This window comes from Canis lupus, chromosome 11, assembly GCF_003254725.2.
Source record: "Canis lupus dingo isolate Sandy chromosome 11, ASM325472v2, whole genome shotgun sequence".
Classification (NCBI taxonomy): domain Eukaryota; kingdom Metazoa; phylum Chordata; class Mammalia; order Carnivora; family Canidae; genus Canis; species Canis lupus.
In genome coordinates, this window is record NC_064253.1 from 55,979,399 (window position 1) to 56,123,577 (window position 144,179).

The following is a 144,179-nucleotide window of genomic DNA, read 5'->3' on the forward strand; positions in this document are numbered from 1 at the left end:
TGCTACGTCATCTTCTAGATGTGTCCTCCATTCATTCCTCCATGTATCTCTCACCCTCCTCCTGGTTTCTTCTGTGGGCTTTAGATTCAGTTGACATACCTGGGCTCACTCTGACAGCCTGAACTCACAGAGATTTCCTTTGGCTCTGCTGTTACATTTCTGTGTCTGGTGTTCAGCCTTAAGGATTTTGTTTGCTTGTTTCATCTCAATCTTTTCACTTCCCTCAGCATCTCTTGAAAAGCATCATCTTGATTTCTCCCATTGGTCACCAACCCCCTTCAATAATACAATGGAAAGGGGTATGGGGTGGGAAGGATGGCTTTAGAAAACTGGAATGTGGGGCAGCCCGGGTGGCTCGGCGGTTTGGCGCCTGCCTTCGGCCCAAAGAAAGAGACCCAGGATCGAGTCCCGCACCGGGCTCCCTGCATGGGCCTGCTTCTCCCTCTGCCTATGTCTTTCTCTCTCCCTGTGTCTTTCATGAGTAACTAAATAAAATCTTTAAAAAAAAAAGAAAAGAAAACTGGAATGCAAAATGGCACTGCCAACAAGCTGTGTGACCTAAGGAAAATCACATAGCACCTCTGAGCCTCCATTTGCTGCTTTGTAAAAGAGAGGTTCTCACCCCAACTAACAGGTGTTGGAGCAAGATGATTATGAAATGATAAAAGGGAAAGATCTCCACAAACCACAAAGAATGGTTCAGAAGTAAATTGATGTTATTCTCCCAGCAACATTCTTGCTTTCATCTGAGCAGCTATTAGCAGCTATACTATTCTTCCAACCATAGATCTAATGTTCTTGTCTCTTTTCTTGATGACCCTCTCCAGGAAGGTGTGGTCCAGTGATCCTGGTATCAGTGTCCCAGAAGGTACAGTTGGGTCTTTATCCTCTGCAGCAGAAGCTCTTAGCTTGCTGGGGCTCTGCTCCATAGAGAATTTTTTTTCAAGATTTTATTTATTTATTCATGAGAGACACACAGAGAGAGGCAGAGACGTAGGCAGAGACAGAGGGAGAAGAAGGCTCCCCGCAGGGAGCCTGATGCAGGACTCAATCCCAGGAACCTGGGATCAGACCCTAAGCCAAAGGCAGACGCTCAACTGTTGAGCCACGCAAGCGTCCCTCTACAGATAATTTCTTAAAATGCCCTCATGGCAAGTCTTATTCCCCTTCAGTCCCTGGAGGAAAGCACCAGTGAGTGGTTAATCCAAGCCATCCTCACCACCTTGCCATTTCACACATGTCTGGAGGTGACAAGATGGTGCTAGAAGGACATAGCCTTGAGGGATGGTGGGCCTGGGTTTGAGTCCTGCCACCAACCTTTACTAGCTGTGCCATCCTGGGCAAGCCTCCTAACTTCTGTGAGCCTCAGGTTTCTCCTCTATGAAATAGAGACAATAATGCCTCACAGAGGCACTCCATACATAAGATCATTATGATGGTTATTATATTAAAGGAATGGAGGGAGTTCATTTAAAGAATATTTGGTTTTGGGATCCCTGGGTGGCGCAGCGGTTTAGTGCCTGCCTTTGGCCCAAGGCCCGATCCTGGAGACCTGGGATCGAGTCTCACGTCGGGCTCCCAGCATGGAGCCTGCTTCTCCCTCTGCCTGTGTCTCTGCCTCTCTCTCTATCTCTGTGTGTGTGTCTATCATGAATAAATAAATAAAATCTTTTTTAAAAACTAAAGAATATTTGGTTTTATTGCTGCCTTTTCTGGGATTAATATTTCCTAGTAACTTGTTAACCAAGTCTCAAGTCTTTCACACTGTGCAATTTACAGGTCCAAGGAGGGAAACCCTGCATAGTCCCCCTAGATGACTTACTTTTCTCCTAGAACATCTTCCAAGATAAATCTTATTTCTCATACCATGCTCCATATCTCCAGAAAATGGAAATAAGATAAATATAACTCTTGGATTCCTTTCAAACTGAACTGCTCACTGTTCCCCAAATAAGCCCCTCATGTTCTTGCCCAAATCCTACCTGTCTTCCAGGTCTCATGCTCTCTGCTTCCCCTGAAGTGCAGAATTCTTGGCTAACACGTCTTGTCTCCTTCTCCGCCCTGATAGCTGCTGGAGGGCAGAGACCCTGCTTACCATCTCACTGGGGGAATTCAGAGGGGGGCTTAAGAGGAAAAAGTAGTAGGGAAGGTGGGACCAGCGACTGACTCAGGAAGTAGAAAGGTAAATTATTACTGAAGCCAGGAAAGTTTGAATCGGAAGGTTACCCTGTGTTCAGAGAGGATTTTCATGAAGGGAAAACACAATCTAGTTTAAGAAATCGAATGAGAAAAGAGTCTCTACCCTGGAAAGGTGCAAAATCATTTCCATTGACAATGCTCTACAAGACCACAATTAAAATTCATAAATGATGAGAAGCTAAATGTGAACATAGGATTAACACTAGCGTTCCATCAGTGCAGAAATGACCATTAGTTAAGCCAACTGGAGAGTCTCCGACTGAGGGGTTCAAACCGTGCTGGGGGGCTCTCCTTCTTTGGGCAATTTCAGAATGTATTATAGTTGTCTTCCTCTGTGACTCCACGGGGACAAGGCTGAGTCTGACAGCTGTCTGTCTTCTTGGCACCCAGTGGAGGGTCAGCCAGTCCTCCATAGCTGAGTGCTGGGCCGGGCCTCCTGCCCCCATACTGCCACACCAGAACAAGCCCTCTGTACTCAGGGGGAGGCTTTGAGAGACTGAGTTTTTATTCTGAGCCCAGCGTCTTTCTGAGGCAACCCAAGCAGCACAGTAGCTGAGGGGTCTCCATGAGTATCTACCACCAGAGACCTGCCCACCTCCTTGCACTGCCTTCCCTTCCTTGTCTCACCTGGGCAGGAATGCCTCCTCAGCCCTAGCCATATCTGTGGGCTCCACCTGGCTTCCAGCTCTGGATCCTTTCCTGGCCTGAGGTACAGGAGGAGTATAGGGCCACAGAATAAGCCAATATGGCAACTGAACAGACTCAGACCTGGTCTCCAGGAGATAAAATCTCCAGTGTTTTCCTATCCAGGTGATACTGTGACAGCAATGGATTTGGAGTGCCACCTCCTTAATCAATCACTGGGTTTCATTTCTCCTTGTTCCAGTTATAGACATGACTTTTGCATAGCAAAACCATAGAAAAGTTACAGTTTTTATTCTGTACTTTTTTTGGTTTTGTTTTGGTTCACATTATAAATATTTGTTTCCATCCTGTTGTCTGGTTTCTAGTGGTCTAGTGGCTGTATAATATTCAATCAGGTTGATAGACCACAATTTATTTAACCAGCTCTCTATTTTTTAACATTTAGTTACTTCCAAACTGATGCTAAACAACTCTGCAACGAATGCCTTTTTTCGGGATTCAGAATTATTTTTCAAGCAAGGATTTTCAGAATTGGAATCATTAAATCAAAGAATAAGAGCATTGCAGAGGTTCTTAATGCTTAGTGTCTTATTAAAGTTAGGTTACATCGCTATGAGCAATACTTAAGTGTTCTGGTTTCAACATAACATCACCTGTGTTAGGTATCACAATTATCTAACATTTTAGCTAATTTAGAATATATAATGTATAATCTTGTTTAAAAAATTATCCTTCTTTAATCACTGGTGAGATTGGAAGGTTTCCCTTATGTTTTTCACTAATCATGTTGCCTCTTGAATATTCGGACAGCACCAGAATTTCTGCCCTGGTGGTCCAGCTTCCCTATGTTTGTGTTCTTGCATTTCTAACTTGTTTTCCCTGGCTTTGGCTTTATAACCCATTTGCTAATCTCCCTGACACCACTTGATCCTACCTGTGTGTACCAATGTCTACAAACTTGGGTAGGGATTTATAATCATGGATTAAGAGAAAGTCATCTGCAGTTAGAAGTCTGGGTTCTAGTACAAACTCTGATTTTTTTTTTAAACTATGTGACAATAACTGATACACTTTTCCTCTCAAGGCCCCTCTTTTCTCACCTATAAAAAGAATAACACCACTTATCCGCTTACCCCACAAGTTATATGAGCACTCAACCCTGTAAAAGCAGGGCTACCTAACTTCTTCTGAAAAAAGCGATATGGTAAATATTTTAGACTTACAAGTCATGTGGTCTCTGTTACAACTACGCAATCCTGCTATGATAGCATGAAAGTAGCACAGACAATGACAGTAAAGGAATGAGCATGACTGTGGTCCAGTAAAACTTTCTTTCTAGATACTCAATTTAATTTTATATTTGTATATAAACATGTTATATTTACATATGTTATATATGCAAAATATATGTATAATAACATATTATAGTATAACACATAATAGATAACTATATATAAATAACATAAATAATATACTTACATTTATACATACATATATAATAAAATTTCATATAATTTATATATATACTATAACATATAATGATATATGACACAAAATATATTATTTTATGTATTATAGATTTATATATGAGTATTTACATATTATATAATATATAATTGTATATTATAATATATAATGTTATATTTTTAACAACCCCTTGCCAAGGGTCATAGTTTGCCAAGACCTTTTCTAAAGCCTTATCTAGCAAAAGATCTCATGGTCAACAAATAAGTACAAGGAACAGGCAACAGTATTGTCACTGATTTTTAGTTGTGAAAACAAGACACCAAGAAGGTGAAGTGACCTGCCTAAGGCTGTTTAGCCTTTTTTTTTTTAAAGGAAGCAGAACAGATGCTGAAGAACATTCCTCAGGATGAGGCAGCAGATTCAAGGTAAGGAAATGTAAAGAGCAATGGGGTTTGAGTCAGCAAGAGATAAGGAATGGAGTGCCCAGGTCCTAAAGTGCTGACAGTCTTTTAAGTTTTATCCCGAGGATAATAATATCCTGAGGAGCCACTGACAATTCTTGAGGAGCGATGGGATCACTTTGGCCTTAGTGTAGTTTAGGAACAGCAAGCTCAGAGGTGCTTGAGTAGCCAGAGGAGGGAAAGGAGAGGTTGACCTGGGAAGAGAAAATGAGGTCACCCCCACCTCAGGAGTCTTCCAGCCCCAACAGTGCAACTGGGATTCTGACCACATCTATCGTCTCCAAACCCCCAAGCAGTGTCTGCGGCTAGCCACCTTCGCAATGATCCCAGCCCTGGGCCAATTCTTTCCTGCCAGAACTTATTCCCAGACTTCTCCTTCCTCAGCGGGCTCGACACTGCCCCTACCCAAGGCCAGGGGCTACCATGGTCATAATCACTTTAACAGAGAAAGAGCAAGCCCAGCTCCTCTGGCCCTTACAAAGGGGCCCTTGATTCTAACCACCACAAGGCCATGTATTTGCAGGGTCAAGTGCCAGTTTTCCACATTCAAGATGTTTAGTGCTATACAGACAGAGCTCAATCTGCCTGCCACATTCTGCAAATAGTCCTTTGGGCATCTCTGATTATAAATCTTCTCTGTCATGATGTGTAACCATAGTCCTATCTTTCTTTTTAGTCTGCTTTTGAGGAGTTCTATACTCTGGGAGGACAAGACCAGCTAATAGCAACAAAGAAGCAAGAACCTTACTACAATAGGAGCCCAAGTAGTCTAGTAGGAAGAGCACACAATTTGGAAAGTGATGACCAAAGTTCAAGCCATAGATCACTTGACCCCTTGAAGTTTAGTTTCTCAGCTGAAAATGAGGATAATTAGCTTTAAATGAGAAAATATACGTAAAGGCGCATTATAAACTGTTGGGCGCTGTACAAACACTTGTTGACAACGCTATTACCAGGCTTGTACTATTCTCAACAAACACGGTAACTCAAATCATTTCTCTGTTAGCCCCATTCAAAATGTGATGTTCGTCATCTTCTACAGAAACTCTAAGGCAATGTTTTCGGATTTTTTTCCCCCAAGCCTTACTTTCTTTCCTGCATGAATGGGAAACTGAATTCATTATGAATTCTCCTGGCACCAGCACAAATCCAAAGTGCATGTGGTTTGAAGTGACAAATGATAGGATGTTATTGCAGGGGCTCATGGGGGCTGGCAGCGGCATCAGCGGCCTCTGCATGGCACCACAGCTGCCACCTACACTGAGCACATCACAAAGCACCCCATCCCCACCCTGGCATAGGCTCTCAGCCAGGCCCGACTCTCAAATCCCATGGTTGTCAGATACACACTTCTCCCTGCCTTTCTGAAAACTCAGTCACCTCGACAAGAATCCTTTCCTTGGGTTCTGATCAGTGCCTATTTAAAGCTTAAAAAGTCCCTGCATCACCTGGTCCCATCTATTCCTTTTACAATGGGGAAACTGAGGCTGATATAGTAGTAAAGGTGACTTATCCCAAGTTACGTAAGCCCTGGTCTTAGCATTAGGAGACTTTGGTGTGAATTCCTGTCCTGCAACCAACTGGATTTGTGACTTTGGTCAAATCATCATTGTTGAAAGATGATTAATGGTATCATCGATGAAAGCTAGTATTTCAATAGTACTTTGGGATTGATCAGCTGTTTTCACTCTCAAAGCCTTACAGTATACTGTAAGACAGGACAGACGTCGTGCTCTTCTGCATTTTATTGAAGAAGAAATAGAAGCTCAGAGAAACTAAGCGATTTGCAAGGTTACACAACTAGTAACTGGCACCTTCTGGTTCCAAATATCATATTTTCTCCACCAATATATATTGCCGAAATTCCTCAGTAATGAAATGGAATTAAAACTTGTCTTGCAAGATGTATAGAATATATGTGAAAGTGTGCTTGAACTCAAAACTGTTTGACTTATTGGTTCCCAACATTTTGAAAACGAGGACCTATATTAGTTACCCATTGCTGGGGAATAAACCACCCTACAAATTTAGTAGCTTATAACAACAAACATTTATGTTCTCAAACAGTTTCAGGTCAGGAATACGGGAGCGACTTAGCTCTGAGCCAGAGTCCCTAACCAAGTTACAGTCAAGCTGTCAGCCAGGGCTGCAGCCATCTCAAGACTGGGGCCAGAATCCTCTCGCAGGCTCTTGCCTGTGGTTGGTGATGGCAGTTCCTCACTGGCTGTTGGCGTGAGGCCTCTACTCCTCCCCATGGAGGTCTTTCCATCGGCTGTCTGAGTGTCTTCATTATGTGACAGCTGGCATCCTTCAGACTGAGAGATCCAAGAGGGAGACAGAGAAAGTACACCCAAGATGGAAGCCAAAGTGTTTTTATAACCTAATTTTAAGGGAGATACATTGCCACTTCTGCAATCTTCTATTCATTAGAAATGTGTCACTAAGTCCGGCTCATGCTCAAGGGAGAGGATTACACAAAGACGTGAACACCGTGTGATGAGGATTGCGAAAGCCATTTTGGAGGGTGGCTGACATAGGACTTCTTTATCATCCCAAAATCTTTGCTTACTTCTCCCACAAAATCAAGATCATAATTTTTGTATCATGTGTTTTATTGAAAAAAATATTAGATTGAACTATATGAAATAGCCCTATATTTGATGATTTGGACTCACAAAAATGGCAATTTCATATGGTTCAATCAAATTTAAAACCTCTGGAAGTTCTTAGATATCTGCTAGCATTTTGTGTTTAAGTTGTATCTTGTTAATCACATTAGCGTATGTGTTCACTGGAAAGCATGTTACTATGTATTGTTGGAGGTACATTATTTATTTGGTTTCCAACAATGGTTGGTGGAAAATGGATTCCCGCCTACCCACCCCCCCTTCCTAGAGTTAACTTGTCTTGCAAGATGTATAGAATACATGGGGATCTAGAACTTCATAGATGCAATCATTGCACAAGCCAGGAATGAGATTCTTTCAACTCCACTAGATGCCAAATGACCTTTCTATAGCAGCATGCTATCTTCCACTAAGTGTCGTTATCAGATATAGAAACAACCTTTTCAAAAAAAAAAAAACACAACCTTTTCTGTTCAAATTAACAATTCCAATAAATCAGTTCTGATTTACTAATCACTACCCCATATCAATCAGGGTGGGTTTTTCTGGTCATACTTACCAGTATTGAAGCAATGAAACTGAAGGAATCACTTTTTAACTTCATTTATCATTTTATCCTTCCAATTTCTGATGGACTGTATTTCAGGTCATTGGCCTATTATAAATCCTTGCTGATTTACATGGTTAATGCTTTACTATTAATACTACTCTATAGAAAGTAGTTGATATCAATGATCTGGTCCAGGGAATGGCTTTCCTACATAGTTACTGAGAAACTGCTCTGGGCAGAAGCTGCTCCAGCTCCTCCAGATACAGTGGTGAACAAGAGAGGCAAGATCTCTATTCTCATGGACCTCACATTCCAATGGTTCTCAAACCTGGCTTCTTAGAAATATGGATCCTTGGAACCCCCTGGACTTACTGAATCAGAAAATGTGGCATGGAGGGCAGGAATTCCTAATCCCTAATGCCTCATAGATGACTCTGATGTATCTGAGTCCATGGTCCAGCATTTGGGAGCCACTGGTACATATTTCAATTCTCAATTGCTTACCTCCCATTTACTCTATGACTCACAACAATGATTTCCACTTCATCATTTCACAGAAACTGGTCTTGCTAACATCACCAATGAACTCCTGATAGTCAAGTCCATGGCTTATTTCAGACTTCATCATACTTTCTCCCTTTGTGGCATATTACTGTTGGCCTCATGGTGCTTCTTGAAATCCCCCTCCCTTGGCTTTTCAACATTCTTTTTTGGCTCTCCTCCTACCTTAACTCAGGTTACTCCCTCTCAGTGTCCCACTGATCCTCTTCCTTTCTCCCTGGATAAATGGTGGAGGTGGTGTGTGTGTGTATAATGGAGATAGCAACAGTACCTACCCCACATGATTATTATGAAAAGTAAATGAACTAATATAAATAAAATACTGAACAGTATCTGGTACATAGTAAGGATACTTTCACATCAACATCCTTCCAAACACTCCATAATCCTACTAGTTTAAGCAAATACAAAAATTTGCATTTGAATTAGATTCAGTTGTTAAGCCCAATCTTAGCCCAGAGGGTAGGTAACTGCACCCCTAAAACTGTATGCATAATTTTGTATAAACCTGCTTATGTTTGCTTTTCTGAGGATAGAAGCCATTACTCTCATGAGATTCTCAAAGGAGCCCTTGTATCTAAAAACATCCAGAATGCTTTAATATCATCTGCTTGCTGGTCAACACTTCAACAACCATTGCCATTCTCACTGGTTCCTAAAGCACACTTCTTTCCCATTAGGATATGCACCTGTGACTCAAAGACGCTTCTTTTTAATGTTAGTAGAGTCTTCATTCATTAGTGCACTCATTTATTTACTTGTGTAATAGGAAATTATTGGTACTGACTCTACATCTGACGTCGCTAAGTCCAGGGTACAGAGACACACAGACCCTGAAGTCATTCACAAGGCAACTACCTAAGCTGTGATGAAGGCTTAAAGGGACCATAAAATTTGAAAAAGGAACTTGCAGCTTGGCAGCAATAGCTTTAAAATTTGCTACGTTGAACAATAAGAAAAATATTTCTAAGGAAGAGAGATCACTCAGTAGGGAACAGATACATAAGTTAGAGAATGCTTTCTGTTTAACTGGACAGAAGCTAAAGAAAAACAGTCTCCCAAAAAAAAAAAAAAGAAAAAGAAAAACAGTCTCCCAAAGTCTTCCACCTATCCTCCTTGCCTATTTATTTTAGTTGTTTTAAATCCAGATCTTCTCTTTACATTCTAGATTTTGTTTTTCAGCTCAGTGTGAATTGTGGATTCTTGGACTCCCTCATCCACAGACACAGCATACAAATTGGGTCTGATCTTGAAGATCTCCAAGCGTAGGGGGTCTCACTACCTTGAGAGGCCCATTCTATATATGAGTGGGCTTAATAATCAGTAATTTCTTTCTTGTCTTGAGCTGAAATATACTTTAATTTTACCCTCAAAGTCCTAATTCCATCCTCTGGGATTGTATATGCCTTCCACGTCAATGTTTTTCATTAATGGGTCATAAAATCAATTTTGGAATTACATTCAGCGTTATGTTCAATGAAGTTAGGGTAGGATAGGAGAATGGAATGGAATAGAATAGAATAGAATAGAATAGAATAGAATAGAATAGAATGATAGAATAGTTCATGGCATGTGAGAGAGACAAGTTTTATTTTTCAAAGTTTTGTTTCAGAGTTTTTGGATTTATGTAAATCCAAAGTTTTTGGATCAAATTTTTTGGATTTATGTAAAATGTGTACTAGGTTGTGATACAGAATGTATTTTTTACTATAGGTTGCCACTGAAAAGTTTGAAATACACCAATTCCTTCAGATAATTTAAGATGGTTGTGTCATGGAGCCCTATGCCTTTTGTTCTCCACATTCAATATCCCAGTCCCCTTGAATGCTCCTCATGTGTCTTTTTTTCAACTCCCTTCCCTACTCGGGTCTCTCTCCTCTGACTATGTTCTGTCTCAAGTCTTCCTACTGAAACGGAATGCACAGGACCTCCCGGCCGTGACAGGACTGGGAGGCAGAGGGACAGTACACTGCTAGGGGCAAGGAGGCAGGCAGGCATTCTCCCTGCTTCAGTGTTTGCTGAGTTCTCTGGTGCCCTCAGCAGTGGAGTACCAAGGTCATTGACTATCACCAGAAAGCTTCCAGGAAGGTATATATGGCAAACATGGATTCAAAAATACATAATGTCCAGCTACTCTACTAGAGCTCAGGCTAGTGCTGAGAGAGAAGTAATACTAGGATCCTGCACCTTATAGGCCCACTCATGCCCATTATCTCACTGAATATATGAGCTAAAGGTTACTTCATTTTACAGTGAGAAACCTGAGGCTCAGAGAAGCAGGCAGAAAGTTCTTGATGTATTTTAAGGACTTGTCATAAAGCTTGTAATAAATGTTTGTCAGACAACCTACAATGTGACATAGGAGACAGTGGTGGTAGCTCTCACTTTAATGGCATTTCATTGTTTTCAAGACACTCTTCTATTCCTTACCCAGATTATCCAGTGATACATGCAGGGAAGATGATAGTTTTCCCATCTTTCAGATGAGAACATGGGCCCAAGGAGATTAAATTACTTATCCAAGGCCACATAGCTGGAGAGTAGCATAGCTAACTCTAACTTAGACCCCAACACCCAACACTACATCCAAAGTTATCTGCAGGGGCCCCACTGCCTGATGCTGACACCGTTACCCAGATCCATAGAAGCAAACTGCTCTTTATCTTTCCTGGCCCATAAATTTGCAAAGAGATCGATGCTAGGGTGCTAATGCTCTACCCGGCTATCCTGTTATGACCACAATGGCAGCAGCCTTTGCTACTCTTAGCATAAGATGGATTCTTCCCGCAAATGGCCAACAAGTTTGGGCCAAGTTATAAACATTATTTACATCAACTTTAGACAGCAGCTGAGTCTGTGGTCAGGGTGCCAGGGAATATATGAGAAAATCCCTGTAGCATGTGGAAGGAAATAAAGACCACCTTGACTGATGGTTGGCTTGATCTATCTGAAGAGGATTAAGTCTGAATGCGACAGAAACGGCTGGGGAACCAAAGCGAAGACAACTCGATGAGGTATGGCCTTCAAAGTTTAAACTTCTAATCTCCAAGGACCAGAGTGACTTTGTAAGGAATTCAAGAAGAACGCAATTCACTCAACATATAATAGGATCCTGAAATCCTAAGAATGTTTTCTTGAAGCCAGAAAAAGGAAAAAAGCGTCCTGGTGCCCACCGTGGGGTGACAGGTGTCAGGCAGACTGTGCCGTGCTACTTTGATAACTCAGTGCTGCAAGGGTATTACAGGCCTGGTGACATTTGCAGGTGTTGACACCTACCCAAACTCATCCTCTAACCGGAGAGCTTAATAGATAGAGGCGAGCAACTAAACATATCCATGCATTCACCCCAAACAGCAGACTGGCAAAGTCAAGCCGAGAAATAAATGGAGTTTCATCTCTGGAGTTTAACCTTAAATCCCAGCACTGGATTCTTGAGGTGATTCTCTTACATCCCTCCTCCCGCCCCCACTCACTGTTTCTCTTCCTTTGGGGGTTCATCTTTTGATAATAAGCTCTACTTGCATTTGCAAAATATGAAAAAGTGAACTTCCAGATGGACTTCTCAAAGTGCAATCCAAACATGAAGGAAACAAGAAATCCAAAAGTCAAAGGCGAGTGGGAGGTTTTCTTCTCCCCCAAATCTCTGGGGAGTCCAATTCATTCAACATGCTCGCATTCTGGTTTCATTTCCATTTTCTATAATAGGAGATGAAGATGTAATATGTCAATGTTGATGTATCAGAGAGATGATGAATTCCAGGCTAAAACACAGCGACATCTGCTTGGAAACGAGATGGAAGAAATTAAGATGCTTACCATGATTATTTTCCTCCCGAGCAAATTTATAGTATCTCTGGTCTCAAGGGCAGAAATTCCAGACAGATTAGCTTTTCATCTCCTAGGTAACTCTCTGAACTGCATAGCTATAGAAATTCATTGCTTTAACACTGGGTGTCCTTATTAGGGAAATATCTTAAATTCTGTGCCAACAAAGAAACTCATTGACTACTAAGCAATAGTCATGAAAATATTTATGACCTGGATTACAAACAGGTGCTCCAAATAGAACAAAAGCTGGGGTTATTCACCACTTGGACTAACTGGGGGGAAAAATTATTTACACCTAGTACAGTACATTTTATGCTTTCAGTAAATATTTTTTCTGGGTTACGTGCCCTCATTTCTAGGAATGGTAAATTTACTCAAGTACCAGAGGGAACTGGCAAATGTGAATAGAGCCATACGAATAATAGGTGCTAGAGCTATAGAACTGCCTATATTATAGTCATTCATAAATCATTCAAAAACAGGTATCCAGTTCCTCCTACGTGCACTACGTGCCTGGTTTTGGCAGTGGAGATGCAAAAATAAATACAACATGACCCCTGCCTACTTCAAAATTTGCTTTATTTATTCTTTAGAAATGTCTTTGGAACCTGTGCAGATATAAGCACGTCCATTTCACAGATGTGGAAGCTGAGGCTAGATGAGGTCACACTCCAGGAAGTGACAAAGTACAGAATGGCACCCCAATTTTCTTTTTTTCAAGCCCAGTGTCCTGCCTACACCCTCATATACAGGCATGATTGAGATGAGACCCAAAGAGGGATTTGGGTGACCCAAGGGCAACCACTTATGTTGTCTGAGGACATCAAAGCTGGCTTTTGACCCATTACTCACATCCCAATGCATTTCATTTGTATTTTCCATCCAGATGTTTCGCACCATGTAGACCCAGCTGTGGTCTCAATCAGGACCAAGCGATACTTTGCATGAATGCCTGGGATACTCACTGAAAAACTCTTCTCTTCTAAATGTGTTTTGAAATGATCCAATGTAGGGAAGGGGTAGGGGCTTTTTTGAAGCAGCTTCTCTCAGAACTTTAGCACTGGAGTTGTAAAATGTTCCCAAAAATATTGCTTGGCGTGAAAACCTCTTTCAATGCAAATGAGCCATTGATAAAAAGGAATTTGTTAAGAGAGACAGGAGTTCGGGTGAAGCTCATTAGCCATTTGGTTGCCAAGGAAGCAAAACTGCCAGAAAAGCCCCAGTTGGATGGGGGAGGAATGCTTAGGGGGTTGGGAGGTGTACACCAAGCACGTGGGGTCATTTGCAGTCAATAAGATACAAGGAGGACATTTTTAATACCGATCTTAGGTACTATTGCTTTGATTTTTTAGATACTAGCAGAATTAATATGTGACTAAAATAGCCATGAGAAAATGGGGAAGCGCACCATAAAATGAAAATGATTTTCGTTCAGAAAACCTGGATTTGCGGATTCCCTCACCTGCTCATTATGCGACCTTGGGCAAGTCCCTGAACTGCTCTGAACTTCCCTTCGCCGTCTCCAAAAGGAAGAGAATCATTCCTACTTCACAGGATAAATATGGCAGATTTGACAGTGCTTATTAAATTGTAAAACAGTGTATGAATCCAAGTTTCCCTTTTCTATTTACACAAAAATTCAGATCCAAATACAGGGATGAACGTCTCTCTGTGCTCAAATATTATTCATCACTAATTCAGCCTAACTTTTAGCGGCCCCAGCCTCTGTCATTCAGAGCGCCTTCTGTGGGCACCCTCCACCCTCACCCCTGAGGCTTGGGGTCCGTGACCTCAGACCTGAGAGCGTTGCTGCGTCCCTGACTTGGGAAAGCAGGCCTTCTACGGGTCTTCCAAGCACTCTTACATGCAAAAGGCCACACAGCAACTGATCCAGATGCCTGACCGCTATCTCAAGCTTGACCCTTGACCTCCTCGGCCAGTTCCGCACCACTTCCTCTCATTTCAGTAAATAGCAACTCCGTTCACCCCATAGCTCAGATCAAAAGAGTTAGGGTCAACTTAGGCTCTTCTATTCCATCTGTTCTCTATCAATATCCAATCCAGCCCCCAGTACTGTCAATTTGCCTTTAAAGGGTATCATGCACACCACCACACCTTACCTCCTCCACCACTGTCACCCCACTCCTACCCCAAACATTTCATGTCTGGAATACTGTCAAAGAGTCTTCATTCTTCCTGCTTTTGCTACCCTTACCCTTTTATCATCTGTTCTTGCTATAGCAACCAGCGTGGCCCTTTAAAGATATGTTAGGCCAATCACAAAGACCTCCGGTAGTGTTCTGTCTCATTCAAAATCAAGGTCAACATCTCTACCATGACCCACACCGTGCCATCTGAGCTTCAACTTCATTCCCTTCCAGCTCCCCACTTGACTCCAGTCACTCTAGTGCTCCAACCCACTACTTACACTCTGGCCTGGAGAAATTTGTGCTTGTCATTCCCCTTGCTTGGATCATTTTCACCCCAGATATTTACAAGCTACATTTTTTCACTTTATCCAAGATTCTGCACAAATATTGCTTCTTTACAGAGGCCTTTCCGGGTCTCCTCCACTGCTTATTTTTCTTCTTAGCACTGATTTATATCATATTTTATATTATATTATATGATATGATATTCTCGTTTATTTTCTATCTCCTCGCTGAAACATAAGCCCAGTAATACAATACAAGGGCACACACTGGTCTTTTTCATTTATCACCATATCTGCAGCATTAGATTACACTGGTACATTGTAGATGCTTTAAGAGGCTGTGTGACGCATCCTTGGGCCCATCAGGTGCCTATAGTGTTCAAAGTTCCCAGCCGCCTTGGACATGGCCAGGATTGAGGTGCCTGGGCCTGCAGCACAGATGGAGCCTGAAAAGAACCTCTCTGGGATGACAAAGGGGCCCTGAACTCAGAGGTACATTCCCCAAGCCCTGCTCTCTTGGATTTGATTTCACCAAGGAGTTCCTTAATTGAGTATGATTTCCTTAATTGGCATAAGCCCAAGAAGGCGGGCCTTGCCCTAAGTAATGACCAGACCAAGGAGAAACTTCGACTTCTGTCTCTCATTTTGTTGGTGTATTTTTAATCTATAATGTATTGAAAGCCTCCTCCATCTATCATTTATTGAGGGCTACTCCATGCTAGGCCTTGTGTTAAACAATGTGCATGCGTTGTGTCATTCATATTATTTAAGAAATGAGATCTTAGGGACGCCTGGGTGGCTTAGTGGTTGAGCATCCACCTTTGGCTCAGGGAGTGATTCTGGAGTTCTGGGATCGAGTCCCACATCGGGCTCCCTGCATGGAGCCTGCTTCTCCTTCTGCCTGTGTCTGCCTCTCTGTGTGTCTCTCATGAATAAATAAATAAAATCTTAAAAAAAAAAAAAAAGAAATGAGATCTTATCCCTATTTCACAGGTGATTAAACTGAAGCTCACAGGGGTTCAGTAACTTGTCCAGCATTACATGGACGGAAAACAAACACTGAGACATGAACCGAAAGGGTTCAGAACACACCACCAAAACAGATTATTTTGGCATATTGGTTATTTGGAGCTGAAGGCACTTGGGAAATAGTAGATGTGGGAGGGGCTCTCTGACTTCCTCTGACTTCCTCCTTCCACCCAGAAACAGGTTATAAAATTTCCCATGGGAAAGGTGACCTCCTTGCCCCAGGAAGACAACATTCTGACCACCAGGGCAGCTGACACCAAAATGGATCATACAAACCAACCTACTAAAATGATCTGCATTCTTCCCACAGTCCCCCTACATATCACCTAGTCACTATCCCATAGCTTACTACCCTAGAAGCATAAACCCCTTTTCCTCTGTCTTGTCATTTTTCTACACATTGATCATTCTTCCTTAAAAAAGGTCTGAAGCATTTCTTAGGGTCTTCATTTTTCTTAGGACCTATTGGTGGCTCCTGTGTACATGTAAAAATATTAAATAAAATGCCTATGCTTTTCTCCTAGTGATCTGGCTCACGTCAGTCTGATTCTCAGGTCCAGCCACAGAACCTAAGGAGGTAATGGAAAAGTGTTTCCTCTTCTATAGAGCCATCCTCTAAACAACAATACCTCCCCACCACATTGTCACTGAATAGAATGTCCCTGTGGAGTCCCCCAGAGATAGGTGACCTGAACTTCTGAGTTACTTCCTGCAGTGTGAAGGGGTATCTCTAGAGCTGATCAGCAGAGACATTGAACCTGGATCACAAGGACCATTCCAGGGAGCTCTAGTGGCTGCTGCCTCCGGCCCCCAGGAGGCTAGGAAAGGGGCAGCCTCTTCTCAGGCCCTGAATGGGTCTCCCAAAGGAAGACTCTGGCCCACTAGGCCAGCCTGAGTTGGGATCATGGGACTCACCCACAGAAAAGGTGAACTTTAACTTGTTTAATGATTGTGAAACTCTTTGGGTTTCAGTTCCTAGGGACTGCCTCTTTCTTCTAATTCTCTTGAACTCTCTGGTCACCAGAAAGATGTCTTTCAAGGGCCCTGTCCTGGGACTGAAGACACCATCCTGACCCTTGAGGCCTACCAGGTCCTCTGAGGTTGGCAGAGGAGATGGGCCCATGTTTGTCTACACGTCTAAGGAAGACACCTTCAGGCAGGCATCACTAAGCTTTGATAAAGGCATTTGTCTCCTGTCTTGTGAGAGGCTGGGTGCTGTCCCTTGTGTAGCTGGCAAATCCCAGCGCATCCTGAAGTGAACTGTCATTACCAAAGATGAAATAAGTGAAAATCCTCAGCAAGACATTCAGATCTCATACAAGTGTCAGTTCTTATGATCCCCCAGACTCTCTCACTGTGCTCTGCACAGGAACTACCAATAACCAAAGTTATTCTCTCCAGAGCATGCTGAGAGAGAAAGCTATTTTGTTGAAGATTGTGTCTTTGACATTCACGCTCCAACAAGGATCGTCTCTTCTGGGCCTAATTTGACTTCTTTATGTGCCAAGAGGAAACTTTCCTTCTGAAGGGCAGGCATACAGATATCTGAAGAGGCCTTTAGAAGGCACTTTATAATTTCCTTGAATTTCCTAGAATGTTTGGAGAATAATGCGTATTGATTAACTGTCTCTTTCAAAATGCTTAAAGTTCTCCTATCCTTTCCTTTTTTTTTTTTTTAAAGGGAATTAACGGTGAAGAAAAAGAAAAAAGAGAGAATATACCTATTTACTCACTCACGTTTTCTAACTGCAAAGAGTGTGGCCTAAAATCCTATGAAATGGAATGGAGTCTACACAGGTGCAGTGGAAACCCAGCAGCTTATTCCTGATGAATGTGGAATCTAGGCTGTGGGAATAAGAGAGATGGCAAAGACTCCTGGAGACCATGTCTGGATCTGGTTCTGACACTAGGCTGGCCAGCATGACGGCACAGAGACACGGACAGTGTAGGGTTATCAGAGCCACATGACCTTCTGCTATCCTGTACAAATCTCAGTTTTCCCATCTGCAAAATAGGAACACAAATATCTACTTCACCTAACTTGCAGAGTTGTTCTGATGATCACACATGAAAAATAGGTGAGAGAGGTTTATATCTCATGTAACATCTTACTGTGAATGTCCAATTTTTATAAGTTGTACGAGAGGCGGGTGACTTGCCTTAAGCCCTAGAGAAGGGCTCTTTTATGGCTCCCTTCCTCCTCTCCAAGCTCCTCTCGGGCCTCCAAGCTCTCAGGCAGGGGAAGGGACATACCCCAAATCACACACAGAGACAGAGGCAGAGCCAGGACTGATGTCCTTTCCACCCAACTGTCTTGTGCTGCATCCCTTCTACGTCTTCTTGAGTCAATTTCCACATGCCTAAATGGCTCCTTCAACCCCTATGGAAACCATTCCCCACCTTTACCACACACAATACTGAGACAAGAAGGTCCCAGGTCAAGTGTCTGTTAAATATGACCTTAGTTGCATGTACCGTCGTTAGAGGCCCAAAAATATTTTTGCACAGGCCAACCTGACCCATAATAATTCTCTAATTTTCACTCATTATTTTAATGAGAGACCTTATCAACATCTCCTCTTATTCTCCCCCTGAAAAAATAAATACATTTTTCCCCTATAGAAGTTTAGGTTCGCTATTACATGATCATTGCATGCCCGGGGAGAGAAGAGCTCAAAGCTAAAGTGTGTGGAGCTGAGGTAGGGGCAGGGAAACGGGGGTTGTGAAGCAAGAAGAGCAAATGCTGCGACTGCACTTTCTCTAGCAGTATAGGCTAAGCTTTTAGCCTGTGGGATCTGAATTCCTTCTTAAGACAATCTTAGTAAGGTGGTAGATTCTGTTAAATAATGTCTCCCCAAAACTCTTGTCCACCTGTAATCTCAGAATGTGGCCTTATTTGGAAATTGGATCTCTGTAGATGTGATTAGTTAAGATGAGATGCTACTGGATTGAGGAGGGCCCTGATCCAATGACTGGTGTCCTTGTAAGAAGAGAAAGCCAAGACGAAGACATGCAGAGAGGACACCTATCACCAAGCAAGCAGAGACCAGAGTGATGCATCTATGAGCCAAGGAACACAAGAGTTGCCAGCACACACCAGAAACTAGGAAAAGGCAAGAAAAGACTCCTCTTTAAGCCTTGGGAGAGAATCTGGGTCTGCTGACATCTTGATCTTGGATTTCTAGCCTCTAGAAGTGTGAGACAATAAATTGCTGTTGTTTTAAGCCATCTAGTTTGTGGTACTTTGTTACAGCAGCTCCAGAAAACAAATATACAGGAGATATTAAAATTCCCACAGCCTATATAGAATTAGAAAGTATTTCAAATCCAGCGTCTTTGATCTTGATAAGAACCCCCAGGATGGGTAGGGAATCCTGTGATTAGCCTCCATTTCATGGGTGGGGCCACTGGGGCAAGAGAGATCAAGCAAAATGCCAATGCCACATGAAAGCAAGCTTTGGAGTTGAGATTCAAATCTATATCCATCTTAAGTCAGGTCCAGAGGGATGCTCCCAAAGATACACAACATCCTTCCCATTGCTCCCACCCTTTACCCCCTCGTATGGACAAAGGGGAAAAGTCAGATCTCTTTCTCACCATAATCACTTCCACCAGGCCTGTTTCTGGGTGTCAAGTCAACCCTTCTCAGAGCAGACTTTGGACTCTGGCTTGTGGGTCCAGCAGAGAATCCAAAAACTCATGGATCCTTGAGTCTTGATTTAATAAGACAAAACTGAGCTACATTTGAAATGGTAGTAGACGGTAAGCTTGTTGTTTGGCCTTGAAGGTGAAAACATTTCAACTAATGTGGCTTTTCCTAGTCATTAATTCTCCTGAGGAGAAATTTACTAAGAGTCTTCTCCCTTAAAGGGTTATGAAAATTAGACACTATTAAAATGGAGATGTTAAAATGAAATCAAGCAATTGTTTTAGATGGTAAGATTTTAGTTAATTGACTGAGAGCATTGAATGTAAAGCTCAAGAGTTCTAACTACTCCAGAAGCTATAGGAAACATCATCAGAGGGCTGTGAGTGAGGAGTGATGTGCTCTCTAGAAGCTAACTTGGGAGCCATGAGAAGGGTGGATTAAGACAAGAGACTGGGAGACTATTTGAGGAAGTTGTGGTAAGAGTACAAAAGAGAGAACCGAGGGTGGGGCTGGAGCAGGAGGGTTGGAGTGAGGGGCAGGTCAAAGACGCATGACTGATGTACAATGGCATTTATTCCTGACTGGTGGTGGGAAATTGAAAAAAAGATAAAGCCTGGATTGCCAATGAAGAAAGGAGGGCATGGCAAAGGAAGGCAGGAAGAGGAGTTGGGTCTGGGCACCACTGAAGCTGATGTGCCCATGGGAACCCTGGCCAGTTACCTGAATTTTGGTCTGCTCATATCTGAACTTTATTTTAGTAACAGAAATATAAACTTCTATCTGGCTTAAGTCATTGTTATTTGGGGTTTATCTGTCCCTTGCAATCAAACATGAGCCTAACAAATACCAATACTGGGGCTTTGTTTTCCCCCATGACCACAGTCTCCTTTGAAGAGGTAACTGCTTTACCCCCAAAATATTGCCTAGTTTTGAAAGACGATTCTTCTCCCTCCCAAAGTCTTCATGCTCAATCTGTCTCCAAAGATTATAGTTTCACCTTTATTTTTTTAAAAAGATTTTACTTATTTATTCATAAGAGACACACAGAGAGAGAGAGGCAAAGACACAGGCAGAGGGAGAAGCAGGCTCCATGCAAGGAGCCTGACGTGGGATTCGATCCTGGGTCTCCAGGATCACACCCTGGGCTGAAGGCAGCGCTAAACCGCTGCGCCACCCGGGCTGCCCCAGTTTCTCCTTTAAAGATAAATTTTAGGCTCACCTTTCCAGTGTAGTGTCCTGGAGGATGCTCCTGTCTAGGTGATTGCCCACCTGGATGAACATCTCTCCTTTCCACCCCACCAGTGCAGACACTGCTGACGGCCAGCCACAAACTGCCCTTCAACCTCTTCTTCCCCAACAATTCTGAACCTTTCAAGATCCTCTCAAATCTGGCTTCATCTGATATGACAGCCTTTCCCACCTTTTTCCAACATGAACTTTAGTTCAAATCAAACCAGTCTTCTTTTCCAAAACATTGTGTCCATTCCCAGATCCACAGTTCACTTATTCTTTCTACATGGAATTTTTTCTCACTTGGCTACAGTGTATTTGGCAATCTCATCTTTCAAAGCCTTGAGCAAATTAGTAAGTCACCAGACAGGAGCATGTGTGACCTGAACCAGGACACAAATCCAGCAAGGCTGTAAGCATAGTTGTAAGCAAACTCCCAGCCAGAAACCATAAGCAACTTGAAAGCAGAGATGCTATCCAATATCTCCTCAACACCCATCGTCTCCCCATAATTCTGAGAAAAGTGATCAATACTGAATCTGGAGAGATTCTCTCAATGAAGAAAGAAAAATGATGCGAAATTAAAGTGAAATCATTTAAAGATTCACAGACAAATAACTAAAACTATGTGATAAAATTTACTCATACACACAAATATAATTGGATTTGAAATTTATAATCTACAATGTCATACTCATTAGGATGGTTACTGTCAAAAACCAGAAAACAACAAGTGTTGGTGAGGATGGGGGGAAGTTGGAACCCCTGTGCACTGGTGGGAATATAAAATGGTGCAGCTGCTGTGGAAAACAGCATGGCAGTTCCCCAAAAAATTAAAAATAGAATTATAACAGGATCCAGCAGTTTCATTTCTGGGTATGTACTCCACATAATGGAAAGCAGGGTTTTGGGCAGATATTCATACACCTATGTTCATAGTAGTATTAGTCACGGTAGCCAAAAGTGGGAAGCGTCCACCAATGAATGAATGGATAAACAAAACATGAAATATACACACAATGGTGCCTTAATAAGTCTCAAAAAGGAAATAAATTCTTACAGATACTATGACATGGATGAACCCTGAAGACATTATGCTAAGTTAAAAAGACAAATCCTATATGATTCCACTTATATCAGGTACATAGAATAAGCAAATTCATAGAGCCAGAAAACAGAATGGTAGAAGGTGGTTGCTGAGGACTGTGGAGAGGGGGAAAACAAGGAGTTATTGTTTAATGGTTTCAGAGCTTCTACTGGGAAGATGAAGAGAGCTCTAGGGATTGGCTGCACAACAGTGTGAATGTGCTTAACGCTACCGAACAACATACTTCAGAAATAGTTAAGATGGTGAATTTTATGTTATATGGATTTTGCCATGATTAGAAATAATTTTTTAAAATTAGAATCTACATGATTTGGTGTTTGATTCTGGCAACATATTTAAATAACTTAGGCAATTCTTAAATCAAAACATTGATTCCTCCCTCTCCCTAGAAATAGTTATCTAATTAGTTTGAAGTAGAATATTAAATGATTCTAATGTACAACCAGGGGAATTACTGGTAGAGGAATTCAGGAAAAATGCCAGTGACCTCACATATACTTTTTAGATATAGACTCTTAGAAGAAATGTGTGAGAGGAAGAAGAAAGAGCTCAGACATCAGTTTTAGATACCTGAGGGTTCCCTCTGACTGCTTCCAAATTTTGAGATGTTGGACAACTTATGGCAAAGTCTTCAGTGCCCAACCTGATGCCTGGTACACAGCAAGCTATCCATATATATTAGAAATAAATAACACATCTCCCTGGCAGCATAATGACTCTATTGCCATATTGTTCTGAGAATTAGCTACCAGACACAATAGAGGTAAAGTTGCAAATATTGCTTGGCACACAGTAGGCATGCAATAAGCGATAGATATTGTCACTAGTGTTCCAGAAGGATCTTCAGAGGGCATCTCTAGTCTTCTCATTTAGCAGATGAGTACACTCAGGACCAGTTAAGAGGAAGGATTCTTTACTCAGTGCTCATATTATTATATAATGGCCTTCTACTTTCTTAACTTCTGTTTGTGAAGTGCTTTCATGTAAATGTCTATAATAAGACTTCCAAAAATCAGTGCTGCTCTTCAAATCATCATTTACAACAGGAATTGGGATGTGTTCAGACAAGCCTGCAGGTGCCTTGCTTAGCAATGTTATATAGCAGAATGTAGCTCTTTATGACACTCTGTGGAACATCAAACCCAAGACAATGACCTTGAGACTCTGAGGCCAGAGAGAGGAGCACAGACCATGGTGGGGCCTGAGGGTACCATCCTGCAGTTGCCATTTTCCCAGATTCCCAGGTGGCTCTTCTGCACACTAAAGTGGAGAAGCACTGGCATTCTAGAAACCACCTGGAAGTTCATTCATTCAGCATTCAACATTTTCCTGAGCAGTACTCCTTGTGGGCCCTGTCCATGGCACCATCAAGTCCAAGAAGATATCGTTCTATCCCCCAGGAGTTCAAAATCTTCTAAAGGATAGACAAACAGCAGATGATACAGTACGGTGTGATCATTTATTCATTCATTTCACTTAATCATTCAACAAATAACTATCAAGAGCCCACCATGTTCCAGGCATAGATTCACATACAGAAAGGCCACATTGCATAGTGGTTATACCATGGACAGGGCACCTGTGCTGCCAGGGTTTGCATCCTTGCTACTCTGCTCACTACCAGAGTTACACTGGGGAAGTGACCTAACCTCCATATGCCTCAGTTTCTTCATCTATAAAATGGGGAAAATAATGGCACCTCCCTCACAGGGTGATTATGACAATTCTATGAGTTACTATACCTAAAGCCTAGATAAAGCACCTGGTAAGTCCTGAATATATTTCCACAGGAATGAATGTAAGCTTCATGAAAGCCAGGATTTTTGTTTATTTTATCCCTAATACCTACAACAGTATTGGCCACATAGCGGACAATCACTATTTGTTGAATGGATAAATGAATTTCTGTGGGAGATTGCCAGCAACATGGCAGACTGGACTGGAATTAGCTGTTTCCTCTTCACTTTCAACACATATGTGTTGGGTACTATATAAATAGACATTTTAAAAACACATATCTGGCCTCAAAGATAAATTCCCAGGTACTAAAAAATCAAAGAAAGAAATCACAGATAGAAATTTAAACAGAAGCTGGCAAATTAGAAGTTTCAAAAATGGCCAACTCTTTTAATGATGGTGTTGGTGATGGGAATGGGGATGATGGGGATGATGTAGATGATGGCTGAATGAAGATCAAGAAGAATTATAGGGCACTTGTAATTGAAATACAGGGCACTCTTCCTAGAACAACTCTTTGGGAAGTCATCCCCTCCCCTACTTTTGCCTGTGATACCCACATATTTACCCCACAGATTGCAATCTCCATGAAGGTGGAGCTATCTAGCTCATCTCTTTATTTCAGCTGTTTCGGTTCATCATGTGATCACTGCACCTCATAAACTGAACTAGGTGTAGAAATTTCCCTGGGGCACTTTCTTCTGGTTCTGGAGCAGCCACACACAGACATAGACTCACATGCCAGTGAGTAGGAGAAAACCAACACGTCAACAATGTCAAACTCCCACCAAGTGTTTCACTTCACTGCTCACCATAGCCACTAAGGTTGCCCACCCTACTTATCACTTCTAAGGAAAGAATTCAAACTTTCATGAGTCTGCAAGAAAGAGATTAGTGTTGAGACTCTTTACAACCTGCTACACCCTGCTCTAGCTCTAACTGCTTGGGTACCAATCTATAAGGGATGAGAAGACATTATTGGAATAAATAGGAATATGGTGTTGCTAACTCAGATTTCCACACAGCATCTTTAGACAACTACCAAAATATAAATTGGACCTGCTGAAACTGACATAGCACATTGGAATAGAAATTTTAAAAATATTCTTAGCTGGCATGAAGCAATGCAAGGTGAGTATTTTAGTTCTTTGCATATGCAAAGTGTACAGTGCAAATCCTGGATATACCACCAACTCTGAGACTAGCCAGCTCATATTCTAAAACCAAATAGTACATAGTGTAGGGCTGCTCATTGGGAATAGAGATTCATTTTATTATTTAAATTTTAAACCTTTTAATATACATATCCCCCAAAGCTATCTGATTCTGAAAAATCAAAATTCCTCAATAATTCTAAGTAAAGTGTTAATATATTACATAAATGTAATCTTTTATTTTTAACATAAAGGAAGAGGCACACCATTTTTCTTACTAGAAAATCAGTTTTCTCTTGAATCTACTAAAATATTGAGCAGATATTTAGAGATTCTTCTTTTCACAGGTGCCATGTATCTCTAGCCCTGGAAAACACCCAGCTATTACCTGCCTCTGGTCCCCCAAACACACATATCCATGCTCTGGTCCAGTCTCTGAAAGCCAACTTTGTTTCCAGGGGAAAGGTTACTACTGGGAGGCCCCAGTTGCCCTTCTCATCGGCAGAGGCAGCACAGCACACTGACTGAGGCCCCAGGGTCCGGCTACTCCAGTTGGCCTCCTCCTTGTACAATGACCGTGTGACTGCTCAACCACCATCTGACTGTGGGTAAGTCACTCAAGTTCTCAGAGCCCATCGCTTTGCCTGTACCGCAGTCATAATGCCTTCTTCATCCTGCAGGTGGGAGCTAAAATGAGCGAGCACGTGGGAAGCATGTAGAACAGTGCTTGGCACATAGTAAGTGCCCGGTAAGCATGAGCTATTACTGTTGTTGTCACCGTGCCCTCTCTAACCCTAGATGACTCTTTAATTCGCCTCTACTCTGGCTCAAGTTTGTGTAACCTCACTCCCAAATTTCTACTATGCTTTGGTGCTGGGGCTTTAGAAATGCAGTAGTAGGGGCACCTGGGTGGCTCAGACGGTTGAGTGTCTGCCTTCGGTTTGGGTTACAATCCCAGGGTTTTGGGATTGAGCCCCACATTGGGCTCCCCACTCAATGAGGGGCCTGCTTCTCCCTTTCCATCTCCCTCTGCCTCTGCTCACCCTGCTTGTGCCCTCTCTGTGTCAAATAAATAAATAAAATCTTAAAAAAAAAAAAAAGAAAGAAATGTAGTAGTAGACATTGGGGAAGCTTTCATGAGGGCAATGGCATTAAAGGTGGACATTAAAAATCTCTTCCTCTCTATTTGAGCGCTTATCAGAAAATTAGAAAAGGAGGAAATTGAGGAATTACAAAATCTCCTTAGAATTCTTAAATTTATTATTTTTTTTAAAATAGGTTCCACACCCAACATGGAGCTTAAACTCATGACCCCGAGATTAAGAGTCACATGCCCGACTAACTGAGCCAGCGCAGTGTCCCTCCTTAAAGTTCTTTATAAGCCAGTCAGAGCCCTTTCAACTATATGTTGAACATATATATGTTCTATATGTTCTCAGACAGGTACCCTTAGCTCTTTCTCTCTTTCCCCCTGTATGTCATATCTTCCCAACCCTGTTATTATGTCTTTTATCCTTCAGAGCTTTTTCTTTAACTTAATTTTTTTTCTAAATTTTCTGAGCCCAAAGGAATGCCATGTGCCAGCTGCAGTAACACCAGGGCTTAGCAGAGCAGAGTAACACATCCAAATTTTCCTTGAGCTTTCTCTATTCCTAAGAATAAGATTAACTTTGAAGAAGACACACAAGACTTTAGTAAGGCAAAAATAACATGAAATGGCTTATTGGAGCCAAATTGCTTTTCACTTGTGCCATTTCTGTCCGTGTCACACACACCTTTTAATTAATACTAAAAGAAGAGTAATGGAATCATTGTTGGGAGAACAGACTGAAATTGATAGGGCTGCTGTAGGTTATGAATGTCGTTCCCTGCATAAGGGCAACCGGCTGAGGGGTTAGTGGGGCCTGAAATCCAGCCTCTGACTCAGAAAGCTGTGCTTCCTAGGACAGCGTGGGATTTACTCAGAAGAGACATCTTTCTCTATTTCACACAAAGACACCATATGGGCTATTGATGGTTACATACAGGGGGCTTAAATAACTAAGCGAATATATTGAGGATAATGGGACCCAGATTTCTTGTCGCCAAAGTAGTTTCAAACGTGGAAAGGGTGTTAGGCTGAAATGGGAGGTGTCAGTGTGAACTCATGGTTTTTTAATATAGGCAGATATAATTTACATGGGTATGTGGAGTGTGTACGTGGGTAATATTTCCTAGCTCTTTCTACACAGAGGGCCTAGGATCCATGATACACCTATAGCAATGATCATACCTTGTAACACGGACCTTGGTTTATAAAATACCTTTCTCCTTTAAAAGGAACCAGAACCCATTAGAAAGATGGAGGATTCCAGGGTTGGGACAATGAAAGTATAACACGAGCCAGAAACATCTTGTGGTTCTAAAAAGTACAAAAGTAGCAAATTTTCAGAACATGTCAAAATTACATAAGGTCAGCTTGAAAGGACTCCCTCCTTCCACCTGTCTCTGGTCTCCCAAACACCCCCATACTCTCATACTTTCCCAAATCAGGGAAAGTCTGAGCATCAAAATAAGTAATGACAGTCATAGATTATAAGTCATTAAATAAAATTATAGTTCTATAAACCCATACTGACACAAATAAGTGAATTTTAAAAATGGGATAGAAAGAAAAGCAACCTTAAAATAGAATAGCAACCAATAAATATAGAATAAATACTAACATTTGGTAGCCATCACAAGAATAATTGATTCGGGCAAAGTCATCAATGAATGCTAAAATTAGTGGGTGAAAGTTTGATCGGGAACAGGATATTTACATCCCAATGTATCATCCCCAAAATTACTGATTAGCAAATACAAAATATTTATTTATTGCTAAGTACAAAATAGTTAATTGATCTTAGAGTGGATAGCCTAGCAAGATACCATTTTTACCGAATGACAAAACTTAACAGTAATGGGACAAATGAACATTATGTACCACCTGATCTGATTCACTAGAAAGGGTTTACCTGATAAGCATACATAAACTGAATCCAATCTTTAGGAAACCCAAGTTTCAAACCAAGTGGAGAGATGTTCTACAAAGTTACGGGATTAAACTCTTCAAGAATATCCATATTGTGGAAGGTAAGGAAAAAGCAAAGAACTCATCCAGACTAAAGTGGCACAATGACTAAATGCAACACATGACCCTGGATTGTATCCCGGATCTGTAAAAGGCACTATTAGGACAATTAAAACATTTCTAATGGGGTATATAGATATTGATGTTTGTTTTGCAGGTATGTAGGGGAGTTTTGTTTGTTAGGAAATACACACTGAAATATTAAAGAGTATTGAGGCATCTTATCTACAACTCACTTTCAAATGGCTCAATAAAAAGTATATATCAATAGAAAGAGAGGTAAATGTGAGAGAGGTAAATTCACAGGGTTGTGAATATTTGTGTTTTGTTTTGTTTTGTTTCTAAAAAGTGAAGACAAAGGGAAAAGATTTTTAGGCCAAAAAGACCCTAAGAGAATTAATCCCAAATAAGCCTGCCCTGAAAGATAAGGAAAGGAAGGTCCTCTGACAGAAGGAAAATAGTTCCTCCAAAACACTGAAATACAAAAAAGAGTGAAGAACAATGGAAAAGTAAAAAATGTGGGTAAATGTACATGAATAGTAAGTATAACAATGATGCTATATTGTGTGGTCTAAAAGATGTATAGAATAACACAAAATACGGGGAGTGGGGTTAAGTAGAATTTACATTTTAAGGCCCTAGCACTGTTAATGAAGTGATAAAAGTACTAATTTATATTAGATTGTAATAAGCCCAGTTTGCATGTTCTAATCGTGAGGCTAGCCATTAAAGACATAGAAAAAAGAAATATGTAATTATAAATGGAGAGGGGAAATGGAATAGTAACAATAAAAGAACTTTATTAACCCAAAAGAAGAGAAGAAAGAAGTAATAAAGCAAACATAAAACAGGTGGAACAAGTAGAAAAAAGTTAAATTATAGGTATATTAAAATACATATGAATATATCACTTACATAAATATAAATATGAGATACTCCCGTTAAAAGGCAAAGATTGTCAAGCCGAATACAAACAAAATAAAAGACCTAGTCAGAAGTGCTTATGAGTCTTAAATATAGGGACAGGAAAAGATTGAAAGTAAAAGGATAGAAAAGATATATGTACAAACACTAACCAAAAGAAAGTTGATATAGCCCCATAAATGTCAAAATAAATTTTAAGATAAAAACCATCACTAGAAAGAGAGAATCTTTTGATAGTGATAAAAGGTTCAATTCACTAGGAAAATAACACAATCTCTAAATTTGTGTTCATCATAGATAAAGCGAAATAGTGAAAAGCACATCGTTAAACGTTAACATCTCATAATAGCAAGTGGAATAAGGAGGGAAAAAATCAGCAATAACAAAGAAGACTTAAATAATGCAATTAATGAATTTAACCTAATTGACATTTATAGAACACTGCAGGTAAAGATGCAAGGCATGTTCTTTTTTTTCTTCTTTTTTTAAAGATTTTATTTATTCATGAGAGACACACACAGAGAGAGGCAAAGACACAGGCAGAGGGAGAAGCAGGCTCCATGCAGGGAGCCCGACGTGCGACTCGATCCAGGGTCTCCAGGATCACACCCTGGGCTGAAGGCAGCGCTAAACCCCTAAGCCACCGGGGCTGCCCAAGGCATGCTCTTTTTAAGTGCACAAGGAATAGTTCCTAAAATTGACATATGCTAGACCATAAAATGAGCCTTAACAAATTTCAAAGAATTGAAATCATTTGAGGTATGTTTTTTGACCACAGTGGAATTAAGTTAGGTATCAGTCACAAAAAGATGACTCAAATATTCCCATGTTTAGAATAAACAGAATCATTCACAATACCCTCTAAAAGAGATCTGGCTCGGCACAGCAGCTCTGGCCACCTTCCCTGACGCTGCCATGCCCGTTGGCTGTCCTACAGGCAGGTGTGGTCCTGCCTCATTGCGTGGCCCTTTGAATGGTGGGCCTCCTCACGCTGTAGCTCTTGGGGCTGGTCCTGCCTTTACATCCCAGAAGCATCCTACGGACCCTCTCCTTCTCTCTACCCCACATAGTAATCTGGCCACCAGTCTGTCTCCTGCTTCAGCCTTCAGAAAACCTATATTTCAGCCACCTGAGAATAGTCACCCATGCTCATGCCCTCATGCACCATGTTCTCTGACATACGCTCCTCCTGCTGCCTTACATGTTTCATCTTCTCTCCCGCACAAAACCCCCCTTCACCTGTCTCCTCTGCCTGTGGAACTCCTACTCATCTGTCAAGGTCCTGCTCAAATTTCATCTTCTTTCTTCCTGAGCCCCAGTCAGAATTAAATATGGTCTTGATGGTTATATATCTACTCTAATGCCAATCATATTTGACTCTGGCAGAGGTATATGTCTATCTCTCCCTACAGAACAAGAGCTCCAGGAAGACGCAGACCTTGTCCTGTTCAGATTTATATACCTAAAGACTAGCTCCGTCAATGAGAAGCAGGAACTGTGCCATCACTGAATGAATGAAGCCAGCAGGCATCAATAAATTGTCTTTTAATAAATGAATAAATGTTTTAGAGGTAGTTCCTCCTTACACACCTGAACACCAATACCTGCCATCTCTGCCATCATCAATGTAAGGGTGTGTGCTGATTCACTGATGCATTTACTGAATCCCTAATATCGTGGCAAGCTAGAGGCTGGGCATACAGAGGTAAAAAACAAAAAACAAAAAACAAAAAAAAACAAAAAAAAACAAACACGGACCCTGTCTTCACGGAGCTCAGATTCTCCTAGAGTTAACTGTAAACCCATTTAAAGGTACATTGATATGCATATACGCTTAGGATTAATGCATTTCAAAGAAACATATTACTCTCTTAAAACAATATGAAGTTTACATGCTTTTGATAAATGTTATTTAGACCAGTGCGGCTGGTAACACTGGAGAAATTTGGAAATGGTTCCATCACCAACGATTTCATTCTCTGGCTGACTTTGGTTGACACCAAGATCATCAGGCAAAGCTCTGAAATAATACTTATTGAAAGCTGAAAATGTGAATGAGTCTCCACCTGCAAGAAATGATGAATCCTTTTCCAAAAACAGAGATAATTGTTAGCAATTTCAGAAGGTGAACTAGTAAAAGATTCATTCTCATATCGTTCTCATCTGTCTGATAGAGATGGAAGGTTTACATGGGCTTGACTAGTCCCCATGGCAACAGCCTTTCTCCCGGGTTACCATAGGAATTGTGAAGGCCTTTATAAACCTCCATTAGCACAGCCTAGGCCGGCAGCCGTCAGAAACGTCTGCTGAGGAAGACACTGCAAAGTGTCAGCAAGGGCGTTTGGGAATTAATTTTACCCTAGAGTAGCTGTGCAGGTCTGTTTAGCTCCCACCTCTACCGCTATGAACACCAGATAACACTAGAATCAGCCCGATGCCTTGAATGCTTCATATGAAGGGGTTTTCGAAATCTAGCCACAAACATATGACCAGATTTGAAAAGATTATGAGAGATCAGGAAGGATTCTATTCTGACCAAGCCCGACACAGGAGAAAGGTAAATTCATGTGTTTTTCCCCTCCAGGACAGGGCATTAGGGCCATATTAATAATTAATATTAATAATATAATGGATGGTGGGGATGGTTACTCAACAATGTGAATGTTCTTAATACCACTGAACTGTACACTTAAAAATTGTTAAGCTGTTAAAATTTTATGTGTATTTTAGCACATTAAAAAATTTTTAAACCCTAATAGTCGTAATTATGATACTACCATTACTGAGCATCTACTATATCCCAGGCGCTAATGCCCGGTGCTTCAGATGTTCTATGTCATATCATCTCACAAGCCTGGGAGCAGCTATCCCTACTTTAAGGATGATTATTATTCCCACACTGAAGATGAGAAATTGGAGATTTAGAGAAACAAAATAAGTTGCTCCAGGGTACACAGCTAGGAGGTGGTGGGTGAGTGCGGTCAAGACCAGGTCTCTGTGACTTTGAGATCCCGGCCCTTAATCATATAACTTCAACATCCACGTCACACACCGTGGAAGCTCGTGGATATGATTAAGACAGCTTCTTTTGAATTGATACGTTTAAGCTTTTGTTGAATTTTGTTTCAATTTTGTTGTTTTTTCGAAGATGTAAAGGGTGATCTCTTCAGGTGTGACTATAAGAGGGCTTTCATTCTTATTCTAACCTTTGAATTATTTTACAACAACCACGTACTTTCAGAAAATATGAAGATATTTCCATTCCTTTAAAGTTGCATTGTATGAAGTTGAATGACTCCTGGTACTTGCAAATTATCAATCTGTACTTAAAAAAAAAAAAAACCTAAAATGTATAGGATAGTTGCATATAGGGAGAAATTGTTTAATAAATAAACTGGAGAGTGGCAGGTCATTTTTAAGCAATGGAAAGCCCCTCTCATCAGAGCAAAGAAAATTACCATGTTTCATACCAAAAAAAAAAAAAAAAAGTAGAATGCATTTGGTAATTATCTCTTTGGGCTTTGGTCAAGCTACATGGAAGAAGTATGAAAAGAAAACCTCTGGGGAGAAGTAATTCTAAAACCATTGGGAATTTCTTCAGTAGCAAGAAGCAAAGCAGAAATAGCATTTGGTTCTTTAACAATAAGCCTTTGGGACATGCCACCAGAGGGGAGGCATGGTGTCCTACAAGGTTTCTTCCACATGCCAGTCAAAGCTGTGAAGAACACTATCAAGAAGATTCTTCTACCAAGAGCCAAAAACCTGAGTCCCAGCCCCTGAATCTCTCAATGCCCAAGTAGGTAAACAGGAGAAGGAATTACTTTTTTTTCTTTCTTTTCAAAGACGTAAGTGGAAAAGAGGATACTAATTAGCAGGCAATGAAAACATACCAGATTGCATCTACTTTTCTTTATGATTTTGCTTTTGAAGTACAGTTTCTTAAATATCTGGTAATGTTTCTCTTTTGCTGCTTTGATAACTTGTTTTAAACAGTAAAATTGCTTAGTGGGTATAGAATTACAGTTTTGAAAGATGAAAAGATCTGGAGAGCTGTTGCAAAACAATGTAAGTGAACTTAATGCTGCTGAACTATATACACTTTTAAAAAAATGGTTAAGTGGCACATTTTATGTGTCTTTAGCCAAAAAAAAAAAATGTTTAAGGGGCAAAATTGATGACATCTGTCTTAGTCGGCTCAGGCTGCTATAACAAAATACCACAGACTGTGTGGCTTAAGCAACAGATAGTTATTTCTCACACTTCTGGAGGCTGGAAGTCCAAGATCAAGTGGCCAGCAAGATTAGCTTCCTGATAAGATCCCTCTTCCGGGCTTGCAGATGACCACCTACTTGCTGTGTCCTCACAAGGCAAAGAGAGTGAACTCTGGTCTCTTCCTCTTCTCATAAAGATATTAATCCCATCATGGGGCCCACCCTCTTGAACTCATCTAAATCTAATTACTCCAGTAATAGGCATCCAGGAAGAGACACCCTTTCCTCATTAACAGATAAAATCCAGAACTCTCTTGTTTTGCTCTCATGTTGAGCTCACTTCTAGTCCTGCTTCTGCATTCACTCACCCTTTGACCTCTTGCTCTGCCTTTGTCCATCTCAATGATGGACATGGCTTCTGAATCCAACCTCACCATGAGGGCCCATTCCAGCCTATCTCAAAAGTGGGCTACATTGGACATAAAGCCAAAGGCATTATCAAGACACTGGACAAAAAAATTATAAAACAATAAGCTGATTTTTATCAGGAATAAATTTAAAGCTGTGCTCTTTATGATTAAATCGATTAAATGATTAAATCAATCGTTTCAATCTAGGATTCAAGACATAGCTTGATAGCAGTTCATATGATACAGACTTTGGGCTTTTATTGACCATTACTGACAAATCCAATATTAGTCAACAGTCTAATAAGATCACTAAGATTACCAGCATGATGTTTAGCTGCATCAGAAAGTTGGCAAACTCATTTACTGAAGGGACAGGGAGTATTTTAGAAGGGAAAGGAGTATTTTAGAATTTTAGTATTTTCAAATAGGCCATACAGTCTCTGTGGCAATTACTCAACTCTGTCCCTATCAATCAAAAGCAGCCAGAGACAATGTGTAGAAGAATGGGTGTGGCTATGTTCCAAGAAAACTTTAGTTATACAAACTGGGTCAGTTTCCTGATCCCTTGACTACAAAATGGAGAGCCAAAATCAAGTTGATATTCTCACTGCACCCTGCAGGAATTAAGCCACCAGCTAATTTTTGTTTATTTCTGGACTCTAAAAGTGTAGTTGGTCAGAGACAAGAGAATGGAGATTTTCCTATTGATCAGTATTGATTTATTAATCCATCAACTCGGAGCATCATTTTTCAGTTCAGAGCATCATTTTTCAATTCAGCTAAGAATCCACCTAGAAGTACTCCTATTCCATTTGAACTTCTCCGTCTGGTCCCCAAGGAGAACATGGCTATCCTTGGCAGAGCCTTGCTGAAATCACACCACTCAAATCTACACAGAATTGAAAATTTTGAGAGAGGCTAGAGTGTGGCATATTGGTCCTTAGTGAACCCATGTAGCTCCTGAGGATCATCAATCCTTTAAAATGCTTACCAGGTGATCACATAATAGACTGTCCTAGCTTCTGAGCTACAAGATGGCAAATCTATGGGCAGAAATCGAACACTGGTGGCCTGTTGGCCCTATACATCTACAAATCTGTTTAATTCAGCCTGTACAATACTTTTTAAAATGTTCAAATTGTTGTCCCCATTTGAACATTTAAAAATTTAACTTAAAAATGTTGAAGTTCCAGCAATTAGGGGCATGGCTACAACCAGCTGGAGCTCAGTAACAGCTGGCCCTTTAAGAAAGAGCCTGCCTTTTCCAGCTCACTAAGGTCTCCATCCGCCCTACTTGACTCTTTAGTCATTTTCTGGTCTCCGTAAAACGTTTAAGTTTACAATCTCTTCTACATAACCCACTTTTTCCCCTTTTAGAAAATCATGACTATTCTTAGCTGATTCCAGTCTTCTGACACATCCCCCATTTTTCACAGCTCCTCTGAGATAACCAGAAGTGGCCCAGTAATCTCATTTGCAAGGTCTCGCAGTTCCCTAGAATACAATGTTCCTGGGCAGGAGGCTGGAAGCTTTGTGCTCACTCAGTGTCTTCACCAGTTTGGACTTCGGTGATCTTTTTTATGTCCCTGATTGTTCTACTCTTTCCATTCATAAGGTCATTCTCCTGGGCAGAGCAAAAGAAGGCCAAGAGTTTTGGAATGGCTTTGAAAGCATTTACCCAAGACATTTGCTTTTGCCTTGTTCACTCTTCGACTTGCTCCAAATAGCATTCTGTGTCCTTTATGATGTCCTGGGCATTGTTAACAAGTCAGAATTTATCCTGAGCTTTTGCTTTTCTGACGTCATTTGTACAAATCTTCACCATCCTTTTTTTTTTTTTTTTTTTTTTTTTCCACCATCCTTTATATTCATTCTTTGGTTTCCGGTAATGTCCTTGGAAGAGCCGAGCTCACATGGAGCTCCCTGAGAAGCCAAAGGATTCCTTCTATTTAGAGACCACCTCAGTTTCTTTGTCATCAGGATTGTAGGCAATTTCATGGACAGAATGTCCACATGGGAACCTTCCCAGCCCTGCTGAGACATTTACCACTTTAGTATTTCAAACTCGCTGAATCTTATCTCTGGGTTTCTTTTTCTCCTCCTGGCTAACAGAAGCTTGCTCTCTCTCTCTCTCTCTCTCTCTCTCAGTCTTCCTCTCCTTTCTATCATAATTAAGTACAGGAGACGATCTCATCACCTTATCTACCTGCTGGGAGAAAAAAAATTCAGTGTCAAGTAAGGATTTATTAGAAGCTGGTCAGAATCTGAAATTTGCTTACGTCTGACACATTCTGGTTTCCAGCTTTATCCTTTGAATTTGGGAGATGTGGAGAAGCCTCCTGGGGAAAAAAAACTCAAACAGATGCATGTGGCATGGGAAAGTAAATGATAAGGTAGAGGTGTTCAACAGAAAGTAAATTGCAAGAGGATGTGCAGAACCCCTTGGACATAAACTACATCCAAACACGAGGGATTTTGCATGACTAGTTAGATTCAGTGCCAAAGCCTGAGAGTCTATGGAGAGAGAGGTTGCAAATACCACGATGGGGAGCTTTTGCTTGAACCCCCTCTGACTCCTCCATCCAGACAGACACGTGTGCCCTGGAAAGAAGGGAACAATGAGTGAACTAAAGACCTTTCTACCCAAATTGGTTGTGAGCTCCCCTAAGAGACTGAGACCTGGAGAAAGGAAAGGGCCAGCCAGAGGAGCAATGGGTATTAAGTGATGGTGTAGGAGCAAGCTGGGGACAATCAAGATACAACATGAAGACATCTTGTTTCCTTACCAGATCTGCAATCTGAGTCAGGGATTCATTTTTTCCATCCAGCTGGATGATCTTCAGGATGCACTCATGTCAAAAACAACTTCTTTTCTTTTATATTTTTGCCTTTCTCAAGGTTTGACTCATGGCTCATTGAATCTCCACTCAAGGATTTGCTTGTGACATGTAGCAACTACTATATTTGCTGCTTTCTTTTTTTTAAATTTAAATTCAGTTTGCCAACATATAGTACATCATTAGTTTCAGATATAGTTTTCAGTAATTCATCAGTTGCGTATAATACCCAGTGCTCATCCCATCAAGCACCTTCCTCAGTGCCCATCACCCAGTTACCCTATCCCACCCCCCCAATTCCCCTTCAGCAACCCTCAGTTTGTTTCCCAGAGTTAAGAGTCCCTCATGGTTTCTCTTCCTGACTTTTCCCCATTCAGTTTCCCTTCCTTCCCTATGGTCCCTTTCACTATTTTTTATATTCCATATATGAGTGAGATCATATGATAATTGTCTTTCTCCTATTGACTTATTTCACTCAGCATAATACCCTCCAGTTCCATACATATCAGTGTAAATGATAGATATTCTTCCTTTCTGATGGCTAAGTAATATTTCATTGTGTATATAGACCACATCTTCTTTATTTATTCACCTGTTGAAGGACATCTTCGCTCCTTCCATAGTTTGGCTATTCTGGACATTACTGCTATGAACATTGGGGTGCAGGTGTCCCTTTGCTTCACTATATTTGTATCTTTGGGGTAAATACTCAGTAGTGCAGTTGTTGGGTCATAGGGTAACTCTACATGCTTCTTTCTAAGAAGGTAAATACCTCCATTACCATTTTTAGGTATAAGGACCCTCCATCAAGTCTTGAGACTCCTAAAGCTGTATCTCCCTTCTTACATTAAAATATCAAAGTTATTCTATTACATAGTACTAGTAAGCCTTTCCAACCCTTTGTCTGGTTTTCACCTTTCATTACCTGAGATTCTCCTTGCCCCCACCCCTAGTCTTATGCTTCTGGGTAACTAGTAACCAGCCCTACAATTTTTTTCTGAGTAGTCACTGAGGACACCATGATCTTGCCAGTCCTCATGTGATAATAGTTACTACTAATGATGATGATAAGTGCCACTTATTGGGTAGCTACTGTGAGCTATTCACATCTATTATCTCTTATCTTTTCAAGGGATATTTTTATTTCCACTTTATAGATGAAAAAAAATGGAGACTCAGGTACCGAAATAACTTGCTCAAAGTTCCAAAGCTATTAAGTGGATGGGCTGATCTAACAGGGTCCTGACATCCTCGAAAGAGACAATTGAAGAGAACTTAATGAAGGGAACATGGTAAGGTATGCAGACTCATAGAAAACCTGCAAGGGGTGATAAAGTAACCCATTAATAGAAATAGCAGAAAACTTTTCCTATCCTTGGGCATGAAGGGGCAGGAAAAGCTAGCGGTTGCTGGAACCTGGAGAGAAGCTGTAAGAAAGGGCCAACTGTCAGGAGCAGTCATGGCCAAACTGCAACCCAACAAAAGACAACTGGGCAAATAAATATCCTGACCTCACTTCTTACCTCTGATTACCTGCCAGTACCTCCCATTGACTAAACCCAATAGGGGGCAGGAAAGCAAATCTCAGCCCAGTCCCCAGCACACAGGACAAGGTGAAGAATGGTAGAAAGTGTGTCTGGAGGAAAATGGAGAACATCCCTCAGAACTGAGATCTGAACCCTGGGTTGCCTAACTCCAAAGCCCTTGTTTTTCTCAAAATTCCAGTGTCTTAAATTCCAGACACTTAACTTAGTGTCTTAAGTAAGGGCCCGTAATTTCAGTTTCTAAAACCTTGCTATCCAAACCCAGATTCCATTCTCAGACATGCATCTTAGGTAGTCATTAACTTCCCAGATAACCTTATTTCTTCCAAGTCATCTACCAAATAACAACCTGACAAAGCAAAGAAGAAAGCCATGCCCGTACCCATAAAGTTCCTCTGTGTCCTGTTTAGCATATTAGAATCCCTGGAGATATTGATAACATTTGCCCACACAAATGATTCATTAAGAGTGGGATATCTTAGCAGACTCACCACAGCCCAGACACCTGCTCCAAGAAGTCAGTCCTTTCCTGATTGGAGGACTGGCCAACCCACGGTCCCTTGAAATCCTTCACCCCTTGATTTTCTCTGACCTTTATTCTCTCACCCCATCTACTTCTTTCTTAAGAAGGAATACCAAGAGGCATTCATCAACCTCATTCCTATTCTCCTCAATCAGGCGAATCTATTAAGACTTCCAGTGACTGCTGGTTACTGATTTACTGTATAATCAATATGCCTTCATCCATAGACAGTATCTTCCATGACTTCCCCAAAGATGAGGAAATAGCAATTGTATTGGTCAGTTCCCAAGACAAGAATTGGGCCACTGTTTCAAGCAGGCAGTATCACTGCTTTTAAAAGTCATGTAAAATGTTTAAAAAGTCATGTAAGATAAAACACATTTATGTATGCAGCAAATCTACAAAAAATTAGAATAGGTAAATTTAGCAAAGTCACAGGTTACAAGGTAATTATATAAAATCAATTATATTTTTATAGACTATCAGTGAAAAATTGGAAAATGAAATCAAACAACTACAGTGACATGAAACATAAAGCATTTAGGAATATACTTCACACATATACACAAGACTATACACTGAAAACTACAAAATATCGCTGTGATAAATTGAGAATAACTAAACAAATTGAAAGATATATATATATATATATATATATATATATATATATATGTTCATGAATTGCAAGTCTCAATATTGTGATGTTATCTGTTTTCTCTAAATTTATTTATAAATTCCTATCAAAACCCCAGCAGTCTTTTTGGTGGAAATTAACACACTGATTCTAAAATGTATATGGAATTGCAAATGATTGAAAATATCCAAAACCAGTTTTGAAAAAGAAGTAGAGACTTGGAGGACTTACCCTACTGGACTTCAAGACTTACAAAGCTATAGTAATCAAGGCAGTGTGGTACTGGTGTCAGGATAGACAATTGGATTAATAGAACAGATTAGAGAGATCACACATATATCACCTTCAACAAAGGTGACAAAGTAATTTAATGGTGAAAGGGCAGTCTTCAATCAGGAATCACTAGATCTCTATATGGGAAAACATATCCTTACCTCACATCATACACAAAAACTAACCTAAAATAGATCATAAAACAAAATGGAAAACTGTAACTATAAAACTCCTTGAGGAGAATATAAGAGAAAATCTTTGAGGCCTTGAAGACAGCAAACATTTTTTTACTCAGGACACAAAAGGCATTAAACATAAAAATAAAAAATTAAAAAAAAAAAACCTGATAAATTTAACAGCAATAGTCCTGAGACTACTGCCTGGGGAGTTTAAGCCAGCTTGGCACCTAGATGAGTCTCTTTTTCTTTGTGTATTTTTGCCCTTGTGTTAACAAGCATGTTAAATTGACCCTTGGCTAAAGCTCTTGAGTTTTACGTAACTCCAGGCCAGCCTGCCAAAGTTCTCTGTGCTGGATTGGGTCTCAGTCCCAGGGAACAATAAAATGTGATTTTTGCCTTTCTTTGCCTTTGTTCTGTGTTAATGTATATCTTTGTAAATATGTCAAGAAAAGAAGAGGCTGAGCTGAGACAGAATTTATGTTCTCCTGGATCCCACACCAAAATAATATTGAACACTGTCAATAAGCCAAGATCATCACAGGCTTCATGTACCACTGCCATGCTTTGTCTCATTCTATGGTTTAAAAACCAGTGTCCCCCTAAGTGTTACATTGGAATCCTTAAATTTAATTAATAGGTGGCCACATTTCCTGGCCCTGACTTGGAGAAGAAAAACGCTTCCCAAGGGGATGTTTCTGTTATAATCTACACTGTCACCTTGGGAATGCAATATACTAGATTGCTGTGGATATCGTTCCCATTACTGAACCTAAGGTCCCACTAAAGGGCCCAGCCCTGGCTTAACTGGGGACATGGACAATGACAAAGATGTGTCTCTGCTTTGGAGGTCTTGGAGATGTTAACTGCTTGAAACTCCCAGAAGGTCCCTGAATCTCTGCCCATCAGAACAATGAGAGGGCCATAGAAACCTAAAGATAAAAGAGGTTGAGGCTGAAGACATCCTTTGAAAGAAGACACACATCTGTGTTTTCATGGCTATGAATCCATTGACTCTGACTTTATCCCTCCCTAGACCTGGATCTGTGGACTTGATTCTTTGTCCTTTTGTGTGAACCCAACAATTTCTGAATTTCTGATCTTGCTAAAACCTGCCCTCAGCACCTTACAGTTCTAGCAATGTCTCCAGCATCAGAGATGTTCCTGTGGATGTGGCCCCAGATGATCCAGTTTACTCCACATTGGTTGCTATTCTGTTCTTAATAAAAGCACAGAACTGAGGAAAGCTTGTAAGGTTTTACCATAGCTCTATCTCCAACTCTTCTGTTCAGTTCTTTTCTGGCCCTTGGAGATGCAAGATGGTCCCTGACTTCCAGAAAATTACCCTCTAGTTAGGGAGCAACTGAAGCAAGTCCTACAACTCTTTGAACTGAGACATGTGCTATTTTCAGGGCTGGTATGATCAAATAGGAAAGTGTAAAGTATATATATGCAATAAATTCACATGATTTCTGCACATATGGAATGTTACATAAAATGTGTCTTCCATTAGAGGCTGTATTAATGAGATCCTTAGTCTGAAAACAATCAAAGTACAAATAATTATTTAATTAGCAGAAGCCTTACTTGAGTTCTAGACTTAAATCAAAACCATAATTAATTACACAGCATACTGTCTTGATCTCCTTTATATACATAATTGAAGATGGTATTTTGGCTAGTTTTTCATGTATTTGCTGTTTTCACATAAGCAAAATGGCGCCATCAGCCAGACCTCTGGGCCACTCTTCCGGCCCAAGAGGACACTCTTTACACTTCATAAGCCTCAGAGATGGTACTGAAATGGGCCTTCGACCTGTCCTCAGAGACTTCTCAGAGTCTACATCAGTCATTCTGCAGAGAAAGGGTTTGTAAGTACCCTATCTTCAACATAAAATTTAAGTCTTATAGCTGAAAAGTCGCAGATTTAACTCCTACTTTGCTTTCCACCCTCTTCCTCCTCCTCAAATCCACCCCTACACAGCCTCACCTGTCTCATCTGTGTACATGTCAATCTCCCCACTAGATCCCAACCTCATTTGGAAATAAAAGCTATATGTCTCTTTCATCTTGAAGAGGCCTCCAACACTGCCTAGTTCAATAATATGCACACTATAAATCCAAATACATATTTTACAATAAATTGATTAATACACTAAAGCCTCTTTCAAAAAAATATATCTTTGGGAGCAGGCTATGACTAGCAAGGACAGTGGGACCCTCACTCCCTTGTATGGAGTTTGGATAGATGAGAAGTTGAAATGGCCAATGGAGAAATGAGGTTATGAAAGACACTGTTGCCAAAAATTGGGAGGTTGTTAATGTGGGGCCCAATCTTTTTCAGAGGCATCACTGGGAGCTTGGGGATTACAGACCATTAAGCCTCACCTCGGTATCAGGACAACAGATGGAGAGTTTAAAGAAGGACAGAATAGTACAACACAGATAAGGTGGATGTGATACTGGGTCTCAGCATGGCTTTCCCCGGGGAGGCTGATCTCTACAGCCAGGCTGAGTTCTCTGATAAGGAGAATGAAGAAACAGACTGTTCAACATGGTTGTACTCCAATCAGATTTGCTCATGTTTTCAGCCAGTATGGGTGGGGAGTAGAACACAGACACTCTAGGAAGAAGAGCCAGAGGGGTTGGCACAGGATCTTGCCTGGATTCAAACATCTTCCTGGCAGCAAATGAATGTGGCTAAGCTGGGTGGCACTGCAGTGGGCTGGGAAGCCCTAAGGAGTCACTTCATGGAAGAGATGCATTCCAGCCAGGTTTGCTGCAGAGAATGTTTTTGTCAGTGAATCCTACCTTCCTACCGATTGCATTCTTCTAAAAAAAAGAAAAAAAAATCAGACATAAATTCTTTTGAAATAAGAACCAATAGTCAAGTGAAGTTTTCCAAAATTTGATCACAGACAGGATGTTCAGAGAGTTACTATACCCAAATGACTGTTGGCTCTTCTTTGAAGAAATAATGAGCACTAGCATCCTCCCAGCCACAAAGGTAGGAACACACGGAAACTGTCTTTAACAACCTCTTGCCAGTTCTATCCCAATAACCTCCCTCTTCTTTCACCCCATTACCACTGCCCTAGGTCAGACTTTATCAGGTTTCACTGGACCAAATGATAGCTTCCCAGCAGGTTCTTCTGCCTCTTGATAATTCCCTTCAAGCTCCCTCCACACAGCATTCCAGATCAACTTCAAAAAGCACATCTGTCATTGTGTCACACTGCCACTCAAAAACCTTCAGAGGCTCCCTCTTGTCTAAACAAAATCTAAACTTTGTAACCTGGAATTCAAGAGCTGCATATTCTGATCCAGATGTGTCTTTCCAATCATTTTTTTTTAATTTCCCTGCATTTTCACTTCAAATAAATTTAACTTTAATTAAAATAATATCCACTATTTAGTGATTATAGGCCAGGTTTTCTCTCTCTCTCTCTCTCTCTCTACCACTTTATGAGGTATGTCTTATGATTGATCTCCATGTGATATATGAAGAAATGGGTCCAAACAGATGAAATAACATGCCAAAAGTCATCTAATCAGTAGGCGGCAGAACCAGGTCTCCATCACCACAATCCAGGTGTGGGCCTCTGCCCATCCCCCATAAAACTTCTCCTATTTGGGGAATGCTTGCACTGTCCCTATTTCCTATGACGAAGAAATGTGCATGTTCCTCTTGCCCGATGCTTTTAATTCCTTAGACTGCTTTGTTGTACAACCTGGAACTAAGTTTTCTAGCTCCAATTTTCAATAAAGATCTGACTTGTTAAAGCAGGCCACTCTCATTTATTGCTTGTTCATTTATTTCTAATTCCATTTATCTAAACTGGGAGTCGTCTTTTTCAGAGTGGAACTGTTTTTCCTCCCCTCTTGCCAAGCAATAGAGAAAGAACTGAATAAGTGGCACGTGTTCACTTAAGGAAAATGTTTGGTTTGTGAAATCTCATCTGAATCATCCCTTCTCCATGGCCTGATTTTCACACAGAACTAAAAAGTGTATAAAATGTCCCAGTTGGAAGAGCTAGGTAGAAGGGGCAGTCTGCAGGCACAGAGGAAAGAAGATGTACTGCCATAAATCCCTTAGGATTGTCTGTAGATTGGTGAGCTTCTAACGATGAAACTGATTAGTGGGCAGCCCTGGTGGCCCAGTGGTTTAGCACCACCTTCAGCCCAGGGTGTGATCCTGGAGACCCGGGATCAAGTCCCACGTCAGGCTCCCTGCATGGAGCCTGCTTCTCCCTCTGCCTGTGTCTCTGCCTCTCTCTCTCTGTGTCTCTCATGAATAAATAAATAAAATCTTAAAAAAAAAAAAAACTGGATTAGTGCTCTTGTCACAGCTATTAAGTAATATCAGCTGATTATTTTCACAAGCTCAGTTCTAGAGCCCCTGGGCACATTGACTAGGTTTTTAAAACAAAGAAATAATCCCTTACTATACTTTGCAGACTACCACACTGATATAAAAATGTTTATCCAGATTTTTGAATGAATATGAAGGCTTACGTATAGGATCCATAATGTTATGATAGATTTTTTTCTCTATGTGTTTCTGCATATCCTATATGATAAAACATTTTCATAGTACTCTGCAGTTTATAAGGAATAGTTATGTCATTTCATTTGATCCTCAGATTTTCCTTGAAAGGTAAATGGAATAATTTTAGATAAGGAAGCATGACTCAGATGAGGAAAGTGATTATCTATATCATAAGGAAGATGGATGGAAATGAATGGCTCTTAATTCCACATCCAAAGCTTTTTCCAAACACCTTCTAGATACTTGGCACTGGACTGGGCAAGAGGATGGAACATTGAATGGGACCTCAAGAAACTTACAATGTACCGGAAGGATATACATGGAAAATGGTATAAAGCAACTTTATGGAAGTATGCACAAGGTGTTGTGGAAGCTCTGAGGAAAAGCTCATACATTAGCCAAGGGGCTTAGGAAGGACTGGTAAGCTGAGTCTTAAAGAATGAGTAGGGTTGAGCCAGGCAAAGAGAGGTAGGAAATGATGAGGAATTCCAGGCAAAGGAAGAACCCAAGCAAAGGCACCAAGACCTGCCAGGTTGGGGTGGTGTCAGGTATGGACTCTGTGCAGTTAATTGTTGCTGAAACAGAAAGGATTAGACAGGGAGGGCTGATCAATGAGGCTGAAGAGGTCTGCAGATGTTAGGTCAAGGAAGCCCTTGTATGAGAAGAGCCTGGACATTCTCCTGGACATACTGCCTATTTAAATGCTTTAAGCATGGGCTTGTCTGATCAGATTTCTATTTCATCAGATTGTGCTGACTATGGCATGAGGATTGACCAGAAGTGAACAGAAATGGAAGCAGAAAGCCATGCATGAAGGCCGTTGCACCAATCCAGGACAAAGAGAAAGGGGAAGCTTTAATTGGGCAGGATATGCCCATTGATATGATGTGGCTGGCAAAGGAGAAAGAGACATTAAGGTAACTTCCAAGTTTTAACCTGGTACCTAGGGAAGGATGAGTAAATTGTAGAATTTTGGAGGAGACACTGGTTCGGGGGCACACTATGTATGCAGGATGGGTCACCTAGAAATATCTGGAAGATAGTTAAATTCCTGACTCAGAAGAGGTATGAATGAAAAAATGTACTTTGGAGTTAGTGACCTACAGGTATTAAAAATAGAAGTCATAAGGGGAAAAGAGCTCATTTAGGGAGAGTGTGAGACAGTAGACAACTACAGAAACTTCCAATATGTAAGAGGAAGAGGAGCCATGAAGAACCAAGGATAGGGATCCCTGGGTGGCGCAGCGGTTTGGCGCCTGCCTTTGGCCCAGGGCGCGATCCTGGAGACCCGGGATCGAATCCCATGTCGGGCTCCCGGTGCATGGAGCCTGCTTCTCCCTCTGCCTGTGTCTCTGCCTCTCTCTCTCTCTCTCTCTCTGTGACTATCATTAATAAAAAAAAAAAATCTTAAAAAAAAAAAAAAAAAAAGAACCAAGGATAGAATTTTCAGCTACCAGGAAAATCAGAAGGCTGCATATCCCAGATGCAAGGAAATCCAGTCTCCAGAAGGAAAAGGATGATTAACAATATTAAATACTGGAAAGTAGCTCAGTAGGATAAGGACTGGAAAAACACCTATTGGATTTAGCAATTAGGAAGTTACTGTTAATTTTAGTGAACAGGTGTTTCAGTGGAATGACAGACAAGAAGCCAGACTGAAGCGGGGTGGAGAGTGGAAGGGGGGTGGGAAATTAGAGGTAGTGAGTGTAGGCAACTCTTTTGAGAGAGTTGGATAAGATCCTACTGAGATAGAGGTAAACATGGAGTACAGGCAATTACTATCCGTTTGTTTGGATTGGAAAAAAAAATGACCATTTTTATATCCTAAGGGAAAGGATTTCATAGAAGGAAAAAGGTCTTGTAGAGAGTTGATGACTGATAGAACAAGGTGCAGGGAGAGAAATGACATCAAGGATACATATCCTCTGAGGCAGAGGGGAAAGGAGGCAATGAATAGGAAGCTGCTGTAAGTTGAGAGAGATGGATTGATACTGGAAGAATCAATTTTCTCAGTGCTGTAGGTGATACGACATTCCACTAGGAATGTAGGGCATAGGGTGCAGGGTTGTATGTGGAATTCAAGGAGAGTGGTAAGTATTCAGAGAGTTACTGAGAAGGAAAGGGTAATCAATCATAGTCTAAAAAGGAGGGGAAAAAAGTAGAAGTAGAAGTAGAAGTTGGGAGAAGGCCAATAGATGGAGAGAAAAATAAGGCTCCAAGAGCCTAGAGGAAGCAAAGTCATGAGGCTGCTAGAAAGGACTTGAAGAATTCAAAAAGGAAACTCTTCTAGGAGATGATCCTTGAGTATGTGACTGAAATTGAGGCAAGGTAATGGTCTCCAGAAAGAAGGAGTTCCAGAAGTATAAGACTAGGATGTGGGATGGTCCAATTCTTATCACTGAAATGTCTTAGGATGAGGATAGCAGGAGTTGAGATGGAAAGATGAGTCATGAATCAGGTGCCAAAGTCTTCAATAAATGAACTACCGTGCTTGGAAGGCTAGAAGATGACAGTGATATAGAAAAGATAATGGATTATATAGCCAAATAGAATAAAATTCAAAATACACTGCAATTTTTAAAACTTGGGTGACAGTGTAATGTTGGTAAACATAAGTGGAGATCCAAGAAAATGTCAACTCTTTTCCTGGCTCCATGGTATGTGGAAAGTGGAAGAATGAGTAGCTTCCACTGGGCAAGTCCCCATGAAGCAATCCGGATCTCAATAAGCAAGGGGAGTGGGTGGGGAGTGGGTCAGCGTGAAGCAGGGACCCAAGTGCACAGTGGAGAGGGGTGGAGAAGGCAGTAGGGAGAAGCAGCTTGCCTTAGTCAAGGAATGAGTGGGACACTAACTGGGGAGAGGAGAGTCAGGTGTGGCCTTTCTTCTGTGATAGAAAACTGTAAAGCTAAGAGGCCTGGCTAGAAGACACCCCCGCCCACCCCCAATCAGATGCCAGGGGGTGGAATCTCAGACCGTGTGTGGCTGGTCTCAGGGAGACCAGGAAGGTCGCTGGAATTTTGCAAACAGATCTCCAGAGCCTTCCCCTTGTCTCCCAATACTCGAAAAGAAAAAAAGAAAGAAAGAAAAAAGTATTCTTAGCTCATCCCACATTAATTTTTATCCAAAATAAATCCTGCAATTAAAAAACATCAACTCTCAATCCTTTTAAATATGCTAAATTAAAATGTGCAAAACAACTATTATCTTCTTCCTTTAAAGAGAAACAGAGAAACCCTTACTTCTGCTTTTTCATATTTTGTAAGAGAAAAAAAATGGAGCAAATGATGTGATTGAAGCCAAGGTTGTCTATAAAGTGTGAAAGCACTTCCTTTCCTTTCCCAGGAGCCAGGACTAACACTAGAAGGGAGAGGAAATTAGCATGAAAGTTTTACTTAAATTACGAGATGGGTGAAGACCTTGCCCAAAGATGGTATCTCCCTGTCTCCTGTGACAGACAATGAATGGCTTTCAAGACCAAGGTTGTTCTCTTTGTTATGTAAATAGCTTCCAAGAAGCCCATAGAATGTTACCTGGGACTGAGGGTGGTGGTAGAGAAAGCCTGCTGACCCAGGAGTACTGACAGTCTGCTGGATCCCTCCTCACTCAGTTACCTGTGCATCCTGTGACTCAGTTTGATCCTCTGTTTCTCTATTTTGAAAAAAAAAAAAAATACCAGAACCTGTGCCACCGAGTTACTATGAGGATTAAGTGAAAGGATGATGGGAAAACTGCTTTCTAAGGCATAAAGCACCAGATGCCTGTTTACTGATGCTAGGGCCACCTGCAGTTGCTGCTTCTGCAGCCACTGTCTTAACCCTTGGCCGAAGGAGTGACAGGAGGGCAGAAGAATGGCACCAGGGAGTAGATTGCAGAGGGCAGAGGCTTCAGGCAGGCAGGGTCTCAGACCACACCCAGTAGGAAACCCTTCCTTTACCTGGTTATACCTGTCCCCGTTCATCCATTCGAAAAATTTTCAGAATAGGCATATGAAAGCACACCACTATTACAGTTTTCTTTACAGGCCAATCAAGAAACAAAAGAACTTCTTTTCTTACGTTAAAAGCTTATATATATACACACTCCACAGGTCATCAAACCAATTTCTGCAGAAATGTAAACACATGTGCATATGCACTCACACATGTAGGTATAAACATATACACACATGCACACATACATGGAGATGTGTGCACATGTATACACATATTGACGTATATTCATATATCCAATTCCTGCCGTTGCATCTCCATCTGGATGCCCACCAGTTCCTTAAACCCAAAGCCCAAAGTGGATAAAGAAACTTAGTGGTTGCCAACAATGTCCTGCTTCTGCAGCTCTGTGGGCTCTTCAGGCCTGGGACGAGGCGCAGGCAGCTGGCAGATGGGGGGCGCTGGGCCCCTGGAGCTGCTGGCTGCCGGCCTCCCCTCCTCGAGGCCCCGGGCTTTCTGGGCTCCAGGCTCTCACCCGCACACCTCCTGAGGAAGCACTGCGGAAGCCACGGGATCCCGGGCCCTGGGCCCAGCAGCAGCCTTCCACCCGCACAGCCAGTCCTGCGAGGGAGGAGCAGCAAGTCTCATCCGGAGAGGCCTGGAGGACGGGATTGTATTGCAGACATCTCCGGGAAGAACTCTTTCTCCTCCTCCCTCCTGTCTGTCCTTCCTTCCTTCCTTCCTTCCTTCCTTCCTTCCTTCCTCTCTCCCTCCTTTCTTTCCTTCCTGTCTGGCCTGCCTGCCTGCCTTCCTCCTTTCCTTCCTTCTCCTTTCCTTCCTGCCAGCCTTCCTTCCTTCCATCCTTCTTTCCATCCTTCCTTCCTTCAATCCTGCCTTCCTGCCTTTCTTCTTTCCTTCCATCCTGCCTTCCTTCTTTCCTTCCTTTCTTCCTTCCATCCTGCTTTCCTCCTTCCCCTTCCAGTTCATTAAACTCTTATAATTACTAGGCACCCGCTCTGAGCCAAGCCCTATTTCTAGGTACCAGAGATACACTCATGCGTGAGACAGTTAGGACCCCTACACAAGTTGGACTTAAATTATAGTGGAAGGAAGTGCATGGATGAATGAACTCACATCAGCTGGAGATAAAGAGCAAGGGGAATAAAGACCCAAGATGGGAGATGAGAGGGCAGGAGACAGCTTTAGACTGGGCAATCAAGGAAACTTCTCGAAAGAGGCAATGTTTAAGGTAAAACTGGGCACAGAGACCCACCAGGGCAAAAGCCCTGAGGCAGGAGCAGATATGGCTGTGGCTACAGCATGGTGGGCTGGAGGAAGATGGCAGGGCAGCTGTTTTCCTATCTACTACAGACAAAACTGCATCAGCCTTTCACTTTTCAGTGTCATTCTCAACTCCTCCCTATCTCATCTCCACATCCACCATGCCAAGTCCAGTCTGTTCTCTAACCTCTCAGGTCAGGCTCTTGCCTTCCATTTCTGCTGCCACTCTCCTTGTCTCTCTCACCGCGATGCTGGATTCACTCTCCTGCCTGCCTCTGCTTCCTTCCACCTCAGTCTTCAAAAAGCTGCCTGAATGATCCTGGAAGATACAGCTCAGATACAGCTTACCAACCCTCGGTGGCGCCCTGCAGCCATTGGATAGAGCCCAAACCTCTTACCTTCTCTTTGGAAGCCTTTATAACGCAGCCCCCTGTCTACTTTTTGAGCCTATCTCCTCAGCCTAAGTCTAGACTCTACTGTGAGAGGGCCATTTTTCTGAAGTTGGAGTATCGCTCTTCTCCCAAAATGCAAGTGGAATGAGAATTGAAGCCATAATCTGTCATTAATCTTCCAGCATGCATTAGGAAACCAGGGGTTTCTAAAGCTAGCTCCTCTAGATGGCAGAAAACAGGACCAGAAGCGACTCAAAATGAAGAGGAAGGAGGGAAATAATAGGCTCAGTGCTTGGGGTAGGGTTGAAGTTTAAAGCTGAAATTGAAATGAGCAGCTCCTGGGGACAAGTGGAGTGCACAAAGAGTGAGGGTGAAGGAAAGATGGAGAGTCTTCGACAGAGAGTGAGATTGCATTCTTAAATGATTCATGATTCACAGAAGGCCAGAACCAAGCTTGACCTCGGAGGCTGTCAAGTCCTACCTCTCAGCACACAGAGGAGGGTGACCAGCCTAGACTGGGGAAGTGCATCACCCCTAGTCAGAGTACATCCACAAGAGACCCAGTCCGGCCCTCATGCCCCAGACTCCCAGGCCATGCTGCCCTAATTCACCTCCCATGATCTGGTGGATTGACTTCCCGGAGCCAGGCCCAGAAACAGGGAGCCGGATGTTGCTTTAGAATGTGGCAAAAAAAGCCAAAGGGAAGACGGTTTTCTCTAGCCCTCGGGCTTGTACTTTCCCTGGCACACAATGGCGGCACCCAGGTCCAAATCGTCTGGGTCAGAGACAGAGGCTCCTTATCTTCGGCTGTGCTGATGGGACACATAGAGAGGCTGACAGGAAAACAACCAAGTCCATTTATTTGACGGCCATGATAAGTGAATTGGATCAGCTCTGCAGCTGGGCCAAAGAATTGCTTGGAAAGATGTCATTAGGGTGGCCAAGAGAGAAGACTCAACCCCTGGCAGCCAACCTAGTGGCCTCTTTATAGCTAAAAATAGCCATAGCATCATAATCTTTTTAAAGAGGTTTCACATCCATTATATCAAATTCTCCACCCAACATGTCCATGAGGTAGGTACTATTTTCACTATTTAAGGATGAGGAAATGAGAAAGCTGAGGGCACACTCAAGGTCACATGAGCTCATAAGGAGAAGAATTAGAATTTGGATGTAGGTCTTGTGATTTCAAATCCACATGACTAATATTATTTAGCCTTAAAAAGGAATGAAATCCTGACCCATGCTACAACACAGAGGAAGACATTATGCTAAGTGGCAGGAGCCAGACATGGAAGCACAAATACCATAGGATTCCCTTATCTGTGTTACCTAGAGTCGTAGAATTCACAGGAAGTGGAGTGGTGGAGTCAGGGGCTGGGAGGAGAGGAGGGAAGTGATTATTTAATGGGAACAGAGTTTCAGTTGGAAAGATGAAGAAGTCCTGGAGAGTGGCAGTGGTTAAAATGGTTAATTTTATGTTATGTATAGCTTTACCACAATAAAAAATAAAATTAATATCTTTTTTTATCCACATGAATGTAATGACAATGTTTTCTAACAATTCTGTTTTTATTTTTTTTTTTAAGATTTTATTTATTTATTCATGAGAGACACAGAGAGAGAGAGGCAGAGGGAGAAGCAGGCTCCCGGCAGGGAGCCCGACGTGGGACTCGATCCCAGGTCTCCGGGATCATGCCCTGGACTGAAAGCAGCACTAAACCACTGAGCCACCCAGGCTGCCCTAACAATTCCATTTCTAAAACATAGCTTATAGAGTGCGAGAACTGAATGGAGCCCCTAATTTGCAAAGGAGGAAACAGGCCCAGAGAAGGACACAGATGAACATGAGTCAGTTAGAAAGTTGGGGACATATCATGTCCTCCCGGCTTTCTTAATTCTTTCTGGCCTAAACCATCCCTGCCTTTTGTCAAGTGTCTTAGCCTGCTTGGGCAGCCCTAACACAGTCTCACAGCTTGGGGGGCTTAAACACAGGAAATGCATCTTCCCACAGTTCTGAAGGCTGGAAATCCAAGCTCAAAGTGTCAGCTGATTCATTCCTGGTGAGAATCCTCTTCCTAGCTTGCTTATGTATCCTAAGTCCTCATACAGCTGAAGGAGGGACAGAGAGAGAGAGAGAGAGAGAGAGAAAGTGCTCTGTTCTTCTTATAAGGTCACCGATCCTATTAGACCAGGGCCCCACCTTTATTACCTTATTTAACTTTAATTCCTTCCTAAAAACTGAATCTCCAAATATAGTCACATTGTGGGTTAGTACTTTAACAAATGAATTTTAGGGGAACACAATTCAGTCCATAGCAGCCAGCTACCCTCCCCTGGGCACTTACCACATGCCAGGGCCCTGTGCTTTTGCAGGACCTTTCTCTCATCTTTCCAATCTTTCATTGATGGAGTGCCCCAGGACTCAATCGTGGATCTCTACCTTGCCTACCTCCACCCCGTAAAGTGATGAAGTTCAGTTCCATGGATTTCTCCCCAAGTTAGATCTGCAGCCCCGATGTCTCCTCTGAACTCAACATTTCCCTACTTAGAGATGCTCATATATCTCGAATTTAATGTGTCTAAAACTAAACTCTGACTATTCTCCCCAAAACTTGCCCCTTAGCCAGTCTTCCCCATTTCAGCAAGTGGCAACCCCATTCCACCGCTTAGAGTCAGCCTTGACGTCTCTCTTTCCATTCTAGCAAATCCATTTGCAAATCTATGAGCTCTAATTTAAAATTATTATTTCTTGCCTTCTCCCTTGCAAGCATCCTCATACAAATTATTGTCACCTCTGGAACAGACTATTATAACAGCCCCTGTGGTGGGTGCTGTGATGCATTAATTAGATCCCCCTTCCAGATTGAAGTGTTCATCTCCCAGGTGCTGAAATCTCATAGCTGCATCCCTCATAGGAATGACTCTCAGAAAGGAGTTCTTGCTCCAGGTTGCTCTTCCCCATAAATATCCATGTGGGTCAAGTCCTTCTCTCATCCATGTTTCTGCTCAAATGCCATCTCACTGCAAAGGCCTTCTGACCACTCTTATGCAAACAACATCCCCTTTGTTCTCCAGCTCCCTTACCCTGCTTTAGTTTTTCTTCATAGCATTTATCAGGCTCTGACACTTATTAATTTGTCTATTTGTCTATTGTCCTAGAAGTTAAGTTCCAGAAGACCAGGGGATGTATGAGCGCACAAGCATGTGGTTGTATGTGTGCCTGCTTAGCTCCTGCATCTAGAACAGAGTCTGGTGGCACATAGTAGACATTTGTATCAGTTTCCTATGGCTGTTGTAATAAATTACCATAAATTGAGTGGCTTAAACAGCACAAATTTATTACTGTGCAGCTCTGGAGGTCAGAAGTTTAAAATGGATCTCACTAAGCTAAAATTAAGGAGTAGGCTGGGCTGTATTCCTTCCGAAGGCTCTAGGGGAAAAATACATTTCCTTCCCTTTTCCAGTTTTCTGTGGTTCATGGTCCTGTTTTTCCATCTGCAAAGCCAACAGTGAAACATCTTCAAATATCCTCTCCTGCCACCTTCTTCTTCTGAGGATTTTTGTGACTACCCAGGGCCCATGCCATTAATCCAGGTTAGTCTTCCTATTTTAAGGTCAGCTGATTAGCAACCTTAATTCCATCTACAACCTTAACTCCCCTTTGTCAAGTAACCTAACACACTCATGGGTTCTGGGGATCAGGCCACGGAAACCTGTGGTGGACAGAGGGGTCATCACTGCCAACTATGACACTCAATAAACCTTTGATGAGTAAATGAATGAATAATTATGTAATTTCACTTACTCAGTGATCTATTAACATCAATGCTATTCTCCCATTTTACAGACAAGGGAAATAAGGTTAAGTCAACTTGCCCAAGTTCACACCCCTAATAAATAATGGAGCAGAATTCAAATACAGGCTGGCTTCATCTTCTTGTAGTTTTCAGCTCACAAATCTGTCTCCCCTACTACCTGCTAGATTCAAGGGTTCCTTGAGGGCAGAGACACTGGCTTTGCCTATCGGTAGCCCCAGAGCTTAGCCCGGGATAATGACAGTAATAACAGTGGCAGTTTATCAAACACTTGATATGTGCCGAGCACTGTTACAAACACTTTACTTGCACCCAAAATATTTACTGAGCAAATGCTGAATGGATAAAACCATCTCTTCTCACTGAACCTTTTTTTCTTTTTAAAGATTTTATTTATTTATTCATGAGAGACACAGAGAGAGAGAGAGGCAGAGACACAGGCAGAGGGAGAAGCAGGCTGTATGCAGGGATCCCGATGTGGGACTCGATCCCGGGTCTCCTGGATCACACCCTGGGCTGAAGGCAGCGCTAAACTGCTGAGCCACCCGGGCTGCCCCTCACTGAACCTTAAGAGCCATGTTTAGACCTATCTAATACTCAAGCTCTATACTCAATGCACAAACTCAGTCATATTAAGTTGGAGAGGCTCTAAAATATCAAGAGTGGGTTTATTCCTGTCTTCTGGTCTGAATCCAGAATCCCAACTCATCATCAATCAGCCTGTCTAATGAATGAACATTCACTGTGAATAGATTTATCTGTTCTAGATTATGACTTTGAGTTGACAAACTTGAAAATAATGACTAAGAGACACAAGGTCTTCCCCATTTCCTGAGCGCTCTCACAGATCCATTAAATTCTCAGAACCTTCCTGCACACAGGCTAGGACGTAGCATGGCTTCCACGGCATCCCAGGGAAGCCAGGCCTCAGAAATCCTCAAGAGCTAGTCCAAGGTCACCCAAGTAGTGAGGACGGCAGTCCAGACTTCCCATCTTCTAATTCCACACTTTTCTACTATGTGGTGCTGCCAAGTAGAACATCATATGCCTTTTAGAAGGGACTGTCCGTGCAGACTGGCAAAACTCAGCTTCCATGTGGATCTGCGGGGTCTCTGCCAGCAGCTTGAGTCTGGTTTTCCCACTCTTTCACATCTCCCAGCTCTCCCAATTACGAGGTTTACAATTTCTCAGTCTGCACAATGGAAGAGGGGCCCTAAGAATGTAAATCACTCCATAAAGTCTATTTTAAAAATAATAAGGAAAGGGGCTAATTGCCATTGGGATGGCTTTTTATTTGTCTTGCAAAAAAATTTTTTTACGGAATATAAATTGTGCATGACATGGGATTCAGGGAAAGAATTTGGCAGGTTTAGGAGATTTCTATTCTGTCTTCTTTTTATCCGCTTTTCTAAGCATCCTTTCTGTTTCCACTGTGCTTTGAAAAGAATGCAAGAGAACTCAGGCTCTGGGGTAAAGAGAAAAAGAAGAATCCTAGAGTTACGGAGCCTGGCTAACCCCTTTTCTGTGAAGATCTGTGTGCTCTTTTGTGCGGTAATGAAGAGATGGAAAGAAAAGAATTGTCCCCACATGATCCACCACTAGGCCAGCCAAAAGGACCTCTGACTCTCGGAGCGAAGCGCACCCCACTGCAGGCTCATTCCCCTCGCTTCTCCGCTGCCAGACGACGCTCTCAGAGAATGGCTCTGTCCCCGCAACGATTGTCCATGATTTGTGGGTCAGGAGCTGCCACGGGAAAAGTATCTAATTCCACTTTCACACACTTGTGGTGTCAGCAACCCAAATACAGAAAGCTATTTTGGCCACACTTTAACTACTCAACTTAAAGGCAACGGCACAGAAAAAGAAGCCCACCTGTTGAAACCAATGAAGAAATCTCCCAAGTCATTTCTGAGCTTAATCATATTGAATTCACCTCGCCTAACATCCTATAAGGTTTGTTGATCCAAGAGACTATGAGGTTTCCAAGTCCAATACATACTGCACATTGCAGCCAGAGAGGACTTTCTAAGGCATGGAATTCTTTCTTCTTTCTTTCTTTCTTTCTTTCTTTCTTTCTTTCTTTCTTTCTTTCTTTCTTTCTTTCTTTCTCTTTCTTTCTTTCTTTCTTTCTTTCTTCTTTTTTTTTTTATAAAGATCTCATTTATGTATTTGAGAGAGAGAGAGAGAGAGAGAGTAGGAGCAGAGGTAGGGGCAGAGGGAGAGGGAGAAGCAGACTCTCCACTGAGCAGGAGCCTGATGTGGGGCTCAATCCTGGGATTCTGGGATCATGACCTGAGCCAAAGGCAGATGCTTAACCCACTGAACCACTCAGGTGCCCCTCTAAAGCATAAATTTCTTCCCTTCAAGGCTATTTTTCAAACTGTCATCAGAGTGAGTTTTCTAAATCAAATGCCCATTTATCCCACAAATACATACTCAGCTGCAATTAAGTGTCAGGCACTTTTCTAGGTATGTTAAGTAATCAAGGCAGGCAAGTACTTGTGTTTGTCCAGACAGAGGTGACAACATGACTTAGGGCAAATGAACAGGATTAACCTCACATAACTGCTTAGTCATAGGAAGAGGTCTTGGGATAGGAAGTGGCACGGGCAGGGGGATACTTAGGTGGAGAGACACATCCTTAGAGGCAAGAGAGAGCAGATTGCACCAAGACCTGAGAGAAGAGCATTCCAGACAAAGGAAAGAAGAGATCCAGAAGATAGGAATGACTGTGACTCTCTGAAGAGCATGAAGAAAGCCCAGGAGGCTAGCAGGTAGTATGAAAGAAGGGAAAAGTGGTTGGAGCTGAGGCAGGAGAAATGAAGTAGACACCGGGGTGCCCGAGGGAGAAGAGAATAGATGGGTGGGTTCAAGACACATTTTGGAGGTAGTGCTCACAGTATTTTCCAATGGATTTGACATGGGGAATCATCCTTTGATGAGGATGATTCTGGCCTTAGGGCTCCAGCAACTGAGAGGATGGTGGTGCCATTTTGAAAGGGAGCAAGGAAGACAACTGAGCTGGGAGAAAAACAAGTATTTTTCTTTGAATAGGTTACATGTTAAGTACCCACTAGACATTCAAGTGAAATATCAAGTCAAATCCACACTTAGAAAGTGTAGGCTAACTGTATACATTTAAGGGTCCCTGGCATATATCCCTGTTATTTCAAGCCATGGAATTCCTAGGGAGGAGATAAAGAGGGAAAAGAAGAGCTCTGGGGCACTCCAATGTCCAGAGGTTCGTTCAATGGTGGAAAAGTGATCTTACTATTGTAAGAGAGAATGGCCAGTGTGGTGGGAGGAAAACAAGGAAAGTGTCACATAATAAGCCAGAAGAAAATGATCAAGAAAAAGGGAGCAAGTAGCTGTGTCAGATTTTGTTAAATGGTGTATTTTAAAAAAGAGAGAGAAAGAGACACAGAGAGAAATGATCCATGGATTTGGCAAAATGGAAGTCACTGGTGACCTTAAGAGGAACAGTTTCACTGGAATGGTGGCTCGGAAAGGGGAATAAGATCTTGTCCTATCAATACCACTTTCCCATTTGAAACTCATCAATGGTTCTTGTCCTATACATAAAAGGATAAAGGCTACATTCCTTTCCATAAAAGTAACTTCCTGAAATCTAACTCCATAGAGGAAGTCAGTAATTGTCAGAGTTCTTAGTTGCGAATGGAATTCACTTTATGTGAACAGAAAGGGGATTTATGAGAGGATAATAAGTATCTCACAGAATCTCCAGGAAGGCCCAAAACCAGACTTGGATCCCATCATAATCAGATATAACAAATGCAGGAGCCACGTTGTCCGGAGAAACTCCCCATTGTTCTGTAGGACCGTTCTAGTATGAACGGACCTAGTAGCTCCACCACAGTTACCCCAGAAGAAGCAGATGTCCCCAGCACCATGCTTGTCACAAGAGCCAAACTGTCCACACAGTCAATACTCCCATTGTTCATTTCAGCCTCCTGTTGGCAGATCATTAGCCACATGTAGATCCCCTAACGGCAGAGGAGTCTGTGGAATCTACTGTGTCTATGGCACCTTCCAGCATCTATTCCCCCTTCTTTTGGACTACCCTGACTGTTATTAACCTTGTAGTGCCCTGGATTTGGAGGAAGCTGCCTCTAGTCTCAACCTATGGATCATGCTTGTGATTGGCCTATGGCAATGAGCATAGCCCCTTCTTCCAGTCACGGATATAAATTCAGGAATGAATATATGACCCACCCGATGCAGGTTTGGTAAAATGAAAGTAGACATTTGCTTGAGGCTTCTATAAAAGAAACTACCTTAATCTTCCAAGAGAGCTCCCAGAAATAATCTTCTCTCTCTATTCTTGGACCGAAGGCTTATCCCCAAGGAAGAACATAACCCTGGGAGGAGTTAGTTGACAACCGTCTTTTGGCTAGAGTGGTACCAGCCTAAAATGAAGCTGATCCTGCAGAAGCAAGGAGAAAGATGAGAGAAGACAGACTTTAAGAACATTCTTGGGCCACTGAAATAAGCCAATTCTGAAATCTGTCCTACTCCTGTAATCTCCAGTTCCCTAAACAAACAAATTGCTTTTAATGTTTAAGCAAGTTTGAACTGATTTTGATTAGAGGCAATGAAATGCATTATAATTGATTCAGACTCCAACCTATCTCTCGGGGCTCCTTTCTTAGCATCATTTATACGTAAGCCCATCAGCCCATTGACTCTAAAATGCCAGAATTCTATCAAGACTAATCACTCCACCTGGATGCCCTTCCTTCCCTTTCGCCTTTGCTGCTTGCCTAGTTCCTCCTCACACTTAAACACCACTACAACGTCATCTCCTCCCTGAAGTCTTCCTGGATTTCCCTTACCTTGCTCTATCATAGGATGCATCACTGTCTGACCAATATTATGGTAACTTGTAAGGATATGTGCCCCTACATTAGTTCATAAGTCCTTTGAGAGCCAGAAGAGTCTCTTTGTCCTTAGTGCCTTTCAGAGCCTGGAACTGCCCTTGTATCCATCAAGTGTTTGTTAACTCTCCAGGGATTCTCAAAAATGTGTGGGCAGTGGAGATTTCCTGTATTGTGGTCTTCTAGATTCACGCACTGAGACAGCCTTGCAGAAATGTTCCAGTCAATCTCCAGAGAACAAAGTGGTCCTTGATGAGAGCTGCTCCTAGAACCACTGAGCACTCACAGCTCACCTAATCCACTGTCTCATTTTCCAAGGGAGGGACGTGATGCCCGGAGAAGGGAAGGTCATGGGCAGTCGGGACAGAGCTCAGTCTTGAAACTGGTGTTGCCTAATTCACCAACCACTCTTCAGCAGCAAGTTGCTTCTTTCCTATAGGCCCTGAGAGCTGAGGGTGAACAGGACTGGTCATCATTCTGGATGTCTCTGGTGTCTGTGGTCTGTCCCTTGGCCACAGCTGTCTTTCAAAAGCCCTTCTGCTCTCTACCTCCCTCACAGCTAAGTAGAGAAGGCACAGATGGAAACTATGCACAGAGGGGATGATTATCTCTCCTGTCTTATCTTTGGTGGGAAGGGAAAGACCTTATTCCTCTTAAAGGAACCTCTTCTTTCCCTTCACTTTATTGAGATATAATTGGCAAATAAAAACTGTATATGTTTAAGGAGTATAGTGTGATGGTATGATAAATGTATATGCTGTGAAATGATTACCAGGGTCAAGCTACTTAACATAGCCACCACCTCACTTTGTTGCCACTCTTTTTGTGTGTGGAAAGAACACTTGAGACTTACTCCCATAGCAAATTGCAAGTATACAATACAGTGTTATCAATCACGGTCACCATGCTGTATGTCAAATCCCCAGATCTTCATGGGGGGTGCGTGAGTGGCTCAGTCGGTTAAGTGTGTGACTCTTGATTTCAGCTCAGGTCATGATCTCAAAGTTGTGATCTTGGGGTCATGAGATCCAGCCCCACTCAGGGCTCAGTGCTCAACACGGAGTCTGCTTGTCCTTCTCCCTGCCCCCTGCTCCTCCCCCTGTTCTCTCTCTAAAATTAAAAAAAAAAATTTTTTTTAATCTGCAGATCTTGATCATCTTATAACTGGAAGTTTGTACCCTTTGACTGTTGAAGGAAGTCATTGAGAGGATATGACCACTGGTAACGGACATGGGTAACTGGAGGCTCTTTACCTCTCCCCATCCTTGGAATGTACATTCTGCCCACAGTTCCCACACACTGACCATTTCCAAGGTCACAGCCTTGAGAGAGCAATGTGTTGCTGAGACCATCTGGACAGTGTTTCTGACTGAACCTTGTTAAGGCCTCTATGTAAACTTTTCAGATTCTAGTGGGCTGGTGTGGAGATCTACTCGTCTTGTAGCCATCCAACACAAGCCTCGTGTGTAAGTTCCCTTGCTTAATAAAACTGCCACCTACCAAACTAGAATAGCATGCCTATTTCTCCAGCGACCTCCCTGTCCTCTGTGTACTGGGGCCAGTTTCAAATTTCATCTGGGGATCTCCTAAGGTTGCAAACCAGTATTGACCACTGTCTCTCTTTCCCTCAAACCCTAGCCCCTGGCCTACTGCCATTTTGTTCTGTTTCTGTGAGTTCAACTTCTTTTAGAGTCTACATGGAAATGACACCACACATTGTCTCTCTGTGCCTGGGTTTTTTTCTTAGGATCATGTCCTTCAGGCTTATCCTTGTTATCCCAAATGGAAAGATTTCCTTCTTTTCTATGTCTGAATAAAAGTCCTGTGTGTGTGTGTGTGTGTGTGTGTGTGTGTAACTCACATTTTCTTTATCCAGTCACCCTCTGATGGACTCTTGAGTTGTTTCCATATCAGCAATATGTGAGCTTATATGAAAAAGAGGAGAGATTCAGAGAGGGTAGGATTTTCCCATGATCTCTATAGCTTCAACTGCCTCCTCCTTCTCTGGTGCATTTGACCTCTCTGAGAAGCAGCTGCTGGCTGGTGTTCGAAATGGGGGTGAGAATAGCTGCAGAGTAAGCTCCTTGGCTGCCCTCTGTCCCCTCCTTCCCAGTCTGGCTCTCTCCTGCCTGGCACTGTGCACTTGCCTGTCTGAGAGGATTCATTTCCCAGACTGAGGCTGGCAGTTACCTTCCAGGCAAGTGAGCAACATGTCCCAGAGTTCCAGAGGACAGAACACGAGACTGTGCCTGCTGGGGGTCAAGGAAGGTTTTAGGTACAAGGTGATGTTGGAGCTCATACTTTAAGGATAAAACGAGTTTGCAAAGTGAGGAAAATGATAATGGTAAGCAGGTGGAAAGATGGTGATGCACCATCAAGGATCAAGGGTAGAGGGATAAGAACCGATGTAAAGGCACAAAGGACTTGACTGGTGGCTCCCCAAATGATATGTGTGTGTCCTAACATTTGGAATCCATGAATATGATTCTTATTTAGAAAAGGGATCTCTGCTGATGGAATTAAGTTAAGGATCTCAAGATGAGTTCTTCCTGGATTATCCTGAATAATTATTATGATGGGTACCCTTACGAGGGAAAAAGACAGAGGGAGATATGAGATAGGAGAGAACGGATTGCCTCAGAGAGGAGAAGGCCATATGAAGCAGCAGGGAGAGATCAGAGGGATAGTGCCATGCCCAAGGAACACGTGGAGCCATAAGAAGCTGGAAGAGGCACAGAAGGATCCTCTCCTAGAGCCCTCAGAGGGATGTCCCGGTCAGCCTTGATTTCAGTGATTTCTGGCTTCCCAAACTGTATGAGATCATGTCTCTGGTGTTCTAAGCCACCTAGTGTGTGGTAACTTGTCACAGCAGCCCTCAGAAGCTAATACAGATAGCCAGCTGTTCACTGTGGCAGGAAACCAGCAGCCCCTCCATTTCCGCTTTCTATCAGCTATGGATCCAAGCCATGCTACCCTTCACGAGTGGTAAAGAAAGCAGCCACTTACAGCTAAGCCTGGCTTCTCTTCAAGGAAAGCCAGGCTTTTTAGTCGAAACCAGACACAATAGTAAGGATACCTAGGTTTCTAAAAGGGCTAAGGCCGAGATATGCTACTGTACTAATATGAAGGGACTCAGCCACCCGGGGGATGAAAGCCACCCTCACCACCCTCACCTCTTACTCTGGGACCCACTGAAACCTGAGGGCGTCACTCACTTTGCAAAATCAAAGGGGGAGAACTGCCCCTTGGGCAAAGGTCTGCAGGGAGGTCACTACACTTGAGAATTGAAGAGAAAACCACATGGGGAAAGAGAACTCAAGAGAGAGAGGAACCCATTGGCAGAAAGTCAGACATCTTTCGGAGGACCTTGGGCCTTTTCTTGTGTGGGCAAAAGTGACTAAGTATCTGCATCTTGTGCCTCGATGCTGGAAGTCCCTTGCTGGATCTGGGAAAGAGCCTCATACCATGACCACACTGTCTGGCTGATGGGTCTGGTGAAGCTTCAGGGGTAAGGTGGGGGGAAGGGCTCTCCCTTCAACCCCCCCGCCCCAAGAGAGTAGCCTTGGGTGCCTCTCTTCTCTGGGGCCAAAGGGTACTGTCCTCCGCGGGCATTGCCATGCAAGACAAGTCATGTCGGGCAATGATGGCACCAGAGACCCCCACCCCAACCAAGCTGGGAGAGGAACTGAGGTAAGGAAGAGGGTTTGCAGCCGGGGAGGGCGTGATCAGATGTGCTTTTTATAGAGCTTTCACTGTAAGAGCAGTGTGGAAAATGGAGTGCACGGGAAGAAACTGGTGACAGAATGTTTCAATAACAGTCCAAGAGAGATGAAGAAGAGCAGATGAAGGCAGCGGCGCTGTGGGCAGAAGCTCTGACTGGAGACTGAGCTGGGAGCTGTGCTGCTAACCAAGATCTGGACAGAAGGCAAGAAGCACAATTTCTCCATCTGATTCTGCTTCCCAGAAAACTGGGCTCCTGGGGGGTGGGGGGCACCAGGGACACTCGGGGATCGATAGAATTCCAGGGCATTTCCATGTTCCAGGTTTTCAGTACCTTAAATAAAAAGAAAGAAATGCAACAACAGGGCCAAATAAATTGCAGTTATCTCTGAAATATTTGCTTTAAAAAAAAAAAAAGTACGGCTTTTTGATCACGTGAACAATGCAATGTATGTTGGTGTGCTCTCCAAAGACAATGGTTGTCAATGAAATTATCAACGAATTAACTATACCATCAGGGCTCTAGTCTCATAAAGAGAGAGAATTCTCAGTTGCACGATGACAGTCTTCTCCGAGGCTTGGCAGTGCCTCACTGAGACTGTGTGTATAACCCTGATTCAAGATGAGGCTAAAAATAGACACCGGGGGCTTGACACAAATGTGAGGCCTGGGCATGCGGTCCTCGGGAGTAAACACTGAGGACTGGTTGTGGATACTTTGACAGTTGCACCCTGAAAACCTGCCCAAAGAAATAATTAATCCAAAGCTGCTGGCTGGAAAGAGCTAGAAGCCAGAGGGACCAGGCTGAGTAAGGGCTGGAAGCAGAGGGGGCAGAGCCCGGAAGCATTCCCAAGCCCACCAGCTGGCAGCCACAGGGGTAGGGGTAGGGATGTGCTCAGAGAGTTGAAGGAGACAGCCTGTGGCCACTCTCCGTGCCTCTAGCAGACTGGGCGAGAATGAAGCATGTTCCATGGGAGCCCAGCGCTTCCAGTTGGGTAGGAATTTGTCTCCTGCAAAAGTACTTTTTTGACCCTTATGTCCACTCTCAAGGCTTTTCCTGATTGGGATTCTGACCTGTGTTTTCTCTTTCTCTTACTCTTCCGTCTCTACCACCTGGCACACGTACTATGGAGCAGAAGAGAACTATGAGAAAAGTACTGGCTTTGAGGTCACACTGATCTAGCTTCAAATGCATGGACAGAGCAGTGCATTATTCTGAGCCTCAGCTTCTCAACCTGTAAAATGGGAGTGGTATTACTCATTCTCGTAGGATTTGTTGTGAAGATGAACAAGTAATGGCAATGAATGGGCCTTGTGATCCCGAAGCACCCCAGGCACTGGCCCAAAGGGAGGCCATTCTGCTTGTAATTAGCATGGGGAACTCCTCCTGGTGCAGGGCCTGGAGTCAGGGATACAGCCACAGAATTATGACTTGCACCCTAGGCTTCCACCCAGCTATCATCCCTCCCCGTGACTCAGTGCCATGGAATATCTTCTTACCCCAACTTCTCTTTCTCTGTTGCCCGTAAGTACCTGTCTCCTACTCCAGCTGCCTCTTGCATGGCCTAATTTGGATCTGTTCTTCCCATTGGCCTTGAGCAGCATCCTGAAGGCCTGAAGGCGCCCTTCACCACCACACCTGTCCCACAAGGGCTGTCACATGGGCACTTGCTTTGAACATGGCTTGTCTCTAGTGGTTGGAGGAGCAGAATGAGGAGGGGACGTATGGTCGCAGTGATCTTCCAACAAGTATGCCTCTCCCCAGCTCCATAAACAAGGCTTCGGGGTTGCATTCAAAAGTTGTTCCTCAAAGCTCAGCTAACGTGTTTCCCTGAACATGTTATCATGTTATCAGAAAGCCCCTTGATATTTCTGATGCTGTGAATTCTGAGTCCCATCTGCCTTCTTTAATGGCCCCAAGCACTCTGGGACATACATGATAGTGATGTGAGTTCAAATAGATATTTCCCCCACCATATCATGAGCTCCTTGATTTACCTATGATTCATCTATGTATCCCTTACTGTGCTGGACATACGGTAGATGCTCAATAATATTTATTGAGTTTATAACAAATACCCTCATTAAAGTTTCCTATTTACCAAAGCCATCTTCCCCCCGAGCCCCAACATCCTGAGTGCTTTACAGCAGAGATCAGAAAAGTATGGCCCACCATCTCTTCTTGTAAATAAAGTTTTATTGGAACACAGCCATGTTTTGTTTTTTTTCAGCATCTATCTCTGCTTTCATGCCACAACAATAGAATTGAGAGACGTGACGGAGACCTTACAGCCCACAAGGCCTAAAATATTTGCTATTTGACTCTTTGCAAAAATTTTGTTCAACCTTATTTTATAGCAAGCAAGTTTAAGTTTTTTCATCTGCAACACAAGGACAATAACCAACATCATAGAGCTGTTGTGAAGATCAGAAAAGGGTAGTGGATGCAAAATTGTTCTGTAGACACCATCCACTCGGCCCACCACATGGGGTCGAGGTAAGGCTTGAAATCTCAAGTGTTGATGTAGGACGTGTGAAGGTTCACTTGGGGGCCGGCATATCCCATCTAAGCTGACACCTGGGAAACATAGAGTGCTGCATAAATACAGAACTCAAATATCTGCCCACGAGGAATTGAATTCCCACTGCCCTCCAGGATAGACTCTTGCCATACGGCATTAATTCAGATGGGGCTCTGGCTCCTGGAGAGAATAAAATAGGCCCTTGAATGTGCCTGTTCCTCATTTACGATAAATGCTCTGAGAAGTAAGAACGTGCTTTAATTAATGCCATTGGCAGACTTGCATAACTGCTGGTTATGGGAGATAAGAATGATTTTTTACTTGATTTGACAGAGCTAACGTGCAAACCCCAAAATATTTTCAATTAGCCTCCTAGCTAGTTATCAACATGGATCTCACACTTCCTAAGGTGGGCCTCCGAGTCTTGAGGAAGTGGCATGTTTTAAGCTGTAGAGGAAGTGTGGGTGATGGGATAGGCAGGCAGAGGCACGGCCCCGGGTTTATATGGAAGGAGACATTTCACTGTGACCCAGCTAGAAGAAGCATTTCGCCAAGAGGGCAGAGCCAGGGCTTGGATCTGAGGGCCACACCTGCTCCTGGCTGTGTGCTGCTGCCCATGGGTGGGATGGCAGCCAGTTCTCCTATGGACATGAAGCACAGCTGCCTTTGTCAGGCTGAGTCCTTTCAACCACCTTAATGAGATATGAAGTCTTGCCCCAGAAAGGGGAAGTTGAGTGCCGCACTCTCGGTGAGTCAGTGGTGGGGAGAAGCTTGACCCACTTGGATACCCTTTCCCTGTCCATGCCGTGTTGGTGCTTCACTTTACCGCTCATCAGACACGCTGATGGCCACCTGGGAAGGAGACAGGGGGCAGTTAACACTGTCTGCACAGAGGAGGAAACTGAGGTCCAGAAATGAAACAGTGCTTGTGGCACCCCATAGTGGCACACACAGCTGGAATCTTGGTCTCAGCCCTGAATCTTCCTCTCCACCATGTTACCTACTGTGAGGATGACCTCCTGGGTCTCTGACCCTGACTGCAAAACTGGGCTGGGCCATCTTATGTGACCACCAGCAGTGAGGCTGAACCTCTGCTCAGACCCACCTTCCCATCTGAGATTCCCTCCCCCCATCTCACCCACCAGCAGCTGCCCCTGAAGCCTTTTTGGGGTTCTGCCCAGGGTTGGGATGAAGGTGAGGTGAAGGAGGCATCAGGGCACAAAATGTAAAGAGGTGCTCACTCTCAGGGCCGTGCCAGTCCATCATCTCATTGGGAGCACGAAATGAAATAAGTGCTTAGAGGCAGAACCTGACACATAAGCTATAAAAATATTCAATATTACTGTTATAATCAGTAGTAGCCACACTACTACTGACAGCATTGAGAGATTCTCTATTTCTTCTTCTGCTCACTGGAGATAAAACTAATTTTTGTCAGTGAATAGAGTGAATGCTGTAAAGTTCTACAAATGTAAGCTCTTATTCCAGAAGGCCTCATACTACTTTGGGGGCGTTACTGTCCCCAAAAGAGGGACAGTTAACTTTGTCCTATTTCATGGCCTCAGGCGACCCCCTACCCTGCCTGGCCTACCTTCCATGCTAAGAAACTTGGCTTCCACGAGGGAGCTAACAGGAACCACTGAAGGATTTCAAGCTGGAAGTGATGTGGCAAATCTGCTTGATGAAGATCCTCGGGTGGTGTGATCTTAGACCGGAGAGGGCCAGAACCAATTTAGGGAGGCCAGTCAGAGGCAAGTGAACAGTCCTGGCAAGAGACAATGAGGTCTGAAGAAGGGTAGTGGTAGTGGGGACGATAGAGGACCGAGCAAGAGAGTGGGGATGAGGAAATGAAATCTGTTCATCACTCCTGGAAAAACAACTGTGAATCAGTGATACCATCTTTATCCCCCAAAGCAAACAGATCCTTCATTAGTGCTAGCAATTGAGAGCTGTGTGAGGCTTGGTACCCACTAGCTGCTAAACATGCATATAAAAGGAAGCACACCATATGCTGTGATGAGTTAATGCCAATTGGCCCCACTCAGATATATACTGCTTTAATTTTAACACTTTATTTGAACAAAAGTCTACTTCTAAGGAAGCTCAGGATTCCCAGAGCTTCTTCCTGCTGGCCATTTGACTTGATTTCTTTCCTCAGCGATGAAATGTAGCTTTCAGTAAGTATGGCCAAGATGCAGATGTCAACTCCATAGAATAAAAAACTTCATGGACACATGAAATAAAGTACCTTCTACGGTAGTGAGCTCCTTGTCACTGGGGGCATTCAAGAAAAATCTGGATGGCCACTTGATGGAGTTGTTGCAGAGAAGATTCAAACATCAGAAGGTGAGTGGAATGGGGATGTTAGACTTGATGACCTTTAAGGTTTTTAAGAATCATGAAATTCTAAGAGGTTGAATCACAAATGTACTTCTTGGCTGATCAGGGGAACCCCGTAATCACAGCAGAGTCAGAATGAGGATCTAAGATTTTGCAAGAAAATTCAGAATTTATAACCTCCTTAGGGAAGAAATCTGGACAACCCGTCAGCCGAGACAGCTCCAGGACAAGAGAATGGTGATCAACAGAAGAAAAAGTTTGCTTCCAATGTCATCCTGTGGAGCCTGGCACAAAATAAGGAACTTCTCTTAGGGCTAAGAACTAAGAAAGCACTTTGATCTTCTCTTCTGTATAACTGTCCCTGTACCTCTTTTCACTTTGGCAATTAGGAAGCAGGACTTAATGCGCACATGAAAATAACAACTGCATAGACCCTTAAAATCTGTTTGTCATCAGCATCTCTCCTACCTCACTGTCATTCTGACCTCCTATTTTAATGTATACATTTCCTAGTCCTAATTTTGTTTTTAATTGATAGTTTACCTTCTAGTACCTCCTGTAAGCTTCCTCTACTGCTCTGAGAAACAAGGAGGGAAATCAACAAGAAAATAATAATAAACCACCATCTGGGAAACATTATTGGCTCCCACTGATAAATTGTGGGGAAATAGTAGGGGGAGCATTAGACTGGGGGCCGCTTGAGTTGTCAGCTTTCCTTTGCCACAGTGGGAGCTTGAGGAAGGTGCTTCCTGGACCCAGTCTCCCCTTCTGTAAAACAACAGACTAGAGGACGGGCTTGGGTTGGGCTTTGGCTCTCAAGATCTCCTTGCCTGCAACTGTCCTGCCAGGGTTCCCACATGAATCTCCAGATGCTGCCCTTCCATCAAGTTTAGACCTCCCCTGGACTTTAAGGTTTCTTGCCTATTGACAGTATCCTAGGCTTTTTATTTATGTATCAAATCAACAGATATATATAGTTTTCACTAAGTTCCTTGAACTGTTCTGATATTCCATAGTGTTTGATGTAAATTTTGTAATGATTTTGTGAGAGAGATACTCTTACCATGCTCATTTTACAGATAGAAAAACTAAGGCTTTTGGGTTTAAGTAAATCCGTAGTAATTGGCAGAGCTAGATTCAAAACCCAGGCAACAAGTCTCTGAGTTCAGATTCTTAACTGTATGTTCCTTCAAATTGAGCCATGACTTTGACCCAGCTCCCTAACCTCATTATTATTCCTGACCCGGATTATTAGCTCTCTTGGATTATTGCCCTCTTGTCATCCAATTAAGACTTATGTGAATGCCTACTCTGGATCAAACTCTGTGATGGATTGGGACAGACATGAATCCAATATGGTCTTATCCAATGGCAGCTGTCTTTCTGAGGACTGGAGTTAAACATATATTCCACCCACTAGAATGCAAAGACAAATTAAATGCTATGTGAAGTTCAAGCAATGGCTATGTCAATGGGACTTCCACTGGAGGAGATGACAGTGGAAGGGGGTGAGGAAGAGCATCACAGGCAGAGGGAAGAACATGAGCAAGTCCCACAGGCATGATAATATGTGGTACATGTCATGGGGTCTGGCTCTTGGCTTTCTCTCCAGTCTGGTCCTGTATCACCCTTTCTGTTCAGCTGTTAGACATATTTGTTGAGCGCCACCTATGAGTCAGGCACTGTTCTAGATGCTGAGGATACAGCAGTCAAAGTGGCTTTAATCATGACCCTTACAAGCTAGTGGAGAGACACAGTTCTTTAACAAAGAAAAATGATATGCCCAGTGGTGGTAGGTATGATAATGAACAACATGCAGAGTAATGGGATAGAGAACAAGGGAGGGTCACTGTCATAGGAAGAGTGCAGTCAAATACTTTACCCCTGAGCTATACCCCGCCATAGGAAGAGTGAGCAGAGAAGTCCTGTTCAGTAACATTTGAGTACAAACCCAAATGAAATGAGGGAGTGAGCTATGAAGACACCTGGTAGGAGGATGGTATAGGTAGAAGGGAGAAAAAAATGCAGGTGCCTAGAAAATGCACTATGTTTGCCATTTTTGAGGAATTGTGGGAGGGGGAAGGGGGAAGAAATGAGAACTGAGCTGTAGTAGGGCTCTAGATTTTGTGTGATCTTATCTATGAGACAAGGACTGGATTTTGCTCCCAGTGCAGTAGGAAGCCATTGTGAAGCTGCTGTTGAACCAAATCATGACAGCCCCATGAACCTTGCTAAATCTCTCTGGGAAAACCAAGTTCTGCCCACCTCAGGGCCTTTACCCATGCTGTGCCTTCTGCCAGGAATGCCCCCTCCATCCCCTTCTCTTTGTTGAGCTATTTCCTACTCCCCCTAAAGGCAGTACTTCAGGGAAGTTGCTCCTAACCCTCCTTAAACAAATTAGATTCCCCTGCTAAACAACCTCACCATCTTATACTTCCCTTTTGTGGCACTTAGCAAAACTACCATGACATAATATAAACCATTACATAATACAACTTTCATTTTCTACTGTTTCTTCCACCGGAGAGTGAGCCCCATGGGTGAGACTATGTGTCTTTCCTCTTTACCCCTGGATCTTCAGTACACTGCACAAAGTCTGATTCTTAAGAAGTGCTCAATAAATGTTTGTTGAATAAATGCAAGAATAAATGAAGTGAAAGGAAAGGATAAGAAGGCAGATTGAAGGCTCTAACCCTGAGCTGGAGAAACCACAGATAGGCCATAAAGAAAGTATATGAAGGGTATGGTTCAAGGTAAACTTAGGCTAAGCTCCTGATGATGATGGGCAAGAGAGATTGAAAGGTAGTGAGACCAGGGGTCAGAAAGAGTGGAAAGCAATTTTTAAAACTGTTTGGTAGACTCCTTCCCCTATGTAAATGTTCATATCAAAATAGAAAAATCTTGGGTACCCGGGTGGCTCCATCAGTTCAGCATCTGCATTTGGCTCAACTAATGATCCCAGGGTCCTGGGACAGAGCCCCACATTGGGCTCCCTGCTCAGTGGGGAGTCCTGCTTCTCCCACTGCCCCTCACCCACCCCCACTTCTGCTCTCTCTCTCTCTCAGATAAAGTCTTTTTTTAAAAAAAATCTATGTGAAATCAGATGCTTTCATGAATTTGAGGAGCCAGAAAGATCTCAAGGTATATCCCTTGAGGGGATATAGGGATGGTAATAATCATTAGCTAGTGTGTGACCAAACAACAACAAAAAATGCCAAGTAGCAGAAATCATACTATATGGGAGTCAGGAGTCCTGGGTTTTCTCATTCGCTCATTCATTCATTCATTGTTCATGCAATAAATATTGGCTGTTGACCACAAACTAAGGGTTAAGACCTTGTAGTAGGCATTGGGTTTAGATTCTGTTTGTTACCTGTAAGATATAAAAACTTGGACAAATCATTTAACCTCCCTAAGGGGAAAAGAACTTTCATTTATAAGGGAATGGCCCTCCTTATTAAAGGAAAATACAAAGCCCTTCAGTACTTGAACGGGGTCTCCACACGAGAAGAGATGATGTAATAAAAGGTCTTAATTCTGTCCCCTTGAGTTTCCTTTCCCCTTTGAAGTTTTCACTTTGATTTTGGCCGCCACACCCAAAGAGGTCTGTAATGATTGTCATCATCTGTTTTTCATGGCCTAGAAAAATCTCTTCTTGTTTCTTAAAGCCCACATCAAACATCAGGGCTCTTGAAACCTTCTGTGGCTCCCTACTTCCTAAGCAAAATGAATGTCTCCCATCCTGCCCTGCCTTGAACACTAGCTCATCAAGTGTTGTCCAGCTTACTACTCCCTGTGACATAGCTGAGTTCACCCAAGAACTTTTTTTCTTTCCCTCTGTTTTCTCAGCCTTTGGCTGAGTGTCTGGCCCAGAGTACATTCTCTGTAGTTAAATGTTAAAAAATGACCAGGGCGGCAGAACAGTTGACAAACCTACACAGTGGTAGAAGGAAATCTAAACAGACTTACTAAGACCCAGAAAGAAGAGACTAAACCAGCTAGGAACATCAATGACTACTCACTGAGGAACACTGAGAGACCATGGGACATTGTGTGTTGGGGTTAATACAACTTCCCAGTTGGAGAAGACAAAATGGCAGAAAATATTTACTTTCTTTAGCAAAATCACATTGTAGCCTTTGCAATTTAGAGGCTGATGTAAACTTGGGAAAGTCATTTAACCTCTCTGTACAGGAGGAAAAGATGATGATGGCTTACTGAGCTGTCTGTGCAGGCATGTGGCCAGGTCTCCAGATGCAAGTTTAAGTCCGTAGCGACACATCCTTGATGCCTTTGATGCCTTGGGAATTTCTATAGAATTGCTGATACCTTTTCTGATAGAATGTAAATAATTAAGGGACAAGTACGAGATATAAATTTTTAAGTATAACAATTGTTCCAGATATATCCAGATATATCAAAGCTCTGTATCTCAGTATATTGCTTTCACTTTGCCTAAAAATGCACTTCTGTTTGTTGAGTACTATGGTGTCTGTGAGTACTATTATGTACTCACAGTGCTAAGTGTTTGTATATATTATGTAATATAAAATTAATGCAGCAAGATGGGAGAAGTTGTTTTAGGACACACTCTCGGGGGAAAACCTGAACATGACTGCAAGCAATATTTTGATAGACCATCCATGTGAGTGAAAGATGAGACCCCAAAGAACATACCAACATAACAAGGGATGAGTGCTAAAGTTCCTTCTGATGGACAGTTGGATGTTCACTTAATGGCACGGCTTTTGAACTACTGAGCAGCAAGATGCCTGTGGGACTGTCATGACTGCAATGGTGTGCAAGTTTGGGGCAGAACTGAATTGTTCAGAAACAATAGAGCAGAGGCCGAGGACAGTGTTCTGGAGGGATCCCAGAAATTGTGAAAACCCACTGTGAGACATGTAATGAAACCTTCCCCATCTCCTCTGGAAAATCACCAGAAAATTTTTCCTATTCTCCAATGCTCTTGGGTCATGAAGATTACTTCACAGGATAGAAAGAAAATCTGAGGTCAGTAAAGTCAGAGGACATAGCGGACATAGGAGAATAGCCACAAATCTGAGTTACATTTAATTTACAACCTTATGAGACAAAAATCATTACCCTCAATTTACTGGTGAGGGAACAGGCTGGTATAGGTTAACAACCTTGTCCACTACGCTTGGCTAAAAGTGGCTGGGCGGCCATTCCACACAGATCTGCTTCATCCTAACACCTATCATTTTAACCCCAGGAGATACCTGCCTCTATGATTCTATTACTGTTTCCTGCTTATCAAAAGTTTGATAAGTTTGACGACTGCTCTCCCTAATTATATTTTAAACCATATTAATAACAGGAGAAATAGTTGCACGTGGAATAGAAGGAGAGGAATGTTTCCAGCCATGAGGTATAAATAGCCTACTGATCTCTCGTCTTCAGAAAGGGACCAGAAGTGGAACTGCAGCAGGAGGAGTGATTGCCTGTGAGGGAGGGGAGCAGCCTTTTGCACACATGGGCACACGCTGCCGAAAATGAGACTTGCGTTATCACTGCCATAGTCTCGACAAACGCCCACCATGGAATGACATCACTGCCAAAGCCCAATTAGCTCAAAGAAGACCCTGGCACTGGATGATGTTCCTTCAAGATGGCATGAAATTCCAAATATAAATTGGGTCCGCACTGGGCGATGATTCAAGGAATCGTATTGGCCAGTTCACAGGACAGCTTGGCAACTAGAAATCCTCTAAACAGGCTTTTGAAACTGTATCACCCCCTGAAAAGACAGAGGTATAATTATACACAGATCCCACAGTAAAAATATAGAAAAAGAAATGCAGAGGTTCTCTGTCCATGGTGTGATTATATCATAAATTATACTTTTGAAAATATGGAGGAAAAGTTTATCAAGGTGTATCATCTTTTGGAGCTACTTTGTCTTTTCAGAAAAACAATTGTGAAACATCGAAAATAGCAAAACTTCCTTACGGTTTATAACTCTTTACAATGTGCTGCATGCTTTTATGTACTTCATCTGATCGTACCCTCCCAACAGCTTGATGCAATTATTGTTACTATTTTATAGATAAAAACCTAAAGTTTAAAGAGGAATCTGTTAAGGACTGCTTGAGAGCAGGGACTTTGTATCACCCTTCTTTGTGCTATCAGCATGTTCTTTAGGCCCTGACATGTCACATGGATACTGTAAATGTGAATGGAATGGAATACACTGGAAAAGAACTGAATGACTTGCCCAAGTCAACTCACAGCTTAGTGTTCATTTTTACCTGTTATGCAGCCACATCATTCAACCAAATGTTCACCATACACCTGCTTTATGTCTGGGCATGTGGTAAACACTAGAGAACCAGAAGAGCATGGGGAAAGGCCAGGTGTAATAGAAGCATAAGATATAGTCTCTGTGAGAGACTGAATATACAAATGGACAATGGCCAGATCATATATAAAAACAGGACTCTGACCCACAGTCTGTAGCCTTCAGCCCAGAGTGCCAACCCACTACAACAGACTAGTCAAGGAAGCCAAACAATGACTCCTATGGCAATCAGCCCCAAATGGTGGAAACTGGTTAATAACTGACAGCTTTGCCATTTTTTTGTTCAAAGAAAGTCAAACATGCTCTCCTAACCACTCACATATAATGCTCTGCTCCTAGTTAGCCTGCCTCTGGCTCCTCTAAGCCACGAGCCTCCAGTCAGAGTACACTTAAATCATTCCCTTTTCCCCACTATAAGGCTTTCCTACTCCACTGCCTGCCTTTGAATCTCTGCCCAACCCAAGTGATGGTGGCTGATTACCTTTGTATAACAAAATCTGAATAAATAGCCTTTGCTTCTGCACATTTGGGTGGTCTTTGTTTAGTTTTACATCTGTGTTTAAGGAACTTATACTACAATGAGGAGAAAGAACAAGATATATATCTATATATATATATATATATAGATATATATATATAGATATATGAAAGAACAAGATATATACATAGGAAATAATAAACTGATAATATGAAATAGTGCCAAAGTGAGTGAGCAATGACCTCCCAAAATAAGGATTTTTAAGTACTAGCAGTACAAAGAAATCAGTGATAGCTGCGTGGGGGAAGTGTTCCATTACCAAGGTTGACTTGTCTCTGTTGAGGGGAGGAGGTAGCCTGGATGGACAGGGTATGAGAAGTACATGGTCATAAGATATCGCAGAGATGACCAAGCTTCCCAATTGCACCAACTACTACACGTGTTTATAGATCCATAAATCATCCAAAAGGTTATGGACAACTCTCTTGTCACTGGAGTACTGGATTAAAAACTGAGAGACTAGTGGGCCACTTCTTCCAGTTGAAAGGTCTGACCCTGAAAGATAACTAACTGTAGAGGTGAACATTTGGCTACATGAGAGGGGTGTGAAAGTCTGTTCAGAACTGTGGTTGACAATGGGCTGTTGGAAAGGTACGGGGAAATCCAATCAGAACCACAAGATTCTTCATCAACCTAAGAAGACATTATCTTACACAATACTTATTGAACAGTTAAACCATGCCAAGTATTCTTCAAGAAGCTGGAAATACAACAACGAATAATGTGGTCTGTGCCCTCCCAGCTTTACAATCACTTGCTTTAAGTCAAAATTGGAAGGAAAAAGAATAAAAACTCTAGAAAAATTCTAAACCAGATCCTACTACAGTTTTATACAGAAGATATAGAAAGTATCCAATGGTGCTAAGAATTCAATAGGAAAGCCTATCCACATATCCTGAGATATCTACATACAAATGCCCAGAGCATGGACATAAACAAAGTCACCCAAAAATGTTAATACTGACTAGAAAATGCATAGAACTTAGAACTTAATAGTACTTGTGTGTCAGCCCTGATGTCAACTGGCTTTCAACTTCCTCCCATCCTTCCCATCCTCCCAAAGGCAATCAGAATAGTTTCTTACCTCCAACATACTTATGATCATGTGATTCTCCAGCTCAAAGCTCTGTAGGGACTCCCCATTATGCAGTGCATGGTTTTCAAGGCCCTCTATTATATTATGTTGCCACAATAAATCTTCCAATGCCATCTTCAAAAATCCTTTCCCCAGGGCAGCCCAGGTGGCTCAGCGGTTTAGCGCCGCCTTCAATCCAGAGAGTGATCCTGAAGACCCGGGATCGAGTCCCATGTCAGGCTTCCTGCATGGAGACTGCTTCTCCCTCTGCCTGTGTCTCTGCCTCTGTCTCCCTCTGTGTCTCTCATGAATAAATAAATAAAATCTTAAAAAAAAAATTCTTTCCCCGAAAGATCCCTTCTTCTAGTCACTCTAGATCTGCGTTATCCCAATGACAGTCTCTGGCCATGTGTGACTATTTACAATTAACTTGGTTAAAATTAAATTAAAAATTCAGTTCCTCAGTTGCACCAGCCACATTTAAAGGGCTCAACAGCCACATTTGGCTACTGAATGGCATAGATATAGAACATTTCCTCATCATAGAAAGTTCTATCAGACAGCACTCTACTAGTCTAAGCCATCTCTGAACACATTCTCTAACTTTGTGATAATTTGTTATCACACAGCAACACAAAATGGATAGAGTGGCAAAGGAATATTACACATCAAGGCTCATGATTCCTGCATGGATCAAAAACTGGCAATGCTTGTCCAATGCAGACAAGACACTTTACCTCCATACGTTTGTCCTAAGGAAATAATCAGAATTCTTATCCTATATCAGGATGTTTATTGATAGCATTATTTGTTCCAGTAAAAAGTCCAGTAAGATGGGATTGCTAGCCATCCACACAACACAACATTATGTGGCTATTAAAAAATATCACTTCCTTGAAAATGATTCTGTGACATGGGAAGAGCTGATCATCAAGTTTAAAAAGCAGGATACAAAATAATATATGACAATGTATGAAAGTTAAAGGAAATATACCAAAATGTTAGTGATAGATTTTTTTAAATGTAATATTCATAATAGTTATCTTTGTGTAAGATTAGGAAAGAGTTTGGGTTTTCTCTTTACACATTTCTGTGTCTTCCAGGTGTTCTATAATGAACATGAATTACTTTTATAATCAGAAAAATAAACAATTTTTTTGCATGTAAAGCAAGCTCCTCAGGTAACAACCACAAAATTAATCATGCCTTTGACCAAGAAATCTCATTCATGAAAATATATCCTAAGGAAATAATTCAAAACAGGAAAAAAAATCATATAAGTGAAAAGGTAATGTTTTATAGCAATGTTACTTATAACAGTTTAAAATTGGGTGCAACCTGAATATCCAGCAATTTAATTATGATAAAGAAAATTATAATATATTGGCTTGATAGAATATTGGAGACTCATAAAAATAATTAATGCAAACATTACCTAGAAATACAGAAATTACAGAATAGCACAAAGCAAAAAGCTCAAGCCACAAACACAAAATGTCTATGATTATAATAATTTCACTTAACATGGAGAAAGATGGAAGGAAGAAGGAAAAATTAAAAATGATTGCTATGCTGAATGGGATTCTGAGAGTAATCTGTATCAAGTTGTTTTGATAACAAACACAACTGTTTGATAAAGACACACACCAGCATGCGAATCAAGAAACCTGAGAGTGACGGACATGTCAAGAATGTGGAATGATCATGGATGGCGGCAGAAATGGGAGAAACAGCTGTAAGAAAGGGGCACCAGAGACCACCTGCACAGGGGCATGTGTTTTCATTCCTCTATCCAACAAGTATCCATGGAGCCTCACATAGGAGTAAAACTATAATGAAAAACAAGGGAATGAGAAACACAAAATTTAGAGTTTGAGTTACTCTTGGGGAATTAGGATTCCACTGAGGAGGAGAACACAGAGGGTGTATTAGGGGCTCTGTCATTTCTTAAACTATTTCTTAAGTTTGGGATCATGGATGTTCTTTTTATTTTTCTTCTGATAAATCACAAGTGCTTACAACAGTTCTTGGCACATATTGGCTCACCCAAGAAATTAATTGTAGAAAGAAACTTTTCAGGGCACTTGGGTGGCTCAATCAGTTAAGCATCCAAATCTTGCTTTCAGCTCAGGTCATGATCTTGGAGTGGTGAGACCAAGCCCTGAGCCCCCTGCTCACACACAATCTCCCTCTCCCCCATCTCTGTCCCTCTCCACAGCTTGCGCAGGCTCTCTCTCTTGCTCTCTCTCTCTCTCCCCCACCCAAATAAATAAATAAACACAGCCTTCAAAAAAAAAGTCTGCTTGTCCCTTTTCCTCCACCTCTGCCCTTCTCCCTGTTTGCACAGGCTCACTCTCTCTCTCAAATAAATAAATAAAATCATATTTAAAAAAGAGAAACTTTTCAGTGGCTCTCTAAAAAAAACTCTAACTTAATAAAATAAAATAAAATTAAGTTAAAATAAAATAAAATAAAATAAAATAAAAAATTTAATTTAATTTAAAAAGCTCAAACTATTTCATTTGACATACAGAGCTCTTCAGGAACTGGCTTGTACCAGGTGTTGTATCAACACCTATGACTTCCTCCCTGATCTACTATCACTCTTGTTCATTTTTTGCCTAATGTATAGGACTTCTTGGTACCTCTGAGACTTTGTCTAGCTGTTTCTTTCTTTTTTCTTTCTGGAATGTTCTGCTTCACCTAGAGATCCCCTAATCTCAAGGCCAAGTTTGCCATACCTGCTTTGCAAAACCTTGCTGATCTCCCTAATTGTCTCTCTTCTGTGTTCTTTATATATATATATATATATCTTCTGTGTTCTAAGGTGCTTTCTTTATTTGTGCATTAGAACCTGACTTGCTCTAATCTATTACAATCTCTCACATTAGGGTTTTATTGCTTACAAGGTACTCTTAGCTCCATTATACTTGCAATAACACTGTGGGTTAGTCTTCGTTAGCCCACTTAACAGATACAGAGTCCAAGCTTCCATAGGAAGAGCAGGACTTGAACACTGGTCTTTGGATTCCTGTGGCCTCTGAAGGGACAGGGCTGCTGGGGCAAGAGAGTGCAGGAAGAGGCTGAGTGGATGAAACTGCAGTCTCTAACAGTGCTGTCAGCATTTGTAAGATGAGAACTGGCATTTGTACAAGAAGAGATCGGCCATGAAGATCGCCTCCAGTATGTTTAAGACACTTGAAGCTATACCTGTCAGAGTGGAAGGGGGACCAGGCTAAAAGAATGACCACACATTGAAAGGAGAAAACAAAACAAAACAAGTTTAAGTGAATTCAACAGAATGGGCTTTACATCTTACCAGGAAACTTCAAAATAGCAGACTAGTCTCCAAAATAGGAACCTCATCTTGTTTTTCTTTTATGCCAAGTCCCAGAAATAAGGCCCAGCACCAAAAAAGGGACTCAATATGTGTTGAATGAATGAATGAATGAATGTGCTATTGAGAAGAACAATTAGTTTTGGCTTTCCTGAAACTGTTTCTTCTCAGTCACGTCACCCTTTCAGTTCAGGGGAACTGAACATCAGTTGCTTGTATGTTTAATAATTCAGATCCTGAAGCTTCTCTAATGCTCAAAACCAAACAATATATTCACTCGTTTGAATCATTCAACAAGTATTTAGTGGATTTAGAATGTATTGGACAGCAGACACCTTCTCTTTTACACTATCTTTAACATTTAAGACATGCACAATGCCTGATTTGAATACGTGAAAAAAAGCCTCCTGCCCAGAAGTCATAGAGCTAATGAAAAGAAAATCTACAAAGCAAGAGACCTTGACCTGCCATAGAGAAACAGCTCTGACGAAATTAACAGTAATATGGAACAAAAAGACACTGCTAAAAAAAGTCAAGAGCTTTTGAACACCATTGTTCACCATTGTTCCCACTGAACACCAAAGACTATCTACTTTATAATTGATCTTAGAAAACATGTTTTTGGGAAATTGGTCATTGGACAGATCAGCCTTTAGAGAGTTTGTTTGTTTGTTTTTTTTTTTTTGCAAACCTTGAGCCAATGCTGGATCCTGGGACTAGGCACTCTGGTGTTTCACAGCCTGGCCTGTTGAAGCAATCCATATTTTTTGACTGATCACAGTTCTGGATACACTTCAGGTAAAGGACAGGTCTAGGTTCACATGAGTCCATTAAAAAGCAATGTTCACAATAAGAAAGGATCTAAAGATGTGCCTAAGAGTGTCTATCCTGGAATGGGCAATAAGGGTCTTGCCCCGGCTGCATTCTCTCTGTGTCCCATTATACATTATTATTGCAGGGGAGAGGAGGCTGTAGACAGCAATCTCTCAAAGATCTAGGGCTGGATCGCCATTTTACAGCACATATGTGCGTTTACTCAGAGGGGTCTGCTGTGCCCAGACTCAAACCTCTTCCATTCATTTTCTTATTTAATAAACACTTATCAAGTATCTATTTCCTGTTCTGGGGGTTGGGACTATGATAGTGAACAAGACAGGTAAGGTCTAAGTTCTTACCAAGCTCATATTCTAGAAGAAAGATATGATGATAAGAAAATACCAGAAGTTGAGAAAGTTGAACCCCTCCCCCCAAAAGTCTGTGCTACTGGAGTCAACAAGGTGTTTAATCTTCATTCCATCTCCCAGCAACATCAGACAAACACTTGCCATTAAACTGGACCAAACAGCAGACTTACTCAAATGCTTAGCAATCCCTGGAAGAATTTGATTATGAGGGCTGGACAGGGGAGACTTTCTCTATTTGGTCCAATTTCTAAATGGAAACTCACAGTGTTTGATGAATAATGAATGTGAATAATTAATGCATTTGAGAAAGGAAAATTTCTTACCTGTCAGTTACTTATCTTGGAGATTACACATCCATCACTCCTCCCCCGAGGGGCTAGACTCATCTCCATAGAAACTGGGGGCAACCCAGAATGTTAATTATATCTCAATGCCAGATTTCTCTGCTCAGAATGTGACTCACCGGAAGACCTTCTAGGACTAACTTGTTCTGAAAAGTAGAAAATTTAATTTATCTGAAGTATTTTTTAAAGCCTCAAATAATGAAGTATCTTAAAAAGCTTAAGGAACAAGCAAGAGACTGACTCTGTGTGTACACACACTTGGGAAAATACTGCGTAGAAACATATGCGTCCTCTGGGCAAGAGGCTGAGTGGAAGAAATGGATCCTTGGTCCATTCATAACATAAGCACCAGCACCTAGAACAATAACAAACACATAGTAGATGCTCGTTGAATAATTACTGTTATTATTGAATGCTATGTTGAATGTTGTTAAATGAACTACCAATTCTGTGTGGTGATAATACAATTCTCATTTTCATGGTGACACTGTACACAATGTCCTTTACATACACGTTATTTGTTATTCTTTATAACTACTTTAGAAATAGGTCCACAATACATTATCCATAATTTTTTTAAACTCTAAAACCAAAAGCTTGGGGGGAAACGTATGTGATAAAAAGCCTGACTTGTGTTGAAGTGAGCCTTTTCATAGTTTTTACCCTACTTATGTAAATATTTATACATTTTGCCACAGAAATACTAAGACATTTGCTTTTGGAGGACCTCCTAGGTGCTGTTAGGCTTTTTTTTTTTTAAATCTACATATCATATATGACATATAGCCTTTCTAAAATCTAAAAAATTTAGAATTCCAGGGGCACCTGGATGGCTCAGTTGGTTAAGTGTTCAACTCTTGATTTGGCCTCATGTTGTGATCTCAGGGTTGTGAGATTGAGCCCTGATTCAGGCTCCACACTCAGTGGTGAGATTCTTTCCCTCTGCCCCTTCTGCTGCTCACAGCCTTTCCCTCTCCCCACATCCTATAAAATAAATAAATAAATCTTAAGAAAACGTTAAAAAATTAAAAAGTAAAAAATTCAGAATTCCAAAAATACATCTTGCCTCAAGAATTTTGGTTGGGAAGATCATGGACTCACATTGTCCTCCCACTTTTATAAGTAGGAGTCTTGACTCAGGAAAGCTAAGCAATTTAACCACAATCACAGACCTAGTAAATAGATACTCAAACCAAAATGCTTTGGTGTCAAATCTTTGGGGTTTTATTTTCCTCATTATAATAAACCTCAAACAATTAATCTGAAATTGAGTATTAAGAAAATTGTCTATCCCATTGACATAAAAGAGGTAAATTAATCCGAGGTAGCACAGACTTGGTCAGCACAACAGAAAGAAGAACAAATGGCATAGGGTCTGGAGCTAGGTGAGAGCTGTCTCATGTAGAGAGACCTCCACTCCCTGAAGGAGATGACATCTGAGACTTAATCTCATTCTCCAATGCCTCAAGTGCATGTGAAACAGGAGCTGACCAAGGGTCTCTGGTAGACTCCTTTGAAGAAGTCAGATGTGACCCACATGATATTATCATGCCATATCCATTTTTTTGCTAATCACAGAACTTTCTTTTGAAAATCAATGATGCCCAGATCTCTTTCTTGGGAAGAGAGAATAACAAGACTAAATTATAAGGTTGGCACTTTGATCAGTCAGGATAGTCTGGGTAATGCTGCAGTAACAAACAACTCACGAAGCTCTGTGGCTGAAAACAACAAAGGTTTGTTTCTTGCTTATAGTACATGTTTATCACAAGAAGTCAGGAGATGCTCCATTGATTGTAATCATTCTGGGATCCAGGATGACAATGCAGACACTCTCTCTAACATTGCTAGTTGCCTGACAAAGGAAAAGAGAAGGCAACAAAGCATGCCCTGGTTTTTCAAAGCTTCCACATGAAACTGATATGTTGTCACTTATGCTCACATAGTTCATTGGTCAAAGTTAGTCATCTAGTCACACTCAATATCAAATGGGTAGAAAGTACAAAACTCATGGTTTCCAAGTTCTTCAATACATTTGCCTACTCAACAAATATTTTCCTGAGTGTCTGCTAGTGCTGAACACTATTCTATGCAATGGGGATTTTTTTTTTAATTGTGTGGAGTGATGTGAAGAAAAATAAAGTGGAGTAAGTGGTGGTGAGTGATTGGGTTGGGGAAGAGGAGTGAAAAGCAAGTTCAGTGGTGAGTGATTGGGTTGGGGAAGAGGAGGTGAAAAGCAAGTTCAGGGAGGGATTCTCCAAAAGACCTGGAGGAATTGAAGGAGGGAGCCACGTAAGGGAAATTCTGCCTTTGAGGCCAAAGCAAGACACAAAGAACTCAAATCTCAGAAAAATTCAGAATGATTCCTAAAAAGTAGAGACAAAGGGCTGAGACATCAACAGTGTGTATCTGTGGGGCTGAAATAGTTGGGCTTGCTCTCTTCAAGCCCCATAATACACCATCTTACTTCCTTCTTTTCCTGACTGAAACAACACAGGCACCAGAACACTTCCTTTTTCCTCCGTGGTTAAACAACATGCAAAAGTGGTTTACTTCAGGAGACGATAGCAATCAGCAAGTGTTCTGTAAACACATAAAATTATCCATTTATTGATGAAAACCTATACTCCATGAAGGATGATGGGTGTTTTAGATACTTCATTTTATTGAATAGGGATGTTGTGGAAAGGATAAGATATAGAGGATCATTATTACCATTTTACAAATGAAAAAGCCATAATAAGAACTAACAGACTTTCTGGAAAGGTAGCAGATTTTTTTGTGGCAAAGATAGAGTCTGACTCCCAAGCCTATGCCCTAAATTGAAACATAGTGAACTTTAGACTTTTTGGAAGGCAAACTTGTGGAAACCCACATCCACATGAATTCTTATTTGACTATTTTTTTTAAAGGTTTTATTTATTTATTCATGAGAGACAGAGAGAGAGAAAAAAGAGAGAGAGAGAGAGAGAGAAAGAGAGGCAGACACATAGGCAAAGGGAGAAGCAGACACCCCTTGGGGAGCCGGATGTGGGACTCAATCCCAGGACTCCAGGATCATGACCTGAGCCAAAGGCAGAAGCTCAGCCACCCAGGCACCCCATTATTTGACAATTTAAAGATGGAATTACCCCTGTTACAGGGAAAAGGAATGTTGTTTAGGCATCTTTGCACAGTAAACAGGTCGTCCTACAGATAAGACTGAACCCATGGCTATTTCATCACACACTCATCCAAAGGTCACCTTCTCTGTGAAGTTTCCCCTGACTACCCTATTTAAAATTTCAGTGCTCCCTCCTCTGCTTCCTACCTCCTTCTCTGGTTTTATATCTCCCTGTAGCACTTATGACCCTCTTATAAACTATGTGATTTATTTGTTCACTCTATGTTGCCCACTGCTTGAAAGTGTAAGCTCCATGGGTGAAGGAAATTCTTATCTGCTTTTTAAAAATCACTTTTATTTCCCCTAGAGTATAGAAAAAGTACCTTATACTCAATCAGTAAGTATGAATAAATGGTTAGAATGAATGAATGAATGAATGAATGAAATGATTCAGAGAATGATCTCTTACTTGAGCAAGAGTTTTTAATCTGGGATACATTAATGGGCAGTTGTGTGAGAAGGAGAGTACTTGTGTGTGTATAGTCAGTCTCAAAGAAGCCAATAACCCAAAGACTAAAAACTACTTTGTGTGGCAAATCCATACAGTGGAATCTTACTTAGCCATAAAAAGAAAGGAAGCCCTAATACTTGCTACATGGATGAAGCTGGGAAACCTTACACTAAGTGAACGAAGCCAGACACATATTGTGTGATTCCATTTACATGAAATGTCTGAAGTAGGCAAATCTCTACAGACAGAACCCAATTTTTTAGTGGTTTCCTGAGGTTCAGGGGAAAAGGGAGGGCAGACCAGGGAGCAATTGCTTAATGGATATGGGATTTTCTTTCAGGGTGATGACAATGTTCTGGAACTACACAGTGGTCATGGTTGCACAATATTGTGAGTATACTAAATACTTCTGAATTGTGTACTTTAAAACGGTTAAAATGATACATTTTATGTTATGTGTATTTTACCACAATTTTTTTTCAAATAGAACCACTTTGTGAATAAGGGAAAGAAACAGATGACAAAGATGAGACAAATCGTCTCATACATCTAATAGGATGGATGATGGAATCTAAGTCTGAAAAACTGTCAGTTGCAATCAAACACTCTAAGAATATATGGAATTGGAATATTTATAATACTCGGAAGAACAACTTATATTTGTATCAAGTTTTGCAGTTTTGAACAAATTTCCAAGTGTATTATTTAACTCCTAAAAAAGAAACTTGTGAGGTGGGTGGGGTAGTTATAATTCTATGATCATCTTTATAAATGAGAATAATGTGATTCAGAGAGGTTAAGTAATTTTTCCAAAGTCACATAGTTATGGAATGGTAAAATACGGATCTAACTTCAGGTCTGTTTATATTTTTGGCAAAGTGGTTCCCTCAGCTCTTTTAAACCTTTCAATATCTTTCCAGAAATCACAAGTTTTCCTGTGGTAAGGCTCCCCAGGTGAGGTCAAAGGTCAAGTTTCTTCTCTAACATTTGGAATGACATCCTCTTAGCATGGTCATGCTGAGTACTTCATTGTGACCAGAAGCCCTAACTAAAAGCTATATGTACCCATGATAAATGATAGCAGTAGGAAAAACAGATTCAATTACTATTTATATAAATTTTTGAGAGTGAGAATGTTCTAAAATGTGGAGTCAATGGTAAGGAAAAAGTAATCAAAGCTAGTGAATGAAACCCAATTTCTTCATTTTGCCAATGACAAAAGTCAAGTACAAAGAAGCTTATCTAAGATGACACTGAGTTGGGGTGCCTGGATGGCTCAGTTGGTTAAGCGTCTGACTTCAGCACAGGGTCCTGGGATCCAGCCCCATATGGGGCTCCCTGCTCAGTGGGGAGCCTGCTTCTCCCTCTCCCTCTGCTGCTCCCCCTGCTTGTGCTTGATCTCTCTCTCTCTTTCAAATAAATAAAATCTTTTAAAAAATAAGATGATACAGAGTTAATATCAGAGGTAGGATTGGAACACAAGGCTTTTGAATACTCTGTAAATGCACAGTTTCTCGGAAACCAGGCTTCCAACAGCCTTCTCTTCTCTGAGAAGAGATTATTTGAAGTTCGTGTAGTTAACAGTTCACGAATATGCTGACATTTATCATAAACATCGAAGGAAAGTATTATGGATTCAGTGATAATAAATAATCCAAATGCTTAAATTTAGCCTCAGATGAACCTGTTTTCTACCTTTCCTCCTCTCCTGGGCTGAAGCACAAGGACACAGTGGCTTTTCTGTTTTACCCAGGAATGGTCAATTATCCAGAATCTACCAGCCATGTTTTGTAAACACATTTGGTGGTGGGGTGAATAATACAGGCCCAAGGTGTCACTTCCACCCATGGAGACACAGATGGTCAGAGCTGAGACCTTAGAAACCTTCCAGTCTGGGGTTCCCCAGCCACAGTCAGCTGACTTCCAAGAGGTTACTGCCTTGAGCCTGTGTTCAACTGCACCTTCTCTCTCAGAGACAGAGCTTGTGTTTGGCTCTTTGCTCCCTCACACTGAAGTAGGTTGAGAGGTTGCAATAAATGTTCCTAAAATGGAGTATCAGCTGCCTTCGGGAAGATGGGGAGGAGAAAGCTTAAAAAATGAGAAAGCACCTACTAGAACAAAGTAAATTTAGCAAAGTTCCTCAGGGTACACTTTGGGGTGGAAGGAAGATATTTTTTTTTTTAAGATTTTGTTCATTTATTCATGAGAGACACAGAGAGAGAGAGAGGCAGAGACACAGGCAGAGGGAGAAGCAGGCTCCCGTGGGGATCCCGATGTGGGACTCAATCCCTGAACTCCAGGATCACACCTTGAGCTGAAAGCAGAGCTTAACCGCTGAGCCATCCAGCCGTCCCTGGAAGGAAGATATTCAAAATCATGTAAACTAAACTTTTACTCCTTCCATGAAGAAAGTCAGACCCAGAGAATAGATGTGATTTGTCCAAAGCTACAAAATCAGGAAGTGGTAGAGTCGACACTAGAATTCAGATCCTCCGAATTCTAATCCAGTGCCTTTTCATGATACGTATTCTCAGTTTCCACTGTTCTCTTATACATAAAATAACCATGATTCATAACCCACCAGTGCCACATCAGGCATTGACTATACTACATAGCGTCTGCACATTTCACAGAGTATAATTTAACACATGATATATGAGTGAGGTCATGGATTTTTGTCTTATATACCTGTATCTCCTCATAACTAATACAGGCTCTGCCTCATAGGAAGTATACACGAGTTTTTTGATGGAATGAATGCTATGGATGGGACAGGTGGGGTTTCAACATGGCTATTAAGGTCTCTTGTGACTTGCCATCCTTTCCTCAGAGTGAAAGTCTTCTCTTCATGTTCTCTCTATCCTGCCTCCATTTTCCCCATTTCCCAAATCATTTTTCAAGCCCCAATCAGAAGCTACCTCCCGTTATCTCTAGCAGAACAAGAACTGCCAAGAGTGGCATCAAACAACCTTGGATATGCATTAACTATATGATATAGGCAAGTTACTTAAATTCTCTGAGATTCAACTTAACCATTCATAAAAGAGTTCATAATACTGACTGACCTGATTTGATTTTTCTGTTGAAGAAATAATATATGTAAAATTTCTAGCACAGTATGTGCCACATGGCAGCTACTTAACAAATGTTAATTCCCTTCATCTGGGTAATTCCTTCCTTAAAAATGTCCCATGGCTCTCTGCTTACTCTTTGCTAGTTTATTATGTATTATTTTACAAAGTATTGATAATTTCAGAATACGTCTGTCTCCTCACTAGATCATAAACTATCTTGAGGGCATTACTATATCAAGAAATCTTTGCATTTAACTCACCGTGACTTCCCACAGCATCTAGAAGGACGCCTAGCATAAATGTGGCACACAAAACTTATTTTTGTAGAATTGAATTGAAGTGGGTGTGGGTGGCGGTGATGGGGAGTGCATAATGTATCAGGCCTTTTAGATTGTTTGTCTGAAAAGTAAGAACACTTATGCTGGTGTCTTCCATATTTCCTCACATTGTGTTTCTTTTCCCCCCTAAGAACAGGTAGCCAGGTGTTTGGCAATGACACCCTTCCATCTATAGTGAGCATCTGAAGAGGTGACGCCCTCTCAGTGAACAACCAAGTTCCATTTCTGTGTTGGGTCCTCATGCCCTCACGAAGAGGAAGTGGTATTTCAGGGATGGCAGATGACAACATGACGTCACCCATCTCCGTCAGTGCTCATTTCGTTTCTTCAATTTCAGCAAAGAAATGATAGAAAAGGTTGTTCCTTTATCACATGGGTGACCTATTTTTATTATTGATGAAAATAGGGAAGGTTCTCTTCACCCTACTCCTCACTACTGAGTTTCCCATTTCTGTCCTTACCTCTTGTCCCAACTTTCTGGAGGAAGTAAAGGCCAGTAACTGAAACTTAAATGGCAAATTCCTAGATCACATCTTTCTGTATTATAATCTAAAAAAAAATGAAAGAACCAAAAAACTTTTTAAAGAATTAAAGTATAGATACCTTTGCATCCCTACAATAATAATTAACAAATGTCTACAAATTATTATCAGACAATTACTGAGTGCCTGTGATGATCAAGTCACTGTGCTCTATGTTTGATTACTTCATCCACTCCTCAACTAGCCCTATATGGAGGGTGGTATTAACAGAGAGGGTCAGTAACCTATCCAAGATCTTATATACAGCTAGCAAGAGTCAAGAAGATTTGGATCTACATTTGTCTGAATCAAGGGGATGCATTCATATCATTACCCATACTGTCTCACCCATCCATGCAAGAGATTGAGTCATGAGTTAGTAATATGGAAATTAATGATACATGGCCACTTCCCTTAAGAAGAAGCTAACAATGTAGAATATACATACATATGCATATATACATATATATATGAGAGAGAAAGAAAAAAATATATAAAATTATATATTCATAGAGTGATTGGTTCTATATTAACACTACTAAAAAGGGCTATGGAAACTCTCATGAGGCAGAACTGGATTCTAAGTTGTGATCTGGATAATGGAAAAAAATGAATATCTAATCTGTATCAGAGGTTGTTATAGGTACTTTCACATAGGTGATCCTATATCATTTTATTTAATTACAAAATACTCCTGTGTGATAAGTGGGTAGTGCTATCCCTGTTTTACAGATGTGAAAACCATGTCTCATATGATAATAGCAAACAGCTATCTAGCCTTTAGGACATATTGGGTCCTGTTCTAAGAACTACACGTGTATTAATTCATTTAATCCTCACAATGATTCAACCATACAGGTGCAAAGCCCATTTCAGAAATTAGGAACCTAAGTTCCAGTGTTTAAGTCAATTACCCAAGGTCTTACTACCACTAAGAGGTGAAGCCAGGTGAAGGGGCTGCTGAGTTCTTGTTTCAACCATCATGTCACTGCTCTGTTGGAGGAAAGTAAGATGCCCTATGTCACCACCTAGAAAGAGGTAGAGCCAGGATTTGGCCCATGCCTACCTTTCTGTAATAAAGACAATGCTCTTTAAAATTTTTTTTCATTTAAAGTATTTTATACCATAAAAGACACTGGAAATAGAGGTTGAAGTAAAATGCCCTGAATATCACAGCAAAAAGTAAGAACTCTATTCTATGGGCAAGGGAAACCCTCAAAAGTTTTGAGCAGAAAATTAAAAACTCAATATGATTACATCTCATTGAGGAGGAAAGAAAGCTCACTAGAATGTAAACAATGAATCAGAAGTGGGTGAGGCAGAAAGTAAGGAGCCCCGTTAGGAGGATTCTGTACAAGTCATAGTGATGAAGGTCTGAGAGAGGACAGATCATGATTAACAAAGAACATAGGAGGGAATATTCAAGAAAGCTTTCAGAAATGGCTTTGCCAGGACTTACCCAAGGTGGAAGAAGGGGACAAGTCAAAGAAGAACCCAAAGTTTGCAGTTTGAATGGCTGAGAGGATGGTGGTACTCTCGAATGATCTGAGTAACATGGCGGGATAAGAAAGGTTTCGACATGTTGATTTTCTGGTGCTTGTAAATCCTTCAAAACTAAGTGAAAGAGTCATTTCAGGAAATAATTATTTAGTCTCTTGGTCTGTAGCAAAAACCCTCTTAAGAAACCTTCAGGATTGAATAATACAATCTGCTCTTTTTAAGTCATTCCATCCAATAAAGCAGCAATTGTGACCTCTTTTCTGCAACAACATAGGTGAGGGATGCCATTCACAAACACAGCATCCCCTTAGCCACACCCACCATGTTGTAGAACCTTCGAGGTGAGATAGGTAGTATGTTGTACACAATTATCAGAGCACCAGATGTCATTTCAAAACACAAAGATTTTTTCTTAAGTATTTCTAATAACATGAGAAGATGTTTCAGATGTAATCAGGTTAAGTGGGGGGAAAAGCAGAGAACAAAAACTACATATAATGTATTCCAAAAAACGTAACATATACATGTATAATACACACAGGAAAAAAACACTACAAGGAAATGCACCAAAATGTAGATGTCCTTCATTAAGCAAATATTTATGGAGCACCTGCAATATTCCAGGCATTGTGCTATTCATTAGGTATGGTGAGAAAAATGGACCTATTCAATGTCCTCATGTAGCTTACAGTTTGGGGACTAAGCTAAGCTAAGAACATAAAGACAATTGTGAAGCAGTCTGAGTACAGAATCCTTCTAGCCTTTTACAGTTGACTGAGTCCTTGTTCTCAGTCATCATTTTACTATTCGGTAGGGGTAAAGTGCAGTACCCCAAATTACCAGCTAGAAAGGGACAGAGCCAGGACTTGAACCACATTGAACATGGACACCAATTCTTTTAGTGGCTTATGTGTTTAGTGGCATAAGTGTTTCTAAAACGTTCAAAGTTCTCATAGAAATGACTCTCTTTTGCACTCATATTTCATTGATTTACATAATATGTAATTAGATTCTATAATTACAATAAGTATGACTGGTATTTCCATATACTCGAATAAACACAAGTGATCCTTGTTGAATATGGACCCACCTGAAGGGGGCACAAGTGCCTGAACGCACTTAAAGAACAGCCCATTGGCTACGTGCATTCAGCACGCTATAGGCAATGAATGGTTGGCATAACTTGCAGAAGTAATCAAGAGAACATATCAACCCAATAAGTCAACTAAATGCAAATTGATTAAGAGAAGCTACAGGGGCAGCCTGGATGGCTCAGCGGTTTGGCACCGCCTTCAGCCCAGGGTGTGATCCTGGAGACCCGGGATCAAGTCCCACATTGGGCTCCCTGCATGAAGCCTGCTTCTCCCTCTGCCTGTGTCTGTTCCTCCCTCCCTCCCTCCCTCTCTCTCTTTCTCTCTCTCTCTCTGTCTCTGTTTCTTGTGAATGAATAAATAAAATCTTTTAAAAAAGAAAGAGAAGCTACAGTGTGTCACATTTCCTATCACACAGCTTGAGACCGCCATAATGTTAGGCAGCCAGTTAAATCATATTGACCTCCCTGTCAGTTCAAATCTAATTTTCATTATTATTATATCTGCCACTAAATCACAATCATGTGTTTGTTATGGGTTGAATTATGTCCTCCCAAAATTCATGTTCAAGTACTCATGCCCAAGTACCACAGAATGTGAATTTATTTGGAGATAGGGCCTTTAAAGAAGTCATTAAGGTAAAATGAGGTCATATGAGTGGGTCCTGATCCAACATGATTGGGGTTGTTATAAGAAGAGATTAAGACACAGACAATACACAGATGGAAGGGCAACCATGTGAGGACACAGCAAGAAGATGACTATCCACAAGCCAAGGACATAGGGCGCAGAAGAAACCAACCTTGCTGGCACCTTGATCTTGTACTTCTAAAACTGTGAGAAAAAAAATTCTGCTATTAAGTCATTAAGTCTGTTGTATTTTGTTACGGCAGCCATAGCAAACTAATACAGTGCTTATCTCAATGGCTGGCACATGGTCAGCACTCCAATATTGATATAAATGAGTGAATAAGGAATGTATGTGTCCCCCATCCTGCATTTCTATGGTTGATTTTTTTTAAGGACCTTTAAAAAGGAAGTTTAATAAGCATAGGTGTGCCCTAGTTATCAGCCAGCACTGAGATTTTAAGATAAGAAAGTAGACCTTCTCTTGGATTCATTTCTACTTCTTGATCCTAGGACTCAGGAAAGAAGTTCCCATAAATTCCAATTTAAGAACATGTCAAATGATCAGAGTAGAAATCCCAGCACTATTAGAACAGAACCAGTCCTCAACAGATTCAGGGAAGCCTTGAGCTCCTTCCTGCTGGGTAACGATGTCTCATGGGGCTTCATTGAGGCCCCTCATGCACACGGACAAGGTTAGGATGTGAAAGGACCAGAAAAATTGGCAGGCAGCCAAGAAAATCTCTAAGGCCTTTGATACATGGTATAGGAAGTCATAGGAACCAAGGTTAAACTTTCCCCCCGTCTTCTCCCTAAGGATAAGAATTAAGGTACTTGAAGAAGCCAACACAAAACCACCTGGATGTGCCCTTAGCAATGTGACCTCAAAACTGGACTGGTAAATTACCTGGATTATAACCATTAGTACAAAGTGTCAGAGCCCACCTGATTTCCAAGGGTATGTGGCCCAGCCTTCTCAATTTGCAAGGAAGGAAACTGAGTCCCCCAAAGGGGAGAGATCTACACCTGCTCTTACCACCATTATTTCTTAAGCTTTTGCCTTGAAACCAAAGTTAAACATTTCAATCTTCATATTATAACTTTTGAAAGAGAGCTTTTTCCCCAACATTCCTAGTGAATAGCCCCTAGACTTTGCTCAAATATTTCTAGGAATGGAGAACTCGCTGTTCCCTAAGGTAGTAAGACCATCTTTGAACAGATTCAATTGTTAGTTCCATTTATTGAACCCAAATCTGCCCTCCTGCATCTTTTACCCAATGGTTCCCATCATGCCTTCTTAAGTATGAAGGAATCTATCTAACTCCTCCTTTGTATGGTGGCCTTCAGATGTCTGAAGACAAAGAAGACTTTTTAACATTATCTCATATGTCATAGTTTTGACCTCTTATTCACCCTGGTCATTACTGTCAATCGCTTTAAGTCCTCACAAAGACAAGTTAGTGACACATCAACAGAGAGAATTATAACATTCTAATTAGTGAACACTGATCCCTTGTCCTGGAATGAAATTATATATAAATATCCCCTAAATGAATGGGAAAAGTAGAATGGGCTTGCTTACCAATAAAGAGAAGAGTAGCACCTCCATTCTAGGGGTCTTATCTGAAACTCACTCCTTCCCTGAATAACTCCTAGGCCTATTTCAAGAAGCTCTGCCTAAAGTCTTGCAGGCCTCCTCCCTATATATTGGTCATCACTCTTCCTACCATCTGCCATCCCCAGCTCTATCACTTTTGCCCCCAAACCTCCAGTGGGTCTTGGACTTGGATGTATGGAAGGACAATTCATGACGCTTCAAGCATCTGCCAAACTTCTTCTTCAAGGGAAACTACCCTAACCAATTTTCTGACTTTCTCTTGCTATTCCCCTCCCAAAATTATTACTATAGAAGTGAAACCAACACTGCTATCCTCATTATAGTGGATTGGACTGGTGCCCATGCTGAGGATTTTACATGAGCAGGACCCATAAAGACTAACTAACCAGGAGGTACTGCTTACTGAGGGAGTCTTGGCAAGCTGACCCAGCCAAATCCTCTTTGTTAGAAAGGAGAATGAGCCAAATAAACAGCAAAGGGCCACCCGACCTTGGCAGCTTTCTTTAACTGCTTGGGACTGGATGAAAAATGTACACTGAAGAAATGGGAGCCTGGGTGCCTAAGTGGTGGATGAAGGGATATTTCCATATTTCCTTGCAATCAATCCGCAGGTCAATGTGAAAACTCCAAAGTAGGTTTTAAAGTCTATTTGTTCCTGCTGTTTCCCTCTCAAAGATGAAGGGCAAGATGTTTACATAATGACTTTTCTTTGTTCTCATTGCTTTAGAATCCTTTTTCCATGTTTAGGACATCTTTAACAGGGTTTTGATTTTACCTTGTCTGGTAAATGAAACTTAGGTAGATTGCAGTTTTTCACATTAAATGCGAGATATTGTGAGGATATAAAAGTATATAGAATTCTTTGGGTTGCAGAAAAGTCCAAATAATTAGAGATGTATAAACACAAAATGACTTTATTTGGGGTTTCTTCAATGAAGAAGATACACCCTCCATAATGCCATAGAATCAGAGATTTGCCTTTGCCTGTTTTATTCATTTTGGGATGTTACAGGGAGGGATGAGCTTAGAAAGTAGGAAGAAGAGGCAGCTGGCTGGCTCAGTTGGTAGAGCATGTGACTCTTGATCTCAGGGTTGTGATTTTGAGCCCCAAGTTGGGTACAGAGATCACTTAAAAATAAAATGTCTGGGAAAAAAAAGAAATGGCAAGAAAAGAATAGGCCCAGTTCGTTTCAAACTCCAGAAACTTCTATCTTGCCAAAGATAAATACCTTACTTTCCATTTTGACACAAAAGATTCATGTGAGACATGGGGCGCCTGTGTAGCTCAGTCTGTTAAGTGTCCAACTCTTGGTTTTTGCTCAGGTCATGATCTTGGGGTCCTAAGATCAAGCCCCACATTTGGCTCCATGCTCAGCAGGGGGTCTGCTTCTCTCCTTCTCTTTCCCTCTGCCCTTATCTCCACTTGTGCTTGGTCTCCAAAATAAATAAATCTTAAAAAAAAAAAAAAAAGACTTGTGAGACATATTCAGATGAAATTAGGTTTAGACAAAAGAAGTCATTCAACAAATTAATTCAGTATCTGTTCAAGTAGTTGAAGATGTACCCTGGAGAAGTAGTGATACATACAGTACACATGATTTTTGACTTCATGGAGTTTCTAATCAAATGATCTTTGCTGTTCCTTCAGTTGATTTTGCCAATAGTATTCTTTACAAACTGTAGTGGCAAGAGAGTAAAACAATCATCATGTCCTAAACATCTTGCTATGGGCTGAATGTTTGTGTTCTCCCAAAATTCACATATTAAAATTCTAACCCCCAATGTGATGGTATTAGGAGAGGAGGCCTTTGGGAGGTAATTAGGTCCATGAGGTAGGTGTACTCATGATGAATTAGTGCCCTCATAAGAAGAGACAAGAAAAAAACTTGCTTCTTTTCTCTGCTCTCCAACATGTGAGGATACAACAAAAAGATAGCCATCTACAAACCAGAAGCAAGCCCTCAGGAGGAACCAAATTGACCAATACCTTGGTCTTAGAATTCCAGCCTCTAAAACTGTGAGAAAAAAAGTCTCCTGTTGAAGTTACCTAGTCTATGGGTGTATTTGTTACAGCAGCCTGAAAAAGGCCTATCTACATATGCCTAGCCATTGGCACACACTCTTGGGAGGGAATAAAAAAAAAAAAAAAAAAAAAAAAGATTTATAAAATCTGGGCTCTGTCAATGATGCGCTAAAAAATCTAATTGGGAAAATAGAATACCCATGTGAAACTGTTGGCCAATAGAAAAGTTTAAAATAAAATAAAAAAAAGAAAAGTTTAAAATAAAATGCTAGATGGAATGGTACTGGTGCTTAATAACTAGAAAAGGTCCAATAAAATGTTAAGTATATGGTGTTGGCAACAAATTTTGAAGAAGTTTAAAGAAAGATCAACATGGAGTAGAGATATCAGAAAAGACTTTATCAAGAAAGTGGTGCCAGAGTTAAGTCTTAAAGGATGGGCAGGAGGGGGGTGGGCATTCTCGGTGAGAATAAAGGCATAGTGGCAAAAAAAAAAAAAACAGTCACTGGGTAGGGATAACAGAGGAAAACCAATTAAATAACCACAAATTGTGAATGTTATAAAACAGAACCAAACAATTCAGATCACACCTAACAAACAAAATTATAATAGAAATACCATGTCTGCTCCCCAAACACATGCACATTCTAACACATTCTTGGAAAGAGTGCTGTAACATTGATTTATATCTGACAGTCCAAGTAAAAAAAAATGAAAGAGCTGCCAAATCTGCCTATATAAATCCCAGTGATTTCACATGTTTTTATCCTATGAACTGAAGGCAGAAAAAAAGATTTAAGCCTTCGAGACAGCAGACAATAAAACGGTACCCTAGTGAAACTTCAAGGAGTCACTAGAATCATATTTATCATGTCCAAGACTGACATTAACTCTAATGTGCAGACACTCTTCAGCATTCAGATGCACAATATTAAATAACTCTAACAGGTGAATTTATCAAGTTCTGCAGTGGTATGTTGAATCGTACAGAGGGACCATATAACAGCAGTTTTGTGCAGAATCAAACACTCCATAGGAGCCATGTTAAGCTTCTTCTGTTGACAGCCAGATGATTGACAAGACCCTCCTCCAAAATCTTCCTGGATCAAAGTGCTTCTCTTTGGCCTTGTGGTGTCAAACCCTTGGGCTGCAAATGCCTTGAGCAACTGATCAGAACCAGAACTGCTACCTAAATGAGAAGTCTGGGCCATGCTTGTCGGTAATCCTGACTGGTTCATGAAAAGGAGGACTGATCCTCTGTCTTGGTGAGATTACGCGTCCAAATCCTTAGCTACTGGAAGAAAACACCATTGCCGCCACTTCTTTACCCCTACAGAGAACCGCCTGCCTTCCTGACCTCATGAGAGAGCCCCAGTTATTAGCTAACAAACTACACTATGATCAAAAGCCCAAAGAGAGAGGTAAGGATCTGGGGCAGAGCCAGAAATCTGCATTTCTGACAAGCATCTTCAGGTATTCCTTTCCTAATTTGCTTGATCACCAGAAGCATCTCGAGCAGTTTCAAAGTGTGGATTCTCAAAGCACACCCCAGACCTCCTGAATGGAAACTCCAACAGTTTGTAAATGATGATGGAAGTGATGGATCATTATGCTGTTCAGAATTGTTTATATAACAATGAAAGTGAGAGATTCCAGTTGGTGTAGGTGTCACTTCTCTGTTTGCTTCCTTTTACAAGAAAAGAAGAGCTAGGTAACCCATTATGATTCTGTTTTTGCCTTGGGTACCAGGAAACTGAAAGGTGATAGCAACTCTTCCTGGCTTAGATTTCTAGGCACAACTGTTTCCCTTTGTATTATTGGGTTCTTTTTAGTATCCTTTTAAAATGTAACTTTGAATTCAGGCACCTAGAAGTAGTCAGAGCATAAATTACAAATTATTGCAATGAAAATAATTCTAATTCAAGCTTTACCTCAGATTTCAGAAAGTCATATTCTCTATTCAGCTTATAAATGTGGGTGAATCTTGGATTTTACAGCTTTATACCAATGACAGGGCTCCCATCAACCTGCCTCTTGGGACAAATGACAGAGGACAAAGGGCCCAGAAGGACTGCTCTACTTGGCAGATTAGAGGTATTCAGGCCTTGTTCAGTTGCCTCAGAAGCTCAGTTACTCCCTCTCAACCCAATTATCTGCTAAGGAGAGCCAGCTGTGGAGTAGGGAAAACAAGGTATGAGTCAAGTCTGAGAACTGAGTTTCAAATCCCAACTTTGTGTGGCATCCCGTGTGCCATTACCTCTGGTTCCCTCATCTGTGAAATGGAGGTGACTACCTTGACTTTTCCTGTCTTGGGGTTCTTATGAAAGTTCTGTATAAAATGAAATGTTTTGTACAATGCAAATTATTTAACAACTAATGGAAATAGCTCAGAAATGCTAAATAAAATATACTCAGATGTGATAACTGGCCCTTCATCTAAGAGGGCACTCTTGTTCCTAGGAAAAGGTTGTAGGTTTTAAAAAGAAATCTAGAGGATCCTAGTGTGCTCCTCAAACAGATGGAAACTTAAGAGCACAGTGGGCAGAGCAGGGTCCTTAGCTGGGAGGATGGCCTTTGAGTATCAGGGTGTTTAGCTTTACGTTTGCACTAGATTCAGATAAAGCTCGGAGCATTGTGTCCATCCTCTAACAGCACACAGTCGGAGGCTTTCACCATCTATAGAGTGTCCAAAGGAAACCAACCAGAGCATAAGGAGCTGAGGAACCATGTTCCATTAAAAAGAGTTAAAGGAACTCAGCACATGGAGACTGGGACAGACTCAGGGGACATGGCCCTGTCTTCAGATGTATAAAGTGACATAAGTGACATTTCATTGTCATGAAAAAGAGGAAGGAGTTTCTTCAGTACGGACTCCCCAGAGTGGATTTGTGGAAAGTGGATTTCCCAAAGGAAAGTTACCGGAGACAAGATGTTGATTCAGGGGAAAGCGAATTTCAGGATGTAGTACATTAACAAATAAAATGAGGAGCTCCTACAACGTCAATTTTAGATGTTTCAAAAGGGATTCTTGCCTTTGGAGAAAGGTTGCAATAGATAATCTTTGAAAAGTTCTGACGATAAGATGCTCTAAGCCAATCCCTTTCTCCATTGTTGGCAGACATAAAATTTCTTATTCCTGGAAACAAACTAAAATCCTCTGGCTAAAGAACCCCAGCCTGACTTCAGGTGGTAGAAGCTGGGAGTTATCACCGAGAAAGGCTTGGCTTTGAGACTCTCAGCCCATCTCATGCCAAAACTGGTGTTCTTCAACATCTTCTGTATTTACTACTTCACTTTGATTGCTAGGCTTCTCAGATCTAAGCTTGATGCAGCACCATCCCCCTACACTGCCTACCTTGGCACCAAGCCAGAAATCCACTGCTGCCATTTGTGTTTTCATTTAGTAAATAAGGATCAGAAATGGCTGCTGTTTTAATAGATTGAAAACTCCGGTCTGCAAATAAATATCTTGGGGGAATTAGAGAAGATTTGGAGAACAACAGTCAATCTCAATATAATTAAAAATAAGCTCTCACCTGCTACTAATTTCCTTCTTGTTTCTTTGCTAACAGAAATCTTTGTTTGAACAAAGAGGTAAAAGGCACAGTTAGAAGCTGTTTACATAGTGCAAATGAGAGTGCTAATTGTAGGGAGCCTGCATGTTAATGAGAGAGAGGTTATTTATCAGTGTGAAATTCTGAGTGCAATAAATTGCAGGTGATATTTCAGGAAACATTCATTTTCTAATGATTTCTTTTCACCGCCAACAGTGGCCCCAACTCAAAGTGCAGTACATTGTAATGAAATAAGAATTGCTCTGGAAGCCAGGAGATCTGGTTGTGGTCCATAGGTAGCTGTATGCCCTGGTGTAAACTGCTTTCCTTCTCTGACTTTCAGGCTCACTATCTGTGGAAATTTGACATCTCTGATTTTCCTTCCCCTTCTGACCATTGTTGTCTAAGAAGTACTTACTGCTTCTACTGAGAAACAAGTTTCTCTTTCTTGGGATAACTTTTGTTGTTCTGAAACCAACTTACAAAAACATATTCTTGGAAAGGGCCTGGCTTCCTAGCTCCCAGGTTTTCCCCTACCCTGGCTGCTATGGTTTTGCTCGGCAATTTTAGAGGAACTCATGGAAGATCCCTGGAAGCAAGCCCCCGAGCAGCACCCCAAAACCACATGCCTCCCAAGCTGTTTCCTTGGTCTTTATGAGACCTCTCTGAAGAGGCTTCAGGCCCCCTGATTTCCTTGTGATTCATTCATTTGGCAAATACTCTTTGAACACCTGTGTGTGGTGGCACCATGCTAAACACTAGGAACACAGAATTCTGAGGCAAATGGAAGTTTTCGAATGGGGAAGTCAGAAGTGGAACAAATAATTCTCCCAGTGACCATGTCATAAGCCCTAAGTGGCCAAAATATGGGCTGCCATGACAGGAGGGTTAAGAAAATGACACTTGCACTCAAACCTAAAGTAAAGGAAGGCTAGTCATGGGGGGAGGAGCATAAAGCTGAAGAAACAGTACTTGAGGCCATGCACATCCAACAACTGACCAGAAAGTCAGTGTGACGAGAGGACTTTGAATAAGCAGAGAATGAACAAATACACACTGGAGAAGTAGGTAGGGCTGATTTATGTGAGACTCTGGAGCCCCTGTAAGGACTTTTGGACTCTGCCCCAAGGCACCAAGGTAACCAGAAGCCATCAGTAGATTTTGTCTTTTTTAAAGTAAGCTCAACAGCCAACGTGGGGCTTGAACTCAAGACCCGGAGATCAATAGATTTTAATAGATTTTAAATGAGAAGGAAATGTGATCAGACAGAGAGGTTGTATCAATCTTTCTCAACTGTTGTATCTAAATTCAATTTCCTAAGGGACTTGACTTGGCAGGACCTGAAGTCCTCTTCCATTCCCTCCCAGGGCCATATACATATACCAAGCCCCAAAAGAAATGGGAATCTCAGTGTTCAAAGGTAAGGGAATGTCCCAAGTGTTCCGAGGAAAATGAATCCACAACTAACATTTCAGTGACAATCTTCACAATAGGAAGAATTTCAACAGGAGCCTTAGGTATCCTTGCCCCCTCCCTCCTGTTTTCCTCCCTCAGTCATACCAAGCAAATAGGCTAGGTAAACAGGAAGGACCCTACTCCAAAGGGAAATAGCAAGACTAGAAGTGATAAGCTGGGAACCTTGAAGGTGAGAGCATATAAAGGAGTGCAAACAGAAAAAAATATATAGATAGAAAAGACATCTGTAGGCTCTGGCCATGGGCAGAGTTCTCAACTCACACTCCCAGAAGCCTTTATATGAATTGTTGTCAAGCATTTGTGGGGGCAACTGCTTATCCCAAGAGAGGCAACAGCAGAGGTGCGTCACAGGAAGCCAGCTCCATGAGCCTTGGGGGACACTTGAGGCAGAGGCACAAAGATAGAAATAACAGCCTTCAGAGTGTTTCTCAAAGCATGATCTACACACTGTATGATGTTTCCTAATCAAATAGGGTGTGGTGACAAATGTAGAGTCCCCAGCCCCAGAAGCATGCAGCCCTTGTATGTAGCATGGAGCCCAGCCGTCAGCACCCAGGCCCTGAAGTCAGACTAACTGGTTTCAAATCCTGATTCTACACACTTATGATGTGAACTCTGGCACTTGGCCTCCTCTCTTTTGGCCTCAGCTTCCTGGCATGTAATAATGAACATCATCATAGAACCTCGACCTACCTGGTAGGGTTGCTGTGGAGAGGAAATGAGGTAACTCGTGAAAAGAACTTAGAGTCATGCCTTCCTGGGACACGGGGTGACCCTGATCATCACTAACCATTAGTGTCGTTAAGAGTGGGCCTGGGGACCTGCATTTTTTAATATGCTCCCTCAGGCGATTATCCCCACTCATTAATGTCTTCTGTTTGAGGAGTATGAGGAGTATGCCAGCCTCCAAGCTAAGCCTTTTATGTTTCTTACCTCATTTAAGACCCATGAAGTAGTACCAATCTTTCTCCCCTTAACAACAAGGGAGCGGAGGCCTGGAGCAGTTAAGTACTTTGCCCAAGGCCAGATCCTGAAGTTCTGGACACTCTTTTAACAAACAGCATATTTCACCAGGAGAGAGCCAGAAAAAGCACAGACAGGGGACCTGAGCAGGCTGCTGCTCGTGAGCTCGGAGTGACTGTGCAAAATCCACAGCCTCTTCCCAGCTGTCAGTGGAAGTGTGGATTTGAGGGAGGGCTGAAGTTGATGGGTAGACCCAGTCCCCAGAAAGAACCGTGCTTCCACCCAGTAACTAGAGGCTGAGGGGAAGGGCTCAGCCTGAGTGTTGTTGCAAGCCAGCTCAGCCCTGCTTATCATCTGGCTGCCATCCACCCTGCCCTGACCTGCATGGATGGCACCATCCCTCCAGCAGTTTGCACAGTTTTCTCATGACATGGAACCCTCTGTGTAGTACAGTTGTTTATGAATCTGTCAACCCCTATCAGGCCTTGGCTACAGGCCTGAAGTCTGGCTGTGTCATCACAGCCAAGTGTGGTGCCTGGAGAGGCATTGTAGTGCCATTTCAGATTGGTGTTAAAATTTGTTGAGCTTAAGAGTTCTTCCCTTTCCAGCCACCCCAGACAGAACTGACCCTCCTTTCTTTGTGCTCCCATTCACTTTCCACAGCCTTCTGTCATAGCACCTGTGACACCTCATTGCACTTGGCATCTACTGGTTCTCCCAGCTAGACTGAGAGTATACCCTCTAAAGTAGCAGCCCTTCAGACTCACCCTCCTCCAGGGCTGGCAATGGAAATCCACCCTCACTATGCCAAGGCATAACCAACCTGGGAGACTACACCTTTGGGACTGATCCAGTGACTCTTTTCATCACAAAATCATTGGTAAGAGGAATGGAAAATTCTTGCTTCTAATCAATAAGCCTCCCCTGCTATGGGAGTAAAGACATATCTGTGGAGCAAATTATTACCCAGTGAAGTCTCATGCCCTTGAACTGGAAGCCAGACCTGCCCCTGAGACTTTGCCCTCCCTCTGCTATGACACCTCTGGACTCAAGAGTCTAAGCTGGTGAGCCAAACACACAAGCATGGAGCGGGAAACAGAGGGGAGCCCAGCCTCTCACCAGGGCTAAGCCTGACTCTGCAGAATACAAGACAGGCACTTCGCGAAGGTTTTTGATGAATGAATAAATGAGTGAATGAATCAATGAAGGAAGGATCCCTTCAAAAAGAGGGCCTTATCATTTCAAAAATTATAAAGATAAAATTTCGCACCAGTCATAATTTTCTCGGGATATACAAATACACAAGAGCATGAGTTGAAGTAAATACCTAGGTGGAGCCCTACCCACTGTCAAGAGGGTCTCATACTCCTCTTGAATTCCTATGATCCTGAGGCACAGGAGTTACCCTGATCCAATACACCCTTCCCTGTTCCCATCTGCCTCTCTGTGCTGCCCACCCCAAACCCCAGCCATTTTGCCTCAGTTCATTCTTCAGATCTGATCTGAACTCAAAGGTCAGTTCCAGAAGGTCTTTCTGAGGAGGAACTGAGGGAGTAGGATGCCTATATTCTTCTAAGAGAAGCACACCTGCCTATCAGCCCATTGTAATGGTATTGATCTATAGTAGAAAAAGAGAGACTGGTGTAATGCTCGCACTCAAGGTCATGTTCACCAAAGGGTCATAAGCTCCCTGTTCAACTCATTAGAATTACTTACTAGCAAACCATCAGGTTAACAGAAATAACAGCAAAGAAAGGGGAGTTGCCAGGGAGGGTTAAAATCAGTTTGTCATCTAGAGGAGGAACTGTATGACAGGCAGTTTTCTGTGGCAACATGCAGGGAAATTTCTGGGGGCGGGAGGCGGGGGGAGGTCCACAGAAGTCAGCCAGCTCACTGTGTAGCCAGAAAAGAAGGTTTCTGTTGTGGTCCTGTTTCCCTTCCAACTAGAGGTAGAGAACAATGGTGCATAATACAAATGGCCTTCCCCCACCCACTCCCCAGGAGAAGTCACAGTAAAGGCTCTCGAAGAAATATCCTTCCACATATTTGGCTTGTGAGGGGAACAATAGTCAAGAATACATCTGAGTATGAGACAAATAAAATTATTCCCAAGAGGCAAGGACTGAAAACCAACGTCAGTCATCTAAAAAGTGGCAGAGACAGGAATGAAGCTCTCCTTCCAGTTCTCACCATGATGGGAAAGTCCTAGTTTTCTAAAAGTGGCAACAACTTAGATTCCTTGTAATAAATTCAGTGAGACTCAGACACCAGGGAAGTAGGAAGAATCTTGTTACCATCCCTCCTCCACACACACATACACACACCCCTCCCAGGAGAACAGAAAATTCCTCCTATACCATAACTAATACAGCAAACTAGGGGGTGGTATCTTCCAAAACCAGAAATCTCTCAAGACTCAAGTCTCAGTGTCACCATCCTAACAGCCCAAAGATCAAGGGTTCTGAAGCCAACCAGAGTTGGAGGGGTTCACTTTCAGAACCCCTTGTTTCTGTTCAACAGAAACAAATCATCTAACTTTTCTGAGCCTCAGTTATTTCATCTGTGAAATTGGCAAAAAGTACCTCTTGCACAGGGTTGTTAGGGACTTTAAGACATATTCATGCCTTAAATAAAGCATTTGGCAACAATGCTAATGAAATTGCAGTACCTTATAAAAGGTCCTGAGTTCTTCTTTCATATCTGTAGATTTACTCGAAAACAAAGAAGCCAGAAGAAATTGAAAGTAATTATTTGTAGAATTTCAAATAATATATATACTTCCCAAAATAATGGAGAAGTTAAAAAAAAAACCTATATACCATATATAGTGACCCTCTAAAATGTAAAAAGAAAGTAGAAACAAAATGACAAAAAATATATGTAAAATATATCTGTTTTAACAAAAACATGTAAATGGGTTATTAACCCCTATTCAAAGATTCTTAGATTGGGTCAAAACCTAGTATTTGCTATTTACCAAATATATCTTAAAATAAATCAACCAAAAATGCAAGGAATATTATGTAAATGCATAAAACATAAAGCATGACTACAATATTAATATTAGATAACATAGACTATCAGGCAAATGCAAGAAAGACCATAGTTTTATATTGGTAAAGGGTTTAACTTATCATGAAAATATAATTGTCATAAACATGTACATGTACATGTCAGATCATATTGCACTGACACATTTAAAGCAAAAATTAGAAATACAGAGAAAAATGACAGAAATATGATTATATTCAGAAATGTTAAAACATCTGTTTTTGACAGATAAAAGAAATAAAGAGTAAGCAAGGAGGGCAGCCCGGGTGGCTTGGCGGTTTGGCACTGCCTTCAGCCCGGGGCCTGATCCTGGAGACCCGGGATTGCGTCCCATGTCGGGCTCCCTGCATGGAGCCTGCTTCTCCCTCTGCTTGTGTCTCTGCCTCTCTCTCTCTCTCTCTCTGCTCTGTGTCTCTCATGAATAAATAAATAAAATCTTTAAAAAAAAAGTAAGCAAGGAAATAAAGGTACTGATTAATCTATTAAAATTGATTTAATATACAATTTTATAAATTATACAATATTGTACAAACAGAAAATATACTTTATTTTCTAAGACCTATAGACCATTTACAATAATTTATGATATATTAGTATAGAGGGAAATTTTCAAAGTTCTAAAGCCAAAGTCTCACAAGCTGTACCTTTAAATTTAATTTATCAAAATTCTAAATTAATAACAAAAGTTTAAAGAAAAGCCCAACCCCTTAGAAGGTTAAAAATCACTTCATTAAGTAATTGTTAAAGAAGAAATATGGGGATGCCTGGGTGGCTCAGCAGTTAAGCATCTGCCTTCGGCTCAGGGTGTGATCCTGCAGTCCCGGGATCAAGTTCTGCATGGGGCTCCTTGCATGGATTCTGCTTCTTCCTCTGCCTATGCCTCTCTCTGTGTGTCTCTCATGAATAAATAAATAAAATATTTTTAAAAAATAAAATAAAAAAATAAAGAAGAAATATGAATCATAATTGCAGATAAAGATGAGAAACCTATAAATAGAAATGTATATGAAATTCCCAAATAATTTCCAAAAAAAGAAAGCATAGCTTCAAATATTTAATATGTAACAGGAAAGATGGGAAAAAAATGAACTACTCTTACTTAAAATCTAGAAAAAGAACAGTAGTACAACTTATAAAAATAAAAAAAGAAATGAATAAACATCAAAGCATAACAAAGGTAAATAGCCAGTACTTAGAACTGGTAAATAAACCTGAAAGCTGGTCTTTCAAACACAGCAATTACACAAAAAGCTTCTAACATATAATTTTTTTTATTTAAATTCAATTTGCCAACATATAGTACATCATTAGTTCAGATGTAGTTTTCAATAATTCATTAGTTGTGTATAACACCCAGCACTCATCACATCACATGCCCTCCTTAATGCCTGTCACCTAATTACCTCAACCCCCACCCACCTCCCCTCCAGCAACCCTTGGTTTGTTTCTCAGAGTTAAGAGTCTCTCATGATTTGTCTTTTCTCTCTAATTTTTCCCCATTCAGTTTCCCCTCCTTCCTTTATGGTCCCTTGCACTATGTTTTATATTCCCCATACTTCTAATATATAATTAAGAGAAGGAAGATGGAGACAACAGTGGCAGGATCATTTTTGGATATTCCTAAATATCCACATAAAAACAGAGTAACTAGACTGCAAAACCAAAGTCTATAGACAACATTTACAACAAAACTAGGTGATAGGTGTCTTTATGATTCCCTAAATACAAGTGGGTGGGACATATCAATAAAAATCAAGACCTGCTTATCAATGGCATCTGTGCAAGAAAAAATAGTAGCATATGCAGATGGATCTGAGAACAGAAGCACCCTATAGGGGCCAGCAAGTTTTCACTAAAAAATGCAATGGGCCAAATTAAGAGCAGTGGCTAAAAGTGGCAGGGATTTTACTCACTCCAAGATCAGATAAGTACAAAGGAGCCTAAAAGGGATGAAGCAGTCCTACCCCTCTGAAATGGGAGAAATGGGAGAGAGACATTTGCAATGAAAAATTTTCTCTTGATACTACAAGATTGAAAATGTGAAAGAAATGGAACAATTTTAAGGAAAGAGAAATTATTTGAATTGATCCAAGGAGATATAAAAGATTCGAATAGATAGAAAATCATGACATAAATAAAAAATATTATCCAAAAATTACCCTTCCTAAAAATGATGGGCACATATGCTGTGATGGACAAATTCTTTCAGACCTTTAAAAAACAGATTAATTCTCTTTATTTCAAGGTTTGAAAATAAAATAAATAAACCTTAATAAAGTAATCATACACCCAAAAAGCCTATGAAACACAATTATTTATGAACAGAGATACAAATTCTAAATACCTTATTTACAAACCAAATACATTATCATATTAAAAGAACAATAATTCTTATTCAAGTAAGATTTAACCTAAATCTACTAAGGTAATTTATTCTATCAATAGGTCAAGAAAGAAAAGTAATAAGAAAACCATAATGTCAACTTCATAGACGGTAAAATGTCTTAAGAAAATTTCATATCTATTCTTGATAAAAGATTATTCATAAATTTTAAAAAATTCATTCTTAACACAAATAACATTTATCTCACTAATATATACAGCTTCAGGTATTATGAGGAAATAATAGAAACATCTCATTAAATAGAAGAGTAAGTCTTCCTGGTTTTACCACTAACATTCAAAATTATTTTAGAATTCCTTGCCAATTCAATAAATAAAGAAAAAGGAAAAAGAGTTATGGATACTGGAAAGAAAAAAATCATATTTGCTGATTTTGAAATTATCCTCTTAGAAATATGAAAAAATAAAAGTAAAAATGACTAGAGATAATTCTCTCCTCCAAAGTGTTCCTCTAGTTAAAGACAGAAGAAACCAACTGTTTCTGATAAGCAATATAATTATATTTAAAATCAAGATGTACCCCATAAATACCCTTTCTCTCCTCCCCAACACAAATTTATTCTGAGTGCCAGATCGTATTTTAATTAAGGAGAGATTAATTTTTTGATTCTGACTCCATTTTGAAAAGTAAATATCATTGGGGTGCCTGGGTGGCTCAGTCAGTTAAGCATCTGCCTTCAGCTCAGATCATGATCCCAGGGTTCTGGGATGGAGCCCCATGTCAGGCTCCTGGCTCAACAGGGAGCCTGCTTTCCCTCTCCACCTCCTGCTCATTCTATCTCTTCTCTCTCTCAAATAATAAAAATAAAGTCTTAAAAAATTAATTAAATATTATTTGCATTTTTCTTTTCATAGATCAAATACATATGCATTTTAAAAATTTTAAATACAGATAAACAAAAATTAAGAAGTAAAAATTAGGGATCCCTGGGTGGCGCAGCAGTTTGGCGCCTGCCTTTGGCCCAGGGCGCGATCCTGGAGACCCGGGATCGAATCCCACATCGGGCTCCCGGTGCATGGAGCCTGCTTCTCCCTCTGCCTGTGTCTCTGACTCTCTCTCTCTCTCACTGTGTGCCTATCATAAATAAATTTTAAAAAAAAATTAAAAAAAAAAAAAGAAGTAAAAATTACCCATAAACCACAGAAAACCACCATACTCTGAAATACATACACCACTTATTCTGGTTTATTTACCCATGTTGTATAATTAATCTCTTGCCTATATAAACTTTTATCATATAAAGTTAAAATTTAGTCTTTTGTTTTTCTCATTGTGGTAGGTTGAATAATGGTCCCCAAAGATAAGCTAGGTCCTAATCCCTGGAACCTATGAAATGTTACCTTATACATCAAAAGGGACTTTGCTGGTATGATTAAGTTAAGGATCTTAAAATGGTGAGATCATCTTGGTTTATCCAGATGGGCTCTAAATGTATTCACAACTGTCCTTATAAGACGAAGGCAGAGAAGAAGACACAGAGGGTCCATGGATGTCAACTAACTGACAATGGCAAAATCACTCAGCCTGTGCCATGCCTTTCTTTTTTCACAAAAGGATCCCCAAAAAGAGAAGAAAAAAGATTGCCAAAATGGAATTAGTGTCATGATGAGAAAAATGACATTAAGAGAGTTTCTTGTGATAAGTCCACCCATCCATCTGTCCATCTATTCACCCATCCACTCATCCATCCATCCATCCATCTATCCATCCATCCATCCATCCATCCATCCATCCATTCAACAAATATTTATTTGGTGCCTCATATGTACCAGGCACTGGGACCACCATATAGAACCAGAAAGCCAGATCTCATCTTACTGTTACAATGCAGTGGGAAAGGTGACATCACAATTAATCACAAAATGTATCATTACAAGTTATAATAAAAGCTATGATAAAAGGAAAAGTTTGGATGAGATTATATTGAGGACTCACTTTAGATCGGGGTGGCAGTAGAGGTAGTCAAGAAAAGTTTCTCTTGAGAGGCAGTATTCGTGTTGTCCAGCTGAGGTAAATATGCTAAGGGACTAAAAGAATACACAGGTATGACTGCAGAAGTAGTCACTAATCCTGAAAAACACAGAGAATATAAGAAGGGAGGGAGGAAAATGTACACATCTCTAAAAGTGGAGGAAATGTGGAGTCTGGAAACTGCAGAACAAAAAGTGAAAAGCTCTGAGTGTGAGAAAAGAAAGAGGCTGTCCTAGTGAGCTCAGGGAGAAGGCAAGCAAAGGAAACTCACGCAAGCACTCACTCCTGTGTAAGTCCACAAGCTCACTCTGAGTCTCTTACTGAGAGACCGAATCTCCTAAGATTTACTGCTGAGTTGGGTATGTTTAAAGCTTTCAGAGCAACTTAGCATCACAAACCCTTCTAGGTTCCTTCCATTTGTTGCCTGTGTCTTCTCTGGCTGAAGGGATTTTCAACTCTACATTTATGGAAGGAACAACAACTTACGTCCTTTTCAAGGGCCATTGTTGTTACGACTTATATCCTCTTACGGCATGGAAAAGAATCATACCGTGGTCTAACCCTACTGGCCCAAGTCAGAACTGCAAGGTGACCCTGACCAATAGATTCCTTCACTTCCTCACAACTTTTATCCTCTCTGCTTTTTTGATATATATATAATTTAAAAGTTTTCTAGTAGCCATATTTTTAGAAGTAAAGAAAAAAAAAGAAACAAAATGAACTTTAATAACATTTTTCATCTAACCCAATTCTATGGACTAAACATGCCTCCTCAAAAATTCACATATCAAAGCCTAATCCTCATTGTGTTGGTATTTGAAAGGGAGCATTTGGGAGGTACTTAGGTACAAAGGCAGAGCCCGTCATGAATGGGATTAGTCCCTTTATAAAACAGACACTAAGAGCTCCCTTGACCCTTCTGCTATGTGAGATTACAGTGAAGAGACTATCATCTATAAACCAGGAAATGGGCCCTCACCAGACATCGGATCTGCTGGTACTTTGATCTTGGACTTCCAAACCTCCAGAACTGTGATAAATAAATGTTTGCTGTTTATAAATTACTCAGTTTGTCATATTTTATTATAACAGCCTGAGTGGACTAAGGAAATAGATATATCCAAAGTATTTCAACATTAATCAACAAAAAACTGTTAATGAAATATTTCACTATTGCATTCTCTCCCCTCCCCCCTCTTTACTAAGCTTTTGAAATCCAGTGTGCATTTTTCACTAAATGCATGTCTCAATTCATACTGTCCATACTTCAAATCCTCAATAGCCATCTGTGGCTAGAGGTTGCTATACTGGACAGCACAGCTAATACACTGTAACTTACTTTTATGTACTAGAAAATTTTAGAAGTCGAATGTATTAAGATTTTTAAACAAAAGTTTGAAATGGCTTCTTCAAAGCAGTATACTGAAGATCTGGCTCATAGGAAAATGCAGCCCCTCTCATCAAGACAAAGAAAGTCCTCTGATAAACCATGTGATTTCAGGCAGTGCCACTGGATTGTACCATGCCAGGATACTCTACTGCTGTGGTGGAGCCCAAGTAACTGGCCAAGTTTTGATTTTAGGGGTGAGAAGACAAGTCACTCTGACAAAAGCAACCCTAAATACAGTGCCTTGGTGCAAAAAAACTCCACATTACTCACTTCTTTAGCATAATACATTGCAAATGTCAGTCACAAAGCAACTTTTACCTAGACACTCTATATATTAAGTCATCATCAGCTAATAGGGCATTTGTTTCAATTTCTTCATCAGATTATACATTTAATTTTATAGGACAGAATAATAGTACATGGTAATGTGCAGTTTGCAAGTATTTTTCTGTCATTATCTTATTTAATCCTAATATAATCATGCATCCTTGCACTGGGAGAAAAGGACAAGAAAGCAGTAAGTCTTGTTGGGAGTACCAGATCATGAGATATCCCCTAGTTCTAATTAAATGACAGACATATGAACCATCATTAATGCAAGTTTTTTTCCCCCCACATATATCAAGATTTCCAAACTAGAGGGAAGAAAAATATTTCTTAGCTCATTAGCATATGTTAACATAAAATAGGTGTTACTAGTTTTTTTCCTGCTAATGTCTAAACAACAACCGTGGTAACCAAAGAGAAAGTTAAAAATAGGTGAAACCTCATTTTTAATAACATTAAAGTTGGAAGTCTCTCTCAGAGAAAGTGGACATTATTGACAGTCATTTTTACTTTCATCAAGACTGTGGTTCTAAAGAATTTAGTCTTATGAAGCAGGTAAGAGTGGAAAGCTTTGTCTGGATGCTATATTCGTGAGCTAGAAGCCCCTGTTTTCTTTCTGTCACCATTTCTCCATCACCTATTATGGGAGTGCTTAGACATTTTGACAAGGGTGTTATTTCACAATGAAACCTTACAAAAGGGAGGAAGAATATTTCAAAAAATATGATGAAAACATCCAAGGTCATTATGCTCCTCATTCCTTTGTACTGAATTTATTTCCTTCTGGTATTTTGCTGTGCACACAAAAAAATTTCAATGTAGAAGAAATTCAAAAGCTCCTCTCTCACCAAAAACATAAAATCTTTAAAAATCATATCTTTCCCCAGTGCCTTGATTTGTTTTAAGAAAAACAGAATCGAATATTTAAAAATTCATTCTAAGGGCATCAGTCATACAAGTCTTATTTAATAAAAATTACGTATGGCAAGTATAGCGCCCACATTTAAGAAGAAGGTCTAGTCAGCACAGAAGAGCTACCATCTCTTAAAATAGTTATCACCATATTCATAAATCATCTCACTAATATCTATACTTTTCCTTTGTGGCTCAGTATATCTGGCCACATATGCACTGCACACACACACATACACACACAATTCTTGATCATACCTTTTGAAAGGTCCTGTTGACTATAGCTTGCGCATGGGAAGTAGTGAGGGACTGCCTAATGAGAGCTTCGCCTGAAAACAGATAGACATGGGGGGGGGGGGGTTCAGGACCAGCAATATGCAGGAAAACCCTGCTTATTGTGAAGTGGTAAGCAAAGCAGAGGAGTCAAGCATCCCCAAAGTTAAATTTCAGTGAGTTGCCAAAATGGTATAAATGGAAAGATAGTGCAGGGAACAGGTGTCAAAACAGAATAAAATGAAACAAGCTCAAGAACCAAGTGAGTTAATAATAGTCAGTATGGGAATTAATCTGGTGAGGACGCACAGCCAGTCTGCCATTGTATCTTTTGGGCATGGCTTGTCACTGGGTTGGACTGAGGACACGTCTTTTAGAGCAGTATTTTTCCAAACTGTACTGGGCATAGATTTACCCGAGAAACTTGTTAAAATGTAGAATCTGATCATTCTGATTCAGTAGGTCTGTTGTCAGGAGGAGACTCTGCATTTCTTACAAGCTCCCAGGTGCTGTTGGTGCTGCTGCTCTTATGGCCACATTCTGAGTAGCAAGGGCAATAATGACAAAGCCAATGATGACTCAGTAGCAACAAACCTTTTGCTGCTTCTGTCTTTGCTCTACATAACTCTAATAGCATTTTTTAAAGCTTTTTAACCAGTGCTCTTTAGGAATCATACATAGGTAAATGGGCCAAGCCTGTACTTGGACAAGTATCAGGATCTCTGCCAGCCAAGAAATACTATGTCACCGAGGAGATCATGATTTATGAAAAACAGAAAAGCAAAAGGAACTTTCTGAACTTCTTCCTGTTTCAGAAGTGGCCCAGGGTACAGACAGTGATATAAAAATGACCAAAGACAAAGCCTGCATGAATCTTGGAAATGGCATGAGAGATCCCACTCTTTAAAGTGGGTTGGCTCAAAATAAATAAATAAATAAAGTGGGTTGGCTCCAAGTTTCTGCTCAATAGCAACTCCAAGAAAAAATGTAAAACAAGAACAAAAAAATTTCCAAGAAGAATGGTAGTCAAGGATCCTGAGTTAAAACCTCCAAACCCAACACCAACATCAAACCCAAATTCATAGAACTGAGAGCTTTTACTTCCAGTATTATCAAAAAACAATGATGCTAAGGTTGCCTGCAACCTAAAAGACTTTAGGAAAGAATTGCCCCTTGTCAAGAAATCATCAAATAATAGTAGTTATTTTATTTTAGCATTTACTGATTCAGGTGAAACATGTGCTCTCTAAGCATTATCTTATTTAATGCTCACAACAAACCTGTGTAGTAACCACTGCTCTTAACCCAGATGAGGGACCAAGTTTCAGAGAGATCAAGTGACCTGCTGAAGGTCATTCACCTAGTAAGAGGCAAACTAATATTCTAAACCAAGGCTGGTTATATGTCTGCATAAAAATATTTTTTAATTAAAAGACTATATAATTCTAAAGCCAAAATGCAATTAGAAACTATAACCTAAAAAAAAAAAAACCTAAAAAAACCCTAAAAAACAAAAAAAAAAAGAAAAAAGAAACTATAACCTTATCTACCCAAGCTACTTTGTATAGTATTTACAAGGTTCCATGAAGATTAAAGACTTGAAAGTACTTGGAAAATATCAGTAGGAGAGAGAGAGAGAGAGAGAGAGAGAGAGAGAGAGAAGAAAGAAGAAAGAAAGAAAGAAAGAAAGAAAGAAAGAAAGAAAGAAAGAAAGAAAAGAAAGAAAGAAAGAAAGAAAGAAAGAAAGAAAGAAAGAAAGAAAGAAAGAAAGAAAGAAAGAAAGGAGAAAGAAAGAAAAGCTGGCAAACAAAGGTACTTTGTAAACTATAAAGGATGAGTTTAGTTGCTGATGTGATTTATCATTCTTAGATCCCAAGATTGTAGAGCCAAGTCAAGGCTGCAAACATAAATCAATCCTTCTTCAAGCTTCAGGAGATAAAAGGACCCCTTTGAACTCTAAACTTCAACTTTTCTTGGCCTTGGTATCACCCTGTGGTAATTTATATAAACGAAGACTAATTGTGAGAAAGATTATTTCTCTTTCCTCAAGGAAATTCTCTGTGTGTCTATCTTTCTGTCTTTCTCTCCCTCTCTCTCTCCCCGCTCTTACCTCCTGTCTTACATACACACACACACAATTAGATCTAAGACTTAACTTCCCCTTCTTATGAAAGCAAAAAACTGAAATCCAGGGAATAGTGATAAGCCCAAGGTCTAACCATACCATAGAAGAGTCAACATTTTAACCATCCATTTGACTCCATACTGTCTCTTTTTGAAAGGGAACTGGAAGCAAGTTTTAGAATAAATCACAGGGACAGAAGGAGCGCATAAGAATAGAATCAATGCTATTGTAATAGTGTTGTATAGTGACAAAGGGCAGCTACGCTTGTGGTGAGCAGAACATAAGGTATAGAGTTATTGAATCGCTATGTTGTACATCTGAAACTAATGTAACGTGTGTTACACAACTACAATTAAAAAAAGAAAAGGAACTGGGAGCAGGATGGACTATACCTTCCTTCCTGGAAATGTATTATTTTTCATTCATTCATAATTCAACATGTTTATCAGAGCTCAACACTGAGTACTGGGATCACAAAACTGAATGAGACATAGTCCATATTCTCACGAAGCCAAAGTCCAAGACTTTCTCTGTGCCATGCATAGCCTTAGTGACTTTCAGAATACAAAGATAAGTCAAAGCCAGTTTCTATTCTCAAGGAAAGTGGTAAAGAAGAGGACCTGGACCTATAAATGTTTGATTGGGAGACAGGTGCGAGGAGGATGCAAAGAAGACCATGATTTGGGTTTCTTGGGGAAAATAACAATTCTAGCAACATGAGAGATTTGAGAAAAAAAAATCAATGTGCCTAATGGGAGATGTGACTATGGTAGAGACTCCTGGAATTAAATAACCGATGATGGAAAGAGATTTTACATAGCTAATCCAAAGCTGACCATCCTCCCAGCAAAGTATATTTTCTTGGATAGGTGGTTTTTCAAGGCATGTTCTGAGAAATTTCAGGGGTTGGGGCTAAAAGCATTATACTAAAACCAGGCTGCTATTCTGGTGTCATCAATAATTTTTATTATTCATTTTATTAAATGTTTAAGAGAGTACACATGCTGTCTCTCCAAAGTAGAATCAAGCTTCCCATTCATTCTTGGAAGCCCTCTAGGACCTCTTGGGCCATGATTTTTGATTTGTGGAAATTCTTGCTTTGGACTGGTTTCCTAGAAACAACAATATATCCAGAAGAGAGTTCTTCTAAATCCCCCACTCCTTTCCGACCTACCCACATATATAGCTCAAAAGCTTACCTTGAAAACTTTAAGGAAGGAAATTCCAAGCCTCTCTGGTAAAGGATTCTGGATCTTGCCTGATGGGCTGCCACACCTTAAATTTGGTTGAGCCAGGATCCCTCCCCCATGGTTTAAGCTCATTCCTGCTTCACAAGACTTCAATAAAGATAGCTGATCTTAGTCCATCTTTTTTTAAAAGATTTTATTTATTTATTCATGAGAGACACACAGAGAGAGAGGCAGAGACACAGACAGAGGGAGAAGCAGGCAGGCTCCATGCAGGGAACCCAACATGGGACTCGATCCCGGGTCTCCAGGGTGACGATCTGAGCCAAAGGCAGGGGCTAAACTGCTGAGCCACCCAGGCATCCCTTAATCCATCTCTTGATGATTAATCAAGCCTAATACTATGCTCCAAGGAAGATCTAACTTGCTCCTTTTATTCATTTCTTCATCAGCATTCAGTATTTCTGAGCACTTCCTATATGTCAGATCTGTGCTGCCAGAGACCAAAGCAGATACAAAAAGAATCAGACATGGTTCCTGTTTGAATATCTTATCTTCTAATATGGAAACCATGCAGTAAAATAACTCCAGGAACAAAGAGAAAATGCTCAGAGGCATAAGAGAGAAGCATAGACAAAGTGCTCAAGAATTTGAGAAGGAAGGGACATCTGGGTGGATCGCTGTTTAGCACCTGCCTTGGGCCCAGAGCCTGATCCTGGAGTCCCAAGATCGAGTCCCACGTTGGGCTCCCTGCATGGATCCTGCTTCTCCCTCTGCCTGTGTCTCTGCCTCTCTCTCTCGGTGTCTCTCATGAATAAATAAATAAAATCTTTAAAAAAAAAAAAAGAATTTGAGAAGGAAGAGATTACCTTCATTTGGGGGACAAGGGGGCTCATGAGAGGCTTTGTGATGAAATAGCAACTAGTTGGGAATGGAAAGATAAGGAGGTGGACACGTGGATGTGGAGAAGATTAGAAATGGCCAATCCCTTAAGTCAAAAGACAAGACACCAGACTAGATTGGCTGACGGACTTTAAGGGAAAGGTGGAGCCACTAACCGGTGATATATTCAAGGATCTATGCTAGGGAGAGAAAACTGGTTTTAGCCACACACAGCACAGGGTCTGTGTGAACCCATGAATCTTCTTTTGTTTATATTCAGCCAAGTGAACCTGGATTCAGAAGGAAGATACATTAAAGCTTTCATTTTAGTCTCAGAAGAGGAAGTCACTACCAGGGAGGAATAAAAAGGGTTTATTATAAAGGAGGACGAGAATAACAGATTCACTTTTTTTTTTTTTAAAGATTTTATTTATTTACTCATAAGAGACACAGAAAGAGAGGCAGAGACATAGAGAGAGAAGCAGGCTCCCTCTGGGAGTGGGATGCGGGACTTGACCCCAGGATCCTAAGATCATACCCTGAGCCGAAGGCAGACGCTTAACCCCTGAGCCACCCAGGCACCCACAGATTTGTTCTTATATCAAAACTGCATCATGGCATAGACCCTAAAGTTTTATTTACACAGCAACACCAAGAAGGTGTTTGGATAAAATATCTTTTAGAATGAAGTGTTTCTTAGATGTCACACCACATAACAACATATAGGGAGAATGCCAGCACAGTCAAACAGGGTAGCAAGCAAATCTCCTTAAAAAGTGAATGTCAGGAAATGGTCATTTTCCCCCACTCTTGCCAGGCTGAGTAATGTGCCCGTAAATTTTACACAAGAGCATCTTCGAAAGAGAAAAAAAAAAAAAACACAGAACAATGAAATTAGGGAAGGGTCTGGCAATCAGATTAAAGACTCATGGGTGAAAAAAAGTCCCCAAAACAAATGTGTTGGAAAACCCATTTTGCTAATCATGCCAAGAGCTAAGCCCCACTTGAACTACTAGAGATGTGTGAACCTCCCTTAATGTCATTTTTTTAAAAGAGTGCACCTAACAAATACAAGTTTCCCTGGGAGAATCACAGTTGTGCAATGGCATTTTTCGTTTGGTTGGTTAAAATGTCTCTTTTGTGTGTCTTCTATTTGTAGAAGGGGCTTCTTTTTGTCAAGATACGGGTATTTTCTCCACCTCATGCAACTCTGTACATACAAAAGGGGGGAAAACACATTTATTTGCAGATAGGATTAAAAATAAAAAATTGTCTTGAACTTGGGTAAATTTGATGGCAAATATTTTAAAACACAGCATAACTTATTAGGAAATATGAACCAAGGATTCTTTTAAAAGTAAATCACTTTCAGAAAACTAACCTTGGCTGCTTTGAAAACAGAGTTGCATTTTCATTCAGCCAACACACCATTTCTGACAAAACAATCCTATCTGGGAAATACTGGTGATCCCCATTGAACTCAACGCAGCTAAATAAGGGTGGTTCAAATTACATTTCCCCCATGGCAGCAGGGCAGCAAAGCACTAATTCAACTTCTCTAATGAAGGATAGTCAGGGCAACAGGTATCTTGTTGGGAGAAAGGTATTCAACAAGGCTATACAAGACCATATAAGTTTATAAACATTGGCATTTGCCTTTTTGTAAGGAAATGGAAACAGAAAATAAGGCCTTTTCATTATATGAACTGGATAAAATGAAAATAGGGAAGAAAAACAGTAAAAGTAACCAGCTCCTACAAAGGATGACAACGTGTATTTTTGTTTGAAAGTACTAGAAAATAAAGGTGTGATCATCAGCAACCAGTATGAATTCCATAGGAGTTCAGAAGGCATGTTTAAAATGATAGTACTTGGGGATGCCTGGGTGGCTCAGCGGTTGAGCGCCTCCCTTCAGCCCAGGGTGTGATTCTGGAGTCCCAGAATCAAGTCCCACATCAGGTTCCCTGCATGGAGCCTGCTTCTCTCTCTGTCTCTCTCTGTCTCTCTCTGTGTCTCTCATAAATAAATAAATAAATAAATAAATAAATAAATAAATAAATAAAATCTTAAAAAAATAAATAAAATACTAGTACATACATACCTATCACACACACACATACACACATGCACACAGCAATTTGGCATTTTGAATGCATATGTGTCTTCCCTACTCTTTTCCCTAATAAATGAGTTCATGTAACCAGGAAAAACATAGATCTCAATCCAAAAATGTAATCGGGTAGAGAAGAAGTATCAGGAAAAAAATAATAAAGAAAAAGGATGTCTTGATTTCTTAAACCTTTTAAGGAATCTTAACTCTTACTTTGCACCAAATTATGACTTCAATGAATGTTATGTTGGCATGGGTAGGTAGTGTCCACTTTCCCTGTCTGAGGCCAGCCTAGAGCTGCATTTACTCCCTTCTCCTCATTTTGAATAATTAGAAGAGCCATTGTATTTCAAGCCACTTGAAATGACAACCCTCCAGTTGTGAAGAAACTCTAAAACTGACTCACATAAATTTGCTGGCTTTTCTAGCTCCAAGGAGTATAGATCCACAAACACTTCATCAACAAAGCACAGAGCCTTCCCTGGTGTCCTTCTCTTGACTGCATGCTGGATGCCAGTCTTGCTCTTCTGGTACAATAGGAAAGGAAGATGGAGTTCTCAAGAGGCCCTGAGCATCTACTGACATTGCTGGTTTACCTTATATAGATTCTTTAAGTCTGTAGCAAGTGCCCTTTTGATTAAAAGTACTTCATCTTCTCAGCTTATGTAATTATTTTGGAAAGTTTTTTGATTTTGCAAACCCCAAAAGCACAAAAGTCAGCCTCAGTGGTCTTGGGAGAGAATAAAGTGGTCAAATATAAGGGCTGAGACTTAATTCCTTAACAGCCAGGAAGGCATTAGAAGATGGCAATCGGTGGGGGGGAGGGGGGCGGCACTTGGGTAGCTCAGTCCATTAAGCATCTGGCTCTTGGTTTCAGCTCAGGTCATGATCTCAGGGTCATGAGATGGAGCCCTGCATCAGGCTCTGCACTCAGCACAGAGTCTACTTGAGATTCTCTCTCCCTCTTCATCTGCTCCTTCCTCCTCTCTGAAATAAATAAATAAATAACATCTTTTAAAAAGAAGAAGATGACAATCATACTTGGAATGGAGTAGAACAAGGGCATGCATAAGTTCACCAAGAACAAGACAGAACAGGGCAGCCTGTTCTCAGCAGTTTAGTGCCGCCTTCAGCCTAGGGTGTGATCCTGGAGACCTGGGATCGAGTCCCACATCAGGCTCCCTGCATAGAGCCTGCTTCTCTCTCTGCCTGTGTCTCTGCCTCTCTTTCTCTCTCTCTCATTCTCTTGAATAAATAAATTTTAAAAAATCTTTAAAAGAACAAGACAGAACAAATCTCATCTGCTTTTCTCACACAGAAGACCACAGATATAAAGTTTTATATCCCTCTTAATATTATATCTGATCAAGTATTTCAAAATACACTTATGTGTCAGAAGGAGAAATACAGATTGGTTGATCATATAAGTCTTGGTTAATGCACCAAGATCAACCAGGAAGGATATCTCCATTGGTGCTAAAGACTGTTTAACTAGCCTCAACTTCTAACAGCTCTCTCAGACCCTACAAATGTGGCATCAATCTGGAGGGACAGAGCCCTTATTAGAATTGCAGTGTATTATCTTTCACGGTTACTATATCAATAATACATTTTATGTGCATTGGTATAGAAATGCTACCTGACCTGTTATTTTCCCCTGAGAATTTCTGAGCACTATTTCCCACTGGCTTCTTTGAGGTCCTACCTACTGCAATCCATGTTGCTCTTATATTTAGCATTTTTACTCTCCTCTCCAATATTTAGTTAAAATCCCTCTTGATAGGTAAGTCTCCTACAAAAACAAAACACAAAACAAAAACAGCTATTCTGTCCTAGTCTTTATAAAACATATTCTGTAATAGTAGCCTGAACCACTTTTATAAAGTCAAAAGAAATAGTCAAATATCAGTGATTTCACATAGTTCTACATAGGAAACCAAATCCAGTGTCTTCTGCTAGTAATTCATTGGAAATCATCACAATCTGGGGGGAGAAACTTTAGTCTATATAAGTCTGTGAAGATAATAGAGGATAGCATTTGAAGTAGATGTCACCACTAATGTGAGCTCAGAAAAAATAACAACACTAATTGGACAGAGGTCAATGAGCTTCAAACACATTTTCCTCCTTCTATTTACAATCTATATTCCTGAAGATGAAGGTTTTCTCTTTCTGCTTGATAGAGGCCATTATTTCCCAGTAAACTTGAGGACTTAACATGTAGTAGTATAATGTTGATGATTTTTCTCTGTCCTCAGTTTTTAAAGGCTTCCTATAAATACTCTCTTCCTTAGAATTTAATAGCTGGAAATTCCATATAGAGCAAAAGTGAAAACGAGTAAAAGTTAATTTAATCATTTCATTTGAGATTATTAATAAAGAAATATTACATGAAATGTATCAAATAGTATTATAAATGAGGTTATGCATAAAATATTTCATATTTGTGAACAAAAGTAACTTTGCAATCTAGAAAAGTATTTTATTAATTTAGTTGATTTTAGAAAATATAACCCTGCTTTCCTCCAAAGAGAAGTATTTTTATAAACTTTAAAAAATATTTATTTATCTTAAGTCTAGATTATAGTTGTTATATTCTATCTCACAAGTCGAATTTTAATTCCTGACACTCTATCAATGAGCTCCCAAAAGACATACCTGTGTTATTATAGAATGTGCCTTCCATGAAATATATCAAATATAATTTGCCCCCAATTAAAAAGAAAAAGAATTATGGCCAGATGGAATAAAACGTAAATATCCAAAATGCTAACCTATTTATAATATATGACCAATTAGAAAGATGGGAAAAGGGAACTGAGAACCTGTTGCCAAAAAGAAATATGACTAAAGGGAGATTTTGATAATTTTTGTTAAGTTTCTTAATTTGATAATTTTCATTGTTTCTGGACATTGAAAAACTATGAAAGCACAATTTAATGAACCTGTAGAAAAATTGGGAGTGAAGAGATGGGAGATAGTGAATGGATATCTATTTTATTCCTAGAATGTCCTATGGTCAGTTTTTAAAATAGCAAAATATTTTCGAGGCATGGGATGCTAAAAATTTGAACACAGAAACCAAAGAGGATTTCTACAGGCCTGAATTCTCTTCAACTTTCCTTTCTCATCTTTGTATCTAAGAATCTGGGACTTTAGCAGAACAGTTCATTGTGGGGGGAAAGAATGAATGTGAAGAGAAGCAAAATTATGACAGTTAATCTCCAGCCATGTATTCATTTTAGGCAGGTATTATTTCATCTTGCCTAGTTCTGTAAAATTTACTCATAAAAGTCCCCAGCTCTCACCAAAACAGTCAGGACATGATGGAAGAACTCTTTTTTTGAGTTTGTGACTCATACAGTTAAAACTTCACTTGCATTATCAGAGTTTCGGTTTTAAGTTCCCTTTATTATGCCCCCTGAGGATGTAGTAATTTAGACGTTATCTAGACATTTTAGGTAGAAGAAATAGATATTGAACAGAATAATCCGTATTAGCTATGGGTAGAAATAGAAATTACCATATAAATTATTTACCTGCCTGGTTGAATTTGTCTGCACTTAACTAAACAAGCCAACTGTGGGCAAGACACAATGCTAGGAGATTCTGAGGGTTTTTTTTAAAAGAGCATTTATCTATTTGCTTTATTCTTGCCTCATTTCACAATGTAAACACAAAGAGATGCTTGCAGTCAAATTGGGAAAATATAAGTTAAAAATAAAAGAGGACAAAGTTAAAAAAAAAAAAAAAAAGAGGTATAGGCCAGGGAAAGAGAAGCTCAGATAGGTAAGCCAAATGACCTCACATAGACTACAGAGTTTACTCCAAACTTCTAGAACGTCATGGCAAAAGAGCATTATTCTTACTTGTGATGCTGAAATGTAGCTATCCATCTAGAGAAGGAAACTTTTTTTAATCACTTACCTCTAAAATAATTATCTCTAAATTGAGGAATGTGGTGTAATGCCCTTAACCATGGTGCTAATTATTTTCTATTTGTCTCTGCCCCCAACTCGCTCTCTGCCTTTCTCTCTGCTCTGTGCACAGGAGACTCACCCCACAGACTGTCTCTCCCAGTCTTCTTCCTGGTTGGCTCCAGGTTGCGTTCAGCTGTAGACTGGCAGTCAGAAGAGGATAAAGGTTGAAGAATCCCTTCCCTGCTTCTATCTGCTTTGATCACATTTCTGTTAGAGACTGCCTGTCTTCAGTACTGCAGCTCTTTCGGGTAATTGTCCTGATGACTCCAATAATCCATCAGCTCATAATGGTAAGAGCTTCCCACTGTGTTAAACTCTGGCTGCCTCAACATTTTTTGTTAGTTCTCTAAATTCTTATCCACACCTTGCTGTCCTTGAAGACTCTTCCTTTGAAGCAATGGTCATGGCTTTCCTACCAGAACCCTGATTGATACAGATGAAATGTGTATTTCAAAAGCCTCCTTCTCAAAAGAAAGGTCAGAGCATAACAATTGCCCTCAAATACATCTTAGTCAAAACACCTCTATAAGAGTCAAGAAATTATTGTTCACGTATACCAAAACTAACAGTCTAGAACAGCACTATTCAATAAAACTTTCTGATGTAATGGGAATGTTTTATATCAGTGCTGCTCAATACAATAGCCATTAACTCTGTGGCTATAGAACTTCTGAAATGTGGCTAATGAGACTAAAAAACTGAATTTTAAAGTTTATTTCACTTTAATTAATTTACATTTAGATAGCCACATGTGGCTACACTATTGCAGAGCACAGGTTTGTATGAACTCAAGGACAAAACCTAGAGACTATCCAAATATAAGGTACAAAATTAAGTACCATCCCTGCTGATCAAAAGCCTATAGTTGGTAATGATGACTACAATATGAGGAAAATTAAAGTCAGTATCATCACAAGGATATAAAATCTAAAAGAGGAAAAGTTCATACCAAATCACAGGTATCAAGAAAATCTTCACAGAGGATTTTGTGATGAGTTTGGACAACTGAATAGATTGTATCAGCTTTCTATTTCTTTTTTTTTTTTTTAAGATTTTATTTATTTATTCATGAGAGACAGAGAGAGAGAGAGTTAGCTTTCTATTTCTACTAATAAACTACCACTAACTTAGTGGCTTTAATACAACACAAATTTATTATCTTACCGTTCTGTAAATTAGAGGTCCAACATAGGTCTCCCTTGGCTAAAATCAGAGTATCAGCAGGACTACATTCCTTTCTGGAGGCTGTAGGGGCAAATCCATTCCCTTGCTTTTTCATTGCTAGAGACCACAAACATTCCTTGGCTCTGGGGCCTTCATTCATGCTTCGAGGCCACAATGTTTCAGCTCTTCCTGCCTTTCTTCCATAGAAGAAATATCCCTTCTGACCATAATCACAAAAGGTTCTCAGTTTTAGAGGACCCCCGTTATTACATTAGGTCCACCCAGATAATCTAGGATAATCTCCCCATCTCAAGATTGTTGACTTAACCACATCTGCAAAATCCCATTTGTCATATTTACCGGTTCCAGAGATTAGATTATGCATATATTTTGAGGGCCAGTACCCTGCCTACCAAAGATTTTCTACAGCAAGAGTTTAGAGATGAAAACAAAGGGATTCTAGGAGGAGATGCAGGGCAAGAACAAGGCAGACCAACAAAAATTGACAATATAATCCCTAGAATCTGTGAACCAGTTCACTTGATTAACCAGCATCCTCCCTTCCTTCTATAATCTCTATTGTAACACCCGCTGAATGCTCAGGGCAGTAGGCTATCCTGAAACATCTGTTCACACCTACTTCCGCCAGATGAGTTGTATGCCTACCAAGAGCCAGCTATATTTCTTGCCAAACCTATTTAGGCCAGATGTATTTATCATTGTAACATATAATTTAATTAAATAGTACATAAACCAATATGATGTGAAAAGAGAGTTGTTGATTCCATGCAAATTAAGTTGAATGTTTTGGAAGGACCCCTTATAGGTAAGATGCTAAAAACTTTTGCTAACAATTTAGATATGACCAAGAGAACCACAAAGATTATGGAGAAAAGAGTAAAAATTTTAAAAAGGTCCATAACCAGATTGTCCTTAACTAGGTTTACTATATACTATGCATTATGAGTTAGTTTATACAAGAAATATTATAAAGAACTTCAGTCAAATGACTCACACTTAAAGAAATGCCCTATCTTGAGGCATTGGGGTGGCTCAGTGGGTTAAGTGTCTGACTTTTGATTTCAGCTCAGGTCATGATCTTAGGGTTGTAAGACTGAGCCCCAGTTTGGCTCCATTGGCTCCACACCTAGCTCGCTCGCTCTCTCAAAAAAAAAAAAAAGAAAGAAAGAAAGAAAAGAAATGTCATATCCCTTCCTCATATGAATGTACAATGTATCTTCTAAATATAAAAATGTTTAAGATTTATGTAAGTTTTATACTTTTTTTTTTTTAGAGAGAGAGTGTGTAGTGGGGGAGGGGAGGGCAGAGGGAAAGGGAGAGAAAGAATCCCAAGCAGGCTTCATTCTCAGCTTGGAGCCTGACAGGGGGCCAATCTCACCACCCTGAGATCAAGATCAGGGTCAAGATCAAGAGCCACATGCTTAACCCATGGAGCTACCAGGCGCCCCTCGGTTTATACTTTTTTATAATGTCCTTCTTTCAGTGACTTTTCTCAATAAACTAGTTAACTAGACATGTTACAAAAGAGGACTTCTGGTGCATTTGAAAAACAGAGATGGCACAATCGCAGATGAAGGGAGAGTGGGAAGGAGAAAACACCATCAGAAGAGGCTGAGTAGACACGAAGAAGGACCTCCATGTCACACTGAGAAATCTGGATACTGCAACAGGCCTGTTGTTTTTGTTATTTGATAGTAAATGTTGTTGAGCATATCAAAGGACATGCTAAGATCTGCCTTTTATGAGATTAATCAGGCAACTAGCAGGCGTCCAGTCCCCAGAAGTCCGAGTCATTCCTCCCCTAGCAAAGGCCACTGGATTCCTTCCCACAAACTTGAGTCTTGCCCCTTGCGCTCTAGACCTGCACTGTCCAATAGGGTAGCCACTAGCCACATGCGGCTATGGAGCACTTAAATGGGGCTAGCCCAAATTGAGATGTGCTATAAATGTAAAATAAACCCAGATTTCACAGACTTAGTATGAGAAAAAGAATGTAAAAATCTGATTAATAATGCTTTACTGATCACATGTTAAAACAATAATATTAAATATATATGGGTTAAATAAAATACATGATTGAAATTCACTTCACTTATTTCTGTATACTTTTTAAAAATGTGGCTACTAGAAAATTACTGAAAACTATATGTGTAGCTCACATCTGAGGCCTACATTATATTTTGTTTTTTGGACAGCAAAGCTCTAGTCTTAGATCAGTCCTGGCATGAGATAGAAAGTTTAAACCACCCCATCCCTGAACCCAATGTTTTGGGACTCACATTCCTATTATGGGGGTGTCTAATTTAAAATAGAGTCCCTGTCACAATCTTCTTTCTCCACCTTGAGACATGGTCTGGTTTCCCTGATTTTCGCCTTAAAATGTTTAAGGCTCTTCTTACTTCCCCTCATTCCCAAATCCATGTTTCCTCCCTCTGGTGACTGTTGGCTTCCTCTGGAGAAGCAGAGATTTCTGGAAAGATGATCAACAATAAGGCATTGGATCTGGTGGTTAGGGAATCATCACTGACCTTCAAGACAATGATCATATCAACTGCTTGAGTGGACAGCTGAGCAGTCAATGCCATGTCAATGATGTCGTGGGCAAAAAGACCTGAAGAAGAACAAAACAGTGATAACAAAAGCAATTGCAAATCCCTGACCCAGCCTTCCTCTACTGATGCAACTAAGACTTGAAGAATAGAGGGCTTCCTGCCTGTTAGTCTGAAGTAGAGTGTTAACCAAGACTACACTTTCAAAAAGCACCCTGTTGGATGGCGAGGGATCACAATAAGGTTAAGAAGAAAAGAGATAAATTTGTAGCACTGAGACTACATTCAGAAATGAGAGATATGCCCTCAAATTGCCTCACCTTTATGCAAACAAAGTGGAGTATGCCCTGATTTATTTGCCCATCCAGGGAACTGGCCAGATTTTTTTCTAAAACTCTTGAAGGCAGGGATCCCTGGGTGGCTCAGCAGTTTGGCGCCTGCCTTTGGCCCAGGGCGTGATCCTGGAGTCCTGGGATCAAGTTCCGCATTGGGCTCCCAGCATGGAGTCTGCTTCTCCCTCTGCCTGTGTCTCTGCCTCTCTCTCTCTCTCTCTATGAATAAAAAAAAAAAAAAATCTTTAAAAAAATAAATAAAAATAAATAAATAAAGTAAAATAAAACTCTGGAAGGCAATCTCTGTTTTTGTATTGCCTATGAACATGACCTGGGAGAAAGCATCTGATTCTGTCCTAGAAGTAGCTCTAATTCTCTTGGGCTGCTGGGGAAACTCAATGGAAAATGTTTCAATACATAGGAGCATATGCGTATGAGTATATATACATGTGCCTCTGTCTCATGTGTGTGCTCATGTATTTATGCATGTGAGCATTTTAGTTGATGTAATGCTATAGATACCTAAAACATGGACACACAAGACAAAACAGACTAGTCACTATGAAAATAATGTCAATGAAGTTGGACAGGCATATGTTTCATTTTGTTTTAATTTTTTTTAAGTTCCTACATTGATCTGCATAACATCTTACATTTCATAACTTCTTATAAAAAACTGATTCCTTCTGGGAGTGCCTAAGTGGCTCAGTCCATTAAGCAGCTGACTCTTAGTTTCAGCTCAGGTCATGATCTCAGGGTCCTGTAATGGAGCCCCACGTTGGGCTCTGTGCTCAGTGGAGAGTCTGCTTGAGGATTCTCTTTCCCTCTCCCACTGACCCTCCCCTCCCCTGGCCCTCTCTTTCAAATAAATAAAAATAAATCTTTTTTAAAAATCTGCTTCCTTCTTATTTTTCAGTCTTAACAAAATGCTCAATGACTTTGCTACTGCAGTCTGAAACAATTTAAACTTTTAGCTTTCTGGTTCTCTAGGGATCTCCCTGCTGACCACATGGAAGGCAGAATGAGTGGTAAAAAGAGTTCTAAACAGTAAGCCAAAGTAATGGATTTAAGCTAAGACTCCATCCATTGTGAATCTAGGGAGGAGTCATCACACCCCTTAGTCTATTTCCTCACTTATAAAATAAGACTATAGGGGCGCCTGGTTGGTTCAGTCAGTTAAGCACTGGCCCAGGTCATAATCCTGGGGTCCTGGGATCAAGACCCAAGTGAGGCTCCGTGCTCTGTAGAGAGCCCTGCTTCTCCCTCTCCCTCCTGCTCGCCATGTCTACTCTCTCTCTCTCTCATAAATAAATAAATAAATAAATAAATAAATAAATAAATAAATAAATAAATAAATATTTTTAATAAAATAAAATAAAATAGGACTATGAATCCTTGACCCATCTTTCTCATGGGAGTCTCTGGGAATCAGTTTTATAAACTTTGAAGTACTAAGTAGAGGGACAAATAGGTTTATTTGTTAAACTATGTCTCAGGCCTAAGAAGCATTGAAACCAATGCTCAGTTCTTTGATACAGTGAGTCAGGCAGGAAAGTATACCATTCCAACACACACCTGTCCTGTGACTTCATTCATGAAATTCAGGGTAGAAATTTAAAATGTTTCCCAGATTCCATTAGAATTACATTGGCTTCAAAGGAGGTAAAAGTCAAGATGTAACAGAAATTTTTATTCTAATTTGTTCTGAAATACAGTTTTCAATCATCATGACTCCTTAAATTAGAATGGATCTGCAAAAATAGATACATGCAAACATTTTTTCCTAAAATTTTTTCATGTAAGAGTATGCAGCCTGCTATGTAATATCACACATTAAAATAACACTGGCATAGAATGGGAGTAAAATCCTTTCTCTGGAAATAAGCATATGTTATTAAAATTATATATCATTTGTAGCCAACTACTAGAAAAGAATCCACACTGCTGTGCTTAAGTTTAGGACCTGGAGGACCGTGACATTGTGCAGTAAGCATAGGACTAGGAGGTGAGGGGCTTGGGTTCTACTTCCTGATACTCCACTAATTAAGCTGGGGACTTGAGTCAAGTATTGACTTCCATGAGCCTTAATCTCCTCTTGTGTAAAGTGGATTAACAGCACATGCCGACCTGTCTGTTTCTCATAGAGTTCTTCCAGGGATCAAAGGAAAAGTATCTATGAAAATGATTCTGTAAATGATGAAATGGTATAGACAAATAAATAATTAAGAAAATGAGCTTTATATAAAAAGTTCTGATAGCATAATATAGATCTTCACCAGTTTCTTTATCATATGTGTAACCCACAGAGATACACTGGCAATTCTGTTCTTCATACATTAGCTTTAATAACGTTATGATAACCTTGACCTTAATACACTAAAGGAGAGAGCTAAATATGCTCTTCATCCATCATTCCTCTCCAGAGTTTTTGTACAGAGCTCACCATCCCCCAAGTAATACAAACTTTAGGTACTCTGATAAAGTTGTATACAGAACAAGCCACAAAAATTGCCATTATGAAATTAATAACAAGAGTATGAACAAGACCTCTGAATATGTAAAAGAAATCCTATAAACACAATGCACTTACAGAATGATAATTAAGAATATAACAGCAGATAATACGGAAAATGATGTCCTTGAAAACTCAACACATCTACTGAATGCAGCCAAAGTAACTCTTAGAAAAAAAAAAAAGTCAAGATGTTATTCATCTCAGTTTTAAAAAATTAAAGAAAATCAGCTGAATATTTTAAAGGATAAAAAGGCAACCCAAACAAAAACAAGAAAATGGAAAAATAAAATTAAACAAGCATATTGGAAAATTGAACAGAAGTGTAATTGAAAAATAAAATCATGATCTGACTTGCTAAAAACAGATAGATCAACAGCAAAAATTTAATCAAAAGTAAAATGCAAATAAATTAAATAGAAGTGAGAAAGAATACATAATCAAAACACAAAATAAAATGAGTGAATACACAGTTGTATGAAAATGAATTTCATGTAATGAATAATTTCTTTTTATAAAATATGACAAACAAAAACTGAAAAACAAGCGGGAGATAAGATCAAAGAAAGCAGAGGGATTATATGGCTTTATAGATAAATTATCTAAAATGATCAGGGAATAGTATCAATGTGTTATAAACCATTTTTGAACATAGCAAAAATGATAAAACTATAAGTAAACTATGATCCTGGCTCTACAACCTGATAAAGATAATAAAAAAAGCTACAGGCCAATTTCATTTATTAATATACAAGTAAAAATGGTAAACAAAACGTTAGCAACAGAATTCAGCTCTTCACTAAAAAACACACAATGAGCAAGTGGGAATTGTCACAGGAATTTAAGGAATACTCCACATAAGAAATAAGAAAAATTACCAAAACAATAGATCACATTAATAGCATAAATAACAAGGACCAGATTTAAATATATCCCCAAAGGGTTTTCAAAAAAACATTAGAACTTATTTATAAGTTTTAAACACAAAATATAGAAATAGAAAGATATTTCCCTTTGACTTCACAAAGTGTTGTTATTAAATCCTTATGATGTGGAAAGATATTCAATGCAAAGGAGTACCTACTTAAAACCATAAGCTAGCATTCTGTGTAACTAAGGGAAAACATTAGAGGTGTTCTCACTAACATCAGAACCTAAACTTAAATGCCATTGTCACTGTTTACTAATTAACACTGCATTTCAGTTTCTTACAATTGCAATGACACTTAAAAAGAAATAATCTGAGATTTTATAGACAAACAAGAAAATGCTAATTTCCAACAATATTATTGTATACAAAAATTTTTAATCAACCGTAAAATTATCAAAGCTTTTAAAGGAGTTCAGCAAAGTACTCAGCGATAAAATAAATGCACACACCTACAGTATTTCTCTATATCATTTCCATATCATCAAAAGTAGTCAGAAATTAAAATAAAAACAATTTATTCATATCAACAACATATTCATATTCATTTCAATTTATTCATATCAACAACAAAAATGTAAAATAGTTTTTTTAAAGAACAATTTATGTCAAATTGTGAATTAAAATTCTAGAAAGAAAAAAAATATTATTAGAGTGGAAACCTGGGGCACCTGGGTGGCTTGGTGGGTTAACTGGCCAATTGTTGATTTCAGCTCAGGTTATGATCTCAGGGTCCTGGGATCAAGCCCAACTTGAGGCTCTGCGCTCAGTGGGAGTCTGCTTCAGGATTTGCTCCCTCTCTCATCTTCTGCCCCCTTCCTCCTGATTGGTCTCACTTTCTCTCTAAAATAAATAAATAAATCTCTTAAAAAAAAAAAAAAAAAGAAGAAAGAAAATCCTCCAAAGGTTAGTCTGTAAATTAAAGCAACCTGAAAGTGAACCTCAACCATTCCTAATATAACTTGAAAAATTATTTTTAAATTCATTTGCAGTGGAATTCCTTTTTAAAATGGAAGCAAATCAGCAATCCCTGATGCAGTTACTTCCAGCAGCCCAGTAAAATTACCAAGAGAGGAGAAGTCCAAAATGAAAAACAAGTCTGAAAACTGAGACATGCAGCAAGCTGCTTGCCAGAGGAATTTTCAGTATCTACAAGACCTATGGAGCTGGATTGAGAAAGACAACCGGTGGCTTCCTTCTGCTTCACAACACCAATAATAATAAATAAAAAGTCCAAACAACATGAAATAAAACATGAAGGCACTTGTCTCTCATTCACAATCTCTTCCCTGGCTCAGAAAACTAGGATCTGGGCCAATCAAATTGTTGAGCATCTATTCCTCTGATATTATGGTATTCCTTTTTTATGACTTTTCTTTCAACCTTCTCTCTACTTTCTACATTCATTCAAAGAGAGTACTTCTAGGAAAAGATTGTTAAAAGGGGGAAATGATGTTTCACTAAAAAAGCAAAGCTAACAGTGATTGTACTGGAATGGAAATTCTCCCAAGAACAGTAGGCAGGTGTAAGAAAGAGCCCTGACACACTACAGTTCATGTGGTAGACTGTAGCTTGTCTTTTATTCCATTGTTTCAAAAGCACCAACAAACCAGAAAGAGAAAACAGAAGATAGCACACTAGTGGGCAGAACCATACCACATGAATACCAGACAAATACCTAGAATTGTGCTCAAAATTACATGCAAACAACTATAGATCTAAGTGGGGATTTGGCATAGAAAACAGAAGTAGAAGCTGTGCAATTTCTCTTTTGTAAAAACCTCTGATAACTTTCTCATTTGAAAATGAGTAAATATCATACAACAGACAACATGAGGTCTATAAAAAAGAATGCAGAAAGAGATAAGTCCATAATCCTAAAAATTAAAAGAAAAAAAGCTTCAAAAATAATCTTCTGCAAGAAGCAGAAGTCCTCATTAGAAATTTTTGTGTGATATTTTGCTCAGATGCAAAAACTAGGTTTCCATGAAAGAGTCAGAGAGCAATACAAAAAGAAAAAGTGGAAAGCATGACAAAAGAATAAGAAATAAACTTAAATCTCACCACAACCATTCACTTAGGAAATTAACATACCCTTCCAAATATTCCTGGCCCAGTTGATTTTATAGGTGCATTTTTTAAAGTAGGTTTCACGCCCAGTTTGGACCCCAGTATGGGGCTTGAACTCATGATTGTGAGATTAAGATCAAAGGTGAGCATCTTGAAAGCCATTTACGAAAAGCCCACAGCTAATATCATTCTCAATGGGGAAACACTGGGAGCCTTTCCCCTAAGATCAGGAACACAACAGGGATGTCCACTCTCACCACTGCTATTCAACATAGTACTGGAAGTCCTAGCCTCAGCAATCAAACAAAAAGAAATAAAAGGCATTCAAATTGGCAAAGAAGAAGTCAAACTCTCCCTCTTTGCAGATGACACGATACTGTACATAGAAAACCCAAAAGACTCCCAAGATTGCTAGAACTCATACAGCAATTCTGCAATATGGCAGGATACAAAATCAATGCCCAGAAATCAGTGGCATTTCTATACACTAACAATGAGACTGAAGAAAGAGAAATTAAGGAATCAATCCATTTACAATTGCACTCAAAAGCATAAGATACCTAGGAATAAACCTAACCAAAGAGGTGGGTAAAGGATCTATACCCTAAAAACTACAGAACACTTCTGAAAGAAATTGAGGAAGACACAAAGAGATGGAAAAATAGTCCATGCTCATGCATTGGCAGAATTAATATTGTGAAAATGTCTATGCTACCCAGGGCAATTTACACATTCAATGCAATCCCTATCAAAATACCATGGACTTTCTTCAGAGTTGGAACAAATAATCATAAGATTTGTGTGGAATCAGAAAAGACCCTGAATAGCCAGAGGAATATTGAAAAAGAAAACCAGAGCCTGGGGCATCACAATGCCTGATTTCAAGCTGTACTACAAAGCTGTGATCATCAAGCCAGTGTGGTACTGGCACAGAAACAGACAAATAGATCAATGGAACAGAACAGAGAACCCAGAAATGGGCCCTCAACTCTATTATGGTCAACTAATATTTGACAAAGCAGGAAAAACTATCCACTGGAAAAAGGACAGTCTCTTCAATAAATGGTGCTGGGAAAATTGGAGAGCCACGTGCAGAAGAATGAAACTAGACCATTCTCTTATACCATACACAAAGATAAACTCAAAATGGATGAAAGATCTAACTGTGAGACAAGAATCCATCAAAATCCTAGAGGAGAACACAGGCAACATTTTTTAACTTGGCCACAGCAACATCTTGAAAGATATATCTATAAAGGCAAGGGAAACAAAGCAAAAATGAACTATTAGGACTTAATCAAGATAAAAAAGCTTCTGCACAGCAAACGAAATAGTCAACAAAACTAAAAGGCAATCTACAGAATGGGAAAAGATAATTGCAAATGACCTGTCAGATAAAGGCCTAGTATCCAAGATCAATAAAGAACTTATGAAACTCAACAGCAAAGAAACAGACAACCCAATCATGAAATGGGCAAAAGACATGAACAGAAATCTCACTAAAGAAGACATAGACATGGCCAACAAGGACATGAGAAAATGCTCATCACTTGCCATCAGGGAAATACAAATCAAAACCATAATGAGATACCACCTCACACCAGTGAGAATGGGGAAAATTAACAAGACAGGAAACAACAAATGTTGGAGAGGATGTGGAGAAAGGGGAACCCTCCTGCACTGTTGGTGGGAATGTGAACTGGTGCAGCCACTCTGGAAAACTGTGTGGAGGTTCCTCAAAGAGTTAAAAATTGAACTGCCCTATGACCCAGCAACTGCACTGCTGGGGATTTACCCCAAAGATACAGATGCAGTGAAATGCCGGGACACCTGCACCCCGATGTTTCTAGCAGCAATGTCCACAATAGCCAAACTGTGGAAGGAGCCTCGGTGTCCATCAAAAGATGAATGGATAAAGAAGATGTGGTCTATGTATACAATGGAATATTACTCAGCCATTAGAAGCGACAAATACCCACCATTTGCTTCAACGTGGATGGAACTGGAGGCTATTACGCTGAGTGAAGTAAGTCAATCGAAGAAGGACAAACATTATATGGTTTCACTCATATGGGGAATATAAAAAATAGTGAAAGGGATTAAAGGAGAAAGGAGGGAAAATGAGTGGGAAATATCAGTGAGGGTGACAGAACATAAGAGACTCCTAACCCTGGGAAATGAACAAGGGGTAGTGGAAGGGGAGGTTGGAGGGGGGGATGAGGTGACTGGGTAACAGGCATTGAGGGCAGCACTTGACGGGATGAGAACTGGGTGTTATACTGTATGTTGGCAAATCGAACTCCAATAAAAAAAAATATACTAAATAAATAAATAAATACAAAAAAAAAAAATCCAAGCTGAGATCAAGAGTCAGATGCTCAACTGACTGAGCTACTCAGGCACCCTGATTTTATAGGTGCATTTTGCCAAACTTAAAAAACAGATCATCTCATCTTATATGAGTTTTTCCAAAAATGTAACAGTCTAACTCAGTGTCTGAGACTAATATAATCAAAATTTTAACACTGGATAAAATTAAAAGAAACAAATAAAATTGTTGGCCTGGTACCTCTACAAATATAGATGCAGAAATTCTAAGTGAAATATTAACTGAATTCAAAATTACATTTAAAAATTGTATATCATGATTATAAGGATTTTTCCCTAGGAATGCAAAAGAAATCTATCACTGTAACTCAAAACACTAAATAACTTAAAAAACAATCATGAGTATTTCAATGGATTTTTCTAAAAGCATCTAGCAGAGACTGACTTCCAGAATTGATAAATTAAGAACCTCCAAAAATCTCTTCCTCCATCAAAGCAACAAGAAAACTGGGGAATAAATGGGGGTGGGGGAGGAATCAATTTTTTCAGAACTCTGGAGATTAACTAAAGACTTGCAACAATCTAAGGATGAGTTATTCAAGAAAAATGACTGTATCTTATTATAAACTGAGCTTTGTGGTATCTTACCCTACTCACATCCTCCTTTCTCATTTCCATGGTAGTCTTGAAAACAGCCTCGAAATCATGATAGCTATGAAAACCAACAACGTTGCAGCTACTAGAGGAGGCTGACAAGTTTGGAGCTGCCTGGAAGCCCTAGCTCCAGAGAATTGTTGCTATTAAACTTGTCTGGCAGTTTCCCTAGTAACCCCCACTTGCAGAGTTTATCTTTATACAACCTGATTCTAAGCTTGCTCAATGAGAAGAGCCTTTTCTCTGAGATATTTGTCTAAAACAATCAGCAGCAACCTTTTTAACATGTGGCTGCCTATAGAATTGATAAGAGTTGGGGCCAAAAAGAAGCTGATCTTAAAAACATTTTTTCAAAATCTGATCTATATGGGATTTTTAAAAGCTCCAACATATTCCTGTAATCCAGAAAGCCACCTCCACATACACAGCAATGAACATGCCTGTGCAAGCAGGAGATGAAGGCTAAGGCAGAGTTGTAAACTAACTGCCTGAGTGCTAGAGGAATGATCAACACAAACAGAGTCTATTAGTGAAGTCTTGAAATATTATTGGCAAAGCACTTAAGGCAAAGAACAAAGGAAAACCCCAAATAAGAGACATCAAAGATTTAAGCAAATGGAGTGCTATGCCAGGTTCACAGAGAGATGATTAACCTCATCAATTCTTCCTATTTCATCTCTGAAGTCCGTGAAATCACAAAAAAAAATTTCAGTTTTTTTAAAACATTTAAGCAAACCACCCTAACTTTATATGAAGTTATAAAAGTCCCCAAATAGCTTGTAAAACTTTGAAAAAGAAGAGAAAGGAGGGAGTGATTTCCTCTAACCAGATATTACATACTAAAAAAGCTACTGTAATTAAAACAGTTTGGTACTGGTGAAGGTCAAATAGGTCAACTGAGACTAAATGGAGAACTCAGAAATAAGCCTACATATGTATGGATACTTGGTATATGATAAAGAAATATTTTAAAATAAGGAGAAAATAACTTATCTAGATGGTATTGGAAAGATTGGCTCATTATATGGATAGAGATAAAGTTGGACCCCCCTACCTGACATCATTTATGAAGGTGAACTCAGAATGGATTAAAGACCTTTCTGTATAAGGCAAAACCACAAAGCTAACAGAATAAAATATGAGAATATCTTTGTGACCTAGGAACATGAAAAATTTTATTATGCACAAACCATAATGTAAAAATATGTATGCATATATTGCTGGATTTTACTATATCAAAATAAAGAATTTCTTACTTAGGGGTAAATCTGAAAAAATATGAGCAAAACTTAATACAAAACATTGCTGAGAAAAATGAAGAGAAACTGAAATAAATGGAGAAGTATACCTTATTCATAGGTTATAAGACTAAATATTGGTAAGGGGTCAGCTCTTCCTACACTGATCTATAGGTTTCATGAAATCCCAATAAAAATTCTACTATGCTTTTTTTCTAGATATTGACAACTCAATTCTAAAATTCCTATAAAAATGCAAAGAACCTAGAACAGCCAAAATAAGTTTGAAAAAGAACAAAGTTTGAGGATTAATGTTGCCTGATTTAAAGACTCATTATAAAGCTACAGCAATCATAACAGTGTATTATTGGTGAAATGATAGAGAACTAGGCCAGTGGAATAGAAGAGGGTCCAGAAATGGACACCCATACATATCTAGGCAACTAATTTTTAACAAATTAGATTCAAAGGCAATTCACTGGGGAAAGGATCACTTTTCAACCAATCATGCTATAACAATGAAATATTTTTAAGATGATCTTCGATCTATATTTTGCACTGTATTCAAACATTAATTGAAAATGGACCATAAACATAAGTGTGAAACCTAAATCTATAAAACTTAGAAAAGATGAGAAAATCTCTGTGACCTTAGGATAGACAAACATTTCTTATATAGGAAAACAAAAGGGAAAAATGCTAACTTGGACTTCATCAAACTTCAAAACTTCTTTAAGAAACATTGTTAAGAGAATGAAAAGACAAATCACAGACTAGAAAAATATCCTTGCAAAGTACTTGTATTTAGAGCATAAATACAAGTCTACAGAAATATAATCACATAAATACAAATATATATAAGATATAGAAATGCAAATATCTATACAAATACAATATGTGATAAAGGACTTGAACCTAGAATATATTTAAAAACTCAAAATTCAAGGGGTGCCTGGGTGGTGCAGTTAGTTAAGCACCTGTCTAATGGTTTTTGGCTAAAGTCAGTAATCTCAGGGTTTTGAGATTAAGCCCCATGTCAGTTCTTTGCTCAGAACAGAGTCTGCTTAAGACTCCCTCTCCTTCTGTCCCTCTCTCCTGCTCGTGCTCTCTCTCAAATAAATAAAATTTTTAGAAAGACTCAAGATTCAAGAATAAGAAAATAAAGAACTCAATTTAAGAGTGGGCAAAAGATTTGAAAAATTAAAACAGATATACCAAGGGAAAATAAGCACATAAAAGGATGCTCAACATTAGTCATTAGAAAAATGTTGATCAAAACCACAATGATACCACTTATTATCTAGTAGAATGGCTAATATTAAATAAACTGACCACATCAGTATTTGTAAGGATGTGGAGGAACTAGAAATCTCATATATCCTGTTGATCCGAATGTGAAATTGTATAACCACCTGGGTAAACAGTTTGGTAGTTTCTCATTCAACATTATGCATTGTGTGTGTGTGTGTGTGTGTGTGTGTGTGTGTGTAAAATCTTTATATGCTGTGTATATTAAAGTTTGATTTTTTATCATGTAATATTTTATAATATCCATCCAGTATATCTCATTTATCCATTCTCTGTAGGAAGAAAGTCAAATATACCTTCAATTTCCTGTTACATACATATACAGCATCCCTTTGTACCTTCGTAGGAATTTATCTCCTGGAATGGGATGCTGGACCATAAACCATAGGATGTATGTACATTAAATATGATTATATTGCTTTCCAGATAGCTGACAAGAGTAAATTCCACCCAATAGTGCACAAGAGTTTCCATTTCCCTTCTTTTTGATAATTGCCAAATGGTGATCTTTTAATTACATAATTCTTTCTACATTTATTACTTGGCATATAAGGGAAAGCTTTTCAATCTCCACCTGTTCATTTTTTATTCATTTATTTATTTAATCAGTGTGGGCTCACGGATTTCTATTTTATTCAAGGGATTATAACCAATCAAAATCATTATTTTGGTATTCATATTGTCCCAGAATAGGAGCCCCTTCAAGCTGGTACCTACATTCTTTTGATAAGTCCCATTATTTTTAAAATAGACTTTTTTAAAGATCAGTTTCAGATTTATAGAAAAGTGGAGCAGAAAGAACAAAGAGTTCCCATATACTGCTCTCCACACAGTTTCTCCCTTGAGGTCAGGTAATGAATGAAATTTACCCTTGAGTCCTCAGCATCAAGCATAATAGTTGCCACACAGTAAGTATTCATCTATTTGAAGAAGAAATAATCAATTCATAAATCCAGTCTGAGATAAGCTACCACCCATCAAGTTCTCAGAGATTCTGAATATCCTAATAAACCATAGAGGGATAAACACATTCTCAGAAATGGGATTTTTCCAGTCTTTTGTTGCCAAAATGTTGCCTCATACAGGCTTTATATCTAAACAATAAACTCCACACTTCATCTACACTTGGAGAGATCTTCACAGCCTGACAACCCTCCTAGAATCTTTCCCTCTACTCACAGAGAGAAAAACAGAATGTTTGGAGCCTTTTCCCCTTTCCCTGAAAAGGCATCACATGCATGTCGTCTCTAATTTCTACATATCACAAAATCACATGCTCATAGATCCACAGAGTTAGAACTTCCAAAAATTTTCTGCATTCATCATTTTATAGATGGGACAATGAAGGCCTAAAGAGGTAAAATTATTTCCCCAAGATCATAAAGCAGATAAGCAGCAATGCTAACCCAAGTCTCTTGGTTCCTAATAATCAATTGTCTTACCGATGTTACTACAGTAATAAAAATTAATTCTCCTACCCACATAGAAGCCTTTCAGCCACCGGTTCACTTATAAATTGTTCCAGGATCATTGTTAATAATAATTACTAATATGAATAAGTTTGGATACTAAGTTGTAAAATAACAGACAATCACCCCCCCACCAATATACACACAATTGTTGCTACTGATACAAAACTAAGTGACATGGTTGACCAGTGTCCCATCTAATCAATAGGTCCCTTTGGTTTGTTTTTGGTGTGTGTGTGTGTGTGTGTGTGTGTGTGTGTGTGATTTTTTTCTACAATTTCTATTAGCACTATATAAAAAGGGAAGTTGGAAATGTGAAGGCTCCTATTGTTGTGCAGACATGTGACTCTTGTCTAAATGGCATTACAACTGTTCAGACATTGAAATGAAAGCAAATGTGCGTATACCTATCACATTACATAGGGAAACTAATGTAGGCTGAGTTGCATGTCACCAAATGCCCCACATGTGACATACAGGGAAAATGACATAATCCAAGTATTCGGCAAAAGCAGCCCACAGTAACAAATGCATCATTTCTGAAGAGGAAGAGAGAGCAGATGGCTCAGCAAGCAATTGTAGAACAGCCAGCTTCCCCCTCCGCACCTCCAAAACCAAATTGCCTCCCGGTGTCTCATCCTAGGCCCTGGGGAAACTCAGAGGCAAAACACTCACGTACCACATTAACAGCAGCCCTAGCAGAAGGAGGCTTAGGTCATGGTGCCCTGGGCTTGGACCCAAAGGACCTGTGTTCATAGCCACATTCTGCTTCTTACCTTCCTTGCTACCTCAAACAAGTCACTTACCGTCTTCAAATTTTATTTCCTCGTCTATAATGAAGAATTAGTACAATGCTATAATGTTAAAGGAGATATCGAAATGAAAATGTTTCATTAACTACAAAGTACTCAACAAATATTAGAGTTCATTAATTTTAAAAATGCAGATTAGTTGAAACTACTAGTTGAAAGGCAACCTGAAACCTAATAGCGTATATTGTACACAGTGTTCACAGAACTCCAAGCCTAGTTGACCACAGCTTTATGGTTCCTTTTCAAGAATGGTCAGTGAGTAAAATGTGGCTGTCTCTGTGTTAAAAAGTCACCATGACTTTATTCCTATCACAGGAATGGAATAAATCTCTTTTATTCACTACTCATTCAATAAACATTTATTGAGCATCCACTCTAAGCCATGAACTTGCTAAGTGACAAAAGATATAGTAACTGAGGCTCTTTGGCTACTGATTTTTAAAAGGTAATTATTTCTTTTTCTTTTGCTGCTATTGCTTAAAAGGCAAGCATAGTGGACAAAAAAAATAAATATTTAGCTACATCAAGAAGGCTAGAGACAGACATTTCTTGATGATTTGTGTATCAGCATAAGAAATAATAATGATTTACATTCCTAGCATTTTCTAAAAACTTATTTCATGGATGCTAATTCATTTAATTGTCACACTAGCTCTGTAAAGTAGGAATTATTTCCCACTCTTTGGAACCTGAATGCAAATCCAGCTAGTTTGATTCCAAGTTCAAAACACTCCCCATTATGCCACACTGCCTCTCACTTTAATGCTAAGGGACATTTGGATGGGAAGAGAAAAATATCCTCTGACAAGATAAATCATAATTATTTTCAGTACTCAAGTATAGGTTGTTGGGGCAGATTCCTAGGACTCTACTGTCCTCAAACTTCATAAGTGGTAGAAAAACAACTAAAACAAGCATTAGGAAAACCATAAAAATGAGACTAAGTAATTTCAATAATCTCTTTTGCTACTGTTTTAATCCCACACAATACATTTATTTTATTTGTTTATTCACTGACATTCTGCTAACTGAAGAAGAAACTCCCAAAAGCTGAGACTAGACCAAAATAGTAGAACACTACTAATTGGTGGATCAATAAAGTACTCCATTCTGTTTGCATAAATAGACATTTTGATGGCAATCCTTTGCTTTGATGGCAACCAAAATAGATTAACTGGATCTTTAATAGATGTATATAATAAGAACTGCAGACAATATGCCCTGAAGATTGTCATTCTTGTATTCAGGCAGATGGTAGAAGTGGAGGAAGGGGGAAAGAAGGGAAAGAACATTCCTGGAACAGCTGTTGCATGTGGGCACCATGCTGGGCACTTTACATATTTTAACTCTTTGAAGCTTCGTAATAACCCTAGGTGCAATTTTACAAATGAGGAAACAGAGGCTCAGATAGGGCCCAGTCCTATCTCTTTACCCCACTGTCTTACATTGTCTTTGAAAACAATCTAATGTGGGAGGGCCAGAGCACATGTGTGTTATAGAGGAGCACCCTGGTGTGTTAGAGATGAGCACTCCTTAGAATTCAAGTCATGAGGTCCCAGGTGATACCCCTGAGATCCCTCAGCCTGTGCACTGAATAGTCCCAGACAGGAGTAGGGGCAAAGGATAGAGCTTTAGAAATGCAAACTGGGAGGCTAGGGAGGCAGAGAGAGAAATGCAAGATGTGAAAGAACTAGAAAAGTACAAATCCACAGAAGTCAAGTATGTGTTAAAAAGGAAGTCAGGACAATAAGAATAAAGGCTAAGAAATGATCTCAGGATCAGGGACTGAGTCTTTATTATCCTGCAAGACAAGAAGGTCAGTAAAAGGGTGGAATTTATTTTTTTAATGATCATAAAACATAATGTTGCATTTTATGATAGAAAATTGGGAAGCACGTAAAAGGATAAAGAAATTAGGCCTAGGCAGGGCAGAGTGTGGAAGGTAGGGGTGGGGGAAATCACATAATTCCACCCTGACATGATTAACGTTTTTCAACATTTTTGTATACTTTCTTCTAATCCTTTGGGAACTTTTTACATAGTTGAGATCACACCGAATACGTAATTTTATATGTCATTTTTAAAAATTTAACATTTTCATTCATCTGCCCAGTCTTTACTAACTCCTATAACTGCTTAAGCTCACATTCTAGTGGACATAGAGGGTAAGGTCAATGTTGTATTCTTTTTGTACATTTCCATAGAACTCGGCACAGTCATTTACAGATAGTAGGTATTCAAAAAATATTTACTGAGTAGAACATGAACACCAGTACATTCTCATCAGCCCTTAATTTACCATCCTCTTCCTGCTGGGTCTATCATTTATTTTATGGTATATTGTGTCTGCTCTCAGGCTGCTTTATTTTCTCTATTTCAGGCATGGATGCTACCCCTAACTAGATAGTCTGTCCTATGAGAAAGAAATCCATATCTTGCAGTTCCTCCTATGTCTTCTATTTCCATCTTCACCAGCAGTGCCTACCATTGTGTTCGTTCTACAGAAGACAATTTAATTTAATTAAATCTAATTTAATCTCATTAAATTATAAATAGATTGCAGCTTTTAAAAATTCAGAACACATATGTCTTGATGATACTTCTCCTAACACCAAGAGAGCCTTGAATTTTTTTCCTAAGTTTCACTCCCTAGTATCAAATCCTCTTTATGCCTTCTTTCTCCCCTTCTTTTCCCCTTACAGTAGACTGAAACTATATATAGGTGTGTGTGTGTGTGTGTGTGTGTGTGTGTGTGTGCATGTGTCAGAACTGGAAAATTCCCATAACCATAAACAATGTAGAAATCAGAAACTAGAACATGATCTTTCTTTGTACTCTTGATAAGTCATCTAAACAGAATACTTCAAACTTCGGCTGAATTGAATAAAGTATCCAGAACAAGGAAGGAAACATCATGCTCTGCTATGGAATGCCCAGTAATCCTAGGAATACTGCATTCAGTTCAAAAGACAAACATGGCAAAAGAAAATTAAAAGGAGAATAATGTCCAAAGTGAAATGCCCAGGAAGGTGATGGGTCTCAAAAACATAAGCAGTTATCAAGGGAGCCGGTTTTCATGTAGGAGATAGATTCAAGGACATAGGAACTTTTAAGACATGGAAAGTCCTTGACTTTTCTCTAAAGGAGATGGAAAGCGAAATTTGAACAGAAGAATGACATGATAAAACTAAGGTTTTTGGAGGATCACTTTGTGGAGAATAGATAGATTATAACAAGGCAAGAGTAGAAAGTAGCCTGAGTAGGAGGCTATTGCAAAAATTCGGAATTCATGACTCCAAAGGGTAAAACCTCCATTGTGTGGAAGTCGTAAGCAGGCATATGGTATGTGCTGACTCAGAAGGCTGTCTGCCATCAGAGGTGTACAAGTTGAAAACCAGTTGGCAAAGATATTACAGAGGTTGGCCTGATAACCTAAATGTCATTTCCAACATCAAGACTCCATGACCATTGTTTATAATCTACCCATATCTTCAGCTGGCCTACGAACTCCACAATCATGTTTACAATTTATTTCTGATTGTAAAAGCACAATATAGTCATTGTAGAAAATTAGAGATTATAGATACAGGTAAGTAAAAGAAAAAGAAATAAAAATTCAGGCTTAACATACAGAGATACTCACTGTTAGAACCTTGGTATGTATCCTTCCATTATATTTTCTTGGCACATGCATCTTTAGGTAGCCAGATTATAGAAAATGCAGATTTTTTCCCCAAGTAAATGAGATTATTATCTTTATGGCTTTTTATAATCTCCTTTTAAAATTAAATATATGGTGATGACGTTCCCCTGTCAATTTATATTTTCTTCCAGAATCAGAAACCCCCTATAAATAGCCCCTATAAAAGCCCTGAAGTAATGGGTAATATAAATAACACAGAAACTGGCAGGGTATACGTAGTCTTAGGAGATCTTAATGATGAGATAATAGCTTCCTCATGAGTGTGTCTCCCACCTAGGTTTAAGAGGAATATTTTCAACCATCTCCCTTATAATATTGCACAATCTTCTCCCCGTTTCAACTCCTTCCCTCCATCATCATAACAAGCTATATCCCATGTCAAATGACAGGAACATAACCAGAAAAGAGTGAAGGAATGCCCTTCATCCTAATCGAGCCTCAGAGGTCTTATCTGACTTTTCCCTTGTTACATCTGGGCATCTTATGATATTAAGGCAGTCACTCATGAGCCTTAAAAGTTTCCAAATAACCCTGAATTTTATTCATCACCTCAGCACCAAGAGTAACACTCAGGTATTTCCTCAGATACAGCATTTGTAATTTATTCAACAACAAATATTTATTGAGTATCTAATATGTGCCAGGCACAATATTTGGGGTAAACCAGTAAACACCAAAGAAGAAAAATCTCTGCCCCAATGGAGCTTTCATTCTTGTTCGAGGAAACAGACAATAAGAAATAATTATGTATGTTAGCTGGTGGTACCACCGATAGAGGGAAAGAAAACAAGGAAGAAGACAAATAGTGACAAGAAGGAGGAAAAGGATTGTGATTTTAAATAACATGGTCAGGAAAGTCCTTGACACAAAAGACTGACAGAGTGGAGGGGTGAACCATGAGGACAGTAGAGAAGAGCATTCCAGACAGTGGCCTGAAGCAGGAAACTACTTGGGCATATTCTAGGAACACAATGGAGGAAACTACTTGGGTAGAACAGAAGGAGGAATGGAGTAATCAAAGATGAGGTCAGAAAAGGTAGCCAGAGGCAAGGTCACACAGACTCTTATATATATATCATGGAATTCTTCAACTTCTTTCTGAGAGAGATGATAACCATTGGTGAATACTGAGCGGACAAGAGTGACAAGACATGACTTGGGTTTTTGGAGAATTATCTTATTGAAAATAGATTGTAGAGAAAAGAATGGAAGCTGTAAGACCAAGGAGGAGGCTGGAAACATTGGGAGATAGTGGCTGGGACCAGAGGATGAAGGTGTGGATGGGAAGAGTCAGTCAGATCCCGCATAGATTTCAAAGATATAGCCTCAGGATATCGTAACAGTTTTGACATGGGGTATGAGAAAGATGAGTCAAGGATGTCACCAAAGTTTCTAATTCCTGGAAACTGAAAGAATAGAGCTATCATTTACCTGACAGGGGAGCACTGTGGAAAGAGCAGGTCTGCAGGGGGGTTATTTAGGAACTCAGCTTCAGACATCTGACTTGAGCAGGTTCAAAAGTGGAGGCATTAAATAAATAGTTGGATATGTTCATCTGAGACTTGGGGAGAGGTCAAGTTAGGAATTTGGGAATTACAGGCACATAGATGATATCAAGAGCCATAGACTAGAAGAGATTACCAGTAAATGTAAATAGAAAACAAACAGGTCCAAGAACTGAACACAGGGGTCAGTATTTAGAGGTCAGAGCCTATGTGAGGAACCAGTGAGGGAGAAAAGGCATCAGATAAATACCAATATGCATAAATCCTTCATGCTAACTCCTGAGGAGGTGTGAGTGAAAAGTTCTAAGAAAAAGGAAATTACACATCATGAGCTTGGCAACCCTGAGATATGTAAGATGATACAGGACTGTAACAGTGTCCAATCCTGATAAATGAAAGAAATATTGACCAGAACAGATTTGATCCCTACCACTTAATGGCAACTTCAGAACAACCCTGTTAATTCCAGTTAAAGTCACTTCCAACAATGTCCATCTGCAGTGTATGAATATATAAACAATGTAATCTTAATGATTGCATAATATTCCATTATGTGAATATAAAATTACCTCTTTATTTAAACAGCTTCCACATTCTGGGCATTTATGTTTTTATATCTCTTGGCTATTTAAATAATACTTTAATGAATATCCTGGCAAACACTTCTTTGTAGATAATCATTTCCTTAGAATACATTGCTGCAAGTATAATTACTAGATTAAAAGTGGTACACATTTTATAAAGATTTTTAGTATATATTTCCAGATTAGCCTCTATGAAGCTTACACCAATTTACATTCCCACTAACAGGGTATAAGTGTCTTAAGAATGAGACATAATAAAGCTAGCCCATGAAGCCAACAATCTAACTTTTAGCAGAATGGACAGCCTTCATCTGATTTTTTTTCTAGCTTCTAATATCTAGATATCCCATTGTTTTTTATTCTGGCTTTAGACCTTGGACTTGAGATTTTAGGGTCTCCTCCTAACCCCATCCCTGATTAAA

The 144,179-nt window shown here is 40.3% G+C and overlaps 4 long non-coding RNA genes across 5 annotated transcripts; 2 read left to right on the forward strand and 2 right to left on the reverse strand.

Annotated features, from left to right (window-relative positions):
• Positions 1–22,980: 22,980 nt before the first annotated feature.
• On the forward strand, positions 22,981–30,394 carry LOC118350336 (uncharacterized). The gene is made up of 3 exons (XR_004803957.2): positions 22,981–23,232; positions 25,138–25,287; positions 30,128–30,394. It is a non-coding gene; the product is annotated as an uncharacterized LOC118350336 (long non-coding RNA).
• Positions 30,395–30,963: 569 nt separating this feature from the next.
• On the forward strand, positions 30,964–59,686 carry LOC112650259 (uncharacterized). 2 transcript variants are annotated; one of them, XR_003130060.3, is made up of 5 exons: positions 30,964–31,272; positions 44,619–44,789; positions 52,942–53,071; positions 54,738–55,245; positions 59,334–59,686. It is a non-coding gene; the product is annotated as an uncharacterized LOC112650259 (long non-coding RNA). The 2 variants fall into 2 exon arrangements; XR_007414094.1 differs by lacking the exons at positions 52,942–53,071; positions 54,738–55,245.
• Positions 59,687–64,086: 4,400 nt separating this feature from the next.
• On the reverse strand, positions 64,087–79,695 carry LOC112650054 (uncharacterized). Its single transcript, XR_003129918.3, has 3 exons — positions 79,549–79,695; positions 66,021–66,194; positions 64,087–65,281 (listed from the first exon to the last, which is right to left on the reverse strand). It is a non-coding gene; the product is annotated as an uncharacterized LOC112650054 (long non-coding RNA).
• A 27,543-nt stretch (positions 79,696–107,238) lies between these two features.
• Positions 107,239–124,867, reverse strand: LOC125756070 (uncharacterized). The gene is made up of 3 exons (XR_007414095.1): positions 124,635–124,867; positions 124,294–124,376; positions 107,239–107,450 (listed from the first exon to the last, which is right to left on the reverse strand). It is a non-coding gene; the product is annotated as an uncharacterized LOC125756070 (long non-coding RNA).
• Between the last annotated feature and the right edge of the window lie 19,312 nt (positions 124,868–144,179).